At 36.8% G+C, this 144,179-nt stretch overlaps 4 protein-coding genes, 1 long non-coding RNA gene and 1 pseudogene across 18 annotated transcripts; 5 read left to right on the plus strand and 1 right to left on the minus strand.

Annotated features, from left to right (window-relative positions):
• Positions 1–41,708: 41,708 nt before the first annotated feature.
• LOC145055496 (cellulose synthase, putative (DUF1644)) lies at positions 41,709–44,913 on the plus strand. 7 transcript variants are annotated; one of them, XM_079003848.1, is made up of 5 exons: positions 41,709–41,897; positions 42,505–42,547; positions 42,669–42,761; positions 42,947–44,085; positions 44,492–44,913. In XM_079003848.1, exon 4 carries the CDS (start codon positions 42,947–42,949, stop codon positions 44,075–44,077), a length of 1,131 nt encoding a protein of 376 aa, XP_078859974.1. In that variant the 5' UTR covers positions 41,709–41,897; positions 42,505–42,547; positions 42,669–42,761; the 3' UTR covers positions 44,078–44,085; positions 44,492–44,913. The 7 variants fall into 7 exon arrangements, with proteins under 7 accessions (XP_078859974.1, XP_078859968.1, XP_078859973.1 ...); XM_079003842.1 differs by having other exon boundaries at positions 41,710–41,897; positions 42,634–42,761; positions 42,926–44,085; XM_079003847.1 differs by having other exon boundaries at positions 41,710–41,897; positions 42,638–42,761; positions 42,926–44,085.
• Positions 44,914–49,471: 4,558 nt separating this feature from the next.
• On the plus strand, positions 49,472–50,455 carry LOC145055498 (mRNA splicing factor, thioredoxin-like U5 snRNP). The gene is made up of 4 exons (XM_079003850.1): positions 49,472–49,604; positions 49,695–49,852; positions 49,995–50,061; positions 50,171–50,455. The coding sequence occupies exons 1-4, from the start codon at positions 49,473–49,475 to the stop codon at positions 50,267–50,269; spliced, it is 456 nt and encodes a 151-aa protein (XP_078859976.1). The 5' UTR covers position 49,472; the 3' UTR covers positions 50,270–50,455.
• On the minus strand, positions 50,448–57,197 carry LOC145055497 (3-ketoacyl CoA thiolase 1, peroxisomal-like). Its single transcript, XM_079003849.1, has 14 exons — positions 57,027–57,197; positions 53,743–53,795; positions 53,215–53,299; positions 52,920–53,046; positions 52,717–52,815; positions 52,549–52,616; positions 52,353–52,460; positions 52,181–52,258; positions 51,939–52,071; positions 51,492–51,588; positions 51,268–51,391; positions 51,001–51,109; positions 50,834–50,917; positions 50,448–50,603 (listed from the first exon to the last, which is right to left on the minus strand). Exons 1-14 carry the CDS (start codon positions 57,114–57,116, stop codon positions 50,560–50,562), a joined length of 1,299 nt encoding a protein of 432 aa, XP_078859975.1. The 5' UTR covers positions 57,117–57,197; the 3' UTR covers positions 50,448–50,559.
• Positions 57,198–73,631: 16,434 nt separating this feature from the next.
• On the plus strand, positions 73,632–79,310 carry LOC145055499 (sterol 3-beta-glucosyltransferase UGT80A2-like). The gene is made up of 14 exons (XM_079003851.1): positions 73,632–74,096; positions 75,118–75,299; positions 75,393–75,629; positions 75,774–75,885; positions 76,085–76,255; positions 77,062–77,125; positions 77,217–77,274; positions 77,366–77,543; positions 77,619–77,749; positions 77,863–77,965; positions 78,092–78,168; positions 78,311–78,358; positions 78,457–78,606; positions 78,807–79,310. The coding sequence occupies exons 1-14, from the start codon at positions 73,901–73,903 to the stop codon at positions 79,026–79,028; spliced, it is 1,929 nt and encodes a 642-aa protein (XP_078859977.1). The 5' UTR covers positions 73,632–73,900; the 3' UTR covers positions 79,029–79,310.
• Positions 79,311–82,313: 3,003 nt separating this feature from the next.
• Positions 82,314–85,905, plus strand: LOC145055500 (uncharacterized). Of its 8 annotated transcripts, none has more exons than XR_013685201.1 (11): positions 82,314–82,999; positions 83,085–83,133; positions 83,237–83,395; positions 83,504–83,625; positions 83,713–83,822; positions 84,614–84,692; positions 84,783–84,899; positions 84,985–85,093; positions 85,173–85,257; positions 85,550–85,619; positions 85,710–85,905. It is a non-coding gene; the product is annotated as an uncharacterized LOC145055500 (long non-coding RNA). The 8 variants fall into 8 exon arrangements; XR_013685203.1 differs by having other exon boundaries at positions 82,314–82,636; positions 82,718–82,999; positions 83,713–84,692; XR_013685200.1 differs by having other exon boundaries at positions 83,499–83,625; positions 83,713–84,692.
• A 29,640-nt stretch (positions 85,906–115,545) lies between these two features.
• Positions 115,546–116,492, plus strand: LOC145051094 (uncharacterized; annotated as a pseudogene).
• Positions 116,493–144,179: the final 27,687 nt, after the last annotated feature.

The raw sequence follows: 144,179 nt of genomic DNA on the forward strand, positions 1-144,179 counted from the left end.
AAGCGTAGGCAATGACGTGCCCCCTCTGCATCAGCACCGCGCCCAACCCTGAAATGGACACGTCACAATAGACCACGAAATCCTCTACACCCTCTGGCAGGGCAAAGATCGGCGCCTCACACAATCTCTGCCTCAGCGTCTCAAACGCAGCCTGCTGCTCAGGTCTCCACCGAAAGACTACGACTTTCTTCGTCAGCCGCGTCAGGGGTACGGCTATCTTGGAGAAGTCCTAAATAAATCTCCGATAGTAGCCTACTAAACCCAGGAAACTCCGAATCTCAGATGGAGACTTCGGAACCTCCCATCTCATCACGGCCTCGACCTTGGCCGGATCGACCAGAATCTCGTTCTGGTTGACAAGGTGTCCGAGAAATTGCACCTCGCGCAACCAAAACTCACACTTGGAGAACTTGGCATACAAGCTCTCCCTCATCAGGGTCTTCAACACCTCTCTCAGATGCTCCTCATGCTCCTCCTGAGTCTTGGAATAAACCAAGATGTCATCGATAAAGACTATCACAGACCGATCCAGCATCGGTCTACACACGCGGTTCATGAGGTCCATGAATGCGGCAGGAGCATTGGTGAGCCCAAACGGCATCACCACAAACTCATAGTGGCCAAAGCGCGTCCGAAACGCGGTCTTCTGCGTATCCTCCTCCCTGACCCTCATCTGATGATAACCCGAATGCAAATCAATCTTGGAGAACCAAGATGCTCCCTGAAGCTGGTCAAAGAGGTCATCAATCCTCGGAAGCGGGTAACGGTTCTTCACCGTTACCTTGTTCAACTCCCGGTAATCTATACACATCCGATGCGACCCGTCCTTCTTCTTCACGAACAAAATCAGGGCTCCCCAGGGTGAACTACTCGGTCGAATGAATCCCTTGTCTAACAGCTCCTGCAGCTGTGTAGACAACTCCTACATCTCAGGAGGAGCCAACCGATACGGTGCCTTGGCTATCGGAGCCGCACCAGGAATGAGGTCAATCCTAAACTCAACCTGTCGTTTCGGAGGTATCCCAGGAAGCTCCTCCGGGAAAACATCTGCAAAATCTCGAACCACCGGAACCTTGCTCACTGTCACCTTACCCGCCTCCCGGGTATCCATCACATACGCGACATATCCTGCGCATCCCTGTTGAAGATAGCGCCTAGCCCTCGCTGCTGAACATACAGTGGGTCCGCAAGGTGGCCTCTCGCCATGGATCACTAACTCTCCCCCTCCTGGGGTCCTGACTCGCACCAGCTGCTGCGCGCAATCTATCACTGCCCCATTAGGGCTCAGCCAATCCATGCCTATAATCACCTTGTTCCCACGCAGCGGAATGGGAACCAAATCTACCAAGTAGCGCTCCTCAAACAAACGCAGCACGCAATCTCGAAATACCATCGATGCTCGCACCGATCGATCATCAGCAATCTCCACCTCCAAAGGGCAATCTAACTCGCCCGATGACTCATGAAACTTCTTGCTAAGCGCAAGGGAAACAAATGATCGGGACGCACCCGAGTCGAACAACACCTGAACTGGAAGGTCGTTCACATGGAACGATCCTAATGCATACATATACATACAGAGCACATATCAATAACATAACATCATAAAAATAAGATAGAGGGAAAGAATCATACCCGTCACCACATCGGGTGCGGCGCGTGCCTCCTCGATAGTCAGCTGAAATGCTCGGCTCCTCACCACTGAAGCCTCTACCTTGCCCTGCCGGCCATCCGTGATCCGCAGGGTTGCTGGAGCTAGCGCCTTCACCGGCGCTGAAACTGTCAACTGGGGGCAATTGGCCTTCTTGTGGCCCCTCTGGTTGCAGTGGAAACACAGCAACTCAGATGTCTGAATAACTGCTTCCGGAGCAGTGCAATCCCTGCTGAAGTGCCCAGTCTTGCCGCACTTGTAGCAACCCGATGATCCCAACCTGCACGCCCCTTCGTGCGGCCTGTCGCATTTCCTGCAGCGGCTCGGTCCTGACTGGCCTTTCGGCCTCCCGTCTGATCCACTGGGCTTCTTCCCCGAAGCCCCTCCTATCTGACCCTCCTTTGATTTCCGTTTCCGGATGTGCTCCAAATCTATCTCCCTCTCCCTCGCCCTGGAAATCATGGAGTCTAGGGTGGGGCAAGCTGAAAAACTGACGTGCTCCCGAATATCAGCCCGTAGCATGTCATGGTAGTGGGTCCTCCTCATGTCCTCATCTCCTGCGTACTGGGGAACCAGCAATGCCCTCTCCCGGAACTTGGCGGTAATCTCTGCCACAGTCTCTATCGTCTGCCTCATGTCTAGGAACTCCCTGGCCAGCTGCTGAAGCTCGACAGCCGGCGCAAACTCTGCCCTGAACCTAGTCACAAAGTCCGACCAGGTCATAGCCTCGATAGCTGAGGCTCCCAACGAGTCACCCACTGACTCCCACCAATCCCGGGCTCGGTCCCGTAAACACCCGGCTGCATACCTCACATTCGACCGCTCGGGGCAGAAGCTAGTCAACTGTGCAGACTCGATGTCTACAATCCATCGCCTGGCAGCAATGGGGTCTTTCAGCCCATGGAAATCCGGCGCACCACTGCCCCTGAAGTCCTTGAAGGACAGTGTGCGAGATCCCGACTGGCTAGATGCCATATCACTCCTGAATGCCCGAAGGTGATCCTACATCAACTCCATGATCCCTTCCTTGATCGACCCAAAGAGGATGGGGGTCGACTCAAGGATGCCTCTGGTGATCTCTAACGCGATGAACTCGCGTAGTCCCTCATCTACCGGCTCGGAACCTGATCCCGAACCTGACCCCTCTCCTGAACCACCATCTACTGGCCTCGATCGAAGTACCACCATTCTGCAATACATAATACAATCATTAGTGATATTGATACTTCCTGAGAGATCACTGTTACTTACAAGTTCCCTGGTCTTATCTTGGCCTTCCTTGGTTCAGGTACGGATCCTCTGCTTTCAGTATTACAGGCCCATACTACCTTCCACATCTATCCGTACCTTCTTCAAGGAATGCCTTGACTCCACCAGATCCCTTTCACTACTGCTGATCACTGTTATACTAATCCTAGGCTTGCCCTAGGGAAATCTCTGATTCTACTCTATCCAGCCCTCAGCTGCTGCAGGCCTCCTTGTAATGCCAATTAGCCATTACCCGAATACCATCACATGTGATGAGGCTCAGATAATCCTTCAAGTACCCGACTCGTCCCTACAACGGTTGGACTCAAACAAGAGCTGCGCAGTAGGATCAAATCCGGCACTCTAAGATTATTCAACCCTGATCACATGTGACGTGACGTATTCGCCTAATAGCTAACTCCTATTATTCAGAGTCCCACATAACACGAAGCAAGCAGCATTCAGACAAGGGTAACAATCTCAATCAAATCTATCTGCTTAAAGGAACTATACTAGCATAAAGTGCTAAGCTCATACTATCAGGCATAACCTAATCAGGCTATCCTACTTGCTGTCTATTCAATAACTAGCATGCAATTCTCATACAAATGAGACACATAAAGCAGGCACATAAGGCATCACTCCTAGATCCTTAGTCCTATTCTAGCATGCTGTTCTACAAAAGCTGATAAACATAACATAAACTCGTATGGGTACTTTGGGGAACACTTACTTGAGCTCGGCCGGTCGCCGAGTTGTATGAACACTCATGCTGAGACTCGCCGAGTTGTATGAACAACTTGTCGAGTCTGTTCTTGATCTATGAAGATTGCCTTGGACTCGCCGAGTCAGGCAATGACTCGCCGAGTCCTTCCATGGGTGAGTTCAGCTTCTAACTCACCGAGTCACACCGTGTGACTCACTGCTCACACTCGACACTACAAAAAGGGGACAAACTCGGAGACTCACGAACAGACTCACCGAGTCACAGGAATGACTCGCCGAGTCGTTGCCATGCACCCACTAAATACATAGATTTGCTCGATTCCAGTCCATTCCATTCACAGATCTGGACTCCTAGAACACGAATCACACGTAAAGTTTCCAACTTTACGTGTAGATATTCACCAATACGGATTTTAGGGTTCAAAATGTACTTAAAATGGTAGATCCAAGGTCTTCAAGCAATGAGGGTCCATAAAGGCTACAGATCCGAGCCCTTAGAGCCCAAACATGCCTAGATCCGAAGTCCCTCAACACTATAAGCTCAATACACAAAGGTCAAGACTAGAAGAAGCCTTGAAATGGCTATCACAAGCTCTCAACGAGATAATAATGAAGGAACAGAGAGGGTTTCGAGTCCAATACCTCTAGAAGTTCTGAAATGGCACAAAGATTCTGGATCTTCTTCCTCTCCTCTTGATCTACCTTCTTCTTCTCTCCAAAACTTCAAAGAAATGCACCAAAATTACCCAAATTACCAAAAGAGGAGTTAGAGCTTCGAGAGGGAGTGTTCTGGACGCAATGGGGGCTGATATGAGGCACAAAACGTCATTTAAATAGAGTGCAACCCTTGAAACTTAGGGTTTCATCCAACAGCGGTGACTCGCCGAGTCCGGAATATGGATTCGCTGAGTTGCCAACTTAAACATGTCCCGGGTCCCGTCCTTACTCGGCGAGTCAGACCTATGACTCGCCGAGTCCAAGGCTAAAAAGAAGGAAAAATACTCAATAAGATTTACATACCAGGAACCAGGTGCTACAATGAAAGTTGTAGATATCGTTAAACTGTAAACGTACGTAAAAAGAATGTCCAAATCTGACTTCGTATGAGGAAGTTATGTTTTTTCCAAGATCTGGATATAGTAGTAGACAGCTAAAAACTCGAAATTGAGATCGAGATGCTTTTGGCCGAAACAACCTAAATGAGAATCGAAGGTCTCAGCAATAGTAGTGCAACGGTGAAAAGTCTGACGAAAACGAACATCGGATGAAGAAGTTATGGATTTTTAACGGACTTTTCGTGTCCCGGCCCATTAAAAATAACATAATAAAAATAAAGTCAAAACTAGCTGACGGAGTCTAAACGAGAGTTGTAAGTCCTTTTCACACCTACGCGTACATATATAGAACGTCAAAATCGGAGCTCGTACGCGGAAGATACAAATTTTACAAGTTTAAGACACGAAAAACGAAGCTGCCAGGTGCCTCACGAGGTGAGTTTTTGACTGATGTGTTCCAGCATGTCAGCCACGTCCAATCGTCAAAGAGGATCAGGCTAAGCCTCACGACGTGAGACACCCAAAACTCACGACGTGAGACCCCAAAACTCAGCCTATAAATAGAAACCGATGGTTTCGAGTTCTAGTGCTCAATTCTCTCTTCTCTTGTGCTGAAACTCTGCTTCTAAGCCCTCGAGACCCTCCCAAAGCCCCGGTGTTCGCGTACAAGTCCCGAAGGAAGGTTTTGCATTCCCGAGATTCCCGAGAATCCCGAGAAAATCGACTTTCACAAGCCGAAGTTCTGCTCAATTTTCATCTCACTATCTTCAATCAACCAAGTGAGTTCATACCCCTATAATCTACACTTTTAAATGTTTTATAAATGCTTTTATATGCTCTTAAGGGGGGAATACAAGTAAACATATGGTTATTATCGTGTGTTACATAAAAGTTTCATTATACACTTTTTATCAAGTGAATCATATGTGATTCATAACTACTATATGGAAACTTTCGTACGTAAAATATATCACGATAATATCTTGTCTTTTGAAATGAAATATGTTGTTATATATATATATATATATATATATATATATATATATATATATATATATATATATACAAAATAAACACTATGTTTATACTTTAAGTATATGTGTTCATTTATGGCACTACAGAAGTTATACTTTTCATAACAAGTGAGCATTACACTAGGGTTTACTATACAAACGAAACATACATTTTGAGAAACTATAATCGGTATAGTTTACGATAAAATCATGAACATTTACATACTAACGAATACTATATCAAGGAAATACTTTCATATACAAGAACAAATGGACATTTTCATACGTAAATCTATTTTAGACTAAGTTTTGTGAGACATTTCATGTACTTTCGAGTATGCATTTTAAGTCCTGTATTATATACCATAATCCCTTGTAGGGGAGCGTGATACTTGTGTATAGATCTATACGGGATTGACAATCCCGCACCTAAGCTGTTAGCTACAGCTAAGCCGGCAGGCCTAGGGTGACAAACGTCATAACTTTCCAACGCCTGAAGAACGTTGTTATAGGCATCCTGGTCAAATAGCATGGTTATATTCACTATCTTCTATCTCATAGATCTGATATATTCTCTATGGAATACGTGTTATGTGTGTATGCCTCATGTGTTATGTGGAATATGTATTGATTAAAGCATGCTATACAGGTTTTTAAACAATGTATAAAAATGTATATTTTTATCTACTAATATGTTGGGTAGAACATGGGTAGATAATTGGTGTGAAATAAACAGATGAGAGGCCTCAGTGTTATTGGTGTTATTCTAGTCATTCAGCAGAGTATGGATGACGACCACGGGCTATTCTATGATGGGTTTTATACAAACAATCCTAAGTGTGCATGCAACCCTAGTTTGGATCTATGTTTTCACTATTAGATACACAACATTATGAACACAAGAATAAAACCCTAATGTGCATTGCTATTTTCGAAATTAACATACAAGGTTGGATTACATACCTCTTGTTGTTATATTGCAATAACAACTTAAATCTTCAAATCCTAAGTCTTGAAAGCAATCACCACAAGTGTAGTGCCTCTAATGGCTCACAAACACCACAAGCAATTGGAGAGGCTTAAGATAGAGGAGGGAGGAGATGGAATTCGTCCTTGGGACCTCTTAGGAGCATGTACACGAATTCTAAAGGCCTAGGGGTCTTTATATAGGGTTTAGATTAGGGTTTCAGTCCTTATCCTTATCCAGTTGCTTGCCCACCAAGCAACCACAAGATAAGCCTTGAAAAACCCTTATCTACTTATCCTTGGACGATTTTAAGGATATCCTTATCCTTGAATTCGTCCATCCTTTAACAAGGATAAATATTGCCCTATCTTGCAACTATCTTATAATTACAATTCAGCCCCTCTAGTTTAATTAATTACACTTGATCACAAAATTAATTCCTAATTAATTATTGACCAATATTAATTAAACAAATATGATTTTTCCTTTAATATATTATTCTTATAACATATTAATAAATCACAATAACCTCTCTCTTTATTTAATTTCTCCAGTCAAGTTGCTTTGGTGAAGGCAACCCAAAAGGACCATGCACAACCGGGTCAAGTACTTACCAAATATGGTTACGGGCTTAGACACTAATCCAACAGTCTCCACTTGGATAAGTCTAGTAACCACAAATGTAACGTGCAACCCGATTAGCAATCCTAGCTCTCAAAGACGCTGTCAAACTCTGATCTTATCAGTAACCTGTCCTCTAGATAAGGGATCGTACAGTCCTATGTTAGATATCATGCTGACAGTTCTATGGAATGATTAGTCAAGCATTTAGGTTTCTCGATCTTCGATTTATTTGACATAGAACTTAATCGAACACATCAATTTAGTTCTGACCGGGCCCGACACATAAGTCAAATCAAATCATCGAGCGGCCGAGATATCTCTTCTACCCTCTTAGGATAAAATTTACAGATAAACTTCGACTTATATGCATTTACTTATTCAATAATCAACTATACACAACAATGCGTTTTATAACATTGAGTTACCAATGCGTTTTCACATTATCAATGTACAATCAATTAGCAAATAATAAACCATATATCTAGGTTTTAAGACTATATGATATTATCGTCTTGCGATCACCTCTTATATATCATATTCTATATGGTGATTCCAGCAAGCGCGGGTTTATTCCAATGCTCAAAACCAGTTCATAAGCACTCATGAACGTCGCAACAACCCTTTGCTATGTCTAATACCATTTAGACAATCTACGCACCAATTCATGACAATCTTCATTCATATCTACTTCCAACACATGAACGATTGTGGACAATTTGAATAATTTGATTATTCCTAATAAACTCAAGTATTCTGCAAGTCAAAACATGCAAAAATTGAAACAATAGTTAAACAATTAACATATGACAGTAGCTTTACTTATAAATAAAACTCCTTTATTTAATCATCAAATGTCAATTACATTTATCTATTACACATTTCTAAAACTATCTAATCTATGCTAATACCATCCTTCAGCCCAATACTCCTAGCATGCTGCAAGTGCTTAACCCTACTCAGTCCCTTCGTAAGTGGATCTGCTGGGTTATCTTCTGATGATATCCTCTTCACTACGACTTCTCCTTCTTCTACACGATGTATGATGAAGTGATATTTTCTGTCGATATGTTGAGATCTACCATGATCCCTCGGTTCTTTAGTCAAGGCAACCGCTCCTTCATTATCACAGAAAATCTCCATGGGCTCCTTTATGGCGGGTACAACTCCAAGGTCACCAATGAAGTTCTTCAGCCATATTGCCTCCTTTGACGCTTCGCTCGCTGCTATGTACTCTGATTCGCACGTTGAATCAGCTACTGTTTCCTGTTTGGAACTCTTCCAAGTCACTGCTCCTCCATTTAGGGTAAAGACCCAGCCCGATTGCGAACGGTAGTTGTCCCTATCGGTTTGGAAGCTGGCGTCACTGTACCCTCGCACCTTCAAGTCATCGCTCCCTCTGAGGACTAAAAACCATTCCTTCGTCCTCCGAAGGTACTTAAGGATATTCTTCACAGCAATCCAATGTGCTCTGCTAGGGTTCCCTTGATATCTACTAACCATGCTCAAAGCAAAGGCTACATCAGGGCGAGTACAAGTCATAGCGTACATGATTGAGCCAACTGCGGAAGCGTATGGAACTCGGCTCATTTCAGCTATCTCAACTTCGGTACTCGGACTTTGAGTCTTACTCAATTTGGCATTGCTTTGTATCGGTAATTCTCCCTTCTTCGAGTTTTCCATACTAAAACGTTTTAGTACTTTCTCTAAGTAAGTGTTCTGACTAAGTCCAATTAGTCTCTTACTTCTTTCTCTTACTATCCTTATGTGAGAAGCTTCTCTGAGGTCCTTCATAGCGAAGCACTTCCCGAGCCAGGACTTAACCTCTTGCAAAGTCGGGATGTCGTTTCCTATGATTAATATGTCATCGACATATAAAACTAGAAAGCTTACTATACTCCCACTGGCTTTGACATATACACACGACTCATCTTCGCTTCGTACAAATCCAAACTCTTTGACTTTCTCATCGAAGCAGAGATTCCATCTGCGAGATGCTTGCTTAAGTCCATAAATGGACTTCTCAAGCTTACACACTCTATTCGGATGTTTCGGATCCACAAACCCTTCTGGCTGAGCCATGTAAACATCCTCAGCCAACTTTCCATTAAGGAAAGCGGTCTTGACATCCATTTGCCAAATCTCATAATCATGAAATGCGGCAATAGCTAGCATCACTCTAATATATTTTATCTTCGCAACTGGTGAGAAGGTCTCTTCATAGTCAACTCCGGGAGTTTGAGTAAATCCCTTCGCAACCAATCGCGCTTTATATGTGTGTACCTTTCCATCCACGTCGGTCTTCTTCTTGAAGATCCACTTACACCCAACAGTCTTACGTCCGGGCACATGATCAACCAAATTCCAAACTTGGTTATCATACATGGATTGGATCTCGCTATCCATCGCCTCTTTCCATTTTGCAGAATCCGGGCCTGCCATGGCTTCCTTATAGCTATTAGGTTCATCAAGATTTACTAGTGTACCATCACTAATATACGTGTCCCCTTCGGTAGTAATATGAAAACCATAAAACTAGGGTTGAACTCTAACTCTATCGGAACGTCTAAGAGGTAAGGACTCGTCAATTGGTTCAACCGGAGTTTCCTCCTCGGGTTGAGTGCCAGCGGTAGAGGTTCCTTCATCTACCGACTCTTGAATCTCTTTAAGCTCGATTTGCCTCCCACTGTCCTCTTGTCCTATGAGTTCTCACTCTCGGAAAACTCCTCTCCTCGCAACAAAGACAACATTGTCCTTCGGTCTATAGAAGAGACATCCAAAGGATTTCGGCGGGTAGCCGATGAAAATACATCGCTCACTTTGAGGTTCAAGTTTGTCGTGAGTGTCTCGTCTTACGAAAGCCTCGCAACCCCAAACCTTGATATGTGCCAACGAAGGAGCTTTCCCCGTCCATATCTCGTGAGGTGTTTTGGCAACCTTCTTAGTAGGGACTTGGTTAAGGATATGGGCGGCCGTCTCTAAGGCATACCCCCAAAAAGAGATTGATAGTGAAGCACGACTCATCATAGAGCGAACCATATCCAATAAGGTTCGGTTACGCCTTTCTGCCACACCATTCAATTGTGGTGTCCTAGGTGGCGTCAATTGCGAAACTATTCCACACTCCTTGAGATATTCGTGGAATTCAAGACTTAGGTACTCTCCTCCTCGATCGGATCGAAGCATCTTGATCTTCCTGCCCAATTGATTCTCCACTTCATTCTTAAACTCTTTGAACTTTTCAAAAGTTTCTGACTTTTGCTTGATTAAATAGATATACCCATATCTACTATAGTCATCGGTAAAAGTCACGTAGAAGCGGTTCCCATCCTTCGTGGTTGATCTAAACGGTCCACATACATCGGTATGTATTAGGTCCAATAAACCTTCACCCCTTTCGCACGTACCAGCGAAGGGTGACTTAGTCATCTTTCCAAGCAAACAAGACTCGCACGTGTCATCTTCCCTAAGGTCGAATGACTCCAACACTTCATCCTTTTGGAGTTGGGCTATGTGTTTCTTGTTGACATGTCCAAGACGACTATGCCACAAGGATGCTTTATCCAAACTATTGGAAGAATCTATATTCAAAACATCATTTCCTAAGTTATCAACAATCATAACAGTTTCATAAATTCCATTACATGGTATAGCTTCAAAGAAAAAAACACCATTTAGATAAGCTAAAATAGAACCATTCTCATTATTAAAAGAAGATCTAAAACCTTGTCTAAACAAACCATGAAATGAAATGATGTTTCTAGCCATTTCTGGCGAATAGCAACAATTGTTCAAATCTAAACATAAATTATTCCTAAGCACTAAAGAATACACTCCAATCTTGGTCACAGGCGACGATCTTCTGTTCCCCATGATTAGATTGATTCTTCCTTGCTCCACATCCCTACTTCTTCTTAGTCCCTGCACATTAGAACAAATGTGGTAACCACAACCGGTATCAAGAACCCAAGAAATAGCATGACTAGAATCGTTAGATTTAATTGTGTATATACCTGCAAAAGATGGCTTGATCTTTCCTTCTTTGATGGCTTGCAGGTACTCTGGGCAGCTTCTCTTCCAATGTCCTATCTTGTGGCAGTGGTGGCACTCTGCCTCCTTAGGGTTAGGGCAGGGCTTAGCGGGATCAACTTTGGTCCCACTAGAAGAGGCACCATCTCGGGCTTTCACCTTGTGATAGTTTTTAGACGAAGCCTTCCTCTTCTTTCCCTTTCCTTGACTAATAGCCAAGACAGGAGCAGCGGGTGGATTGGGAGTTGGTGCAATAGACTTGTCCTTGAAGTTGCTCTCAACGACCCTCAAGAGACCTTGGAGTTTGCTTAGGGTGACCTCTACTTTGTTCATGTGGTAGGTCATCCTAAATTGATTGTACATCGGAGGCAAAGAGTGAAGCACCATGTCGATCGCCAAGTCTTCCCCAAAGTCAACATTCAACTTGCGAAGACGATCGACATACCTTTGCATCTTTTGCAGGTGCACGGTAAGAGACTCTCCATGACCCATCTTAGCGGAAATCATGTTAGTGAAAATCTCATAACGCTCTTGTCTCGCGTTTTGGTGGTATCTCTCCAATAAGTCTTGGTGCATCTCGTATGGATACATGTCCTCATAGGACTTTTGGAATTCAGAGTTCATTGTGGCTATCATGATGCAGTGAACCTTCGTTGCATCACGTTCATGAGTCTCAAAAGCACTCATTTTAGCCGGAGTAGCGATTTCTGGATTGATCTTCTCGAGCTTTTCATCAAGGACATACTCCTTGTCCTCGTAGCGAGCAATTGTGCGAATGTATCTTATCCATTCGCTAAAGTTTGTTCCATCGAAAGTAACCTTTTGGCAAAGGCTCATCAATGAGAAGGAACTATCGGCAGCATTGTTTGATTTCGACATCTACAAAGGAAAAGGAGAAAGATAGATTAGAATATGAATCCCTAATTATCAGCCAATTAGAAAAAATTAGGGCTAGGATCCAATAACAATATTTACATCTTAGAAAAGGGATGCCGTAATCTAAATGCAAATAATTTGAAGGTAAGTGAATGACGATTCACTAATTCTCCATCATGAAAAACCTAACTCTAAGTTCTAAAAGTATTGAGAATTCCTAGGTTCGGATGAGATTCATTGAAACTTTTCAATGGCAAGTTTAAATCTCGATATGCCCCTCTCGTTTGTGACTGGGATACCGAGGATCACAAAGTGGGTGTGAATTACCATGCAAATTCACATGGTTCCTTCGTTGTAACGATCACCTATTCGATGTGCCGGTAAACCACACACGCTCCATCGAACTATGATAAACAACGAATCACCCTTTGCCACCTTCGCTTAGAACCAATTAGTGTGCCGGTAAACCACGCACGCTCCACTAACTTCTTTGCAAGGTGCAAAGTGTAATTTCATGGGATTGCATCAAATTCACTTTTCCTAAAGTAACTAAGATTGGGAAATTTTAGAAAACATGTAGTTACTTTGTATTACTTATTATACTTTTAATGAGAGAATGAGGTTGCCCTATCCTACCCGTTCGGTTAACGACCCTCCACCGATCAAGCAAGCAGTGGGTGTGAGTGTACACCCATTAAGCGCCATTTTATAGGCCGCAACCTTATACCCACCTTATAGACCGGCTTCGTGAATGAGGCCTACTAACGGTAAGACTAGCATTTTAATTGTACATATATATATATATTTATTAAGCTTGTAATAATATAATAGTATAGGGTGTATTTTAAACATTTTAAAAATACTAGGGTTTTAATCTTCAATTAAAATTTTCGAAATTTAATGTCACTTAAATTAAAAATTTTAATTATTAAAACTCTTGATTTAATAATTATCTTAAATTAAACTATTAATTTAAATTATCAAATCATAAGGGATTATCTAAATCTGAAAGATAATTACCATTTAAACATTTAAGTTATCCTAATCCCTTAAATCCCTCTATAAATTTCGAAAATAGGGATGGGATAATTCATGATCTTTAATTACCATATTTAACTATTAAAGGATAATTACAAGATATGGGATTATCCAAAACCCTAAAATTTAGGATCTTATCTTGGGGAAGGAGGCAAATCTCGAAATCTAAGGGTTTGCAAACCCTAGATTTCGAAATCTTGGATTGAAAGGAAAGGATTCAAAAACCCTTTCAAGATTTTCGCAAATTAGGGTTAGGAAACCCTAATATCGAAATCTATGGCCTCCTAGGGTTTATTGGCTATAAACCCTAATTTGTCAAGTTCATACAATTGAATAAAACTAATTGAAAACAAGTTAACCAAAGGCTCTGATACCACTGATGGGTTTTATACAAACAATCCTAAGTGTGCATGCAACCCTAGTTTGGATCTATGTTTTCACTATTAGATACACAACATTATGAACACAAGAATAAAACCCTAATGTGCATTGCTATTTTCGAAATTAACATACAAGGTTGGATTACATACCTCTTGTTGTTATATTGCAATAACAACTTAAATCTTCAAATCCTAAGTCTTGAAAGCAAGCACCACAAGTGTAGTGCCTCTAATGGCTCACAAACACCACAAGCAATTGGAGAGGCTTAAGATAGAGGAGGGAGGAGATGGAATTCGTCCTTGGGACCTCTTAGGAGCATGTACACGAATTCTAAAGGCCTAGGGGTCTTTATATAGGGTTTAGATTAGGGTTTCAGTCCTTATCCTTATCCAGTTGCTTGCCCACCAAGCAACCACAATATAAGCCTTGAAAAACCCTTATCTACTTATCCTTGGACGATTTTAAGGATATCCTTATCCTTGAATTCGTCCATCCTTTAACAAGGATAAATATTGCCCTATCTTGCAACTATCTTATAATTACAATTCAACCCCTCTAGTTTAATTAATTACACTTGATCACAAAATTAATTCCTAATTAATTATTGACCAATATTAATTAAACAAATATGATTTTTCCTTTAATATATTATTCTTATAACATATTAATAAATCACAATAACCTCTCTCTCTATTTAATTTCTCCAGTCAAGTTGCTTTGGTAAAGGCAACCCAAAAGGACCATGCACAACTGGGTCAAGTACTTACCAAATATGGTTATGGGCTTAGACACTAATCCAACATTCTAGACTGTCCTGTGGAACACTAGCAGGCTCATTACCTATAGGTGTTGTGAACGACGTGCTCACCGGTGTACTCTATCCCCCACATGGTTGCCTTTAGGATACTTATTGTTGAGGAAGCCCCTCTGCAGTAATGTCCGTCCCGATGAAAATACTGAATTAGGTTCCTTATAATAGAAGTTATTTTAGGGACGTAAAGTGAGGATAACGGGAATGGGTAATCGGGTTTATTGTGGATTGTTGTAATTAAATATAATTATTGTGGGTTTGAAAACCCTATATGCTCACCAGTCTCCCAAGCCTGACCCACTCGGTTTATTTGTATTACAGGAAATGGCGCAAGAGCTTAAGATGGGCGAATCATCAAGTTGTTTTGTTTACAAGTCTGTATATGTATATATTTGTTGAATGACTTGTAATGTTATCGTTTATGCTTTATGATCTGTATCGGAACATGACATCCCGACTTTTGATTATGAAATGAAATCATATTTCTATATGAAATGTTTTGATAAATATCTATTTTATCGTGTTTTGTTTTTGGGAACAAATTCCGCATCTCTTTTAAAATCAAACGGATTTACTCTGAAAATGTTTAAAAAGCATAAATGAAATCGGTCTTTTCTGGCCGAGATTTTGGGGATGTCACAGTTGGTATCAGAGCATTAGTTTAAGCGAACTAGGAATTTGTAGGATTTCTAGACTTAAACTTAGTATGCTAAGTGGAGATTGTGAGATATGTGTCTGATAAATTTCGGACACGAGCACTAGTTTATTTTAGGAAAGTTGCCTAAAATGCTTTTATGTGCTAAATGTTATATGTTGCCATATATGATATTATTTGTTCGGATCTACGGTTTGTTGCCAACCGGATCTGAAGGTTTATGTGTTTAGGATTCTAAGCGTATGTATACGATATTAGAACTAGCATGTAATCGTTTGGAGTAATAAGGTGAAATTATTCGGTGTATAGATCAAAAATGGTGAGAACAAGAAGCAGAGTTGGAAATGCTGATGAAAACAGGAATCAACCGCATGTAATTCAACAAGTACCTGTTGTAGCTGATGCACCTGAGCCGATAACAATGGCTGGTGTACAAATGATGATTCAAATGATGTTGGATCGTCAGATGGAAGAAACAAGACGCCTGCTTAGGCAGAATCATGAAGAACCGTCAATTCAAGCGGAAGAGCCCGAGGAGAATGGAGGGCAGTCTGAAGGAGAAAACTTTAGTGGGATCATTGGTCAAGACATACAACCAGTGGTTAGACGTAATAACCAGTATGGAGGAAATGATGGTCGTGGGTGCAAGTATAAGGATTTCATGGCATCCAACCCACCATGTCTATCCGAAATGGAGACTATGTTTGAAAGTTGTGGACTGGGTCTCCGAAATGGAGACTATGTTTGAAATGGAGACTATGTTTGAAAGTTGCGAATACAGCAACAGGCAGAAGACCGCTCTTGCGATCCCTCTGCTATGTTTGAAAGTTATGGACTGGGTCTCCGAAATGGAGACTATGTTTGAAAGTTGCGAATACAGCAACAGGCAGAAGACCGCTCTTGCGATCCCTCTGCTAAAATCTGGCATGTTGAGTTGGTGGAAGCTGTTAGCTGACTCTATGCCCAAGGGAGAAGCAAGCAAAATGTCTTGGGAAGACTTTGTGGAACAACTAAAACTGCAATACTGCTCTGAGCAGGACCTTCTGGAAATCAGTAATGAGTTTCAGAATTTGAAGAAAGGGAAATTGAGCGTTACTGAATACGCTGCAAGTTTCACAGAAAAGATGAAGTTTATCCCATATTTGGTGCCTACAGAACTCTCAAAGGTCAATAAGTTTGCCCTTAGACTACCAGCGGACTATGGTCCAATGGTTAAACAAGCAAACACATTGAAAGCCGCCATCTGGGTTGCTAGAAATGTTGAGACCCAGATCAGGGAAAAAGGTCTGGAAAGGTCAGAGGTTGGTGAGAAGAGGAAAATCGATGGATTTTCAGGGTCCAACAAGAAAAGTAAATTCTCGAAGACTAGTTCGAAGGGAAGTGGAGGAAAGGTAGAGGCGAAATGGTGCGACAAGTGCAGGAAGAAGCATCATGGGAAGTGTGGTGGGGAAACCACATGCTTCAAATGTGGAAAGCTAGGGCAGTATGCCAACGACTGCACCTTCACCAAGAATGTTTGTTATGGTTGTGGTGAGGAGGGGCATATCTCAAGGGATTGTCCGAAAAAGAAGGAAGCAGCAAGACCCAACATTCCGCCAAAGCCAAAGGCGAGAGCATTCCAGATGACACTGGAAGCTGCTAAAGATGAAGCTGATGTCGCTTCATGTACCTTTCTCGTTAACAAATTGTCTGCCCAAATTTTATTTGATTCTGGAGCCAACTACTCCTTTATATCGCATGAATTTGGTAGAAAACTAGCTTTGCCTGTTGATAGACTAGATAATGCTTTATTAGTCGAAGTTGCTAGTGGCAAGTTTGTACCTGTTAGCCATCGTATGAAAAACATTTTAATTGACTTGAATGAGAATAAGTTCCACGAGGAATTATTACCTATAGAAATTAATGGTTTCGACATCGTATTGGGAATGGATTGGCTTAGCGCCAATGATGCCGAAATTTTATGCAAGAAGAAAATAGTGAAAGTGAACCCGCCTGGGAAGGAATCGTTTATGGTGTATGGAGATAAACGCAGAGTAAATTCTGGAATCATTTCTCTAATGAAATCCAGAAAATGTTTGACCAAGGGGTGTACATCATACTTAGCATTCGTAATTGATGCTAAGAAGGAAAAGAAGGTGATGCAAAATATTCCTGTTGTGTGTGATTATCCGGAAGTATTTCCAGAAGATCTTCCTGGATTACCACCCGATCGACAAGTAGAATTTCGTATCGACTTGTTTCCTGGAACAACGCCAATTGCAAAAGCACCTTATCGATTAGCACCGACGGAGATGAAGGAGCTAATGATGCAACTTCAGGAGTTATTGGACAAAGGTTTCATAAGACCTAGTTCATCACTCTGGGGAGCTCCGGTGTTATTCGTAAAGAAGAAAGATGGAAGCATGAGGATGTGCATTGATTACCGAGAGCTGAATAAGGCAACAATAAAGAATAGATATCCGTTGCCAAGGATTGATGACCTATTCGATCAACTACAAGGTTCAAGTTATTTTTCAAAGATCGACCTGAGGTCAGGATATCATCAGCTGAAACTAAGAGAGCAGGATATAGAGAAGACTTCATTCAGAACGCGATATGGACACTACGAATTTTTGGTTATGTCGTTTGGACTAACCAATGCTCCAGCAGCATTCATGGATTTAATGAACAGAGTTTGTAATCCGTTCCTAGATAAATTTGTGATAGTGTTCATAGATGACATTCTGATTTGCTCGAAAAGCCAAGAGGAGCATGGCAGACACTTGCGAGAAGTGTTAGAAGTCTTGAAGAAGGAGAAGTTGTATGCAAAGTTCTCTAAGTGTGATTTTTGGATTCGTGAAGTCCAATTCTTGGGTCACGTGGTTAACCAAGAAGGGATAATGGTTGATCCAGCAAAGATTGAAGTTGTAATGAAGTGGGAACAACCGAAAAGTCCCACGGAGATCCGAAGCTTTTTAGGATTAGCCAGATATTACCGAAGGTTTATCCAAGGCTTTTCTTCAATTGCTAGTCCATTAACAGCTTTGACCCACAAAGGAGCTACTTATGCTTGGAGTGATAAGCATAAAGAAGCATTCGAGAGACTAAAGAAGAAGCTATGCGAGGCACCGATACTTTCTCTATCCGATGGGGTTGAAGACTTCGCTGTTTATAGCGATACGTCTGGGGTTGGATTGGGTTGCGTTTTGACCCAAAGGGATAAGGTGATCGCATATGCGTCTCGACAGCTGAAAGAGCACGAAAAGAACTACCCGACTCATGATTTGGAGTTGGCAGCGGTAGTTTTCACACTGAAAATATGGAGGCATTACCTCTATGGCACGAAGTGCAAACTTTTCACTGATCATAAGAGTCTCCAATATCTCTTTAGTCAAAAGGAATTGAATATGAGATAACGACGCTGGCTAGAGTTACTTAAAGACTACGACTGTGAGATACTTTACCACCAAGTATCAAGAAAGCTCAAAGCAAAGCTTCTGAGAAGAATGACCGGAAGGAGGAATGTTTGGGCAAAACGTTGGTGTTCGGTGTAAACAGTCATGGACTGAAGGTGTTCCAAGATCGGATTTTGATACCTAAGACAGGAGGAGTCAGAGATCTTCTGATGGAAGAAGCTCACAAAACCATGTACTCGATTCATCCCGGTAGCACAAAAATGTATAGGGACCTGAAACCCTATTATTGGTGGCCGACGATGAAGCTCGACATTGCGAAGTATGTGGCCGAGTGTGTGACTTGAGCAAGGGTCAAGGCACAACATCAGAAACCATACGGGAGTTTAGAACCATTACCTGTGCCTATGGGTAAGTGGGAAGACATTGCTATGAATTTTGTCACTAAACTACCCAGAACAAAAAGTGGTCACGACATGATTTGGGTGGTCGTTGATCGACTCACTAAGAGTGCGCAATTCATAGCAGCCAATGAGAAATGGTCTATGGAAAAACTTGCAAATTCTTACGTGAAGGAAATTGTGAGGCTTCACGGTGTTCCGTTAACAATTGTGTCGGATCGTGATAGCCGTTTCACCTCATGATTTTGGAAAAGTCTACAAGAGGAATTGGGTACTAAGTTGTGTTTAAGTACAGCTTACCATCCGCAGACTGATGGTCAGAGCGAGCAGATGATACAAACACTTGAAGATATGCTGAGAGCGTGTACCTTGGAATTCCTAGGTAATTGGGATGAACATTTACCTTTGGTAGAATTTTCCTATAATAATAGTTTTCACTCGAGCATAAAGATGGCACCTTATCAAGCATTGTATGGACAGAAGTGTCGTACGCCGTCTTGTTGGCTTGAGGCTGGGGAAAAGCAGTTTATGGAACGGAGATAGTCCATCAAACTGCTGAAAAGTTAAAAATAACTAGGGAAAGAATGTTAGCAGCTCAGGATCGTCAAAAGAGCTATGCTGACAAAAAGCGAAGACCGATGACTTTCGAAGTTGGAGATTCGGTTTTGCTTAAAGTCTCGTCGTGGAAGGGACTTATAAGATTTGGTAAAAGGGGAAAGTTAAGTCCAAGGTTTATTGGACCGTTTAAAGTTCTTCAGAGGATTGGGAACCAAGCTTACAAACTCAAACTACCAGAAGAACTGAATGGAATTCATAACACTTTCCATGTGTGTTATTTGAGGAAGTTCACGGGAGAAGTTCCCGATATAATTCCACTTTCGGAGTTGAGGATCGATGAGAACAAAAGGTTGATTGAAGAACCAGAGGCAATCGTTGACCGAAAGACTAAGAAATTGCGACGTAAGATGGTTGAGTTAGTGCTTGTCCGATGGAAACACACGAATGTGCCGAATCTCATCTGGGAGACGGAGAGTGACATGATGAGTCGCTACCCGCAGTTGTTTGTTGATGTGTGATTCCGGGGACGGAATCATTCTAAGGTGGAGAGAATTGTAACGCCCGTGTTTCTGGGCTTGCCATTTTTAGCAATGTAATAGTCTAGGTTAACCTTTGTAACCCAATTTGAAATAATAAAAATGTATTATTTGTGAATTTGTGAATTATGTGAGTTATGTGTTTATTTGCTTAATTATGTGATATAATTAAATTAAGAATAAAATAAGCGTCAAAATTTAAGTGTGAGATAAGCCCGATATCTTTGGATAATGTTGTAGTAGTTAAAAACGAGGTTTCCGAATATATATAGAACGCCCAAATCTGACTTCGTATGAGGAAGTTATGATTTTCTGAAGTTTCGACTGGGCAGTATGCAGCCCGAATACTCGATTTGAGATCGAGTGGTTTTTAGCCGAAACAATCTAAATGAGAATCGAAGATCTCGTTGTTAGTAGCGAAACGATGAAAAGTTAGGCGAGAACGGACGTCAGACGAAGAAGTTATGAATTTATAACAAAGTTTTTCTGTCCCGGCCTTCTAAAAATAAATAATAAAAACAAAAGTCAATATTAGCCGACAGAGTCTACATGAAAGTTGTAGAGTATGGTCTGACCTTCGCGTGGATATAAAGAACGTTGAAAACGGAGCTCGTATGCGAAAGTTACGCAATTTAGAAGTTCGAGGAGTCAATTACGCCCAGCGTAATTTGAGTACACCCAGCGTACTCAGTCGGATGCAACTTTTCTGACCAATACTCGAGTGCCACAGATCGACGCATGCAGTGACGTCAAAGTACGCCCCGCGTAATTTGAGATTACGCCCCGCGTAATCCCAGACCCTCAGCCTATAAATAGAACTCGAAATCAGCCATTTTCTCTTATTCAAACTCTTTCTTCTCTCTAGTTTTTGCCTCGTTTTGCGTGCCGTTTGTACCCCGAAGCCCCGATAATATTCCCGAGCCCCGAAGCAAGATCCGAAGTCCCGAGGATCCCGAAGAGCGTTATTTCCGAGCCGAAGCCCTGCCCGCGAGGAGCCCGGTTTTTGTGAAGATCTTCCGGATCTACGGAGAGACACTACTTCTGCAAGCCGTAGTGCTGCCTGATCATCTTCTGATCAAGTGAGTGTATAGTCCCTTTTCAATACGCGATATTATACAAGTAATCGTTAAACGTATTTAAGAATATGGGATGTGAGTGTGTAGTTATTTTCATTCCAACGCAATATTATGAAGTATTTAATATAAAATACGTGTTACGTGTAAATATTTTGTGGTTATATGTGTGAATGTATATTCACTCTCTTCTATCTCATAGATCTGATATATTCTCTATGAAATACGTGTTATGTGTGTATGCCTCATCTGTTATGTGGAATATGTATTGATTAAAGCATGCTATACAGGTTTTTAAACAATGTATAAAAATGTATATTTTTATCTACTAATATGTTGGGTAGAACATGGGTAGATAATTGGTGTGAAATAAACAGATGAGAGGCCTCGGTGTTATTGGTGTTATTCTAGTCATTCAGCAGAGTATGGATGACGACCACGGACTATTCTAGACTGTCCTGTGGAACACTAGCAGGCTCATTACCTGTAGGTGTTGTGAACGACGTGTTCACCGGTGTACTCTATCCCCCACATGGTTGCCTTTAGGATACTTATTGTTGAGGAAGCCCCTCTGCAGTAATGTCCGTCCCGATGAAAATCCTGAATTAGGTTCCTTATAATAGAAGTTATTTTAGGGACGTAAAGTGAGGATAACGGGAATGGGTAATCGGGTTTATTGTGGATTGTTGTAATTAAATATAATTATTGTGGGTTTGAAAACCCTATATGCTCACCAGGCTCCCAAGCCTGACCCACTCAGTTTATTTGTATTACAGGAAGTGGCGCAAGAGCTTAAGATGGGCGAATCATCAAGTTGTTTTGTTTACAAGTTTGTATATGTATATATTTGTTGAATGACTTGTAATGTTATCGTTTATGCTTTATGATCTGTATCGGAACATGACATCCCGACTTTTGATTATGAAATGAAATCATATTTCTATATGAAATGTTTTGATAAATATCTATTTTATCGTGTTTTGTTTTTGGGAACAAATTCCGCATCTCTTTTAAAATCAAACGGATTTACTCTGAAAATGTTTAAAAAGCATAAATGAAATCGGTCTTTTCTGGCCGAGATTTTGGGGATGTCACAACAACAAACATCCAACCCAAGCTTCTTAAAGCCAAACCGAGACCAGTCCTTAGCCAAATACTCAATTCTACCCAACTTTGATCAAAAGTCAAACTAGCAAAAATTCAATGGTCAAAGTCGACTGAGCCGTCAATAGTATATCTTCATTTTATTATCGATCCAGGAATGATTGGCTCCAAAAGTCAAACTCGATCGCCAGATATTCCTCACACACATACCATTCTATGCACGTTGATTCCTTATCCCAGGCCTGGTGGTCGATGCCACCTTCTTCTCCGACAACGTGCACCTCCTTCGGTGGCACCTTCTATTTATGTCAAGGTATTAATACCAAAAAAGACCTGAGATACTCAAGAACTAGCTTTGTCGATCCCTTCTTCTCCAGCCTCCATGGCCCCTGCCAATGGCAGCGCCGCTATTGCCATCGTTCTCCGGCAGCAACAACATTTTTGCTACTTCCCGTCTTTGTCCTTCACTAGATATTTATCTCTCATCTTCACTCTTAATCTCTCTCTTTCTTACTCCTCCACATGCACGCACACACACACATTCACACACCAGGTTCATATGTAGATATAATCTTGATGCTTATCGATCCAATGAGCCTTTTGATATTCTCTCATTTTCTCCCAGATTCAAGCTCAAGGAGGGGAGTGATTGGTTTTAATATGATTGGGATTATGATCAAATGGATTTTCCAAAATTCGAGTTTTGCTTGACCTTATGAAAGAAATGACATGTTCCTCCTCTTGCATCGTTGTGACCGAATGTGAAGAATGAGACAAAACAACTTTCAAAAACTGGCATAAATGGTCCCTAGGGTTTGGTCCAACACCGCCTTATACCCTGATCCGAGATTTCTTTGATAAAAAACTATTATTCAATTAATAATTAATCATAAATTAATTAGAATTAATTCTGAGATTAATAGAATTAATTAAGAGTGTAGGATCTAATGTGCAATTATTCAATAGTTGAACAAAAGGCTCCAGAACCTTCCACCATTAGGTTTGGAAGGTTTTGAGGGGATATTCTATGGTTTCTAGAATATCTCATGTGGATAAATAAGGAAGGAGATAAATACCAAATTTGAAATATTAATTTAATATTCAAATCATGGTTATCTAGGGTTTCCTTGGGCCAATATATAAAGACCCTTAACCCTTGTATTTTCGGCGACTCGTACCTCCATAGAGATACTCGAAGTTCTCCCCTCTCTTCTCCTCTCTCTATATTCATCCTTCTTGCTAGTTTGGGTGTGAGATATTAGAGGCACGACAATTATGGTGCTTACTTCCAAAAGATCTACAAGTGAAGGATTATTGTTATTTGCTATAATAACAACAAGGTATGTAAACCTAAACCCTATTGTGATTTTTGAAATATACTTAGGGTTTTTAGGGTTTCTTATTTGATGCTATTAGTTATGGGTTGAATAGTGAAAACATATATCCTTAGTTTGCATGTAAACTTAAGGGTTTTTTTTAAGTTTATTTGTTTTGCATAAAACCTATCAGATAATGTGGGAAAATTTTCAGGGCAAAAACCACCGCTCCCAACTCTAGATCATGTGTCGAATACCGAACCTCATGAGGCTTCGGCTGACTAGAAGCATACACAAGTACCCTAAACCAGTGATAGAAGCATCACCATATACAACAAAGTCCTCCACGTCCTCCAGGAGGGTCAACACTGGGGACACACATAATTTATTTCTCAGCGTCTCGAATGCAGCATGTTGCTTTGTCCCCCAACAAAAATCCACGCCTTTCCTCGTCAAACGAGTGAGAGGTACAACAACCTTGGAGAAATCCTGAATAAACCTCTGATAATAACCATCCAAACTAGGGGTGGCAACTCTCGACCCAACCCGTAACCCGACACGAAAATAAGCGAGTTAGCGTTGAGATTTCTGACCCGCCAACCCGTTTATTTAATGGGTTGGGTTAGGTTGCCTGTTTGGGTTCGCGGGTCAACCCACCAACCCACCTAATATATTTAATTATCTATTTATTTTAATTTTTAACAATCTAAGATCATATTATACTATTAGTTTCTATTTATCATATCCTTAAATTTTAATTTGGTATTCGTTCATAATTTCGTATATCATCAGCCATATGTTTGGGTAATGTGGCATTGTGTTGTGGGCTATTGTTGGGCTTGTGTCTCATGATCCCGTCATCCATCTTTGACCTTCACTCCTTGAGTGTTGACTGTTGAGTCCTTGTGCAGCCAGTCATTACGTATTTGCATGCCCTGATAAAAAAAAATCATTCCTCACCCGCTCCAGTCTCCACATTCACGAACGATTGAACGAAGGATAAATATTAAGGAGTTAAGGACTGATCTTCGGAGGAAGCAACATCACAAACTCACGATTTAATCACTCATCAGGCCGATCCTCACCCGCTCCTCATCCGCTCATCGCTGTTCGCACTCACTCTTGTCAGCTTTGATGTTTTCAACCCACCTTCCTTTCTCTCTACGGTAAGTAACAATCTACACTCTACATTATGTTTGAACAATTGCACTTTTCATGAATGTTTTGATTTTTAGAGTTTTATTTGGATGTTTATGACTTTATGTTTAATGTTTATTTTGGATGTTTATGAATTTATATTTAATGTTTATGACTTTTAGACTTCATTTTATTTGGATTTTTCAATTTCATCTTAAAATGTGTTGCTTATTAAATGAATTATACAGGTTGGGTTTGACCCACTGACACGTGAACCCACCGACCCATATATTTATACGGGTTATATGGGTTGGGTTGGGTTGATGTTTCCAACCCGTCAACCCGTGACCCGCCAACCCATATATTATATGGGTTGGGTTGAGTTTCTGAATTTCAACCCGCCAACCCGAACCCAACCCAATTGCCAGGCCTAATCCAAACCCAGAAAACTCATGGTCTCCGAGGGGGTCTTTGGGACCTCCCACTGCATAACTGTCTCTATCATGGTCGGGTCGACTAGAATCCCATCCTAGTTAACGAGGTGTCCTAAGAATTGAACCTCACGTAACCAAAACTCACACTTCGAGAACTTATCATAAAGCCTATCCCTCCTTAATACTCATAGTAGTTCTCGAAGGTGCTCCTCGTGTTGCTCAGTGGTCTTGTAATAGACTAGGATATCATCAATAAAAACAATGACCGAACGATCGAGCATCGGTCGACATACCCAATTCATCAAATCCATAAATGATGTCGGTGTATTGGTGAGCTTAAGCGACATCACCATGAACTTATAATTGATGGGTTTTATAGGTTACAAAAAAAAATCTATGGCGGAAAAAATTAACCCTTAAGTGTACATGCAACCTATTTGGATCTAAGTTTTCTCTATTGGTATCTATACTCTAAGAACATCAAAGAAACCTAGGAATACCCTATGATTATCAAAATTCATAAAGGGATTAGGTTTTACATATCTTTTGATTACTGTTGTAAATAATCAATAAAATCTTTCTTGAACAAGCTCTAGAAAGCAAACACCAGAAATCTCGTGCCTCTAATGGTTTGTACCCAAACCCTAGCAATTAGAACACTTGAAGAGGGAGGAGAAGGGATATGATTTTCAACAATCATTCTTGGATATCAAGTGGCCGAAAACTGTATGCCAAGACCCCTATTTATAGTTGATAGGAAAACCTTAGATAACCCTAATTTGAAATAAAATAATATTATTTCAAATCTTGCATTTATCTAGTTTCCTTATTATCTATATTATCTATATGGAATAATCTAGAAATCCTAGGGAGCCTTCAAACTTTCGACCTCCCCTAGAATTCTCTAGAATCTTCTCCTGGTCAACTATTAAACAATTACAACTTAGGTCCTTGCAAATTTAATTAATCCAATTAATCCCATTTAATTGTTGGTTAGTTATTGATTAAGTAATATTATTTCCAATTAATATATTAATCTCATAATATATTGATAAATTATTTATTATTGTTTATCAATCATATAATAAACCAACAAATCAACCTTTCTTTCTCTCTCTCTCTCTCTCCAAATGTCATTCTAGTCAATTACTAGATTTGAGGGCAACCCAAAAGGACTTTGCTTTTAATTCAAGTATATACTAATTTAGTTATTGTTTTAGACACCTAATCCAATAGTCTCCCATTTGGATAAGCTTATAACTACAATTGCAAGTATAACTTCTAAATCAAACAACAAAATGTGCTTTCCAAAGCAACTTCTAGACTCTAATCTGATCAGACATCGGTCCTAAGATAAGTGATCAAATATCCCTTCGTTTTACAAGATATCACATGGACATGAGACATGAATTACAATCAATCTCTTGTCCAAAATTTTTGTTTCCCAATTTCCTGATTTGTGATGACCTCATAAGACTACTAGTTGAACACATCAATTTAGTCTTGGTTGGGCCCAACACTATAATGTCAACACCAAATCACCGAGGGGCCCAAAGATATCGATTTTCCCATTAGGGCAAAAGGAATGAATAAACTTCGACTCATATGATTGTATCTTTTACTCACCAAATCATGCATGAAGCTACATTTTATAATATCACGTTACTGATGCATTTTGTGTAACACCGATGCACAACCGACTTGTAATTACAATCTTCATTTCAAGAATATAAGATATTATCGTCTCATAATTTCTTGTGATATTATATATGAAGTAATTTTATGAGTGTGGGTTTATCCAATACTCAAAATCTCCATTTTCTATGTACTCATGAATATTGTAGCAACCATTGTAATGTCTAATTTCCATAGACAATCTACAATCTATTCATGACACTCTTAATTCACTACCTACTTCCAAAAGTATGAGCGATTGTGGAATTTACAACCATTGCAAGTCAAATGAGCTCTACCAGTATTGCCCTGAAATCAGCTAACCATGCTCAAAGCATAAGACACATCAGAGCGAGTACATGTCATAGCATACATGATCGAACCTACAACCGAAGCATATGGAACTCGACTCATGTCAGCTATCTCTTCATCTATACTAGGGCTTTGAGTCTTAATATTACTCTGAATAGGCAATTCCCCTTTCTTGGAATTTCCCATATTAAAACGCTTTAGTATTTTATCCATGTATGTACTTTGACTAAGACCAATAATTATTTTCTTTCTATCCCTCAAAATCCTTATCCCAAGAATATAAGTTGCTTCCCCTATATCCTTCACGGCGAAACACTTCCTAACCCAAGATTTCACTTCTTGCAAGTTTGTAATGTCATTTCCCATAAGGAGTATGTCATCAACATACAATACTAGGAAATTTACTATACTCCCACTAGCTTTGACATACATACAAGACTCATCCCCATTCATAGAGAAACCAAATTCTTTGAATTTCTCATGGAAGCAAAGGTTCCATTTTTGAGACGCTTGTCTCAATCCATAAATGGATTTCTCAAGCTTGCATATTCTATTAGGAAACTTTGTATGTACAAAACCCTCCGGATGGCTCATGTAAATATCCTCAACCAACTTTCCGTTAAGGAAAGCAGTTTTGACATCCATCTACCATAATTCATAATCATGAAAGGAAGCTATGGCAAGTATTATCGTAATAGACTTTATCTTGGCTACTTGTGAGAAAGTCTCATCATAGTCAATCCCTTGGGTTTGAATAAAGCCCTTTGCAACCAATCATGCTTTGAATGTGTGTACTTTCCCATCCATGTTAGACTTATTATTGAACATCCATTTGTACCCAACTGTCTTTCGACCAATCACATAATCAACCAAATTCCAAACTTGGTTATCATACATGGACTGAATCTCGCTATCCATTACCTCCTTCTACTTGGCAGCCTCAGGGATCGCCATCGCTTCCTTGTAGTTAGTTGGCTCATCCAAATTTACCAGTGTACCATCACCGATAAACATGTCACCATTTGAAGTTATATGAAAACCATAGAACTCAGGTGACATGCTAAATCTACTGGATCAACAAATAGGTAATGAATTATCAATGGGCTCAACAGAAGTCTTATCCTCTGGCAGAGAGCTAGTGCCTTATAAGCTTCCTTCATTGACTGATTCTGGAATTTCTTCCAGGTCAATAGCACTTCTAATGTTATCTTTGAATATGAGCTCTCTATCATGAAAGACTCCCCTTCGAGCTACAAAGACCACGTTCTCACTAGGTATGTAGAACAAGTATCCAAAAGACTTTTGTAGGTAACCAATGAAAATACATATCTCACTTTCGTTGTCCATATCTCGTGAGGAGTTTTGACAACCTTCTTAGTAGGGACAAGATTAAGATATATGGGTGGTTGTCTCTAAGGAATACCCATAGAAAGAAATAAGAAAGGAAGCTTGACTCATCATGGAACGAACCATGTCTAATAATATATGATTACGCCTCTTAACAACACCATTAAGTTGTGGTATCCTAGGAGGAGTCAATTGTGAAACTATTACACATTCCTTTAGATAGTCGTGGAACTCGATGCTAAGATATTCTCCACCTCTGTTATATCGGAGCATCTTTATCTTCCTGCCTAATTGATTATCGACCTCGTGTCTAAACTCTTTGAACTTTTCAAAGGTTTATGATTTATGTTGATTAAGTAGATATACCCATATCTGCTATAATCATCTGTAAATTTCACGTACTATTGATTTGCATCCCTCATAGTAGATCTGAAGGTCCCACACACATCAATGTGTATGAGATCTAACAAACCTTCACCTCTTTCATAAGACCCAGTGAAAGGTGATTTTTTCATCTTACCCAAAAGACAAGATTCACATTCATCATCCGACCTTAAGTCAAATAACATAAGCCTGCTTTGTCTACACCATTAGACGAATCCATATTGAATACACTATTGGCTAAGCTATCAACGCAAATCACAATTTCATACACGCCATTACAAGGTAAATCTTCAAACATAAAACCATCATTTTTACAATCTAAAATCGAACCATTCATATCATTAAAAGTATATCGAAATCCTTATATGAACAATATATGAAAAGAAATAATGTCCCGCGTCATTTATAAGGAATAGCTACAATTAATCAAATCTATCCCAACATCACCACCGAGCACAATGTCACACCCCGAAAACCGAAGGCGGAAACATTTTCGGGGTTGACTCCACGTTGAGTATCAAATTCAATGTACATAGTAAGTAAAGTAGAACAACCATTACATTACATATGAAAAGTTTTACAATTGTTTCAAAAGTAAAGTTGTACAGTTTGTGATACATATAAACAAAACGAACGGGTCTTGTACGCACTCCAACCTGGATCAAGTAGATCTTCGGGTACCTGTTCTATCAATGACCTGAGAACACAAGCGGTTTGAAAATCAGCATAACGCTGGTGAGTTCATAAGCGGTTTTTGTTTTATGAAAATGTTCATGTTTCCTTTCTGTTTTCTGAAAATGTAACACACGCCAAGAAAATCCCACATTTTCTTAAAAAGGTTGGTTGGTTGTTTCACATTATGTAAAGTAAAGTTGTACACTGAAATCATGTTTACCCTTGTGAAAATGTACATTTAGGTTATTTGTTTTGTTATTCTGTTCTGGTTATGTACCAACGGATCCCCAGGAAAGTCCCATACTTTCCTGATTATATATTACCAATTGTAAAAGATGTAAGGTTATCCAGTTTGTTACACTTTTCTAGTTATGTAAATGTTTTCCCCAGGAAAGCCCCATGCTTTCCTGAATGTTGGTTACCATTTGTAAAAGATGTATTCTGGTTAGACCTGGTTCTGTATAAGGTTTCCCAGGAAAGTCCCATACTTTCCTGAATGTTGGTTATCAATGTAAAAGATGTATTCCGAAACCTGGTTATCTTGTGAAATGTAATAAGTTATTCATTATTACTATAAGTAAATCTCTGTTATCCTAATTGCGAGTTCCATAACCATACTATAGACTGAACCTGTGGCAATAAGTAGTCCACATCTTTATGACTTTCGTCACCCTTGAACCATTTCGGTTCGGCTGTAGCTAGTAGCCAGGTGTGGGGTAGTCAGCCCCGTATAGATCTATACACTCAAGTCACGCTCTCTAAATCCCAGAGATTCTGGTTACGGGTGTAGTCCTCCACTCGCGTATCTCTGTGGAGTGTTCGCCGAGGACATGTCTCCAATCATACAGGAATAACAAATTTACTAGTAATAATATGATAGTCCTCCACTCACGTATCTCTGTGGAGTGTTACCGAGGACAAACAGTGTACAAGTTTCAGGTTCAAATGTTCTAATATCATGCTTTTAACTGATAAAATGTGGAAAACATTTGTGAAATATATAAAACATAACAGTTTATAAAACCCATTTCACAAATAAATGTTTACGTGATCTGCATGCTCGTATGGTTACCAGTTGTATCAATCAGTATTAAAAGCATATAAAATGTGAAACACACACACGAAAACAAGTTTTTGAGTACAAGAAACCCTTGTACTTTGCTTGTGTTCCCCCCTGAAAACAGTGAAAAACAGTGAAAAAGGGTAGGGGTATGAACTCACCAGACTCGGAAATGCGACGATTTCGGACACTAGACGTTGGTTCTGGGCTTGATTATTCGTGATGTCCCTATGTAAAATGAAATAATGCCCATATATATCTAATTAGATTTACAATCACTTATTATATGGAACATTACACTCCAACGAGGCTAAACACCTCAAAACGAGCGTTTGGAGTGACCCGGGTGACATCTTCGGACGTATAATGACACTAGGGACTTGGGATTTGAGTTTACTCCCCAAGAGTAAACATATTAGGGAGTTTACGGCCAAATATCACACACATACATGAGTTCACGGCCGTGAACTCATGTGGGTGTGATTTTGAGAGATTAATGGCTTGTTTGGACTTGGGGATTGTTGGAATAAATTACTAAAATGCCTTGGAATAGATTAAATGAATTTATATCACTTAAAAGGGATTTCACGGCTGTAAACTTGGAGTTTACGGCTGTAAACTCTCCTATGGTCAAGAGAAATTGATTTGAGGCACTTAGAGCAATCACATGTGATTCTAGTAATTTTTCCATGCTTTGGGGTGATTTAAGGGCATCATTTGACACAATTTTAGGAGTTTACAGCCCAAGAATATGTGCCATGGCCATAAACTCTTGTATGATGCATTTTTTTATGTTTAAGGCCCCCAAACTAATTTTAGATGGTTCTAGGATTTACCACAAGGCTTTTGGTTGAGTTTCAAGGCAAACTAACATGTAAAAAATGTGTTTACTCCCCATGTTTGAGGAGTTTACGTCCCAAGCACATGCCTTGGCCATAAACTCTCTTTTGTCCCACAAAATTCATGTTTAAGGTGTTACAAGTCCAAGATTGAAAGCCTCAAAGTCGTATCTAAGTCCCAACAATGATTTGGAAGGGTTAATTGGCTTAAAAACCCCATTTTTAAGTGTTTACGGCCCAAGCTTGATCCTTGGCCGTAAACTCATGTTCCAGGTCCTAAAACCCAATTTAAACATTAATTTGAAGGCTAAAGAGGCTAGATAACAAGTTAGGGATGTTACCTCTTTGATTTGGAGCCTTAAATCTTTGTTTTTGGACCTTTGATTATGGATGAGGAGAGAGGTTGTAGAGTGATTAAGGAAAGATGGACAAAAGCTTCAAATGGAAGCTTTGTATCCTTTATATAGTGCTCGGGAATTGGACACGGCGGAATTCTACCCGATACTGGCGTTAGGCGGGGCTTTTGGTCGCACCCGACCAAGTTGCCGTAACCCGATATGGTCGATTCTAGAATTATTCCGATGACTATTATGGGGTGTTAGAATGATTTCAAATGGCATTAAGACACCCATTAAGTCATTTTAGATTAATACAAGTTAATGACTTAATTAAATGGCAAAATCGGAAACGGATTTGGAAACGGCGTTTGGTTGATCGAATTGGATTACAATTTGAGTTACAAGAAGTGATATGAAATTTCGGATTGTTACACACAAGACCATAAGTTCCAATCTTGGTAACAAGAGAAGATTGCCTATTTCCCATGATCATATTTATTCTTTCATGCTCCACCTCCTCATTTTCTCTTAGACCCTGCAAATTATAACAAATGTGAAATCCACACCTAATATCAAAGACCCAAGACCGAGTAAGTTGTGAGTTATTGACTTGAATAGTGTATATACATGTCGACGATGGCTTAACCTTGCCATCCTTAATGTATTGCAAGAATTTAGGAAAGCTTCTTTTCTAATGGCCCTTTTCATTACAGTAGTAGCAAGTAGCCTCTTTGGGGTCACTAACAACAGGAATGTCTGAACTGGGCTTTTCCTTTGACCCACTTCTAGATGATCCAACTTGGGCCTTGCCCTTTCCAGTTCGATTTGGAATTAGCCTTCCTCTTCTTTCCTCTACTTTACCCAATGGCAAGGATGGGAGCACTTGTGGCAGAAGGGGCTTGATTCATTTTCATCCCTGATTCATCAGTCTACAACAAGTTGTGAAGTTTAGCCAATGTGATCTCTATGTTGTTGTAACACTCAAAAATTACAATAATTTAAAATTTTCAAAATCAACCATTCATCATCATCGTTTACAAAAATAGTCATTGTTCCAAAAGTGTTATTTCAAACCTGAGTTTTTCCCCACGATCCAGTGACAAAACAGGAAGTTGTGTACGATCACGCCTTCACCTTCCCTCGATCCTCGGAAGTACCTAAAACCATAAACTAAAACTGTAAGTCAAAGCTTAGTGAGTTTCCTTAAAAGTACCACCACACAAGCATATAATCAAACAGATATGGGGCCCACGACCTCCTGGTTGGATTACCCCTAGCCCACAACCTTTTGGTTGGAATGCTCAATACATAACAGGTCTACAACCTCCTAGTTGGATTACCGTCGGCCCACAACCTTCCGGTTGGAATTCCCTTGCCCAAAACCTTTCGGTTGGAATTCCCCGGTTTATTAACTTACATCACAAAGCGGTACAATCTTAACCCCACCATACCATGTCGACATGCACATAACAAATAACATATATCCAACAACAAATAATCATATAACTGATGGGTTTTGGTCATAAGACATCCTATGTGCTCATACAAACCCTAAAGCTCGGATCTAGGTTTCTCTATTGTACATACTTTGAATCCAAGACTTGAACCCTAATTCTAGCATATGGAAATCAGAATTCACATGTAAATAGATTTAAGAACATACCTTGATTGTTATATAGCAATAACAATCCTAATCCTCCTTGAATTGACTTTGGAAGGCTTAGAGTCACAAGTGTCACTCCTCTAATGGCTTACAAACACCATAAGCAAGTGGAGAAGGTATAAAGAGAGAGGAGAGAGGTAGGAATTCGTCCTTAGGACTTCTAGGGAAGGCATACACGAATTCATGACCCTTAGGGGGTTTATATAGGTGTAAAGATTAGGGTTTTAGTCCTTATCCTTATCTAGTTGCTTGTCCACCAAGCAACCATAAGATAACTCTTAGAAACCCTTATCCTAGTCGAATTCTAAGGCATTATCACCTCAAATTCGTTCACCCTATATATAAGATAATCCTTACCTTATTTTGTAACTATCACATAATTACAATTCAGCCCCTCTAGTTTAATTAATTACACTTGATCACAAAATTAATTCTTAATTAATTATTGACCAATATTAATTAAACAAATATGATTTCTCCTTTAATATATTATTCTTATAACATATTAATAAATCATAATAACCTCTCTTTCTTTATTTATTTCTCCAATCAAGTTGCTTTGGTGAAGGCAACCCAAAAGGACCATGCACCATCGGGTCAAGTACATACCAAAATAGTTATGGACTTAGACACTAATCCAACAGTCTCCCACTTGGATAATTCTAACAACTATTCTGCGTATGACTTCGGATCTTGATCTGCAATCATAGCTTTCCAAAGCCGCTGTCAACTCTGATCATATCAGATACGCGTGTCCTTAAGATAAGGGATCATATATTCCTCCATTCTAGATATCATATGAGATATGATTTCAAATCATTCTCTTTGTACTATATCTCGATTTCCGATTTATGACGACTGACTAATTGAACAAATCAAATTAGCCCTAGCCCGGCCGAGCATTTACGTTTGTCATCACTAAACCATCGAGGGGCCCAAAGATATCGCTTTTATCCTACTTTGGATAAAAGGAATGGATAAACTTTGATACAATGCTCGCTTGCACTCACTCACCAAATTACACACAACAATATGTTTTATAACACCAAGTTACTAGTGCATTTACATATTATCAATGTGCAACCGATTCGCAAGATACAACTCACACATCTCGGTTTCAAGAATATAAGATGTTATTGTCTCACTAATCACTCGTGATACAATTCATGGAGTAATCCAAGTGAGCGTGGGTTTAATCCAATGCTCAAATTCATATTCATAAGCACTCATGAACGTTGCAGCAAACATTTGCTTATGTCTAATGCTCTTTAGACAATCCACACACCAATTCACGACAGTCTTTATTCATACCTACTTCCAACGTATGAATGACTGTGGCCCGTTCGAATAATTCGATTATTCTTAATAAACTCAATTATTCTGGAAGTCAAAACATGCAAATGTGAAACACAAGAATAATACTAATCCCATATGGCCTCACACCTTTGAGTATAAATAAAACGCCTTTTATTTATCACCATATTGATTACTCATTATTTGTCGTTTCGGGTAATCAACTTCTTACTTGAATTCCAACACTTGTCCCATGCACCTAGCATGCACACAATGTTTACCTATGGTTCTTACTTTTTGAAATAGATCACATTGAACACATTTCCAATCCTTCTCATTTCACAACTCCAAATCCGTTTTTCATAAGTTAAAGAATATCAAATTCTTTGTTACTTATAGAATATGCTAGATTCTAACACTTTATGCAACGATCCTTTCGTAATGTCACTGCACCAAAGTCACAAAGACTATTGCCAATGATATTACAAAGTCCTCTATCGAAGATAATTCCTTAGATATGATGTCTCTCTCTCAAAGTACATTCCTTTAAACATCCTTTTGCATAAAAGTTTCTAATCTAGACATAGATTTTCAATATTTACTTCCTAATATGAACACGCTTCCATATTTTCCTCATGACAACTCATTCTTAATAGAATCTTTTCTATTTGTAATGATGTCGATATGATCCATCCAATATGGAAACATTTCCATAGTTTCTAATACTATACTTCCAACTACTCACAAGCGACCAATTCTCGTCGAACTTTGAATTGTCCTTTGATAGTTGTTTAATTATTTTAGTCAAAACCGATTCTAGTCCCTTTTCCCTCTAAATGCGCTAGACATTTGGAAAATTTTAAAATGGTCAAACATTAAAGCATTTGCAATCGATCCTATACCCGAAGCGTATAGGACACGACGCATAATGTTTTATTTGCTATGTTCTCAAAATTCGAATTGCGAAGAGGAATGCCGTAATCATAATCGAAATTTTAAGAACACACTATGTACCTTTGATTAAATTTATTAACATTCCACAACCTAATCCTTTAGATTTGAAATGAAGCATAATATTCTCTCCCTTAATTATAGCAAAACAACTCTTCAACTATTGCGACTTTGCAAAGTATGACTCTTGTTTTCTATAATTAATATTGCTAACCTTGCAATACTTTCCTTAATAATCATACAATCATAACTTTTATGCTCCCACTATCTTGATGATTATTATAAAACATAACACTTATGCTCCCACTAGCTTCGACATGTATTCATAAACATCTTGAATTTCAAAAATCAATATTTATTGAATTTTTTAAGTTCATGTTTCTAATACTTAATGCTTTGATAATCTTTTATCAAGACTTTTTGAACTTATACACCTTTGCCTTCGATAGTTCATATGTGTGTCTAAACACTTAAGACTAATTGCCAAACCTCACAATTCAAATTATGGAAAGGGATACCGTAACCATAATTGAATTCGAGAATGCAATTTTACAATCACTATCTTCTTAAAATCTTTCTTAGTGAAAGCATTTCCTCACAATCATTTTCATGAAGGAGGAAATCTTATGACACTTAGATTTGAGTGGTGTATGTGTTCCTATCCATGTGAATTTGTTAAAACCAAAGTTTACAACAAATTCAAACTCATATGGACGGAACTTTCTTAATCTTGATTTCTTACCTTATGGTAGCACAGCTGCCCACCATGTCTTCCAAGTAGTTAAGCAGCTCACCCTTTCCTATCAATGTACCTTTCATTGATTAAGGTGCTTTGCCTTTTATGCGTTCAAAATGAGAACTCATAGGACTCACATGCATAATTAACTCGATTGGAACGGCACAGAAACAAAATAACGTCAACACAATAGGTTGTAAACCTCAACTCATGTGCTAGTGATGATCGATAAGGCTTATTTGATTTGTTCTCGAAACCTTTCAAGACCATTAAGACTCCCACTGACTCCTTGACATATAAGATTCTCTTGTCATTAACCATTTCTTGACAAACAAATATTCAAGAGTTAGTGTAGCTTTTATCAAAACACTTCATAAATTGGTCCAAGTTGGTCTTTGTCTTATTCAAGACATCACAACTTTCCACATTTTATGAACGTTATAAACCTTTAATATTTTTCACTCATTGCAACAATCTTAACTTTAAGACTTGTTATTGGAACGAAGTATGATAGACTTCTTGATTTAACCATTTCTTCAATTCTTGATTCCTCTTCTCAAACATACAATTGTACTAAGACTTACTTAGAGGATCAATTGAGATATGGTTCTTAATCATTAAGACCTATCATAAAGCATAAAAGGTACTCTCCCTTCTTCTTAGAATGGAGAAACTTTTATCTTTCTGCCTACTTGATTCTTTTTATTCGTTCTGCTATTGATTTAAACATTTTCAATCAATTCAGAATTACACTTAATCTTATAAGCATAATCATATTTACTAAATCTTTAGTAAATCATGTCGGATATCTCATTACTCTTGTGGTGGACTTTGATCAACACACAACTTTGTGTACTCGATCTCCTAGTCCTTCACTTGACACTTTGTCAATGAATTAGTCTAATTTCCAAATACGAAATTTCTCATTCATCGTGCATCCACGTTGCATGATTCCAAGTTTCTGTCCAATTGAAACTTGGGCGATGAGAAACTCTCCATATTTGGTAAATTCTCGACTTTCCATAACACAATAAGAACCAAATCCATTATTGCTAATAATAGAAACATTTTAACATCAATTTTTCATACACGCCATTGTAAGGATAAATAAATAAAATTTAAAATCAAAATTTATTTTATTGCGGAAAAATTTGTCCTTACAATGCAACTCATTGAAAAACTTATGCTGATACATCTTTCTTAGCAATCTAATTCTAACTCTAAGTAGTAGCTCAAGAATATAATCTTCGAGAAACGCGATCGAAATCCATTCCTTCACGGTTAGATTCTACTCACTTCTTCCCTTAAGTTTCCTTTCTTTTCTTCGATCCTTCAAAACATCTATTGTAATCTTATCACATTATGTATTCATAATCTAGAATGAAGCTTAAAAGAGTTAGTCAATGGATTTTACCTAAATTAGAGCCATACGTTTCGACTCTCCCATCTCTTAGATCTCTTAAGTAAATAGGGCAGCTTCGTCTCTAATGCCCCTTCTCTTGGCAATAAAAGCAGATCGACTCTTTTAGAACAACACATGGAACTACTTCAGACATTGCCTTTCTCTTATGATCAAACTTTTCAATCATATCATGTCTTTCGTTGCCATTGTCTATATCCATAGAGGTCTCGAAGGCAGATTCACCAATAAACTTTGCTTTTCTATTGTGCCAAATCATTGCTGATTCAGCAGCAATAAGCATATAGGTGAGATCTATAAGGGTCACGTCGCAGTTTATCATATAGTACTCTCTTGCGAACTTACTATACGAGTTAGGAAGTGACTGAAGAATCCAATCAACAGCCATCTCCTCACAGACAATGGATCCCAACATTCTTAACCTATCAATGTGTGACTTCATCCCTAGGACGTGTGCACACACCGTCTTTCCTTCTTTATGTTTACTTGCCAAAAGGGCTTGAGTGATTTTGAACTTTTCAATCCTTTGAACTTGTGGGTTAGGGAGAATAATTTGAGGAGGAGGAGGAAGTGAAGCATGATTTCTTGTTCCTCGATTGAATCGTGGAATATCATCTTCATGTGGAATGCTTGTTCCAAGGGATTTGGGAAGACCATAGTTGTCGAACTTTGACATCTACAAAACGGGAGAAAACGAATTCAAGTTAGTTGATAGATTGAGTCCTTAGTAAATCACCCAAATGAAATACTAAGGCTAGGACCCAACACAATATTCTACAACTCGGGAGAGGGATGTCGTAACCCTAATTGCAGAATATTTGAAGGTAAGTGAATGACGATTCACTAATTTCCACCACGAAAAACAAAAAAGAAATTTAAGTTTTAAATCTATGAAAACTCCTAGATCCTTTGAGATTCATTGAACTTTCAATGGCATGTTTAAATCTCGATATGCCCCTCTTGTTTGTGACTGGGATGCCGAGGATCACAAAGCGGGTGTGAATAACCATGCAAACTTACATGGTGCCCTCACATGTTACAGTCACCTATTCGATGTGCCGGTAAACCACACACGCTCCACCGAACTATGACAAACATTGAGTCACCCTTTGCTACCTTTGCTTAGAACCATTTAGTGTGCCGGTAAACCACACACGCTCCACTAACGTCTTCGCAAGGGCACAAAGTGTAATTTCATGGAATTGCATCAATTCACTTTTGCCTAAGTAACTAAGATTGAGAATTTTATGAAAAAATTTAGTTACTTTTATACTTCATCATACTTATAATGGAAGGTTTCGTCCTATCCTACCCGTTCGGCTAACGGCCCTCCACTAGTCAAGAGTGCGGTGGGTAAGAGTGGATACCCATTTAATCGCCATTTTATAGGCAATTTCCTTAAACACCCCTTATAGACTAGCTTCGTGAATGAGGCCTACTAACGGTAAGACTGGCTTTTACTCATACATATATATAATGTTACACTTTTAATGTTATATATAGTATAGGGTGTATTTTATACTTTCAAAATACTAGGTGGTCTAATTTAACAATTATACTTTTAATTCAATTAAATTGTAAACCTAAACTTTTATGGATTTATTAAACTTCTTTTAATTATACACCTTAATTAATTAATAAAACCATAAGGGTGTGATTGGAATCTTTTCAAAACAATACTAGGGTTTTAGAATTTAACATTCCTAATTACACTTTTAATCAACTTTTAAATTCCAAAACTTGAGGGCAAGTTTTGAAACATTTCAACACATTAGGGTTTAGAATTTAAATATGCATCAAAATTAAACTATTTAATCAAAATTTAAATTCCAAAACTTGAGGGCAAGTTTTGAAACCTTTTTCAAAACATTAGGGTTTCAACTATTTAAATTTCAAAACAACAAAACTTTTTGGGGTTCAAATTTTAAACTATAAAACCTAAAGGGCCAAATATGAAACTTTTCACAACAACAAGGATCAAATAACAAATAATTCAAATTAACATTTAATCACATAATTATCCATATTTGATGATTTCTTGCAAAATAATTTATCAATTTACTTAAAATAATTAATCAATTATCTTATAAGGAAACAATTATCTTATTAATTGATAAATATCTTCAATTAGATTAAAAATATAGTCAAATATATCATATAATCGGATTAATATTAATCTAACATGATAAGGTAATTATCCCAATGCAAAAACAGCAAGAAATCCCGAGATAAGCACTGTCTGACGGGCTGACTCGCCGAGTCCAAGAGTGACTCGCCGAGTCAGGTCGAACAGTGAGGCCAAAACACGATTTTCAGTTACATCAAGCATCAATACAATAGAAACCAATCATGGCTCTGATACCACTGATGGGTTTTGGTCATAAGACATCCTATGTGCTCATACAAACCCTAAAGCTCGGATCTAGGTTTCTCTATTGTACATACTTTGAATCCAAGACTTGAACCCTAATTCTAGCATATGGAAATCAGAATTCACATGTAAATAGATTTAAGAACATACCTTGATTGTTATATAGCAATAACAATCCTAATCCTCCTTGAATTGACTTTGGAAGGCTTAGAGTCACAAGTGTCACTCCTCTAATGGCTTACAAACACCATAAGCAAGTGGAGAAGGTATAAAGAGAGAGGAGAGAGGTAGGAATTCGTCCTTAGGACTTCTAGGGAAGGCATACACGAATTCATGACCCTTAGGGGGTTTATATAGGTGTAAAGATTAGGGTTTTAGTCCTTATCCTTATCTAGTTGCTTGTCCACCAAGCAACCATAAGATAACTCTTAGAAACCCTTATCCTAGTCGAATTCTAAGGCATTATCACCTCAAATTCGTTCACCCTATATATAAGATAATCCTTACCTTATTTTGTAACTATCACATAATTACAATTCAGCCCCTCTAGTTTAATTAATTACACTTGATCACAAAATTAATTCTTAATTAATTATTGACCAATATTAATTAAACAAATATGATTTCTCCTTTAATATATTATTCTTATAACATATTAATAAATCATAATAACCTCTCTCTCTTTATTTATTTCTCCAATCAAGTTGCTTTGGTGAAGGCAACCCAAAAGGACCATGCACCATCGGGTCAAGTACATACCAAAATAGTTATGGACTTAGACACTAATCCAACAATAACCAATTAACAGACTAGCAGACATATCTATAGATTACTATTATAGAGCAACATCCTATACACCATGATACATAACCAAAATGGCCAACATTGGTGCCTTTGACCCACAAGAACAATGAGGAAACTCACCTCACAGTCTGTCGAATAGCTAAACAATACACTACTCCAAATATCGGCTCTACAGGTCACGTATTCAACAGATAGAGACCAATGATTAACTATGGCTCAAAATACCCAAAATACCTTTAAGTAAAACTTGGTCAACCCTGGTCAAATTTAAAGTCAAAGTCAAAGGGTCAAGGAGACAACTTGATCCACTTTGTTGAATACGTGGGGTGTACTCAACTCCTATGCTGGACGTAATCCTACCTTGATCGGAGTCAGGAGTTTGACTTCGTATGAGCGGCGTACATTGGAGTACGCACGACGTACGCTCAAAACCTTTTTTTTTTCTCAATAAGAGCTTAATGCATTAAGCTCTCACGTCCAAAATTCAGATCCAAGGCTAAAATACTACTAAGAGTCATAAAGTTTCTAAATTTATGACTCTGCATGTTTATTAAGTGTTTAATACATAAAATCCTAACTTCTTAACGTCTTAAGACCTTCTAGAACATGCATAGAAAAAAACTAAACATTAAGAATTACCATATTTTCACAGATTACGTCGTCTACAAAATTTATGGATGTTTTAGAGATTTAAATTTTTTATTATTTATGAAAAACAATTAATGAAATTAGATTTTTCCCTTTCTTATTTATTTTTTCATGTAATTTCCTTTTACATGTCTAAATTCCAAACAATGTAAATGCTTTTTATATGTCTACTCCATCTTCTTTCCTTGGTGAGATTAATATAAACGATGACAACATCATCGAAACACACCTCCAATATTCGTCCCCCTTTTCTCATCGCTCGACTTTGACTCGAAATTTGTATATTTATTTTTTTGTAAATTTTCAGCGAAATCCTCAATCGAACACGCATACCTGAAGAACTGATGACGTTAATCAATTGTAATTTCGAACCCCCATGTTTCAGTCTTTAATTTCGGAATATCTTTATTATCTGTTGATCTGGTTTCATTCATCTGTATAATTTGTTGACGTTGCTATCAGCTGATCATCATTAGGTGCAATTTCAGTGCTGGTTCCTCCAGAAATTAGTTAGATATGTAAAAGTTGAATTTAACGCTAGGGTTAGGGTTTTTTATCAGTAGAAGTTTTTATTTTTTGCGATGTTAAACGATCTGTTGAATTAGCCTTAATTTTCTCCATTAAGAGCAAAAGGATTACATATTTTTGTAAGCATACCATCATTGCCTTACATTGGTATCTTTCAAAACATCATTGAGCAGAGATTTAGGGGTTACAAACAATTATCAAGTTAATCTGACATTTTTTTCCCACAATGACAGACCACTTTGTAATGTTTTGCTAGAATTTGATGAAGGTGGGTCAGCTTATACCTAATCAGACACTAATTGTGTAATATATTTAGTGTAAACAAGACTGTTATGTATTGGTTAAAGCTGTTGAAATCAGTAGCTTTTCAAAGACTGTTTTAGCTTTTAGTTTATAAGTTGGGATATTATGCAGATGACTATTGTTTTGTATTCTGCAGTACAACTGCAGGTGTTAGGACTAATGGAATTTTCTGATTCAAGGTAGGTTCAGAAGTGTTAATTTTCTTCAGTTTCAAGGCATTATATAAGTTCAAGTAAAATTTGATGTGTTGAACCATTGCATTCAGTCAGTGACAAGTGACAACTGCTTTTCAACATACAGTAAGGTCAATTAAAGATTTAGAACGTGATAATTCTGATCAATTCATAAAGATTCTTGTAAGGACCATTGCCATTCTCAGATTACATTTTCTCGGTGAGTATATATAGTATAGATATAAACAAATGATCCCTATGATCTTATACATCATCATTTCTTTTCATCTTAAGACAAGATAATAATAAAAGCTCATTTTGAAATGAAGAGTGACATCTTTTTGTGTTAATAATTAATTAATTAATTATTCCCTATATTTTAAGTAACACATTACAGCAAAGTAGATGGCTAGTAGAAAAAGAAGACTCCCAAATGATGCAGACACTAGTGCACTCCACAAGGAATGGGATGAAATCTCTTGCCCAATATGCATGGATCACCCCCACAATGCTGTTCTTATCCAATGCACTTCTCACTCAAAAGGCTGCAGATCTTTCATTTGTGACACAAGTTACAGACATTCAAATTGCCTCGATCGATTCAAAAAACTCGTATCTGTATCTGTATCTGACACCAACGAAACCACCCCAACAAGTTTGCTACCCGTTAACACCAACCCCACAACACAAAATCATAGTTACGAATCAACCGAATCAGATGCAATTGGGTATGTGGAGTTGGCCGGAGCACCACCGGGAGATGGTGCTCCGGTGACTGTGACCGGAGATTCTGATAACACATCGAGTTCGAGGTCTAACTGTAACCTGAAATGCCCATTGTGTCGGGGAAGTGTGGCGGGGTGGGAGGTGGTGGAGGAGGTCAGACAGTATCTAAATTTGAAGCCCCGGAGTTGTTCTCAAGAAACATGTTCGTTTTCCGGGAACTACAGAGAATTGAGACGCCATGCTAGGCGGGCCCACCCGACTGCCCGACCATCTGATGTGGACCCGTCTCGTGAAAGAGCTTGGAGACGACTCGAGCACCAGAGAGAATACGGTGATATTGTGAGTGCGATTCGGTCAGCCATGCCTGGGGCAGTTGTGTTTGGGGACTATGCAATTGAGAATGGAGATAATAGTAATAATAATAGTAATAGTAGATTACCTGGTGAGAATAGGGGGGAGAGGGGGACTGGTGAAGGGGGGAATAATAATAATGGACACTGGTGGACTGCTTTTTTCTTGTTTCAGATGATTGGGTCGATGGAACCACCGCCTGCTGACCGGAGAAGTGGTGGCGGCGGAGGCAGGCCTAGGGTTCCGACGAGACACCGGCGTCGACGGCTGTTATGGGGGGAAAGTTTGTTGGGATTGCAAGATGATGAAGACGATGATGAGAGCGATGATGATAATGATAATGATATGTTTGGGTTGAATTTGGGTGCTGATAATGATGAAGATCGTCGTCCTTCTGAGAACACGAGGAGGCGTAGACGGAGGTTGACTCGATACAGATCAGACGAAGACCAATCGTGAAATATCCGGTATTTTTAATTTTTTTTAAAATTGTTCTTGGATATTTATTAGGATTAAATGCAAGAAATAACCAGCCAAATTAAAAACCAAACCTAAAATTTGGTTTTTCTAAAAACCAAAACCAAACCGTGGGTTTTTCAAAACGGTTTGGTTATGGTTTTTTGTATTGGGATGATATTATGGGAATATCATCGCAATACAAAGCAATTTTCACTGCTATAATTAAGTAGATTTTTCAAACTAAAGGGACTTCATAAGGAAAATATTGAAAGTACATTGCTATAATAGAAAGAAATAAACATAGGATGCTGTAATAAAAAATAAATGGAAGTAGGTTGCTAATGCTAGCATTTAGCGCTATTTATTAGTCTGATGGGAATTGTTTAAGATGACTCGTCTTTCATAATGTTGTAGTTTTATGCGGATAAAGCAAATGGATTTAGCAACTCAGGTTTTCACAAAAGTGGAGGAGTGAATTGTCATTGATGATTGAACTTTGAATCGGCATATCATATGCACAGTCGACTGTTGTTTAATTTAAAAAAGAAAGAAAAAGAGGAGGTAAGTGAAGGAAGGCAGTGGTTATGTTGTTATTTGTTAACTTTCACAAACTGTGGGGGGAAGGGCATCTATTTTACTTCGTATTATGTGCTTGTTTATAAACCATTTATGTTTTGAGTTATTTTTATGTCATGGAAGATTTTAATTGATGCAATGGATGGATTAGATTGAAGGCTAAAAATGATTTCTGTGACAAACTTGTAAATAAGTGAAAGCTGAAAGGCATATATGCCTTCATAATCAGAGGTTTAAAGTTTACTACTAGAATTTTTTCATCATTGTGTCTTTCATATTGCCATGATTTGAAAAGCGGTTCTTGCGGTGGTATCTCTTCAATTTTGTATTTGATGGTTTCATAAATTTATAAGCACTTGTTAAACAGATCAACTTGATATACCACCATAACTATCTCTTCAATTTTGTATTGATGGTCTTATAGATAAGTCGAGGAAAAAGTTCTATTGCTGAACTTTTTTGAGTTTTTGGATTAATGTGTCGGGGTTGAAATGTCACCAGAAAGAAAAAGAAAGACGAAGCAGAAAAGCTCTACTATTGTTAAATGTATAAGGGCATGTTTGGTATAGAAAAATAGGAGAGAAATGGAATTGATTACGTTCTCTTGTGTGTTTGACATTGATAGCGAAGAGATATAGTAAAAAAAAAACAGACAGATTCCATTTCCATTCTTTTAATTCTTTGTGAATAATAGAGAAATGATGGAAAACAAAAAATGTCTGGTGCTGAGAAATGGTAAAAAAAGAAAAAATAATAATTATGGGTTTAGATATATTTCTCTGTTGGATTCTACATTGTAGCCGTACCAAACAATTCTTTTTTCTCAAATTTAATTCTCTTTCTCTACATTTTTATTATTTGCTTCAATTCCATTTTTTTTGTACCAAACTTATAAGAGAAAAGAAAGTGCAATGCTATAATTTAAAAAGTTATGCTTTATTAATTTTTAGTCCTTTTTTGCTCCTCAAGTGCTTTCTCTAGCCGTGTTTTCCATATTTCATAAGGTAGATGGGTGTGGTATAACACATTACCACACTTTTGGTTTGTTCGTCAACGTCATTTTAGACAAAACTGTAAAATTGGTCCTTGTGGTTTGCAAAAAACTTTGAATGAGGTCTAAAAAGTTTTTGACTTACATGGAAGGTTTAAAATCAAGAATTTTCTTTGGTTTTGGTCCTTTAAATTTTGAAAAGACAATTTTACCCTTATTATTTATTTTTTACATTTTCTTTATTTGTTTTAATTGTTTTATAATTAAAAAAAAAGCAAAAAAGAAAAAGAAAAATAATAGGACGGGTCCACCCCTCTCTCTCTCTCTCTCTCTCTCTCTCTCTCTCTCTCTCTCTCTCTCTCTCTCTCTCTCTCTCTCTCTCTCTCTCTCTCTCTCCTTCCAAACAGGATCATCTCAACCAAACTCACCAAACCCACCACCACCCAATTCACAAACCAAACCCCAATCTCCTTACAAGTCAAAATCAAGCTTCCCACCAGAATCATCTTCGGAGATCATGAAACCATCACAACATTCAACCCCTGTGATCTCATTCAACTCCCAAAGAATAGACTCGGTGGTGGATCCTTAGGCACACTTTACTAAGTTATCGTCCTACTCTGGCTCCATTATCACAATCAGAAAGATCTGTAAAAACATCACCCATGGCAGCAAATTCGAGCACTGGGTTAATTTTTTCGACGACCTTCGTAGCAACCGGTGGTTGTTGCCGCTCTGATTTGGTTTTTGGTACGACGGCGAAGCGTTTGTTATTCATGACTACTTATGTTTAGGCAGCTTGGAGGAGTTCCTACATGATAAGCAATCCCATAATTGAAAACTAGGGTTTCTAATTTTTACCTTTAACCGATTTCAATTTCGCAAGAAGTGAAGGTGTTCAATTTATGCCGTTAAATTGGGAAATCGGATAGGAAATAGCGCTCGGAGCAACGAAAGCAGTAGCATCGATTCACAGTCATGTTCTTCTCAGTAGGGTGATAAAATCATCTAACTTTCTGATTCAAAGCAACTTCTTACCTCGTCTTTCCAGCTTTGAAACGTCTGTGGTCGGAAAGAATGTGTTACAGTTTGGGGATTTCAATATTAGAGATTGTCACCGGAAAGAAACCTTCGATGACTAATTTGGGGTGGTATGTAATGGAGAAAAGAAAGAGAGAAGGGTTGAAAGATTTTCCCATTAGATGAGAAAGGAACAAGGATGGGGAAGACGGTGGGGAGAGAGAGAGAGAGAGAGAGAGAGAGAGAGAGAGAAAAGGGGGTTGAGTGAGATTTTAGTTTTCATTTTTTATTTTTAATTATTTAAATACCAAAGAAAATAAAGAAAATAGAAAAAAGAAATGAAAAGGGTAAAATCATCTTTTTAAATGCATCAGGGACTAAAAACCTAGAAAAACCTTGATTTTGGACCTTCCATGCAACTCAAAAACTTTTTGGACCTCATTCAAAGTTTTTAGCAAACCACAAGGACCAATTTTACAGTTTTGTCGTCATTTTATTTTTCCCTCACCTTCCCATCACCCCTACAAATCTGATATGAGTGCTACAACTTATCATATTTTTTTTCTTTTTCATAATGTAATTTATTAATTATATAAATATTTAAAATATATATTTATAATAATAAAAGAGAAATATTCCATTAGTACAATTAAAAACGATAATTAAATTAAAATACTACATGTAATGTTTTTTTTTTTTTTCATTTTTAAATTACAAGAATTGTTTGGATTCATTTTTGAAATACAAAAATTTAAGGTTTTGTATGAATCAAATGTGTTGGTGGTGTGAAATATATGATATAGAAAATAGTATTTATTGTGTTTACTTTAAAGAGAAAAAAAAAACTCTTTACAACGGTAACACATAAATCAAACACGTAAACGGTCAAAAAAACGGAAGAAGGTGCGACAATGTCCTTTTGTTCGGTGCCCTTACCACGGTCAAAAACCCATTAATGTTGTGTTCACTAGGGATGAGCATAGGCGGTTACCCGCCTCATTTGGCGAGAACCGGAACCGGCGGTTCCTAAAAAGTTAGAACCGGAACCGAAACCGCTCTAGGCAGTTCTTAAATGTTTGGAACCAGTCCCGGAACCGATAGTTCTAGTTCTGAGAGCGGGTAACCCGGTTACTCTAATTTTGTTAACTTTTGTCGATAAAACCGCAATTTAGTTCAATCCAAATCAAATTAATTTGGACCAAAGACGGACAAAATCGAACCAATATATTCTAAATCGGTCTAAGTAACACACATATTTATATGAAATTATATATATATATATATATATATATATATATATATATATGTATACTAGGTGTGAGACCCATGTATTACATGGGTTTATTTAAAAAAAATTAATATGAAATTTAATTCAAAGTTTGAATTTATAAGAAAAATAATAAAATTTTTGAATTATTAAAATTAATGAGACTTTAATGTATTGAATACATTACATATATATAAACCTTTTCTAATAAATACCTTACATATATATTACCTTACATATTAAATGTGAAATTTTAATTTAATAAAATGAAAAATACAATAAAATGACAAGTGGAAAATAGAAAATTTTAAAAATTCTAGAAAATGTCATGTGTCCAAATAAATAAGAAGATGACATGTGGCAAAGTCATTTTCATTTATTAGGATAGATATACCGGTTCCGGCGGGTATCCAGCGGGTAGCGGTTCCGAAAAAACGAGAACCGGAACCGGAACCGCTTAAGGTTCCAAAACCAGCAGTTCCGATTCCAAAAGCGGATACCTGGTTCCGATGCTCATCCCTAGTGTTCACCGCACCACTGCGATGACATGTCACCACCGAAAGGTGCAAGACTAACTTTATACGATTGAAATGTAAGACTAACTTTCAAATAAATAAGAATGTAATAAACTTTATATTATTTTCTATTAAAATCTATTTACTAAATATCGTCTAGTTTCAAAATTTATTGCATCATTATAATCGTCATAACTTACGAATTCAACAAAAACTTCATAAATTATCACCAGTGTGGTGGCCTTGGGGTGGTGCAGGTGTGCGGTCGTACGAGGTCTCCAATTATAAGGGGCTTCCGATTGAGATTTTTTTTGATATTATATTACTAAAAATTAAAAGAAAATATGTTAATTAAAATATAATTTGCATGTTACAAATCTCATTTGTATTATTCATAATAAAAAATTGTGTTTGTTAAATATGTTATCAATATCGGCTAGAATCTAACAACAATATATAGATATTTACACTATGAAACCAAAACCTAACTCAAAATTTGAAATTATTTGGTTATAAAGTCAAACTAAGTATATGACAGGAAACACGATTTTAGTTTTGAATGATACAACAAGAATGAAATTATTAGTCAATTGAATATATTAATAATATTTTACAAAAAAATATACGAGGCCTTAATTTAATTGTTGTACGGGCCTCTAAAATCTCAGGACTGGGCCTGATTATCACACAATACAAACGTCACCAAAATATATATATTTCGACTAAATTCTTATGTATCTATATAAAATATCAAACGACTTTGAATAAACTTATAAAATAATAATATGTCTATCAATATTTTAATAAATCTAAAATATCAATCAAAAACACTATTTTGAACGGTTCGGATTTGTTTTTGGATTGATACGGCCTCCCGGAGATGATGCCACAACCTAATATTCCACAATCTCATTTTATTCTTTCAATCAGTTTTTCCCACAATCAACGAATTTTGACGCAAAGGTTGAAACACAAGAGGTGTGGGTGTGTGTGGGTGTGGGTGTGGGTGTGGGTGTGGGCGGAAGGATGAGCTACCTACTGAGAACATTGACGAAGAAGGAAGAGGTCGATTCCATGATCAGAGACACCATTGATAAGCTACTCGTCCTTCGCTTCGGCAGATCTTCCGACTCCGTCTGTCTTCAACTCGATGATATAGTACGCACTCGTCCTCCAATTTCCTAGGGTTTTATTCTTCTTCTTCTATCGATCTCCGTTTTTTTCATTCTTAAAATTCAATTCGCGCAGCTTTCAAAATCAGAACGAGAAGTATCGAAATTCGCTAGTATAGCATTAGTCGATGTTGATTCGGAGGAAATTCAAGTTTACATTAAGTATTTTGACATCACACTCATCCCTTCCACGGTTTTCTTCTTCAATGCTCATCACATGAAGATGGATTCGGGGTAATTATTCAATGCTTCGTTGATTTCTTTATCTATATCCATGTTTTCTGCTTATCAATGATATCATAATATTAGTGATGTAGTTGATATGATTGGCTTTTACTTCTTTTATGAATGTTTGTTGTCTTTGACTCGACCACAGGAGTGCAGATCACACAAAGTGGGTAGGTGCATTTCACAGGAAACAGGATTTCATTGATGTTGTAGAGGTATGCCTCTTGTATATTTTCATTATTACTAGTTCTCAACTTTAAGAATACTATTAAAAAGATTTTCCAAGTCCTCAAATTTTAAATATTGGTGCTCATTTTGTTGCAGGAAATATTTAGAGGAGCCATGAAAGGCAAGCTGATAGTGAATTGCCCACTTCCTCCTGAGCGAATACCCAAGTTCCAACTCTTATATAAAGACCTGTGAAGCTAAATCTCATGCAATGATTGCTATTAATGAACCCAATAAGATAAGCTATATAGTATATATATGAGTGTTTTTTTTTTTTGACTTAATAGAGAAACTGGACTTTCCCCTTCATTTCATCAAGGGTTGCCATTTCCTTGTATATTTTTTAAATATCATTTATTAAGACATCACTTAATGGGGAAAGATATTAAATATCATTTGTGAGAGATAAAATGTGTCTATTATAATGCATCCAAAGAAAAATAATCATTAGGTTTGACTGGCTGAGCATTGCATAGGCCATTCACTCAATCTCCTCTTTCAAACACTGCTGCAGCCCCCATACCAGAACCTGCAACATTGAACCAAATAAATAAATAATATATATATATCATTTCGATATTTGGATAATCAAAATATTTGAAAGTCATAGAAAAGAGGCTTTTCCCATGGAAATCATAGCTTTATACAAAATTTCCCCCATTTGTATTTTCCTTCCCATTTCCCCAAATTTGTTTTGATTTTCATTTTCTCAAATATTTTTTAAACAGCATCACTTGATATGTATAGAATAAGACAAACCTATGCACATAGAAACAACACCAAAACGAGCATCTTTCCCACGACGTTTCATCTCATGGAGTAAAGTTGCAACACAACGAGCACCTGAGATTGGAAAAGTCATAATTATGTCCATGTTAATTGATGAATGAATACAAAAAGGGTATTTTAGGAATACAATAAGTTACCTGTAGCTCCAAGAGGATGGCCTATAGCCATGGCTCCTCCATTGACATTCACCTTTTGAGGATCAAGCTGTAGCTTCTTGCAGCAGTATACAAATTGGGACGCAAATGCCTGTTATTAACATTAAAGCAATTATATGAATGTAACCTCTATGGTACAAAACTACAAATATGTAGTTTCAGTTCAAAATTACCAAGAATGAAATTATTTAGAATTAGATTGTTGAAAATTTTGTAGAACAGAAGTAAGTGAAACTTGATAATGAATACCTCATTTATTTCAAAAAGATCAATGTTATCAAGCTTTAGACCTGCTGACTTGACTGCAATCGGAATTGCAACAGCAGGGCCAATGCCCATAACAGCAGGATCCACTCCAACAGCCTCAAAACTCCTGCATCAATCATCATTCTAAATGTAAGTATCATATACTTTTTTTTTTTGGAAACTTCAATGAAATTACTTTTCAACTTGAAAAGATAAAACATAAGTACCTGAATACACCAAGAATTGGAAGACCCTTCTTTAGAGCCACACTTCTTTTCATGAGGAGGACTGCACCAGCACCATCACTAATCTGACTTGCAGTCCCTACTCGATAAAAGATCATTCATGAGGGTTTTGAGTCAGAAGTTTTTTTGATATATGAATAATTGCTAAATGCAAGAAATAGCAAGATACGTTCATTTAATTTGTTGATTGTAGCATCATACTTCTATTTCTTCCTATTACAACATTATAATCAAAAAAATCTACCCAATCATAGCAATGTCATCCAAAAAAGCAATTTCACTGATATAATTGGGTAAAAAAAATTAAAGTACAATGCCTTGATAAGAAAAATGCAATGATGTAATAGAAAGAAATGAAAGTAAGTTGCTATTTCTTGCATTTAGCACGTATATGGTATAATATCCAATGCATATATAAATATAATATACCCGCTGTTGTGGTGCCATCCTTTTTGAAAGATGGTTTGAGTTTTGCTAGATCTGCAATATTTGTGTTTGGTCTAATACCATCATCTACAGTTATTGTAACTGCCTTTTCCTCTCCGGTTTTTGGGTCCACAATCTATAAAAGAAATCCATGTGGACTAATATCAACTTCAAAATTGCTTGGTATTCAGTTTACATTATAAAAGAATTTTAAAAGTCAATTATGTCAAAAATACATTACATACCTTGGTGTAAACAGGAACAATCTCATCTTTGAACTTTCCAGATGAAGTTGCAATAGCAGCACGCTTATGAGATTCAACCTAGTAAAAATTAAGTATGGATCTTACAGGGTTAAAATCGTACTTATTAAAATTTTATGAAAGATTGACTCTTGTCTTGAAAGTCAAAACTCACTGCAGCCTGATCTTGTTCTTGTCTTGTCACACCGAAACGTTGTGCCACGTTTTCGGATGTGATTCCCATTGGAAGAAGACAGTCTTTGGCTTGTGAAAATTTGTCCGCCTGTCAACATATTAAGTATACCTAATTACGGAATGACTAGTCCTAAAAATCTAAAATCTGCTGTAACTTATTGAAAGTTGAAACCGACTTTTGGGTTGACTGTGGAAAGAGGTCCAATTTGGTCAACACTCATTGATTCTACTCCAGCACCAATGCCTACATACATACATGAACAGGATGAGCATTAGAGGCTATCTCATCAGTAATCACCATGAGAGAGAAACTAATCATATTTTAACAGAGTTTCTGATTTTACCTATGTCATAAAATCCAGCTTTTATGTAAGCAGCCACGTCAGCAACTGCCTGGAGCCCAGATGAACATTGCCTGTTCACTGTTCTGAGGGGCACAGTGTCTAGAAGAAATTTTAATTTATCAAATTCAATCAACAAAGAGACAAGTATTCTTTTTTTTTTTAAAAAAAAAAAAGAAAAAATAGAAAAAGGTTGAAAGGGGAACCTGGGAAACCCGCATATAGTGCAGCCATTCTGCACTCGATTGCCCTACGCGAACCAGGTGCTAAAACTGTACCAACAATTATATCCCCAATCTCACTGGGATTCACATTTGTCTTGTCTATCACTGCCTAATCAACCATCATCACATGAAAAAATATACATTAAATTTAAAACATATTCCCAATTCATCGTAAAAACAAATTTTGAGTTCAAACATACTTTTGAACTCAAGATTTATATGAATTTAAGGTTGAAAATTAGTCTATCTGGCATAAAACGTAAGTTACATGTCTAACCTTAAGAACAGTTGAGAGTAAATCATCAGGAAGAGTGTCCTTAAAACCACCACGTTTGGATTTGCATTGAGCAGTACGGTATGCACTGTTTAGACAAAAAAAAATTCATGAATAAACATACAAAAATGTATGTGTTTAAATTTTTTTATATAATCCTGAAAATCTTCCTTAATAAATGAAGGGTTTTTTGCCACTTGTCATTCTCTCATGAGATTTGACACGTGTCATTTTGTGGTAATTTTGAAATAAATATTATCTATTTGTCAATTTTTGGTTTGTTTTTATTTTTAGTTAAAGTCATGTACTTATATATGTAAAGTATTAAATATCATATATATGATATTAAATTCTAATAAATACGTTTCTTTCTTTCTTATTTTAAAGTTGTATATTAAAAAATATTTCATTTTTATATTTTAAGTTTAATCATTTTTTAAATTAACCCGTATAATATACGGGTCTCACACCTAGTTGCATAATAAATGTATGTTCCCTTAATGTTTTCCAAGTTGAAAAGAAAGAACTTACGCAACAATGACAACATCATCTCCAGAACTGCCGCCAGCTAAACAACTTGAAGCCTAGTACAATAAAATGAGGGAGGATATATTATAGATTAATCCTAGAAACTAGAAACTCAATTGTAAAAAGCACACTTCAAAAGATCATCTGTTGAATATTGATCATAAAGAAAAAAAGTTAAAACATAATTTTCTCTACCCTTTTTCTTCAAATACTTTATCTTTATTTGTCAACAAAAACAACAAAAAGGACAATTATTGGTCCTCTTCTTTTTGTTTTTTTGTTTGTTTGTTTGTTTTTTTTCATTTCCGGTTCGGTTTTTGAGGATGACATATAAGGTGTATAGGTGTTATCATCACCACCATGTGAACTAAAAAAACATACATTTCCTTATATGGTATATTGTTATTTTCGTGACCATGTGAACTAAAATGACATAGAGAACTTAGAAAAGCAAAATTTTAATTGGTAGAACACTTACACAAATTCAACTTTAAAATTAATTCAAAATTTAGACTAGTTCACCAAATTCCCAATAAGGCCAAAACTCAAAATCAATCCTACACAATTGACTGATGTTTAAAATATAAAATTTTAATCATTGAATCGCTAATAAATTAACAATCATGTCGTTAACCCACAATATCAAACTATCGATGATAGTGTAACAGTAACACTCATATGATCCTAAATTTGATTTTGTGTCTGAATTACCATTAATCAACAACCATGTCAATACTCGATAACATAAGCAAAATCAAGATAATAAATATGTTCTTAGAATAAGAAGTTTATGATATTTATAGATTTCTATATGTTACCAAACTTTAACTTTTTCATATTTTTCTTTTTATAAAATAAAAAAAAAATCAAATACCTTTTATGTTTTATTGTTACATGGCTTTCAGGCAAAAAAAAAAAAAAACAATACGTTCGCTTCATATTTTTTTTTAATCCTTTTAGAGCATAAATTTATTAGTCGTTTAAAAAAAATTGTATCTATAGCATAAAAAGATAAATTCTGATATTTTTAATGTTTTTTTCAAAAAAATATAAAGCCTTACACGCATGCAGTGAAAAATGTTTTTTTTTTAAATTTTCATAATTGTATATCAATATGTTTACAATTTTTTCAGCATTAAATGATAATATTTTCCATTTTCGTTTTCTTTTTCGGTCTTCAAAAATAAAAATCAACACCATTTACTTGCAAAAAAATAAAAAAAATAAAAAAAATCGGCATTCATGTCATTTAATAGAGGCGTAAAATGATATAAATGTTGGTATATTTGCTTTTCCTTTTTTAAGAAAAAATAAAGACAGTATGCATTCATGCATATTGATTATTTATTGCCCAATAATGATTTTATTTTTTCCAAATATAATAAATTTTTTTCATGTCGAATGCTCTAAATAATGATACAGATATCTATCTATCTATCAACTCTAATAAATAAATATTTTTTTTGCCAAATGTCACTCTTACATTAAATTGGACACATGTCATTTTTTGCTATTTTTGAATAAATATTTGTTCCATTTGTCATTTCCTCATTTTTTATCGTTTTTTAATTAACAAATCAAATTTACATATCGATTAATAAATGCCTTAAATAAAAATAGTTAATAAATTACAATATTAGTACTTATGTATTGTCCAATAATGATTTTATTTTTTCCAAATATAAAAACAAATATAATAATTTTTTTCACGTCGAATGCTCTAAATAATGATATTAGATATCTATCTATCTATCAACTCTAATAAATAAATATTTTTTTTGTCAAATGTCACTCTTACATTAAATTGGACACATGCCATTTTTTGCTATTTTTGAATAAATATTTTTTCCATTTGTTATTTTCTCATTTTTTATCGTTTTTTAATTAACAAATCAAATTTACATATCAATTAATAAATGCCTTAAATAAAAATAGTCAATAAATTACAATATTAGTACTTATGTATTGTATTTAATATGTTAAATTTCAAATTTAAATAAATTTTTGTATGAACCTTCATATATATATATATATATATATATATATATATATATATATATATATATATATATATATATATATATATATATATATATATATATATATTGTTTTATCCAACCCGTATAACATACGGGTCTCACAACTAGTTCTAATAAATAAAAATTTTTTTGTCACATGTCATATTCTTATTCATTTTGTCATATGTAATTTTATGGTTATTTTAAATTAATTTTTATTCCACATGTAATTTTATTGTTTTTTTATTTTATTAAATTCCACATATTATTTAAATATAATAATAAATGCATATCAATTTCATTAATGACTTTCCTTCTAATTTCAAAATTACTAAATTAAAGTTTCATTAATTTTTTAATTTATTTATCTAAATTATTTGTTTAAATTTAAAAAAGAAAAAAACTAATTCTAATAAATAAAGATCTTTTTGCCACATATCATATTCTTATTCATTTTGTCATATGTAATTTTATGGTTATTTTAAATTAATTTTTATTCCACGTGTTATTTTATTGTTTTTTTTATTTTATTAAATTTCACATATTATTTAAATATAATAATAAATGCATATCAATTTCATTAATGAAATTCCTTCTAATTTCAAAATTACTAAATTAAAGTTTCATTAAAATTTTAATTTATTTATCTAAATTATTTGTTTAAATTTAAAAAAAAACATTTTATTTTTTATAATTTAATATTTTTCTATTTTTTTTATAAATTCAAACTTTTCAAATATTTTGAATTTTATATATTTTTTTTATTAAACCCATCCCATATAGAAAAAGAAAATGTGAAGCACAAGCCAAAACTATGTTCGTTGTAGTGCGCTTTACATAGAATGCATATATGCATCATTCATCACATGTACATACATATTAACCTTTTATGTAAAAAACATGAATAATTATATAAAATGAGGAAGTTATTCACTGGTTATGGTCGTAAATCGTAATCACTGTTTCTATTAAGGGGGTTGGGAGAAGGGTATATATCAAGAAGAAAGAAACCCTATAAATCATATATACCGTGCAAAAACAATAAAATTACCAAACATCTACTACTTGGTTGGAATAAGTTGGTAAATACAGACAAACAATTCATCGATCTGATTAGAGTAAGAAGAAAGAGATAGCTCCAGATATCCACTACATCGAGTACTAAAACCAGTAAAACAATCATCATCTGAGCATACTAACACACATAAATATACATGTAAAACCAACTAATTTCACACAGATTCGATTAAAAACACTCCAAAAACTTACTGAGATTGTAGATTCATGGCTTTGATTAGATGAAGAAGTAGGTTGAAGGTGCTGAAGCAAAATCCTCTGTCTGTTAATGGCTTTATCCATCTCTCTCACTTTCGATGATCGATGCTATATTTTCTAGAATTGATCTCTGTGATGCGATATAGCAGATCGCACACGATGTGTATGTGTATATATAATGGGGAATTTGGGGTTAGGGCCTTAGGTCTGGTGTGGGGCAGGGCTGGTCAGCGGGCGGGTGTGAAATCAACTTGGAATTTTCGTTACAGTTTCAGCGGAGGGAAGACCGAAGAGAGAAATTTTCCACGTTCTTTCCGTTATGAAAATCACCTAACACCCCTTTATGTTTCGATCAGTGACATTTTATGTCCATATGTTTTGCTATGAGGGCGAAAAAAGACCCCAAAGAACGATTTTCAATTTTTAATTTTTTATGACTAATGGCTAGTTCGTTCCGTACTGACGAAGGCTTTATAGATAGACACTCTAGAATATTTTATAAGGCTTTAAAGTAAAATATTGTTCTATATTCCATCCTCCAATGAATGTAACTTGAGCCTTCATTAAAGAGATAATCAATTCAAATTGAATGTTGAACTAACACATGTGAGCAGAGTTTGATCTTCTTTGGCCTCGTTTAGAAGTCTAATAATAAGGAAGTTAATGAATAATACTGAAAACCTTTTTGGATGGGAAATAATTTGTATACAATATTTTTTTTATCCATGCATACATAAAAGATTTTGTTTTAGAGGTTTGTACAATATACATAAAAACATACAACTGAAAATTTATATCGAAAAGGTACATTTTCCGGTCATTTTGACCACCAAGTCAGTTTTAATTATTTGTAATAGGACCCTGGTCACCCCCACCACCCACTTGGAATAATGTAAACACTATAGTGTGAAAGGTTGGTGGGAACTAATAATGATTTGTTATACCTAATTATGTTTAGAAAAATCAAAATTTTAGATGTGTTTTTATTGTCAAAAATGCAAAATAGCATTGGATGCAATTTATGTTTGTTAGTGCATCATGCATGCAACATCCTATTCTAAGACCGAACGTGATATAGATTTAAACCCAATATAACCATCGAACTAAATAGCATTGTAGCAAAGCATTATCAACCATCATACATGATAGAGTATTTGTGAAAATACACCAATGACGTTTTAAACTAAATTAGTGATGTACAGAAAATTAAAAGCAAACAGAAATCGACGTTTTAAACTAAATTAGTGATGTACAGAAAATTAAAAGCAAACAGAAATCGAAGAATAAACAAAATTAGAATTGCGAATCATATCCAACCCATTTCAAACAAATTGACGATTAGTTTGTGTTAAAAAAACTGGAATTTTTAGGTATTTGTCATTTAAACTGGTATACTTGGCACGAGAAGGCTCGTGGTTTGGCTGGACCACGACAACGGCCGTGCACACTATCACGGCCGGTCGTGGTCGATCGTGGTCGTGGTGCACCGTTCTTCGGATGACGAAACTAAACGCCCAATAGGGCTCGAGTACTTCCTTGCAATGTTTTAAAAACTGGTTTTTTAGTTGAACCGGTATGTGACCGGTTCCCGGTTTAACCGGTTCGACCGCCGAGTGAACTGATTTTATATTTTTCATGTTTTTTTCTATTTTCCTACACATACATACATATATATTTTATGAATTTGATGTTTACAAATTCAAACATTAAAAATACATATAAAAATAAGTTGTAAATGAATTCAAATACATTAAAATAACACATAACCATAAGTTTTAATGTTTTGCATCAAATCATATACGTCAAAAAGAAATAAAATATAATATCGAAACCAAATATAATATTAGATTAATACAACCATATCAAAAAAAACTTTATAACATTTACCATATGTTTTTATTTAGAGAAAACTAAATAGATTTAGAAAAAAAATCATCAAAGTTTAGTATGTAAATGGTTTTTTTCATGTGTATTTATTCAGTTCAACTGGTTTATTTTAACCGGTTCAACCGGTTTTTTTCTAAAAACTGGCCAGTTCAATCCGGTTCAAAAATTAATATAAAACCGGTGATAGTTGAACCGCTCTTTCCTCCGGTTCCCGGTCCAACCGGTTCGACCGGCCGGTTCAAACCGGTTTTTAAAACACTGCTTCCTTAACCGTTTGACTGACCGTTGAATGACCAAATTTTTTTAAAAATTGTTTTTTTTAAATAAATTTTTTACATACCATTTTCACCTATAAATACCTCATTCTAAACCTTATTTCTTAAACTGTTCTTTTCTTATTGTATACACAAAATACACACAACATTTTCACAACCAAAACCATGGATACCAACAAAAACACCCCTCCAAACTAAACCCGATAACGTTTTTGCGTTAGACACAACCCCTCGCCATTTCCCAACCATGGAATCACTTCAATGTGGTTTTGTCAATTTGCTTCAAACCGGTTCCCCTATCCAACAAACAACATTTTCCAACAACAATATCAAACTTTCCCGGCCTTCCAACAACAACAACTTCAGCAATATCAAACTTTCCAACAATTCCAACCACAACCATCACAACCCCCTCATTCGCCAGATTTTGTTTTGGAAACTAAACATTCACCACCACCTCAACCTAAAAAAAATGAAAAAAAACGGTCCGACCCAACACCACCCAAGAAAGGGTCACGTGGACAAAAGAGGTAGAAGAAAAGCTAGCCGAGACATGGATTTCGGCTTTCCCAGACCCAATTGAAGGTGATAGTCAAACATTCGGTTGTTTTTGAGAGAAAGTTTGTGAGGTGTTTTATGAGCTAACTGGAAGTGAAAGCCGAAATCCCGATCAAATTAGCTCGAAGTGACACGATATTCAACTAAAATGCACTGAATTTTGAGGAATTTACAACCTCACAAAAAAAACGAGGCAAACGATTTTGATGTCTTCAAGGCGGCTTTGGACCAATTTGGAAAAATAACGCCAACCCGCAAAGCTTTTCCGTATGTAAAACCTTGGCTAAAGTTGAAAGATGCTCTGAAATGGAAATAGCAAACGGAAGGAAGTTCACAACCTTCTGGTTCAAAGCGTTCAAGAAACCCCAATGCAACGTCTCAACAATCGGATAAACGAACACATTTCGACATCAACGATGCTCCACTCGATCTTGAAGACAAACAACCTCATCGTCGACCCATTGGAAGAAATAAAGCAAAAAGTTGGCTTCAACGACTTCGGTATCTAGCGTTATGGGTCAATTTTGAGAGAAATTTGATTGTTATGTGCACGTTCAAGAAACGAATGCGGAGATGTTGAGTCGGGTAGAACAAAAAATGATAGAACCACAATCGGTGATTCAGATAAAAACTGATATGAAAATCTTTAAAATGAAAGTGGACGACCTCGAAGGCGAAGATTTGGAGCTATTTCTCGTGATGAAGGGGTGCGTTCGAGTTCGACGTAGGAATAGGGGATAGTTTTTTTAGTTAAGCTTGGCAATTTTAGGTTTTTTATTTTTAATGTTATTTTTATTTTTTTTATTTTACTTAATGTTATTTTTATTTTTTTTATCTTAATTAATGTAATTTTTATTTTTAATGTTATTTTTTTAATTAATATAATTTGGTAATTTAAATTAATGAAAACTAGTATTTTTTTTTAAAAAAAAGTTATATGATTTTTATGTATTTTTCATTTAAAATTAATTAAAAAAATGAAGTAGAGTGGTGTGTTTAGTGTAGGCATTCGGTGGTTAGTGGTAGAGAGTGTGGTGATGACGTGACACCCACCACTATAATGATTAGTGGTGGGTATAACGGATGGTCTAATAAATGAAAACGATTTTGTCATATGTCCTCTTCTCATTACCTTTGACACATGTCATTTTTTATGATTCTTTTATTTTTTATCTCACTTGTCATTTTCTTATGTTTTTCATTTTAGAGTTTATATATGGTATATACATTAATTCTATTAATCTTGAGAATAAATGCATTAACCGTTCCTTTCTTTAATAAATGCTTGGTGCGTCACCATGATGGTTGATATGCCATAGTGATCTTGATATGCCATTCTTGAATCATGATATGCCACTATGGATCATGATGCTCCTTCATGTGTGTTGCTGAAGCTCAATGTTCCAGAAGATGTTGCATGGCGAATTGTGATTGGTTGACTCCTTTCATGGGCCTGTGGGCCAATGGGCTTGGCTCATTAGGGTTTTAGGTATGATCCCTCAAGTATAAATAAGGATGCATGCCAAGTCATTTTTGTATCTTGAATTCTAGAGTGTTAGGCAAATCTTTATGAAAATTATATACTTGTAATCTCTGTTTGAGAACTCATAAATACAAAATACTCCCATCCTACCTGTGGACGTAGGTCACATTCAAAAAACCACATAAATATTTTATCTTGTGTGATTTTAGTTTTGCAAGTTATCGTTGTTTGAAATGGGTGGAGATTGGAGAGGATACCCTAGGTCATGAGATGATATCCTTAAATATAAAGAGAACCCTAAAATTCGTGGGCTTGGGCTGCAACCACACTCACGATGTGACCATCCTCTTGTCACGTCGTGACAAGCCCTCTAGAATGTGCGTTTCGTTTTTAACTTGTCACGTCGTGACCTCCCTATGGTTACGTCGTGACACCCAATTTTAACCAAAAAGCATGCCTTTGACTCCGATTCCCTAAACAGATTCATTATGGAAAATGGGTGTTACAATTCTCCCCCACTTAAATTAGATTTTGTCCTCAAACTCAGTTCTTGCTTCCACTCTCGAAGTAACCTTGTGTGGGTCCTTTAAACCCGAATCTGTCTATGTGGGTTAAGATAACTTGAATGCCAACATCAAAAACCATCGCCAACAATGGTTCCAACCCAGGGCTCATTTACCAATCCAAGCAGAGACTCCAAAATCCGAATCACCTCTATTGAATCATTTCTTGAACAGTCAATCATCTCCTAACAATTCCGCCAACCTTAAATTTTATTAAAACCACGTGTCCTAAAGAAAATGTCTTCATACGACATCCTTAAATCATGACGGGAACGACCTACTTCCTTATCAATAACCTGTAGATCCCAAAGTTTTACACAAACTTCAGGTAGATAGAGCCACCCCAATTGTCACCCATGCTGACCAATACTCACAAACCTGACCCGACCAAATCCTCCTGACCTTGCGCCGCCCATTGAAAAGCCAAATAAGGAAACCACCACCCATGTCATAGTCGGCAACCTCACATACTGATGTACCAACAAAAATTCTAGAAAACGCCCAGAAGTTAAGACTAACTAACCTTCACATCAAATATGCTGGCTGAAATTCGCAGATTTGATCGGTCTGAGATCTTCCCGGCCAAACGCCGCCCTACGGAAAAAAATAGAACATAAAACCCATGGTCGACTGTCGTCATCACTAACTCTACATAAACATGCGCCGACAAAACTCAAACGAAATCAATCGATCACATACTAAACTAGACCAAGTACTCACTTGGCTTAACAGCTCTACTATCACACTCGGGCTTACCCTGGATTCGCTAACCACTAACAACACTCGGGCTTACCCCTGATCCACTAACCACTAACAACACACATGCTTACCCCCGATTTACTAACCACTAACAGCACTTGAGCTTATGAAATATCCCAAAAATACGGTCCAAAATTTTCGTTTTTAATTTATAAATAAAACCATAGTAATCCAAATCATCTCATAAAAACATAAATGATAGTATCTCAAAACATCATATCAAAACACTGTATCAAAATCATGTGTCCAAATATCAGAGTAAATCATCTCAGGCTAAACGTTGTGGTGTGTGCAATGTTGGTGCTCGGCCTTGACCTTCCTGCAGGTCAAGCACCGCTCCACATACCATGCTACGTCCCGCTTTATGCAGGGCCACCAATAATCAGGGCGAAGATCCCGATACATCTTCGTCGCTCCAGGATGGATGGAGAACCTCGACTTGTGGGCCTCATCCATCAGAACCTGTCGTAATCCGCCCCAATACGAAACCTAGCCCCTCCTATTCAAGGCCAACAACCCACGGTTGTCATAATCAAATGAGGCCACCTAGCCTATGATCCGCTCGCACTTCTAGCGCTCCTCCTTTAGGCCCTCGACCTGTGCCTCCATGATCTGCTCTAGCAACAAAGTGATCACTGTCATCCTCAGACATATATCTCGAATCGGAGCTGTCACTGCCTTGAGGCTCAGAGCATCAGTCACAACATTGGCCTTGCCCGGGTGGTAAAGGATCTCACAGTCTTAAACCTTCACCACATCTAACCACCGACGTTGCCTCATGTTCAGATTCGATGGATCCATGAGGTACCTCAAACTCTTGTGGTCTGTGTAAATGGTACAATGAACCCCATAGAGGTAATACCGCCAAATCTTGAGGGTGAAAACCACACCCCTAGCTCTAAATCATGCATCGGATAGTTCGCCTCATGAGGCTTCAACTGCCTCGAAGCGTAAGCTATCACGTGACCCCGATGCATCAATAATGCACCCATGATCGTGATCGAAGCGTCACAGTAAACTACGAAGTCGTCGACGCCCACTGGCAAAATAAGAATCAGGGCCTCACATAACCGCTGTCTGAGAGTCTCGAAGGCTGCCTGTTGCTCAGGCGCCCAACGGAATGTCGCCGACTTCTTGGTCAATCGGCTCAGAGAAACAACGATCTTGGAGAAATCCTATATGAATCTCTGATAGTAACCCACTAGACCAAGAAAACTCCAAATCTCAGATGGAGACCTCGGAACCTCCCACTGCATCATGGCCTCAATCTTGGCCGGATCAACCAAAATACCCTTCTAGTTGACAAGATGCCCCAGAAACTGCACCTTACGCAACCAAAACTCGCACTTGGAGAACTTTGCAAAAAGTCTTTCCCTCCTCAGTGTCTCCAGCACCTCCCTCAGGTGCTCCTCATGACGCTCCTGAGTCTTGGAGTAAACCAAGATGTCATCAATGAATACTATCACAGACCGGTCCAACATCGGTCTGCACACTCGGTTCATGAGGTCCATGAACGCGGCAGGAGCATTGGTGAGCCCAAACGACATCACCACGAACTCATAGTGACCATAGCGAGTTTGAAAGGCTATCTTCGGCATGTCTTCGTCCCCGACTCACATCTGGTGATAACCCGATCGTAGATCAATCTTGGAGAACCAAGATGCACTATGTAGCTGGTCAAACAAATTATCGATCATCAGAAGGGGATAACGGTTCTTCATCGTTACCTTATTTAGCTCCCGGTAGTCTATGCACATCCGATGTGACCTGTCCTTCTGTTGGATTTGGTGTCTAAGCCCATAACTATAACTGGATGTACTTGACCCGATAGTAGCATGGTCCTTTTGGGTTGCCTTCACCAGTGCAATTTGATAGGATGAACTTTTGAGAATAAGGTTTTTTATGATTTATTAATATATTAAAAGTATAATATATTAATATATGAAATCATATTATTTAATTAGTACTGATCAATAATTAATTTGGAATTAATTTTGTTGTCAAAAGAGACTAATTAAATATATGAGGATTGATTATGTAAATCAATCATTCTTGTAGTGTGGGCCAATGATCCATGATTATGAAGATGGGCTAAACTAATCCATGGATAGTCCATGGAGGTTAAACCCATGGAGCATGAGAATGTGTAAAGTCAAGGGTTATTAGGGTTTACAAAGTGTAACCCTAGCATGTGCAACACTATAAATAGAGCCCTCATGAGCGAAAATCAGTTACACCATCTCTTTGAGATAAGTAACTTATTCTCTTAAGCATCCTCTTGCATATTGGTGTTTGTGAACCATTAGAGGCATCACACTTGAGGTGCTCAAGCTTTCAAAGGTCAAGAACTCTACCCTACTCAAGAGGTAAGCATCCAAACTAAGTTTTTTTTTATTATGTAGCTTCAATTGTGTGCTAGCTAGGGTGAATGCTTTAGAAAAACAAAATGCGTGTATAATTAGAGAAAACATAGATCTAAAGCATTTAGGGTTGCATGTGCACCATAAGAGTGTTATAGTGCTCAAAACCCAACAATGGTATCAGAGACTATGATTGTTTTCTATTATATTTGATGCTTACTAGTTTTTCAAAGCTGAAAAAGTTGAAATTTTGGCCTCTGACTGATGAACTCGCCGAGTCCATGAATTGACTCGATGAGTCTACTCAGTAACAGAGCAACTCGCCGAGTCTAGTTCATGCACTCGAGGAGTTGAAGGCTTTGTTTGCAGAATTTTGAGTTTCTTGGTCTGGTTTGGATTGGGAATACTACCACAAATTGTTTTGGATAATTGGAAATGCTTTTTATGATATGGTAGTGCTTGTACTCATCCAACCACAAGATAATTGTTAAAGTTTTAAAAATTGTAGTTTTTATATGATAAACAAAAAATTGCTTTCAAATTGTTGACGTGAAATTATCTTGATTATGAGTTTAGTTAGATCATGGATTATGTGATAATTTTAGTTGTTAGAAAAATGATCTAGATGAATTTCAATGACATCCATAACTTGTCCTCAAGTTATGGAAAATGAAAGATCTCTTCATTAAATCAAATTAAATTCATAAGTTATGAATGTGAAGAGTTTTGACAAGTTTCAAAACTTGCCCTCAAGTTTTGGAATTTGTAAAGTCTCATCAATGAAACTTTAATTTCAAACCCTAGAGTTTTAAAATTTAAAATTCAACCCTTATACTTTATAATATTATAAGTTTAATATATATATATATATACATACATACATATATATATATATATATATATATATATATATATATATATATATAAGACTAGTTAGTCTTACTGTTAGTAGGCCTAATTCACGGAGCCGGTCTATAAGGGGGTATAAGGTTACTGTCTATAAAATGATGGTTTAATGGGTGTCCACTCCCATCCACCGCTTCCTTGACTGGTGGAGGGTCGTTAGTCGAACGAGTAGGACAGGACATTAATTCTCCCTCACTAAAAGGAACAAAAAAGAAAACCTAAATCAAGAGTTTTTAGGCGATCCTACATGGATACATATAGCCCATAAGGCACTCCACTAGACGATGACCAGTCTATTGGTATTCTAACCAACATCCTAACACACAAGGATATATATATATATATATATATATATATATATATATATATATATAACAGATCACTACAACACAAAAACATCCTATACACAAGGGTATGTAACAAAATCTAGTGGGTCGACATTGGTGCCTTCGACCCACGGGTACAGTGAGGAACCTCTGTGACAACCCTATATTTTTCCAAAAGCAGTGTAACGCTCAAAAGTCAAAAACAACGAAAACTATTTGGAATCAACTCAATTAACCTCAAAAATAAAGTGTTCAAATATCTAAGTTGGGATGCATCAAATATTAGATATCGTGCCAAGGTTTCCAAAAACGTAAAGAACGTTCAAAACCGGGTTATATTGAAGAAATTATAATCAATCGTATATTTACGACACACCGTTAAAACGCTATTTAACGTAAAAAGTGAAATTTCAATAAAATGCATTTTAGCCTTAAGGATCTGAACAAAAGTTGTAGAGTTCGTTAAACTATAAACGTACATAAAAAGATCGCCCAAATTGGACCTCGTATGAAGAAGTTACGATTTTTCCTAAGTTTCGTAACAGTAGTAGAGGGCTAAAAACTCGAATTGAAGATCGAGTGTTTGTTAGCTATCGCCACCTAAACAAAAGTTGAAGATCTCCACAATAGGAATAAAATGATAAAAAGACAAACGAAAACCGACGTCGAATAAAGAAACTATGGATTTTTAACGGACTTTAGCAGTTCCGGCCTATTAAAAATATATCATTAAAAATAAAGTCAAAACTAGCCGACGGAGTCTAAATAAAAGTTGTAGAGCATAATCTCACCTATGCGTGGATATAAAGAACGCGAAAAACGGAGCCCGTATGCGAAAGTTACGGAATTTAGAAGATGGGAGACTGGAGTACGCCCAGCGTAATCCCAGATTACGCCCAACGTACTAGACCCAGAGTCGAGTCCCATCGGCTGCAACTCTACGCTTAGCTAGACCGGAGTTGTAAGCCGTGACGCATTTTTACGCCCTGCGTACCGCGTACACCCAGTGTACTCCGGTGGTACGCCCCGCGTACGCGATCCTCCAGCACTATAAATAGAGGATTTGAGCTACGGGTTTTTGCACACTTTCTCAAACTCCCAGTCACCCTCTCATACTTTCAAGCTCCAGAAGTTGTCTCGACGCCCTCGGTTTCCGTACCCGAGCCCCCGACGAAAGATCTACGCTACCGAGATCCCCGAAGAGCCCGAAGGCGCAACTTTCCGCGGTCGAAGTTCTGCTCAACTCTAGCCTCTCTCTCTTCAAACCAAACGAGTGAGTTCATACCCCTACTTTTCAATTCTTTTCATGTTTTAGGGGGGAAATACAAGTACATTACAAGTCAAAGTATCATTTTATAAACGTAAATGTAATATCTATCTTATAAAGTATCGACACAAACATCTTTATGTTAAAGGGCTATTATATCACCAAGTTATTTTTACTAAATGGAAACATACTTTCTGAGAAACTATAGTGAGTATAGTTAGCAAGTATAACATACATTTTTACACATACATCTTTAAAAACGAAATACTTTCAAATGAAGTAAAGTCTTTCTTATCGTAAATCTATTTATACCAAGCAATGTGAGATATTCAAACTTCAACGTACTCTTATGTATGCATTTCAAGTCCTGTTTTATATACCATAATCTCTTAGAGGGAGAGCATGATACTTGTGTATAGATCTATACAGGATTGACAACCCCGCACCTAAACTATTAGCTATAGTTAGACCGGCAGGTCTGGGGTGACAAATGTCATAACACTACAACACCTGAAGAATGTTGTTACAGGCAGTCAATGTCAATAGTATGGTTATAAAACTCACATAAAAAGTATAAAAACAAGTTTGATTTACGAGATTCATATATGCATTCAGTTTTTCCACATTATCTTTAGCACAAAGTTTATCATTATTATTCAAGTATGAAACACACTAACGCACTCCAATTCTGGGAACTTTTCAAACCATTTATAGAAAATATTGGATTTTCTGAAAACCTCGTTCATCGATTTACTACCAAAAGGACATACTTTTCAATGCAAAACACTTATGAACTCACCAACTTAATTGTTGACACTTTTTCGAAACCACTTGTATTTCTCAGGGAATCAGTAATACAGGTAACTACCAGCTTTTGAAGAAGGAACGCTAAGGACGTTATTATTAAACATTTATTCTTTTGCTAATATGTATAACGCAACAATATATGTTTTCATTATATATATGATGGTTGTGTTACTTTCTTTACAATATTCAATTGTTGTGATACTACGTGAAGTCATCCACCCTCGAATGTTTCCGTCATTCTGGTTTGGGGGTGTGACAACCTCACCTAAATCGAAGAACCCAAAAACACCGCAACACACTCCCTTTCTGCATTGATTGCTCTCACATCCTAATAGCACCAAAACATGGTAGAACCTTAATTAACAACCCCAAACCTTCAACTTTGACCCAAGGTCAAACTGGTCAAAGTCAACGGTTAACGGCTCTTCACGACGTGTGTGACATCCCCATTTTTCACGGCCAGAAAAGACTGATCTCGTTTATGCTTTCATAATAAAATCAGAGTAATCTTTCAAAGAAAAGTGTTGCGAAATTTGTTCCCAAAATAAAATATGACAAAAGTTATCAAAACATTTCTTAAAGAAATGTATTATCATTATATTACAAAACTCGGGATGTCGTCATCGATACAGAACAAAAACATAAACAAAACATCATGGCCACAAAACAAAATTGGCCTCAAAACATCATAGACCTTACAACATTCTATTCATTTTTCTATAAATCCATAATCTCTCGTCAGATCATCTAACTATGCTTTTGCCACTACCTGAAAGATAAAGTTCAGATCTGAAAAGAAAGAATCATAAATCTTTCATCCAACAAACATCTCAGGTAAACAGATATATATATATATATATATATATATATATATATATATATATATATATATCTGTTTACCTGAGATGTTTGTTGGATGAAAGATTTATGATTCTTTCTTTTCAGATCTGATATATATATATATATATATATATATATATATATATATATATATATATATATATATAACATATAATTTATATAAAATACTTCATATCTATGTGTAAGATGAAAGTGACTATACACTCACTTGATTAGGGGTGATTTGGACAACAATTCGCTTCTTAAAATTATCTTCTTTGATGAAACCGGGAGATTTGCTTGAAACCGGGCTCTACGCGGGCAGAATTTCAAACCAAAAATGTGACATCCCCATTTTCACGGCAAAAAAAGACCGATTTGTTTATGCTTTGTTTTAAAATCCGAGTAATCTTTTAAAGAAAACTGTTGCGGAATTGGTTCCCAGAAAACATGATAAATACTTTATTCGAGCATCTTCGAAGAGATGTATTTTATTCGTTTTAAAACATTTGGGATGTCCTGGTCAATACAGACACATAAGCATAAACCGAACTTACATTCATCTACACTAATGATATACATCTCTTTAATCTCTCAATTTAATGTGTCTTTGTATCGATACTTGTGATACAAAAATATTGAGTGGTTCAAGTTTGGAAAACCTGGTGAGTACATAGGGATTTTAATCCCACAATGTTATAACATATATATAATTTAGAATCCACACAATATAAAATTTTCTCTATATATATAACCACCCCACCCCGTCAAATCCTCTCAACGAGACTAAAAACTAACCTCTCGACCTGATCCATACTCTCAGATCCAAAACTAACCTCTCGACCTGATCCATTGTCACATCCCAAAACCAAGAACGGCGGAAACGTTCTGGGGTGGAGGACGTCATGTAAAGTATCATAACAATGCAAAGTAGTAAACAAGCCACAACATCATCCATTGCATTAAATAGTAAAGTTTTAATACATGTGTGTTCTTTGTAATGTAATAGACACCAAAAATGAATGATTCAAAACAAAAGACGAGTCTTGTCTGTGCTCTGTCTTCTCAAAACCTCTCACCGGTACCTGTCTACCGAGGACCTGAGAATACAAGTTATTGTGAAAACGTAGATCAACATTTAAGCTGATGAATTCATAGGTATTTTAGTGTCTTTGATTTGTAAAACTGTAAGGAAAGACTTGTAAATGTTTGATGAAAAGTTCGTATAAGTATGAAAACCCTAGAAAATCTCATATTTCCTACTAGTATGTACATAAAAAGTCCTCTATCGTAAATTCACTATTTACGTCACGCAGTGTCGTGCCGGTTCTGTCACGAAACTTCGGCATGCCATAACTTCTTTGTTATAACCCGGATTTCGGCATTCTTTATACCTCCGAAATCGTTGTCACGACCAATACAACTTTCTTCATCGGTATCGAGTTTATCTAACATTTTATTTTTGACGCTTATTTTTATCGTTTATTTGTTATATTATTATAAACAAGTAATAAGCACACAAAAACACATAATTCACATAATATTCAAGTAACTCATCTTTATTACCTTAAAACGAGTTACAATGGTTGACCTAGACTATGACATCGTCATTAATTCTTAGCCCAGAAACACGGGCGTTACAATGTGACAATCTCTTGATCACGTCGTGACCAGATAAGGATAAAATAACCGTGAGTCTTCAATCATCACGATGTGACAGGCACCTCGTCACCTTGTGAGAACTAACTGAAGGGCATCTTAATGAATTAAACCCTTAATTTATTAAGCTACGAACTTATCTCCTCCATAAGGCTTCCTTACACCCCAAAGGCCATAAAATCGATGTTTTAAGGTCTTGAGCTTAAATTAAGTCACTTATGAATAAAAATGAGTTCCAAACCTCGAGCATGAGCTCAAACTCCACCAAACTTTAGATCTAGCATAACTAACCACCAATGGACTCTAAGAAACCATAAAGTTGCCAACTTTTTGGAACCCTCACACTCTAACTAATATAATCATGGGCAATAATTCATAAAACTCTAGATCTAGCATCAAGAAACCATAAAGTTTGAAGCTTCAATACTCACAAAGGTCCATAAGAGTTGCTAAAAGATAGTAATGAGGCTTGCAAGCTGAATCTATGCTCCAAAGATGATCCTTTTACCTTCAAGTCACCAAGACATGGGCGGATCCAATGTAGTGCTCGGGATACCCCTTAGATTTTTTTTGGTAGTGAAATTTTTCTAGGAAAATTTCGTTTTATATAGTGTATATATACATTTTCCTTCACCTGTAAACACAAACAAACATGTGGTCTGTTGGATAAGGAGCTAACATATTTAAGCAGAGGTCTTAGGATCAAATATCCCTCCTTATTTGTTTTTTGTTTACCTTTTATTTTTATTTTCCCAACTATTCTATCCCACATCGCCAAACACATATAATTTCAGACATTTTCGTCTATTATATTAACCTGATATCCTCATACTTCATTTGATATCTACTTTGATTCCCACACCCATTCAAGTATCAAAAGATACTTCAACTTCATGTTTATATAACAAGACTTGAGGTTAGTTAATGATTCAATTATGATTTGGGTTTAAAACCGATACCGAACCGGGGAAACCCAAGTACCCCGGAAAAAAAATTTAGGCCACCCAAAAATAATTTGGGACACCCCTTTACTTTGACCCTGGCTCCGCCATTGCACCAAGACACAACCAAAGGCTCAAGAACTCATAAATGGGGCTAGGGTTTCATTTGAAATAAGTGGAGGCTAAAGAGGATACCCTAGGTCATGAGATAAGATCCTTAAATATGAAGAGAACCCTAAACTTCGTGGGTTTGGGTTGCTACCACACTCATGACGTGACCATCCTCTTGTCATGTCGTGACAAGCCATCCATAATACACATTTCATTTTTAACTTGTCACGTCGTGACCTCTCTATGATCACGTCGTGACACCCGATTTTACCCCAAACCCATGTATTTGACTACTTGATGCCCTAAACCAATTTGTTCTTGAAACAGCGTGTTGCATTTCATAGTACACCCATTTGCATGAATTAAACGAAATGAATAAGTATTCCTTTTAGTGGATTTGAAAATTTTCAATGGTAATTTTGATCCAACACATGTATCACATTTGTATTTCGAGTCAATATAAAAATGGGGTATGTGTTCATGTTTGATTAATCAAGGAAATTAATATGTCCAAATATAAGCATGTCACATATTTAAGACTCAAACATGTAAACCGAAAAATTATTTATTTCAGTCATAACATGCTTAATAGCAGTTAAATTGAGCTTAAACATCCTACCATATGCATATCCCTTCCATACAAACATACCCATTTTAGTAAGGATAAACTTATCTCACTCAAACACCACGTAAAAACAATGCTTGTCCAACAATCATACATCAAATTCTTATGAGTTTTTGTCAGATACAACACGTTATTCACTATAACCTTTTTTCCCAACACAAACTTCAAAACTATTTTTCTGTTTCCTTGATTTTCAAAATAACCGAAGTTGCCATTAACAATACTTCACAATTGTCAAACAACTTTGAAGTTCCTAAACATATGACATGTAGCCATGTGTCGACCCACCATTCCATTACGCTTGGCTCTACGAGATTAACTTTGGAAATTACTACCATAAGGTCAATTTAAGTCAAATATCGAGTTATGTTTTCCATAACATTAGCCTTTTTAGCTTTATTCCCATTCCGAAGTTTGCAATTTGCAAAACCGAGTGGTCATAGTTGTAGTTTGTTCCTTGGTACAACTTCTTGAACATTCATCCCATTGGTATCGAGTTGATACTCTTTCTTTTCTTCTTGTTTTCCTTCCAAAAAATTATTCATCCCTTAATATTGACCATGTTCCTCCTCAAAGTATTATAATAAGGTCCTCAATAGTCATTTTTCGACAATAATGATAAAATTATATTTGTAATTTTTTTTTCAACAACTTGCAATTTTTAAATTTAAAACATATCAAATTATTTATATTAAAGAAAAATATATATGGAAAGTGTATTATTGACAATAATACTAACTTTAGCATCATTTTATTTAATATTTTGACAAAGGCTGCCACACATGTTACCAATTATACAAGTGATTATAATACTAAGCGCGTGTGATTAAGTTACTAGTTTTGATACCTATGGCAGAAAGATTAGTATATTTTATAATTAAGTTCGGGTTAAATGGTTCTGGAAAGCTGTAAAAACTACATAAAAAATTCAAAATATTGATAACATCTTGTATTATTTTATTAAAAAAATAGATTATTATTATACTGATCACATAGTTTATATACTTTTTTTCTGACATAATCATTATAATTGATTTATCTTTCAAATTATCGTACAATACAATAATAAAATAGTGTAAAACAAAAAAATCATTGATCTATTAGCAGAAAATGTAACGTATGTTATATTTTGTAAAAAAAGTAATCATTTAATATGAATAAAAAAAACATATAAAAACACCAAAAATAAAATAAAAAATGGCGCCTCTATAAATTTCCATCTGGAAGCTAATTTTACCAAAAAGCCCCTTCGGCAATCAGCACTCCAAGTTGACCGCAACTGATCGTCTTTCTACGGTTATCAATCCCCTTCTCTCTCTACGCTAACCGAGTTCCGACCATCGGACCATCCTCACTACCGCCCCGTCGATAGACCGGAGCTAATCCTGCCTCCCTAGAAATCCATTGGAACTTGAGTATTTTCAGGTGTATTTCGTAGATCCGGATCGGAAGCAACGGAAGAAGCACGTGTTTTCGCTTCGGAGAAGTTGTGGCTCCATAGATGATGGAGCAATCTCCAGAACCGCTTCCTAAGCAAGATCAGGCTAGCTCTTCTTTGTCGAGTTCGGTAGAAGAGTCTGTTAAGATTGGGAAGGAAGTTGCCAGTAACGGTGGAGCTGAAGTAGATGTTAGTAGAGACGATGATGTAGCTGTTGCTAGTGGTGGTGTGGTTTCTAATGGCGACGCCAGTTATTCAGGTTCGTTCATTTTAGTTATTCGTTATTGTTCTGAACGTGGTTTGGAGGGTCAATAGGCATAGGAGTTTAGAAGAAAATTTTCAACATGTAGTTCTGTATGTGGACCCATTGTTTTGTTAGAGCATGGATACAACTTTACCAATCCGAAAGCTACTTGATGTATCATGGATCCACCTTTTTTTATTGAATTTTATTGATGAACCATCGACGAATCATGCATACGATGAGAAAACAATCCTTATCAGGTTCTAGGCAGTGTCATGGGAGAGGGCTCAGATGGTGATTGGGAATAAGGTTAACTCCCCTCTGGATCAGATATCCAGAGTGAATATATGTATAATGTATCAATCAAGTTCCAAGAAACTCAACGTTTAGTATTTATACCTCCCTTTCAAAGATCGAGTTATTTCTTACCTTGATGGTGTGCCCTATCGGTGATTTTAGATCACCTGTAATTTGAGTGTAATTGATATTTATACTAGTTTCAAAGGGGATCAAAGCTATGATCTGATAAAAGTTTGGTGGTGCGGAGTGCATACAACCAAGTGTGGGGGTCAAGGACTCAAGGGGGGCCCACCTCCTTGTGGGGTCCAAGGGACCAGAGCCCTGACAAAACCTTTAACGAATGTTGGAGTTAGAATGCAGTGTAAAAACATCTTTAGAAGTGACATGTTATCGCAAAAAGATGTCTTTTAACTTAGTTGAAATCTATCTGATTTATAAAAAATCTAAAGCCAAAAAGTTGGGGGGGTTAGGATTACAGAATTCGTTTAGGACATCAAATGTCAATTTGAACACCTCTCTTTTAAAATTTTATTTTGTTGAGGGTTTGAAATGACAAAATAAATGTTGATACATCAGTGTACCTTTCAACTAGCAGTTATATACTTAAGTGGACTTCTGTCTTGATATGGTTTGGACTTTTTCCATGCTTGTAACATAACTTTCTGTTTTCTTTCTTTGTGGAATGTTTTTTTTTTTTTTTTTCTGGATCTCAAATTGATTATGCTTTCTATGTCAGGGTCTGATGGCAGGAGTGTACATAAATTGCGTAAACTGCAATCAGAACTCACAAATTTTATACTTGGAAGTTCTGAGAAGTTTGAGTCATCTTCCAGTCAGTTCACCCTGGAAAAATCAAAAACTGAAAGGCCTAGACGTAGTAAAATGCTTGTTGATGAAAAGCTATCTGTAAACCAGAAGGTAAAAATAGATGTGTTTAGAGTTTAGACACACATGTACACATACTCAGTTATATTAGTATGACTGAATCATCTACACTTGCATTGCATGCAGCTCCAATTGCTGAACAAAATTGCTACTGTAAAAGATGGCACAGTTGAATTTGAGATACCTGGAGATGTTGAACTGAGTGCTTTAGAGACTGAAAGTGATAAATGTTACAATGCATTCAATGAAGATCTCCCTGACTCATCAGAACCTCGGTATCTTAGACCTTTGCAAATAGTAATACTTATTGTTGGAACTCGTGGTGATGTGCAACCATTTATTGCAATCGGAAAGCGTTTGCAGGTGATAGATCCCCTAAATTTTTTGATATTTGAAAAAATGTCTTTTTTTTTTTCCCTTTGTTTTATCATTATGATTCAGTAATTGAGTGAAATAATGTTTGATTCGTGGGTGTTGGATGATGCTTTATTTGTGAATTTATTTCAGGAATATGGGCATCGTGTTAGACTAGCGACTCATTCAAATTTCAAAGAATTTGTCTTGACAGCTGGATTGGAGTTCTACCCACTAGGTGGAGATCCAAAAGTTCTTGCTGAATGTATGTTCCTATCTCCTCTTTTTTTGACATTAACTTGATGAGTTTACGCAAATGAATAATAAATATCTTCTGAGTCTTTTGGATTAAAGAAGTCATGGGATCTTGTTCATGTAATGAAACAAAGAATTTTTTGTTCAAAAATATGGTTTTTACTTGTACAAAAATGCATGAGGAGGTTTTGTATTCTGTTGTTATGCAGACATGGTTAAGAACAAAGGATTCTTACCTTCTGGTCCATCGGAAATTCCTGTTCAGAGGAGTCAAATGAAAGACATAATTTTTTCATTACTTGCTGCATGCAAAGAGCCTGATATTGATTCTGGAATCCCTTTTAGAGCTGATGCAATGATGGCTAATCCCCCTGCATATGGTACAAACCTCACTCCATTTTAATAATTTAGCTTTAAGCATTATATTAATTGGTTTCTAACAAAATCTCATCTCATCTACATCGCTCTTTCCTCTCTTTGACTTTTAATTTCCAAGTAACAAAAACCAATGTTTTTCTACATATGCCATTTTGTTGATACAAGTGTACTCTTAACAAATCTTCTAAGAAAAGTATTAATTTGATTTTATTTTGCTTGAATATCAACAAATTCTAGAAAACATGGAGTCTGCCACAATTGTGGTGCATTAGCTCTACTTTATAACTTTCTTGTTTATAAGTATGGGCTTAATGCAAGAAATAGCAATGAACTTTCATTTATTTTGTTTATTATAGCATGCAACTTTCTTTTCTTTCTATTACATCATTGTACTTCCATTTGTTTTCTTATGAAAGCATTAAATTTTAAAAGATCTACTTAATTATAGCACTGTACCTTCAAATATTCATTATTAGGACATTCTACACAGAAAATTCTACTCAATTATAGCAGTGAAAATTGTGCTGTAATTTGATGACATGGTCATAACTTAGTAGATTTTTAAAGTCCAATGCTGTAATAGGGAGAAATTAAAGTAGGATGCTATAATAAACAAATCAATGAAAGTACACTGCTATTTATTGCATTTAACCCTTCATATATTTCGTACATACAAACAGTGCATATTGAAGATTTGGTTTTTCTCTTTTGAACTTTATAGGGTAGCATTCCCACTTTTAAGACAAGATGGTATATTATTGCTTTTAAGGTTTATATTTACTTTCTAATTTGGTTGATTATGTTTCAGGACATACACATGTTGCAGAGGCACTGAAAATACCTATTCATATATTTTTCACAATGCCTTGGACGTAAGTGTTTTATATGAATCTCTCTAGTGATTTTTAATTTTTTTATAATGATTTGAAGCTAGTGATTCTTAATTTCATTGTGTCATATCAGGCCTACTAGTGAATTTCCTCATCCTCTATCACGTGTCAAGCAACCAGCTGGATATAGAGTAAGTTCAATCATTAATATTATACATATTAGTAGTTCTTTTTCTTTTTATTACATAATTAACTATTTGTATTTTACATGTGTTGTTGCAGTTGTCATATCAGATAGTAGACTCTTTAATCTGGCTTGGAATTCGAGACATGATAAATGATGTTAGGAAGAAAAAGTTGAAGCTGCGACCTGTCACGTATTTAAGTGGTTCTCAAGGCTCTGAGACTGATATTCCACATGGATACATATGGAGTCCTCATCTTGTTCCTAAACCAAAAGGTAAATTTTTCTTATATTAACTATTTATAAGACTTTATTATATGAGATGGATTAATCAAATCATAATATGCACAGATTGGGGGCCTAAAATTGATGTGGTTGGATTTTGTTTCCTTGATCTCGCATCAAACTACAAACCCCCTGAAGAACTTGTACGCTGGCTTGAAGCTGGCCCAAAGCCTATCTACATCGGGTTTGGTAGCCTTGTGAGTTTTCTTTATCTATATCATCACTTCTTTTATGCTTTTTATAATTTTTATATATAAAAAAAAAAGTAATCTAAATATAAATTCCCACAATTTTATTTATCCATTGTCAGCCAGTTCAAGAGCCTGAGAAAATGACACAGACAATCGTTAAAGCCCTAGAAATGACTGGACAAAGGGGCATCATCAACAAAGGATGGGGTGGTCTTGGTATCTGTAAGTATAAATCTATATGTCTCCTTTATTTTTAATTTTATCACAACTTTATTTTTCCTATTTTATCCTTTCCTTGCTTATGAAGGGAATCAAAACTGATGTAGATAAAACTTTTTGTCTCTTCAGTAACAGAGCCAAAGGATTTTGTATACTCGTTGGACAACATCCCTCATGACTGGCTTTTCTTACAATGTGCATCTGTGGTGAGTCGTTGCTGCTACTTTATTTTTTACCCATAACACCTACATATTTATATTTCTTCACCCATAATAGCAACTTAGTTACATTTTCGTTACATATAATAGCAATTCACTTACATTTTTTTTTTTTTTTTTGTAATTGTAGGTGCACCATGGTGGTGCTGGAACTACAGCTGCTGGACTTAAAGCTGCGGTAATTTTCCTCAACAACTTGTTATTTTATTTTTACCAATAATAGCAAACTGATATTATATGTTGACTTTTTATCTGATATTACATGTTGACTTTCAGTGCCCAACTACAATTGTACCTTTCTTTGGTGACCAACCGTTTTGGGGAGAGCGAGTTCATAGCAGAGGCGTAGGGCCGCCACCCATACCAGTCGATCAGTTTAACCTCACCAAGTTGGTTGATGCAATTAAATTCATGCTAGATCCCAAGGTAACCATTACCAACTCCCCTATTGTTTATTTGCTAAATGCAAGAAATAGCAATTTCCTTTTTTTTTTTTTTCTCTCCACCCAGTTATATTTATAACAATGAAGATTACTTTGTAATATTTGGAATACATTGCTGTAACTATGTAAAATCCAGAAAGTTGGTATTTTTTTTTTAAATATTAATTTGTGGAAGTGTTGCAGGTGAAGGAGCGAGCAGTGGAACTTGCAAAGGCGATGGAGAACGAGGACGGTGTGGAAGGGGCGGTTAAAGCGTTTTTAAAACATCTTCCACAACAAATACCGCCAGATTGCAAGCCTTCTTCAACAAAGCCTCCAACCAAAACCAAACCCTCAAAGTCAAAAGTACCTCCTCCCAAACATTCTGCTTCATTCTCAATAACCGGATGTTTTGGTTGTTCCTAGTTCCCAATTCTATGCATGCATTCATCTGATATTTCCATTGTGGATAGAAACGTGTCTTGGAGTTGTATTGTTTGTTTGTTTGTTTGTTTCTTCATTGAAATTATGTTTGCTTGTTTTTTTGTAATTTGTATAGTGCAATGCAAACCACAGTACCAATGTCCACTGCTATGTTGCCACATGAGTCTGGTTGATGGGGGCACCCAGGGACATTTTTACATTGTTATTGTGTTATTAGTATTTGCAAATTTTTCTTGTATTTAAATAAAAAAAATAGTTGGCTGATTGTCCGTAGCGATGACAGTAGGTTGTTGGATAAGTCCGTATATTTGTTTGATGGAACGAGTAGTTTTTTGTGAGTGTGTGTGCGTGCATTGTGTTCTTTCTTTGACATTGTACAACTACTTTTCAAACTTTGGATGCATGACAATCTTGCTATAAAAGTACTCTTATAATATTCATGTTGGTGATTTTGTATTACCGTTTAATAAGTGTAATTGAATATTATACTAGTTATAGAAGAATTAAAACTGTGATATAATACAAGTGTAGTGGTGCATAGGACACATTCTTCAGGGCCGGCTCCGAGATTTTGAAGGCCCTGTGCAATTTAACAAAAAATAGGCCCTAAAACTTGAAAGATCTGAAATTTAAGCAAAACAATATGTGAAATACATAAATTAAAATTTTCATACTAAATAATATATATATTTTTTGTTTCTACTTAAAAACAAGCATAATATTCGTTGAAATAAAATTTTCAAAAACACCTTTATAAATAACTTTATCTAAAATGCTGCTTTCAACCGTGACGACCAATTTATAGATTTCCTTCTTGGTTTTGATTTTGAAACTCAATTAGTAAAGTATAAAACTTTTATACTCTGGAAGAACTGTAAAAATCAGATTACACTATGTCATTATTACATTCTCATAAACCAAAAAATAAAAATCAGATTACAAAGAAAAAAAAAAGAAATTAAAAGTTATATTACATTCTTATAAAAGAAATACTCTGATTTGCTTTTGATAAAAAAAATTGATAAAAAATTTGTATATTATACTCTCGGAAAAGAAATACTCTGATTTGGTTCTCATAAAAAAGTTTTGATTAAAACTTATGAATATACTTTCATATATTCAACATCTCAAGAGGAATGTTTTCTTCTGAAATTTTGATTGACTCTGATTTTCAAAACCTCAAAGATTTTACATTCAAGAAAGAGATAAAGAAAGAAAAACTTATTTACTTATTATAAAGAAGTTATTAGGAATAAGAATATTATCTAATTTTTGAATTACGGTTCACTTATTTTTGAAGTAAACGTTATTTTGCTTGTGAAGTTCTTATTTTCAATTTTTGAAGTAACATGGCTTCCCGATTTTTTTTTTGATTCACTCGTTTTTGAGGATTGATGAAGAAAGGGGTAGGAAAAAAAATAAGAACTCAAAACTTGTGAAGAAGGAAGTAAGGGGATTGTTCCTGTCATTGAGTCTAGAGAATTCACTAACCATCAATAATTAGCGAGAATGTAGAAACCAAAACGATATTTACTTCTCCTAAAATTATGATTCTTGATTTCTGTCATTTTTGATTCCCGCTCATCTTGCGCCGTTCCTGATTACTCTCATGTCTGATACATTCCTATCTTAATATGATTTGGGCCAAAAAAATAACACACAATACAAAAAAATGGGCCCTAGATTTTAGTGGGCCCTGTTCAAAGGCACACTTTGAACTCCCTTTGGGCCGGCCCTAACATTCTTATATATATATATATATATATATATATATATATATATATATATATATATATATATATATATATATTAAACATGGACACTTTTTAGGAATAGTAAATTTATCTGGTCTTTGGCAAAAATGGTCATTGTGTTTTGTTTGTTGTTTTCATGGGTCTAATTGTTCTTTAATTGTCTTTTGGGTTTTATTTGCTCTTTCTTCTCAAGTAAACCCACGTCTTTTTTCTTCATGTCTATCTCCATTCTAGATCCTTGTGCTTTGACTGATCTTCGTTTCTTTTACGCTTGCTTTTCTCACTTTTCGCGGTATCAACCTTCTCCATTCCTTTATTTTCCTTCGTTCCTTTGTTTACAGGTAAAATCTCTGCTTTGTATTCTGTTTTCTTCCGTTCTTTTCGGCACGCTTTTGTATTTTCGTTCCCGGTGTAGTTATGATTTTTTGTCTCCCTTCATTTTGGTCGTTCCTGCTTTTTCTTGCGTTTAGATTTTGTGATGTATGCTCCACGGAAACGACTTTGCGGTGATGTTGGGCCCTCAACTGTTGCTGGTGATGGCGGGTCAACATCGACTGTTCCGGTTGTTCAGGTTGCTCCTGCTGTTCGTCGTGGTCGGCGGCCAGGGCGGATGAGGCTTCCGACCATTGTCAGGACCAGTACCTGACCAGGGTACTGTTCATGGGTTACCATAAGGTTACTACATGAGTTAGGCTGTTGGCAGTGGATCTTGTGACATGTTCTCCAACCACGATGCACCACTTCAAAGTTCCAATAGCATTGCTCCAGCTACCCACCACCTTCCTTTTAAAGTTTCATCCCAATCTTCTTTTCTCCACCGCCTGTTCACTTAATATTGATGTCTCCATCGCTAACTTCCCACATACGGTCCATTTTTTTTGCTTTCCCCTTTCTTATGCTTTCCAAAAATTTCTCCTTTCTGATCCTTGATGTACTCCCACTCCGACCACTACCGCCGACATACAGCTTCATGTTTTTTATTTTTCGATATCCGGATCATTCTCTTACGCCTTGTTCCCGAGGGTTTTTTTTTTTTTTTTTTTTTTTTTTTTTTTTTTTTGTAAATTCATTAAAGGAAAGGGAAGCAAAATTTTAACAGAAAAAAGAGAGGTGAAGATAAATATTCATTATTTTTCGATATCCTTGATGTACTCCCGCTCCGACCACTACCGCCGACATACAACTTCATGTTTTTTATTTTTGCGATATCCGGATCATTCTCTTACGCCTTGTTTCTGAGGTTTTTTTTTTTTTTTTTTTTTTTTTTTTTTTTTGTAAATTCATTAAAGGTAAAAGAAGCAAAATTTTAACAAATAAAAAGGAAGATGAAAGAAAATATTCATTATTCTGTGTTTCCGAGTTCGAAGAAAATAAAAAGAAAATTTTAAGTTTTATATTTCCGAGTTATAAGGAAAAATAAAACTTCAAATTTTTATTCCCTCACTTTTTTTTCAAATCCGCCTAACTTGAAAGCAAAATATAGAAGGAAAATATATTCCCATCCCATCACTTTCCTTCCATGAAATACCCCTCACTTTCCTTCCTTCTGTTAATAATTCCTTCCATTAATCAAACTCCGAATACGATTTCCCCTTCCACACCCCTCGCTTTCCTTCCATGAAACTCGTACCCCTCACTTTCTCCGAAAACGATTTCCCTTCCACATCCCTCGCTTTCCCTCCGCTTCCTCCCACTTCTCTCCGTAGAACTCGGGATCCTGACGATTCAAAGGCGGTGGTATGCATCTTTAGGATAACAAAGAAATCATATCGGATCCCGCTTCGATTACCGTTAATTTTCATCTCTCACTGCCTCCGATCATCCACTGCCGCATTTGTAAGCAGCGCCTTCTTGCCCTTAGCATCACCATTGCTTTTAGTTTCAGGCCTTAAACCCCACTCTCCGCGCTTCCGGTAGGAGAAGGAGGGCTGGAGTCCGAAGAGGGCGCATGTTGTGAAGCGGGAAACACAACTTAACGGCGCTTGAGGGGAAATCGACAGCGAATGGTGACGGCGATGAGCAGCAGAGCAGGGAGCTGAAAAAGACAAACTTTTCTGATGTCCACCATTTTTTTCGATATCAATCAGAAAGAGGGAAAGCGAAAAGAAGGATTGGCTCAAAATGGGTTAATTCTTTTCATTTGCTGAATAATTCTTGCACTATCTTTTTTTAGGGTCGATATCCAAAGATGGATTTCAGGTTCTTCTTTTCTCGATTTCTAACTACCGATCGATATTTATTTTATGTTGATTTCATACCATTATGTTTTTTTTTTCTTTCCCAGGTTTCACTCTTATTTACTGATTTCGTACCGGTTTTTGTATGTTGAATAGGTAAGCACCATTCTATTCTAGATTAAATATAAATGTATAATGACATTGTGATCATCTGGTTTGAAAGCTTAATGTTTTTCGATTTCATCATCTTCTTCTCTAGGAACTAACTTTCAATCTGATCCTTCTTCATTTGTACACTACGGGACTCCAATATATGATGACAAGAATGGCAGTTGTTACTGCTGCATATTTTGGTCAATATGTCATCCAAGCATGGTTGGTTTCACCTGCTTTGCATAACTTTTATCCTTAGAGTAAGGTACACTACCAAAAGCCTTTTTTTGAATAACAGATTATGAATCAATCTTATGTTGAATTGGGGTTTCCAAATTTTTTGTTCATGTTCTGTTCATGTTGTAAAGAACAGGGTACATCTGCTGACAATGGCATTCTAACCATGTGTTGCCCCTGCACTTAAAGGGTTGGGTTTTACTAGATGGTTTACCCGGTTATCTAGCTTCCCATGGAAATGCTGCACTAACAACCTTGGTATGTTATGTTTTTTTTTTATCCTTGATCTTATTGGATATTTGGAACGAGGATTGTTTTGTATGTCAATGATATTTCTATGATTAGGTAAAATTATCAAAATGAAATGTTGAATAGCCCAACATCTAATAAAAGGAGGTTTGAAGCTGATTATTATTGAATCTTTGACAATTTATCATGTGAAAAGCCATTTACAGGTATGTCTTACAAGCAATTTATTGGTCACTCACTTAATATGGACAACTATATATGTCTGTTTCTTTTTTACTTAATCTGGAAACAATGATTTAATGGTCACTTAGTCTCTTTCAAACACTTTATCTAAAGCAGACATCTTCACTCATAAACAGCCCTAAAAAAGATGTTGACTTTTGAGGTCAATTGTCTTAAAAAAAAAGTCCTGATAAGTCCCCTTCAACATTTTATAATAAAAATAGTCAACACTTCAGATTTGATGTTTCTCTATTACTTTGATTTGAGAAATATAGAACAAGTTACAAGCCAGAGTTATCTGAAGGTAATAAATGTTATATCATTAATCATCCTTCAGAATATATTTTTAGAAATTACTCATGATCTTTTATGTGTTTAAAAATTGCAATATAACTGATCCTTGAACAACTTAATATAAAACCATACCAAATTCTATTGTTTTATGGAACTAATGGATTCATACTAATTTTTTAATTTTTTTTAATCAAGAAAAGGCTAATATTTGATTTATTTTTATAAAAATGTTCGATACATGAACATCAGACAAAAGCCTACTTCTATTGATAAAATGGTAGCTATGGATATCAAAAACGAGTTAGTCTCTTTCTCTTTCTCTACACTTGTGTGTCCAAAAGACGTTAGTACCCTAGATGTGGTAATGTTTTTTTTTTGCTATATTAGATTTTCTGTTGCGTTCCAATAAATAACATTGGAGCTTTGAAGTTGTATTGTTGTAAAATATGATAATCAAGTATTTGTTTACTATGACTTTCAGTTATTGGTGTGATCTAAAGGAAACTTGCCAAATTTCAAAATTAAGGATTGTCATATATGTGTGTTCCTAATTTCCCCAGGTTGTGGACCATAGCCTTCATCGTTTAGAGTTTTTTTTTTTTTTTTTTTTTTTTTTTTTTTTAGTATGCAACTTCGAACTCTCCTGGCAGCAAGCATCCACCTGTGATGATAGATATATGAAAAGGGAAAAGGGAAAGGTCTATGGTAAAGCTTATTTGGACACTGAAGTTGATGGAGATGTAGCAAATGGTGGTTCAAATTTCAGTGTAAAGCTCTGTTTTTTTTTTTTAGTAACTTCTAATTGGGTAGATAAAATCTATAATTTTGATTTATAATTTATGGTTATTTCAGATGGGCTATGAATTTTATACATTCAGAAAGCATATTTGTTACAATTGTTTGTCAATAAGTTGGAAGATTCAGATAATAAAATACAAATTTTAGAGGATTCTCTGACAAGGTTAGGCTTTGTGTCTGTGATTTTCAGGGGCAATTGGGTAAATTTTTGTATTAAATTCTAACTTCTTCATTTAATCTAGGTTGGAAGATAGCTCCAGTAATCAGAGAGTAAAGTTTTCCGCCAACAAGTGTCGCTGAATATTGGCTACTCTTTTTAGGAGGACAGTAAGTTTATATAATATTCTTCTTTTAAGTTTAATGGAAAATTCAATTTGACTGCTTAATATTTTTAACATCGGCTCCACTGATTACAGCTGTACTTCTTGCTTGGAATCGTCTACTTTGTTTTTGTTGTTCTTTATTAAATTTGATGTTAATTGTCGTTGATGTGTCTTTTAGATAGCATCTTACTTTGATTTCTATCCGCTACAAGTTTACAACCAATTTCCTTCTATTCTTTTTGTTATTAAAGAGTTGTTCCTTGAAACTCTATACCTACTCATGTGTTGTCTGCCAGATTTTTAAGGAAATCGAAGAAGATTTGTCTACATCTAAATGTCTGCTTGCGAATCCATTTTGTAAGTTAGGTATGGAGGCAATTAAGTTACTTTCTACTCATGATCCATGATTAATGCGATGTGCATGTTTTGATATGGAGTTTGTGTGTATGCATGCAGGTTCGGATGATATGTCAGTACACATTAACTCATCAATGTTTGGATGTGCTCTCATGTACGGATGAATATTGTAACAGTGAAGACAGATCTGAGGAAACTATATTGCTTTTAACACTTGATTTGCTATTGCATAAATTTAATATGTTTTTGACCACAAACCAATATAATTCTAAATCCAACGACGAAACTTCCGTCCCATGCACACCAAATCTGTTGATCAATAATCTCTTTTTATTTATACTGTTAACAAATCTATACCCCGCAAAGCGGGGTTTCTCATCTAGTTTGGATAATCCAAGTTTATATATGATGTGGCGAAATGTGGGGTCCAAGGTAGGGGTGAACAATATTACCAAAAATCCCATCCATAATATTGAACAATAACCGATTTGGTATCTATATCATATTTGTATAATCGGTTTGGTACTCGGTACTATCAAATGACTCAAATCAGTGATGGATGCTATCCTTATAGGTACTTTTCCATATTTGTATAGTTGGTTCTGTACTCGGTTTTGTTTTTTTCAATCAATTTAGTACTTGGTATATTTGGGTCGGTATCGATTCCATACCACTAGTCCAAGGAATAGAGCTTTTGACAGTGATCGATAAACATGCAGGATCTAAGGGATGTCCCAAAACCTCTATAGAAGGTTGGATGAAAAATATGTAGCGAGTTATGTTCATATGTTGATGACATGTTGAGTTTTGGTACTAACCAAAATCAAATAAGAAAACTAAAAAAAAATATCATCTAAAAGTTTGTTTATGTCTGGATTAGAACTAAGACCTTCGATCCGAGAAGCAAAACCTCTACCAAATGAGTTGGTCTTACATTGGCAAAAGGATTATCATTTTACAAATGGTTGTGTATGCTTGCTTGAGGGATGAGCCATTTCTTGGGCTTACAAAAAGTAAAATTACATCCAAAGTCAACTATAGAATTTGAATTTGTTGCATTAGTTGTTGTTGGTAAAGAAACAACATTGTTTAAATAAGAACTTGGTGTTTAAGATTCCATTGTTGCCCAAATTGATATCTCCCATAATTATTCATTGTAATGGTGCAACTACATTCACTATCGCATGTAACAAAGTGAATAACATATTTGGCAGATCATCTAATCAATAGTCTAGATCGGGGCATAATTGCTAAGTCGGTAATAAGGTGGGATTAAAGTGTCATATAAATATCTAATTATGAGAGACCTAATACCCTTCTAATATTAGGAGCCGAATTTAATGAGAAAATATCATAATTTGTTACTGGCAGGACCGATTGAACTAGATTTGAGGTTCCGGGTAAAATAACAAAATGAGATTCTTAACATTATTTTTTAAGTAAAAAAATGATTAATTGTGTAGATTCCTAAAGAATCAATTGGAATCTCTTTGTCTTCTCCACGAGTTTTGACTTCAATACCATTTTTCATTTTTTGCCGCTACATGCGGCGACATAATACCAAATTTTTTTTTTCTTATAGTAATATAAATAGATATATAAAAAAAAAATGAGCCTTAGAAAAAAAAAATGAGCCCTAGAAATTTGGAGGCTTTGGACCATCGTCTGTGTTGCCCCACCCACTAATACCACCCTGATTAGTGGAACATATAATTTAAAACATCTAAGATATGTCTTTAAACATAAGTGTATGTGGTTGAAATTAATTTTTCTTATTAATTCCTTTGGACAATATAAATTGAGGTACATTAATTAAGGAGTTATATATGGGTTATGAAGTGTAGTCGCACTTCAGAAAACTTAGATTTTGATTTTTATGCAATCATGGATGGATATGAACACCCGACTTTATAATTGTATCGATAATGTATAACTAGATTAGTATTGGAACATGTATGTATAATTTATCATCGTATATTTAAATGGGTTGACAAGTTTAATCCTTAGGACACCATGATTTTCGAATATCTGAAATGTGTAAAATATTAAAGTGAAAATTCAACCGAATTGAAAATTTCAGTTATATATGAGTTTCAGATGTTTATCTTATATCAACAGTCATCTAAGTGTAATTGAGATTTGTATTAAAAGGGAATTAAAACTATCATCTAATACATGTTTCGTGATACAGAATGCACATTTTTATAAGACAAATTTGATTAAAAACACAACAAAGTGCAGGGGTCAAGAGGCAAAACCCTTGGCAGATGACCCAAAACATCTACAAAATTTTGGATGAGGAATGCAGTGGTAACAAGTTAGTGTACACATGTTGATTGTAACTTAGTAAAAATCTATATAATCTTGTAAATATTCTAAGGCAGAGAATTCTTGATTTTCTAAAGAAATGTGATTTTGACAAATAATAATTGACTTGCTAATGAACTCTTGGGTTGAAAAATAACTATTGACTTGCTAAAGAATTGTGGTCATGGAAAATAATTGGTAGGTTGCTAAAAAAATATGATTTTGGAAAAGAACTGTTGACTTGGTAAAAGAAATTGTTGTATACTAAGATTTAATATGAACCAAGAAGTACTGCATATAAAGAACTATTGTATTCTAATAGCCGCCCATTATACGAAATTATGGAACAACATATATAATTTCATGATAAGTGCAAATAATGTAACATCCTCAAAAATCATAATAAATTTAAAATTTTCAAAATCAGCCATTAAAAAGAATTGTTTACAAAAAAAAGTCATTGTTTCAAAAACATTATTTCAAATCAGAGTTTCCCCAAGACCCAATGACATAAAAGAGGAAGTTGCGCACGATCATGTCTTCGCCTTCCCATGATCCTCTGAAGTACCTGAAACCATAAACTAAAACTGTAAGCCAAACACACAATAAGTCTGGATTACTCCTATAAGGTCCACAACAAACACACAATATATAGCAACATATATTGGGTCCTCAATATATAGCAACATATAGTGAGTTCCCCCAAAGTACCAAACACACAATATATAGCAACATATATTGGGTCCACAATCTATGTCTGGAATACCCCTATAAGGTCCTCAACATAAGTTTGGATTACCCCTAAGCCCACAGTATGATTCTGGCATGCCTATCGGGCCCTCAACTCATAGCTGGATTGCTCCTGAGCCCACATCATAAGTCTGGACTGCTCTCGAGGCCCACAACTTATATTTGGATTGCTCTAAGTTTGTTGTCTACCGCACAAAGCAGTAGAACCTCAACCCAACCCAATATGTCGACATATGAAACAGATAAACTTAAACACCCAACCAGTAAATACAGATAATCATGCAGATCTACTACTCAGCCAAATACCAGTATATTACTATCCTATAACTAGGATACATAAACTAGTGGGCCGACATTCGTGCCTTTGACCCACAGTACAGTGAGGAAAACTCACCTCTCAGACTGACGAATAGCTGAACAACACTACTTCGAATACCAGCTCTACAAGTCACCTAATCAACAGATAGAGACCAAGGCTTAACTATAGCTCAAAATACCCAAAATATCCTTATGTCAAACTTGGCCAGCTCTGGTTAAAGTCAAAGTTAACGATTAAAGGTCCAAAAGCAAACAAGTATTCACAACGGATTACGCTCGGCGTAATATTAGAGTACACCTAAAGTACTCTGATGTTGACCAAAAAGCGGGGCGATGATCGTGTACGCGTAACGTACCTCCAAGTACGCCCAACGTATGTTGCCCACTCCCAAAAATCCATTAAGAGCTTAATCCATTAATCCCTTCCGCCCAAAACTTAGATCCAATCCCAAAATGATGTTCTAAGTCGTAAAGTTTCCAACTTTATGACTTTGCATGGCTATAAGTGTCGCTTATCAAAAACCCTAACTCCTTAACCCATTAAGACTTCCTAGCTCATGCATGAAAGGATAATAACCACCAAGAACCCATTTTTATGACTCAAGCTACCCCAAAACCTCTGAAAGGAAACTCATGAAGTCTAGAGTAGACTATACTCAAGAACATCAATCAAAAGGGACCAAAATGCATGAAACTTAACCACAACAAGAGCTAAGAGCAATATTCATCAAGGTCAAAGCTTTTTACCTCCAAATGATGTCTAAGACGGAGGTACTTCTGGATCTAAGCTCTCTTTTAGTTCCCAAGATGATTCCACCACCTTCCTTATCCTTCAAGGTCACTAAACACACACATACAAGGTCACAATGTCTACACAAAAGGTTAAGGTTTGCAAAGGTCAAGATGAGTGATGGAGGATGATGAAAGGAAAGGTCTTAGGGCTATAGTGGGGATTAAATAGTGCACAAACCCCAAATATTAGGGTTTTCATCCAGAGCGAGTAAGCCCAACGTACTCCAAAACAACGACATTTTCTTTCATGGACCTTTCGCCCAATGTACTCTAGGAGTACGTCCAACGTACTCATGCAGGGCACTTTTCTTCCTTAAGTGCCACATGGGACCAATTTGCAAACAAAACTCATTCCAAGGATCAAAATGCAAACAATTCTCATACTAATGGGTTAAAAGGTAAATACTTGAAAATCGAGATGTTACAATTCTCCCCCACTTAAATCAGACTTCGTCCTCGCAGTCTGCTGCTGCAACTAACTTAGGATAGTGTTCCCGCATCTCCACCTCAGACCACTCAGACAGTCCTCCCTAGAACCCGATCCGAACTAAAAGTTGGCTCATTCAAGCGACTACCATCCCATTCTATCCTTAACCCAATATTAACGAAACTCACGCACCCCGACTAATAACGAATCCTTAACCTGCTAACTTTTACCACTGAAGAAAACCATCACAATTCTCCTAAAATCTGGAAATCCAATACCTCGAATGACTCTTAAGTAAGCAAAACTATATCAGAACGCAGTTATTACGACTTCTCTTTACAATCCGAACCATACAGAACCCTTCTAACCCTGAATTACCTTGCTGATACCACTCGGAAACATGACTATTAACCATTCACTACTGCTAAACCCTTCATCTGAAAACAAGGCGACGCCCAACACGAGCCTCAGCTAGATAACCACGGTAGACAAACACGTACAACGCCAACATATTCCACAACTTCCTAGCTATAATACCTAACTTCTAGCAAGAAACACAGAGTCGGGGACTCTCAAAGCTACAATCACCGACTCAACGTTAGATATGCTTCTCGAGACCGGAAACCCATCAGATTTGAACTTCAAAACCCATATTCCATGACTGATATCCATCCATTCGTTGAACCCATCCCTTTTCTTTGACTCGGAACACCACCAAACATGCGAAATAAAGTACTCAAAACACATCTATCACAAATTTCAATCAATTATAAATCCATAAGATGTACTAAAAACATTAAATAAACCCTTGAATCCCTAACACGCCATTACCAACCTCTGCTCCTACGAGAAAAGATGATCAATCCAAGAGTTTTCACATTGCATCCACCCTTATCAGCTCATGTGTACCCCCACCTGGAAAATCACCCGAGACATTCACAATGAACTTCATGGCTCGAGACTCCATAACCGATACCCAATCTTGGTAACAAAACCCTAATAACAGCTTGTGAACAAACGAGGTCCATAATGTAAATACTCCGCAAGAGAATTTCTGATGCACGACTGATACTCCCAACAACCCTTAACAACTCACTTTATCCAAACCAACTGGTCCGTGAGTCTCCCGACTTCCAACAATGCACCTACACTGAGAGTACCACATACAGAAGAACTAAACAATCATGATCACCGAGCCCACAGCCTATGCCTGTAATACCCCTACAAGGTCCTAAACATAGGTATGGATTGCTTCCGAGCCCATAACATGAGTCTGGAATGCCCTTCCCAACCCTCAGCCCATGTCTGGAATGCTCCCAGTATCACGTCGATCTTGTCGACATTCTTGATGCGTTTTAACCATAAGAACAATCATATGTGCTCATACAAAGCCTAATGCTTAGATCTAGATTTCTCTATTGTACATGCAATGAATCCAAGACCTGCAAACCCTAATCTAGCATACATAATTTCGAAATTAGCTAATTACATCAGATCAAGATGTTTACCTCTTCAAATAGTGGCTTGAATCTTCTTTTCTTGAGCCTAGAGTCACAATTGTAACTCCTCTAATGAGTCACAGACACCACAAGCAAGAAGGCAACTTTTGGAGAGGAGGAAGGATGCTAATTTTCGACCCTAGGGTTTCTCTTGGAAGCAAGTGGCCGAAAATTGAAGCCTTGGGGTCTAATTTATAGTGCAGGCTGCTAGGGTTTCAGTCTAAACCCTAATGGACAACTTAGCCACCAAGCAGCCCAAGGAATCAGCCCAAGGAGGCTGATAAGAAACCAGGGGGAGGCTATAATGGGGTTTATATAACTCTTAAACCCTAAATTAGGGTTTTCCTTATCTGTTCACTTACGCTGTGCGTACACTTTGGTATGCTGCACATACGTGTGCGTGACCCCAATTCTAACCGTGCCCCATTACGCCCTGCGTACGCCCAACGTAAGTCATCTGGGCGGCCTAAGCCTTTGGTCCAAGTGCATAAGTCCAATCCAATACTCCTATTATCCATACTTGGCCCAATTATAATTTAAGAAAATTATATAATTAATACCTCTAATGATGATCGTTACAGAACAAGAAGTTGGGCTAAGTTGATCATTCTAAGGCTATTTAATCCCATCCATATATAACTAATCAACATACACATAACAATCACACAATCAAGTAACATATAGCAAACAATTCCCTGTATCATAAGGCATCACCAAAATTAGGTACTTCTATCCAACAGTCCCTATAAGAACCTTAGATTATCTACTAGCATGCTTTTCTATCAATCCATATATCAACAAGTTCAATTTCAGCACAAATAATAAGTATGGGTATTTTGGGAACCACTCTCTTGTTCGAGCACTAGCTGATTGTACACACCACATCTTCCTTTAAACCCAAAGTTAATTCAAGGTCCACGTTCCTGATCCCAAGCCAACAATCAAATCAGAACATGACAAGAGACAGATCCCTTGTACCGAACCCAACCCTTTTTTTATTATTTTTTTTCAAAAACGTTTTATAAAAAAATCTCGGATCCTAGTTTGAGTTTGGTATCACACAAGTGTTCCTCCCATTCGCTCAAACTAGGGCCCTGATACCAACTTGTAACGTCTCATTTTCACAACCAAAAATTTTCATTTTTATTAAGTTAAAACTCCATATAATAAGACCGATATTAAGAAAAACATATGCTATATATTACATTTGTAAAATCGGATTAATATTAAAGCGCAAAATCTTCATTGCTGCTGATGAATGTGTACAGTCACACCTTCGGCTTCCCATGACAACCGATGATACATGAAATAATAAACAACTGGGTAAGCACAAAGCTTAGCAAGTTTCCCCCAAAATACCCTATACAACAACCATAGTAGCATGCATATCGGGCCCACAATCATCATATTGGAATGCCTTGGCCCAATCAGTCATTAGAATAGAATGACAACATGCAACATGTGCAATCAACCATCAGGCTAGAATACCCAAGGTTTGTTGGTCTGCAGCCTCAACCCAACCGCTCAACCTGCACCTTCGTGCCTACGGCTTACAGCCGACCCACACCGGGTATCTTGGCCTACAACACACAGTAGGACCGCCTCAACCTCAATCACTACCATATGTCGACATATAACAACCAAGGGTCAAGTATGCACATAATACATGCAATATCAATTATACAATTCACTACTGCCTACTTGATCTCGCATAAAACACTGCATGGAATGTATAACCAGAAGTAACTAGAGGTGAGATAGCCACCTGAACAGATGATATTACTCTAGAGCCACAACCAAACAAGGAAAAAGAAAGAAATCTTAGATCAAGAGTTCTCAGGCTATCCTACATGACTACATACAACCCCTATGACACTCCACTAGCTGATAACCTGCCTAATGGTACTCTAACTAGTATACCACTCTTGATGCATTCTAACATACCAGGATATACATATACAAATCTAGCAGATCATTAAAACATAACATCATCCTATACACAAGGATACATAACTAACTCTACAAGGAATGTGTAACCATATGTAACCAGAGGTAAGATAGCCACCCGGACAGATGATCCTACTTTAGAGCCACAACCAAACAAGGAACAAGCAAGAAAGCCTATATCAAAAGTCCTCAGTTTATCTTATGTGACTAATATAGTCCCTAGGGCGTCTTTATAATAAATAATAACCAAAAACTAATGGTCCGATATTGGTGCCTTCGACCCACAGGTACAATGCGGAGAAACTCACCTGAAATGAAAAACCCCGAAATGCTGAGACACGCTTCCCTTTCCGCACTGCTTGCTCCCACGAATCCACTAATCACTAAAACCATGGAAAATCTTAATCCATAGTCCAAAACCCCCAAGTTTGACTCAAATTCAGACTTGGTGAAAAAGTCAACAGTCAATGTAAGTCAAAGTCCAAGGCTGGCTGAGTACGCCCGACGTACTTAACCTACGCCCAACGTACACGATCTAAGGCCAGTACGCGCAACATACTCTTATGTATGCCCAACATACTCGAGATGGTTCCAACATTCTATTAAGCACTTTATCCCTTAAGACCTTTTTTCCAAAGCTTAGTTCTAGGTCCAACTTAACAACCTAAATCATAAAGTTTCCAAATTTATGATTTTTAATGGCTAGGAAGAGTCCAAACCCAAAACCCTAACTTATCTTAAGGCTCTAAGCTTCATAACACATGCATGAATGGAAGGGAAAGATCAAGATCGTATTTTTATGACTTAATACCATCAAATACACCTCACAAGCTCAAGAATAAATCAAACACAAATGGATCAATTTGTGGGACAAAAAGGACATAACCTTAAAAATTAAGTTAGATCTATTAATAGAGGCATAAAGGTACAAACTTTATACCTTCTGGAGATGAATGAGGGAGGACAACTTCCAGATCCAAAGTTGCTTCAAGCTTCCAAGCACTATTACCAACTTCTTCTTCCTTCAAAGGTGTCAAAAACACACTCTTTAGCTCACAAGGCTCAAACTAGGTTTAGGGTTTTAAGGGAGGACGTTCGAGAGATGGAGGCTAAGAATGGAAAGGGTTTGGGGAAGTTAAGGAGCTTAAATAGGGCTCAAAATCCCGAACTTAGGGTTTGGGTTCTGATCGCATACGCCCAACGTACGCTTTTAAGGGCATGGATTTACCATGTTGGTACGCCCAACGTACCTAAGGTACGCCCGACATATCACCTTCCTTTCGAACTTTAACATACTTTCAAACTACCACAACTTCTTCGATCTAACTCTGATTTTGGCATTCTTTATATGCACGGAAAGTTGTTGAAGAGCCCCACAATACTATCTAGATATCTTGGACTAAAAACTTATCAAACTAAAGTCTGCGATTCATGTTAGAACCCAATCTAAAACTTTTCCCATTCTACCCTTTGACCCAATACACAGTTCAAGGGTTAGATCTCTTAACAATCATTACCTCCTTCCACAATGGCTAAACTTTACCTCCTAAAGGCCCACAGACTTTACACAATCGACTTCCGGCCCATGAACTTAAAATAAGAAATGACAGGAACAAGATGTTACAGAAAATCAATATGTTGAAGCTACTGAGAAGAGAAAAAACAAACTATATTTAAGTAATATTTTTCAGTCGAATTTTATTTAAGATTACTTATTAAATTGGGTTTCAAGAATTTGCTTCTAAGTGTATAACCAAATCATGTACTAGATTAGTAGATTACTAAGATTAAGAAGGACTTTCATTTGATCATGGATTTGTGGATTGTTGTGTAATTATAAACAAATATTTATAGGCATAGCAAAGAAAAATGTAAAATTGCACCATCTGAGTAGTCTACGTCAGTCCGCTCCAAAGACAATGTGAGAGGTAAATCGCAGAATACTAACAATATTTTAGGTGTGTCCAGGTTTGAACTCCACACCTTCTGTGTGGAATTTCACTTAACCACTAGACGCCCATCGCAGATAGTAACACCCTAAATTTTACAAACTTTAAAATGCTATGGTTTTAACAAAATCATTATGGGTATTAAACCATATTTAACAAAAAACGGTCCCACAAAAAAACCATTTATGATTAAAACATTTGGTGTTACCATTAAGCATCATACAAACCATAGCAAACAATTACATCAATATAATAAATAAGGAACTTAACAAGTTCCACTCCATTCTTTATCTCATAACTTCTACTTCCATCTATCATCTTTCTCCTTGAATACAACCTGAAATACATGACATTAAAAAAGATATGTAAAAAAATGTCTCATGAGATACGTGTGTTTTTGAACCAAACATTTCAAAGTATTTACATGAAAAATCATTTCATATATAACATAACATATTTTTAGACAATAAAAACCTTACAAGCATTTTCAAAGAAAACTCTTTTCATTCACATCAAAATATAATTTCTTACCTTATTATTTCATTTCCAGATACATCTTTCCACGTTCCATTCTCTTTTATCACTAGGGACTAATTCTGGTATTAAACAGTTGCCATTTTTATACTTAGGGTACCGCCCTAAGTCTAGACCAAGGTGGAAAGAACAAATAAATCCACCAAGGCATCATGCTAACTAGAACATCATGTTACCATTAAGCATCATACAAACCATAGGAAGCAAATAAGAATTATATCAATACAATAAATAAGGAATTTAACAAGTTCCACTCCATTCTTTATCTCATAACTTCTACTTTTGTCTATCATCTTTCTCCTTGAATACAACTTGGGACACATGTAATTAAGAAGAAATACGTAAGAAAAAAAATGTATCGTGAGATATGTGGGTTTGTGACCCAAAAAATTTCAAAGTATTTACATGAAAAGTCATTTCATACATAACATAACATAGTTTAGACCATAAAACCTTCACAAATATTTTAAAGGAAAACTATTTTCATTCACATCAAAAATATCATTTCTTATATTATTTTTTCATTTCCAAATACATCTTTCCATATTCCATTCTCTTTTATCATTATAAACGGTTGCCATTTTTATACTTCGGGTACCGCCCCAAGTCTAGACCAAGGTGGAAAGAACAAATAAATCCACCAAAGCTTCATGCTAACTAGGACATCTACTTCGCGAAGGGGAGGCGCCACCCCAGTAGATTCCTCTATATCCCGTTACTAGGACATCATGGATCGAGCAATATATTCTTGTCTTTACTTTCCAATTCTTGTCATTACATTACTTTCCATTATTTACACATTTCATACTTTAGTATCAAAATACTCATTTCAAAAGTAAAACATTTATACTTCAAACATTTCAAACACGTTATCAAAACATTCTTTCTTTTCAAAAACATTCTTTACTTTTAATATATTCTTTCTTTCAAAAAATTCCTCTCAAAGTATTTAACAAATTCCTTTCAAAACATTTCATATATCAATCATTGATATTTCATTATCATAAAATCATTTCGCCAAGTACCCAAAGTGGGAAAAGCCAACACGTACTCACCTCAATGACAAGAAGGACATGTAGTCCTCTTCTAGTTCCTTTCCTTAGGCTAACACTTATAAAATACCACTTATATAACATAAAGGTGAAGTTCAACAAAATAACCAAAATACCCTTTTAATATTTTTAACATTTATACATTCTTCATAAGCTTATTTACTTCCTATTAGCTTTTATATTAAGTTTAAGGGAAATCAGAGGTCGTTTACTAGGGTTTCCACAAATAAATACACTTAATAGAACACCCGACACAATCACGTGTCACATTACACTATAGTGCCATGCCCCGTGTCGTGCCTGACATGCCCTTGTGTCACTTATTCCTATTGTGACACGCCCCCGTGTCAACCCTATTGTACACCCATTTTTGCAAAAGTTTAATAAAATCTTTATAAAATGTATTCTAGACCTCCAATGGCTACCAAACTTTACCAAGTGGTTATTAAGGACTAAATAAAGGTTATAAGCTTCTAAAATAGTCAATTAATCCCTATTCTCATGATGAATTAACCATTAAGACCTTCATCAAAATGTTGAGTTCATAATGCTTACAAACACTCAAATGAAAGGGTTAAGAGCTCGAGGTGCTCAAGAACAATATTTAACTAATATGAATTATTCCTAAATCATTTAATACTTCATTGGGTGTTGTCAAGTACATAAAACCACAACCAATCTCATTGAAAGTACATAAACTAACTATGGAATCCTCAATGCCATTCCATGTTTCCCAAATTGTCCTTTAGGCCAAAACAATCACTATAGTTAGAACTTCATTAGAACCCTTCCATGTTTATGTTCCAATATTATCTCTATAGTTTCAATTCATGTTCATAAATGTCATTCATTTCTAATAAGTCAATCATCATGTAATTATCCATAGATTCGCCAAAATATCCTTATGGCTAAATCTTCCATAAATTCATGTAGAGATCATTCAAGCCTTCATGTATTTGCATTCAAAGCCTTCCAAGAGTATTCATTCATGATTATGAACTTTCTTTTACAAATTCTCAACTACTAGTGATTCCATTGTTTTCATTACAATCCCCCCAAAACATTACAAATCCATGTTTATACTTGATTCTACCATCATTGATGAATTTGAGCATTCCAATTGGATTTGTTGCAATTAAATATCATACAGGTCATTGAATCCATTCTAATTTAACATATAAACATGAAATCCCAAATGTAACATCCTGTTTTCCAAAAAAAAGTGGGCCAAGACTTAAGGAATCAAATAAGGATTTTTGGAGCAGACCCTCAGCCACGATGTGGGGCTTGGATGCCCATGGTGTGGCGTGATACTTATTGAACGCGAGTTTTCGAAAGGAACCACAGTGTGGCAATGGATGGCCATGGCGTGGCACTTGTTCAAGCCCAAACCCACATATTTTTAGGGTTTCATCCATATTTAAGAATCTTTACCCCCATTTTAGGTCATCTTCTTGAGCCTCCATTCCTTCGTCTCGAAACCCTAGTCTCTCTTCCATGGAAATGAGCTTGGTGGCTATATATTGAGGTTTTTTGCTTCATTTGGTGAAACTTGAAGAAGAAGGTGGTTCATTTTGGTGAAAGGAAGCAAGGAGCAAGCTTGGATCCAAGATCTTCTTCATTTTTCTTAGTTATTAAAGGTATAAAGTTCATATCTTGAACTTGGTATTTCTTGGTTGATGTTTGAGCCCATTTTTGGATGAATTGGTCCCATTTTTTAGTGCTTTTGAGTTTGAGGAACTCTATAGTTTGATATTGTGCCCATTTGGTTTAACTACTGAGCTAGTGAGAAAAAGGTCTTAGCTTGAGTGTTCTTAGCCTCCTGTTATAGTTTTGGTCACATTTAGGACTTAATGGACTTAAGGTTTAAGATCTTGTCCTTTGGTGAGGTCCTAATGGATAAAGTTGGAAACTTTATCCATTAAGTCAGCGTGGAGAATTAGATCTGGAAGTGTGAGTTTAGATTTGAAAGGATTCATATCTTATTGAGAAATTGGTGATTTTCCAGTGGTCATGGTGTAGCGAAGTCAGAAATTGCAGCTGATTTGTTTTAGCATTGCCACGACATGGCCAAGGAGGACCACGACGTGTGTAGCACCTGGTTCCTGGTATGTATGATTTATCTGAGTATTATACATTTTTAGCCTTGGACTCGGCGAGTCGTAGGCTAGACTCGCCGAGTAGGGTCGGGATTTTGAGCACGTTTAAGTTGGCGACTCGGTGAGTCCATACTCTGGACTGGGTGAGTCCACCAGTCTGGAAGAAACCCTAATTTTAGGGGTTTACACCCTATTTAAACCCCCCTTATGCACACCAAGTTAGCCTCCTTCACCCTCAGAGCATCATATACCAAACCCTAACCCTCTCCTTGTGATTTGAAGTGTTCTTGTGCTTGTTCCTTGAAGATTGAAGAAGAGAAGGAAGGAAAGACCAAAAGAGAAGGTGAAGAGTAAGGATCTAGGACTTAATCCAGAGTTCATTGAGGTACAATTCAGATCTATTATGTTTTTATACTCAAATCCCCATTAGAACACCATAAAGCTATCTTTGAACCATTTCCAAGCTTGTTAGTAGTATAGGGATCATAATGGGTTGAATTGCTGCTAGATCTGGCTATGTTTGAGTTCCAAAAGCCTAGATCTAATACCTTTATGGGGCCATATTGCATGAAAGCCCTAGATCTACCCCTTTTAGTGTGTTTTGAGCCTTAGAATCCCCATTGATGATTATATACACGTAAAGTTGGAAACTTTACGTGTTAATCGAGCCCTAGGAACCCAGATCTATGAATGGAATGCACTGGATTCAAGAAGAATTGAGTGTAGAGAGATTGCATGTATGCGACTCGACGAGTTGTTCTTCGGACTCGGCGAGTCGAGTCGCGAGTCCCCAATTTTTCCCCTTTTCGAGTATGCGAGTAGAGTAGTGAGCCATAGGTGGACTTAGTGAGTCGGAAGCCAGAATCAACAATGGAAGGACTCGTCGAGTCAATGCCCTGACTCGGCGGGTCCAAGGGAATCTTCATAGAACTCGGCGAGTTATTCATCAACTCGGTGAGTCGACGACAGAACGTGTTCATCGGATGAAGATTAACTCGACGAGTTGTTCATACAACTCGACGAGTTGGATGAAGGACCATTGGGTATTCAGTTAGGAAGTGAACACGTCGAGTCAATGCCTAACTCGACGAGTAGAGATGGGAGTAAGGACAATCGACTGGATATGGACTCGACGAGTTGGCAAGCCAACTCGGCGAGTTGGGTCAACTGGAAGTTGACTTTGACTTGACTTTGGTTTGGAATTGGTCAGGAGTAAAATTGTCATTTTACCCTGGGAATAGTATCAATGTCTGATTAAGTGTTTTATGGGAATATAGTCGGGGGATCACCGGAGCAGCTGTCAGACATTTGCAGATCAGCTTTTCAGCAGCCAGCCTTTTGAGGTGAGTTACCTTCCAGTAGGGGTGGGTCTAAGGCCACAATGCCGACCCACCAAGTAGGAGTATTTTAGAAGATGATTGTCTTTGTGATAATTATCTTGGTATGGATACGTGTTTGGTTATGAGATATATCTGTATGATATGTTACGTATATGATAGGGATAGTTTTCCCCTGACAGTGGTCTTTAGGACCGAATGGTAGGTCAGTACTCGGATATGCCTGATTGTATGCTTATACCTTGTTGTTGTATGCTAGTAGTAGGGGGTGGAATAGACCCCAGTTACCGGTTGAAAGATACCGATGATGATTACCGGTTGAAAGATACCGCTGATGAATACCGGTTATAAGATACCGATGATGATTACCGGTTGAAAGATACCGATGATGATTACCAGTTGAAAGATATTGATGGTATTATATGGTATGTGGTATGATGGGGGAACTCACTAAGCTTCGTGCTTAAAGTTTTAGTTGTGGTTTTAGGTACCTCTTCGTCAAAGGGGAAAGAGTCAGCGGCGTAGCAGCGCATCACACACATGATTTCCGCACTGGATTTTCTGGGATCGTACTCTGATTTTCTTGTTTCCGATGATATTGTTTTGAGACATAACCATATGTTTTATAATTAATGTAATTTCGGGGGTATATGTGAGCCTGACAATTGTGTTATTATTTTCAGAATGGTGGTCACACGTCATGGAGAAGGGGGATCAGGATTTGGTTCATGATCGGCTTCGGTAGCGGGATCCGAGCATGTCAATGATGGGTTACGCGAGTCCATCGCGTCTGAGAATATGAGAGGTATCCTTGAGGCGACCCCGGTCATTTTTGGGTCGATCAAGGAAGGGATTATCGAGCTGATGGAGGATCGCTTCCAGGCATTCAGGAGTGATCTGGCATCTAGCCAGGTGGGTACACGTACACCGTCCTTTAAGGACTTCCGTGGGAGTGGTGCACCGGATTTTCATGGGGTGAAGGACCCCATTGCTGCTAGGAGATGGATCACAAACATCGAGTCTGTGCAGCTGACGAGCTTCTGCCCGGAAGGTTCGAAAGTCCGTTTCATTGCAGGTTGTTTGCGGGATAGAGCAGGGGATTGGTGGGAGTTGATTGGCGATACGTTGGGAGCCCCAACTATTGAGGCTATGACATGGTCAGATTTCGTGACCCGATTCAGGGCTGAGTTTGCACCAGCTGTGGAGCTTCAACAGCTGGCCAGAGAGTTCTTGGATATGAGACAGACTACGGAGACTGTAGCGGAGATCACCGCCAAGTTCCGGGAGAGGGCCTTGTTGGTACCCCAGTATGCGGGGGATGAGGATATGAGGAGGACCCGATACCATGACATGCTACGGGCTGATATTCGGGAGCATGTTAGTTTCTCTGTTAGCCCTACCTTGGAGTCCATGATTGCCAGGGCTAGGGAGAGAGAGATTGATTTGGAGCACATACGGAAGAGGAAGGCCGCTGAGGGGCAGACGATGGGAGCTTCGGGGAAGAAGCCCAAGGGATCCGATGGTAGGCCGAAAGGCCAGTCAGGGCAGGACTGCTGTGGGAAATGCAGTCGGGCACATGAGGGAGTTTGTCGCACTAGGTCGGGGGTTCAGGCTGCTATAAGTGCGGCAAGGTTGGGCATTTTAGCAGAGATTGTACTGCCCCTGCTTCTGCGATTCAGACATCAGACCTGATATGCTTCCATTGCAATCAGAGGGGCCATAAAAAGGCCAACTGTCCCAGATTGACAGCAGCAGCAGCAACAATGCCGGCAGTGGCGCCAGCGTCAGCGACAACACGGGTTATGGATGGCCGGAAGGACAAGTCGGAGGCTCCAGTGGTTCGATGCCGAGCATTTCAGCTGACAGCCGAGGAGGCACGCGCTGCACCCGATGTGTTAACGGGTATGATTCTTTCCCTCTGATTTATTTGTATGATGTTATGATATTGATATGTGCCCTGTATATATGTGCTTAGGATCGTTCCATGTGAACGGTATCCCAGTTCAGGTGTTGTTTGATTCGGGTGCTACCCGATCATTTGTCTCTCTTGCGCTTAGCAAGAAGTTTCCTGAGTCTTCGGGCATGTTGGACTTCCCTCTAGAGGTCGAGATTGCAGACGACCGATCAGTGCGAGCATCGGAGGTCTACTGAGATTGTGTTTTGAGGCTGTTCGAGGAACGTTACCTGGTAGACTTGGTTCCCATACCGTTGCGGGGGAACAAGGTTATTATAGGCATGGATTGGTTGAGCCCCAATGGGGCAGTGATAGATTATGCACATCAGCTGGTACGGATTAGGACCCCAAGTGGGGGAGAGTTGGTAGTTCTGGGCGAGAGGCCACAACGAGGACCGGCTGTATGTTCAGCAGCGAGAGCTAGGCGCTACCTTCAGCAGGGTTGCGTAGGGTATATCGCTTATGTTATGGACACCCGGGAGGCGCGTAAGGCGACAATGGGCGATGTACCCGTGGTGCAGGAGTTTATGGATGTATTCCCCGAGGAGTTGCCTGGGATACCTCTGGAGAGGCAGGTAGAGTTTAGGATCGACCTAGTCCCTGGTGCGGCTCCGATAGCCAAGGCGCCGTATCGGTTGGCTCCTCCTGGGATGTAGGAGTTGTCTACACAACTGCAGGAGCTGTTAGACAAGGGATTCATTAGACCGAGCAGTTCACCCTGGGGAGCCCTGATTCTGTTTGTGAAGAAGAAGGACGGGTCGCATCGAATGTGTATAGACTATCGGGAGCTGAATAAGGTAACGGTGAAGAACCGTTACCCACTCCCAAGGATCGATGACCTCATCGACCAGCTCCAGGGAGCATCTTGGTTCTCCAAGATTGATTTGCGATCAGGGTATCATCAGATGAGGGTCACAGAGGAGGATGTGCAAAAGACTGCTTTTCGGACACGCTATGGTCATTACAAGTTTGTGGTGATGCCTTTCGGGCTCACCAATGCTCCTGTCGCGTTCATGGATCTCATGAATCGCGTGTGCCGGCCGATGTTGGATCAGTCCGTGATTGTTTTCATTGACGATATCTTGGTTTATTCCAAGACGTGAGAGCAGCATGAGGAGCATTTGCGTGAGGTTTTGAGTACTTTGAGGAGGGAGAGCTTATATGCTAAGTTCTCCAAGTGTGAGTTCTGGTTGCGCGAGGTGTAGTTTCTGGGCACCTTGTCAACTAGGATGGGATATCAGTGGATCTGGCCAAGGTAGAGGCCGTGATGAGATGGGAGGTCCCGAGGTCTCCATCCGAGATTCGGAGCTTCCTAGGATTGGCAGGCTACTATCGGAGATTCATTCATGACTTCTCCAAGATAGTTGTAGCCCTGACCAGGCTGACAAGGAAAGTCGTGGTTTTTTGTTGGGAGCCCGAGCAGCAGGCCGCATTCGAGACGTTGAGATAGAAATTGTGTGAGGCGCCAATCTTAGCCCTGCCAGAGGGCATGGAGGATTTTTTTGTGTACTACGATGCATCCATCTCAGGTTTGGGAGCAGTGTTGATGCAGAAAGGGCACGTTATTGCTTACGCTTCGAGGCAGCTGAAGCCTCACGGGGTGAACTACCCGACGCATGATTTGGAGCTGGGGGTTGTTGTGTTCGCCCTCAATATTTGGCGTCATTACCTCTATGGGGTTCGTTGTACCATCTACACAGACCACAAGAGCCTGAGGTATCTTTTGGACCAGCCGAATCTGAACATGAGGCAACGTCGGTGGCTTGACGTGGTAAAGGATTATGATTGTGAGATCCTTTACCATCCGGGGAAAGCCAATGTGGTGGCTGACGCACTTAGCCGTAAGGCAGCGCCGATCCAAGATATCTGCCTGAGGATGACAGTGGTGACTCCGCTGTTGGAGCAGATTCGGGAGGCCCAACAGGAGGCCATGAAGGAGGAACATCGGAAAAGAGAGCGGATTGTGGGGTAGGTTTCCTCCTTCGACTATGACAGTAGAGGATTGCTGACACTACACCATAGGGTGTGGGTGCCATATCAAGGGGGTGTGCGCCAGGTTCTGATGGAGGAGGCGCGCAAATCTCGATTCTCCATTCATCCGGGGGCGACAAAGATGTATAGGGATCTTCGTCTAGAATGTTGGTGACCCTGCATGAAGCGGGATATAGCATGGTACGTGGAGCGGTGCTTGACCTGTAGGAAGGTCAAGGCCGAGCACCATAGGCCCCACGGCAAGATGCAGCCGTTGGAGATTCCGTTGTGGAAATGGGAAGACATCGCCTAGGACCGCACGGGGAGTGGATTCTATATGGGTCATCGTGGATCGATTGACCAAGAGCGCCCACTTCATACCGATCCAGGAGAGTATTTCAGCTGAGAAGTTGGCCGATATCTACATCCGAGAGGTGGTGGCGCGGCACGGAGTGCCAGTCTCCGTGATTTCAGACAGAGATGTACGGTTTACTTCTAGGTTCTGGAAGAAGTTCCATGACGAGCTGGGTACTCGTCTGCATTGTAGCACTGCTTTTGACCTGCAAACAGATGGTCAGAATGAGCGGACCACCCACACCCTGGAGGATATGTTGCGGGCATGCGTGCTAGACTTCGGTGGTAGCTGGGATACCTATCTTCCTTTGGCTGAGTTCTCATACAACAACAACTACCACTCGAGTATTGACCGTCCTCCTTTTGAGATGTTATATGGGAGATGGTGCAGGACTCCGATATGTTGGGGTGAGGTTGGCCAGAGGGTCATGGGGAGCACCGAAGTGGTGCTTAATACGACCGAGAGGATTCAGCAGGTTCAGAGCAGGCTTCAGACTGCTCAGAGTCGGCAGAAGAGTTACGCCGACAAGCGCCGATCAGACCTGGAATTCATGGTCGGGGATATGGTTCTCCTGAAGGTGTCGCCATGGAAGGGCGTCATCCGATTCAGGAAACGGGGAAAGTTAGGCCCCAGGTACATTGGATCATTTAGGGTTATGGCCCGGGTGGGCAAGGTGGCGTATAGGCTGGATGTGCCAGCTGAACTCAGTCAGATACACAGCACTTTCCATGTTTCCCAGTTGTGAAAGTGCCTGGTGGACGACTCAGCAGTGGTACCCCTGGAGGATATTCAGGTCGATGGCAGCCTGAATTACATTGAGCGACTAGTGGAAATCCTCGACCGAAAGTCGAGCAATTTGAGGAACAAGAGGGTGGAACTTGTGAAGGTGCAATGGAAGCACCGGAAGGGTTCAAAGTGGACTTGGGAGCCGGTAAAGGAAATGATGGAGCATTACCCTGAGCTGTTTCAGGATCGAGCAATAGACTTCGAGGACGAAGTCTAAAATAAGCGGGGGAGATTTGTAGCACCTGGTTCCTGGTATGTATGATTTATCTGAGTATTTTACATTTTAGCCTTGGACTCGGCGAGTCGTAGGCTAGACTCGCCGAGTAGGGTCGGGATTTTGAGCACGTTTAAGTTGGCGACTCGGTGAGTCCATACTCTGGACTGGGTGAGTCCACCAGTCTGGAAGAAACCCTAATTTCAGGGGTTTGCACCCTATTTAAACCCCCCTTATGCACCCCAAGTTAGCCTCCTTCACCCTCAGAGCATCATATACCGAACCCTAACCCTCTCCTTGTGATTTGAAGTGTTCTTGTGCTTGTTCCTTGAAGATTGAAGAAGAGAAGGAAGGAAAGACCAAAAGAGAAGGTGAAGAGTAAGGATCTAGGAATTAATCCAGAGTTCATTGAGGTACAATTCAGATCTATTATGTTTTTATGCTCAAATCCCCATTAGAACACCATAAAGCTATCTTTGAACCATTTCCAAGCTTGTTAGTAGTATAAGGATCATAATGGGTTGAATAGATGCTAGATCTGGCTATGTTCGAGTTCCAGAAGCCTAGATCTAATACCTTTATGGGGCCATATTGCATGAAAGCCCTAGATCTACCCCTTTTAGTGTGTTTTGAGCCTTAGAACCCCCATTGATGATTATATACACATAAAGTTGGAAACTTTACGTGTTAATCTAGCCCTAGGAACCCAGATCTATGAATGGAATGCACTGGATTCAAGAATAATCGAGTGTAGAGAGATTGCATGTATGCGACTCGGCGAGTTGTTCTTCAGACTCGGCGAGTCGAGTCGCGAGTCCCCGATTTTTCCCCTTTTCGAGTATGCGAGTAGAGTAGTGAGCCATAGGTGGACTCAGTGAGTCGGAAGCCAGACTCAACAATGGAGGGACTCGGCGAGTCAATGCCCTGACTCGGCGGGTCCAAGGCAATCTTCATAGAACTCGGCGAGTTGTTCATCAACTCGGCGAGTCGAGGACAGAACGTGTTCATCGGATGAAGATTAACTCGACGAGTTGTTCATATAACTCGGCGAGTTGGATGAAGGAACATTGAGTATTCAATTAGGAAGTGAACTCGTCGAGTCAATGCCTAACTCGACGAGTAGAGACGGGAGTAAGGACAATCGACTGGATATGGACTCGACGAGTTGGCAAGGCAACTCGGCGAGTTGGGTCAACTGGAAGTTGACTTTGACTTGACTTTGGTTTGGAATCGGTCAGGGGTAAAATAGTCATTTTACCCTGGGAATAGTATCAATGTTTGATTAAGTGTTTTATGGGAATATAGCCGGGGGATCACCGGAGCAGCTGTCAGACATTTGCAGATCAGCTTTTCAGCAGCCAGCCTTTTGAGGTGAGTTACCTTCCAGTAGAGGTGGGTCTAAGGCCACAATGCTGGCCCACCAAGTAGGAGTATTTTAGAAGATGATTGTATTTGTGATAATTATCTTGGTATAAATATGTGTTTGGTTATGAGATATATCTGTATGATATGTTACGTGTATGATAGGGATAGTTTTCCCCTGACAGTGGTCTTTAGGACCGAAGGGTAGGTCAGTACTCGGATACGCCTGATTGTATGCTTATACCTTGTTGTTGTATGCTAGTAGTAGGGGGTGGAATAGACCCCGGTTACCGGTTGAAAGATACCGATGATGATTACCGGTTGAAAGATACCGATGATGAATACCGGTTGTAAGATACCGATGATGATTACCGGTTGAAAGATACCGATGGTATTGTATGGTATGTGGTATGATGGGGTAACTCACTAAGCTTCGTGCTTACAGTTTTAGTTGTGGTTTTAGGTACCTTTTCGTCAATGGGGAAAGAGCCGGCGGTGTAGCGGCGCATCACATACATGATTTCCGCACTGGATTTTCTGGGAATGTACTCTGATTTTCTTGTTTCCGATGATATTGTTTTGAGACATAACCATATGTTTTATAATTAATGTAACTTTGACAATTTTAGTAACACGCTTTATTACATGTTAAATTCTAAAATGAAATTTTTGGCCTCGAAATTTGGGATGTTACAACGTGACGTTGACCATTGAATTTTTGACTAAGATTTACTTTAGGTCAAACTTGATGGTTTTGGGTAGTTGATTAAGAGTTTACTTGGTTTTGGTGATTAGCGGATTCGTAGGTGCAAGCAGTGCTGGAAAGGTGTAACATCCGGATTCCCAGGTATTATTTTTATTCTTTTATTTTTGGGTGATGTGAGGAGACTCGGTGAGTTGGAGTCAAAACTCGCCGAGTAGGATCGCGGTTTTGCACGCGGGTTCGCGTCTGGACTCGGCGAGTCCACGCTGTTTAATGAAACCCTAATTTCCAGGGTTTGAGAGCTATTTAAAGGGGCTTATGGCCGTCATTTGCGGCTACCAGCCCCAGAGAGAAACCCTAAAGAGATCTTGAGCATTTTGGGAGAGAGAGGAGGCCATTGTTAACCTTTGAAGCATTGTTTGGCAAGGCAAAGGAGGTTCTAGCTAAGAGGAGGCAAAGGAGGTGGACATCCTTTGAATTTGGAGCTCAGAGCATCACTTTGGAGGTAATATTTTGGCTCCCTTTCTGTTGTTATGATGAACATGGGGGTTTAGGGTTTCTTAACCCCTTTTGTTGGTTAGATTTGATGTCCATTTCGTCCCTATTTGTGATGAGGCTTGAAATGGGATCCATAGAGGTCCAGAGAAGCTTTATTCCTTAAGCTTTATGAGGATTCATGGTAGTTTTGACCAAGGGTTATGAAATATGGGGCTAAAACATCATATAGGAGCAAATAGATGTTGTTTGAGCATCAAGGTTTGGACTTTACGTGATTATCAGGCTTGGGGAGGCCAGATCTATGATTGTATGGAACAAATCTGACCTCAGAAGTGGTTTTGAGTTTATGCATGGCATGAACTCGCCGAGTCTGAAGAACAGACTCGGTGAGTAGTATGAAGTTTGACCGTAATCACTCAGTGAGTGGTCTGGTCGAGTTGAGGGAACGACTCAGTAAGTCAGGGTGAGTCAGGGGGACTGAGTCAAGCCGGAACTCGCCGAGTTGTTCTTGAGACTCGGTGAGTTGAGTCGTGGTGGCCCCGCGATTTATGCCAGGTGGAACTCGTCGAGTAAGGGAGGTACTCGGCGTCTCAAGAGAGGATCCAAGAGAGTCAGTGGACACGTGTAGACTCGCCGAGTCGCCCTAGTGCACTCACCGAGTCCGGTCAAAGTTGACCGTTGACCTTGTTGGCTTTTAGGGTTGAGTACAGTTGTATTTATGAGTGTCTTACTTTGTGTGATTAGGCGGAGGCTAGATCACATTTATTCCGAGTCAGATACTTACCGGGACATCGATGTGAGTCTTCTCACTATACTTTACTTAGAGTGGTATATTGTGTAGACCAGAGGGTCTTATGTGATATGTATGAGATTATGTGCTATGTGTTATGTGTATGTTGTATGTTGTTATAGACCGGACCGAAGGGTCCGACGATACAGACCGGGCCGGAGGGCCCAACGAGGTATGACCGGACCAGAGGGTCCAACGAGCTACGGGACTGGAGAGTCCCGCTGAGACATATCGACCGGAGGGTCGTATTATAGCCTTGAGTGGCGTATGTGTTGTATGCGGTATTTTGGGGGACTCACTAAGCAATTATGCTTACAGTTGTTGTGTGATGTGTTTCAGGTACCAACGATGAGCGCGGGAAGGCGCCGACATGATCCGTACACACTTGAGGAGTTTATGTTTTGGATTCTGGGGAGATGTCTTTGTGATAAATACATTTGAAACAATATGTTGATGTTATTTTGTGAAAAATGATTGTTTTGAAAATGAAAATTTTGTTTTGAAAATCCACGTTGTTACAAAAGGGGTCATATTGTAGTGTTTCAAAGTTCTTCGATTCAGGTTAGGTCCGCATCATTGTACCGTGGGGCGAAGGCACCAACGTCGACCTACTAGTTTTGGTTATCTTTAATATAGGGATGCCATAGGGACTGTATATATTCATATAGGATAGAATGAGGACTATTGATCTAGGCTTTTTTACTTGTTCCTTATTAGTTGTGATTTTAGAGTATGATCACTTGTCCATGTGTCTATCTCACCTCTGAGTATATACAGTTATGCATTCCTTGGATTGTTGGTATTTAGTGCTCCCTCCGTCCCAAATTGATAGTCCACTTTTGATTTTTGAAGTCTTTTTTCTTCAACTTTGATCTTAAATATTTATATTTGTGTTATATATTACTTGATAAAACTTATAACAATGAAAAAAAAAATTAAAATACAATCCATTCATATATTTTGCATCAAGTATTATCTATAAAAAACAAAAATATTTAAAGTCAAAATTGAAGGAAAAAGACTTCAAAAGTCAAAAGTGGACTACCAATTTGGGACGGAGGTAGTATGATGTTATGTTGTAGTGACCTGTTAGATCTGTCTTATGTTATTTAGTATGATGCTATGTTGTAGTGATCTGTTAGATCTGTATTCTGGTAGATAGGATATTGCTATGCAGTAGTGATCTGTAGATATGTATATCTGTATATCTATATGTACTTGATGGTTATCATCTAATGGAGTGCCCTAGGGATTGTATGTGGTCATGTAGGATAGCCTGAGAACTCTTGATCTAGGCTTTCTTTATTGTTCCTTGTTTGGTTGTGGCTCTAGAGTAAGATCATTTGTTTGGGTGACTATCTCACCACTGGTTACTTATAGTTAAACAATTCATGGAGGTTAGCTGGTAGCGGGACAGTGTGAATTGAAAGGACTAGTAGGTGGTACTGAGTTGTATGATTGTTGTTTTCCTGTAGTATGTGCTTGCTTGATCCTCGATTGTTTATATGTCGACATATAGTAGTAGTGCGTTGAGGCGGTCTTGCTTTGTGTTGTAGGCCAAGACACCCGATGTGGGCCGACTGTAAGTGATAGGCATGGAGGCTCGGGAAGAACGGTTGGGTTGAGGCGGCGGGCTAAGAAACCTCGGGTATTCTAGCCCAATGGCTGATTGGACCTGTTGCATGTTAGCATTCCAGTCCAAGGACTGATTGGTCATGGGCATTCCAACGGGAGATTGTGGGCCGTTATACATGCTTGTATGTTTATTGTATGGGATATTTTGGGGGAAAATCACTAAGATTTATGCTTACCCAGTTGTTTATTGTTTCAGGTATCATCGGTGACTGTGGGAAGGCGAATGCGGGTGTGTATACACTCATTAACAACATTGAGGATTTCACATTCATTATAATACTCTGATTTTTAATAAATGTAATTGGGAATAGATGGTTTTCTTAAAATGGTTTATAATTCGGAAGTCTTACTTTAAATAAAATTAAAATTTTTGGTCGTGAAAATGAGACGTTTCACCAAATGTGGATTTCTAAGGTTCATGGAGCTTTTTACCCAGATCATCAAATCCATCAATACGATGATTGAATTGAGATTAGAACCATAGAAACCACTCAAGGGAGGTTAGAAAACCAAGCTCTAATCATTTATTGAAGCCAAATTCGACATTTTGGTTCAACCCAAAACCATGAACTCGATTTTGAGAGCTAGAGGAGAAGAGATTCTAGCTTACATGATCTCAATCCTTATTGTAACTTGAATCTCTTGATAGATCTTCACTCTAGCATGAAATCCTCTCCAAAATCGTCATGTTCTTGGCCCCAAACTCTCTCCATCGTGAAATGGTTGAAGTGGGGAGGGGTTGCATCCTATAATCTCGATTTGACATATTTAGTCACTTAAGTTTGCACCTTTTGACCAAAATTACCCAAATCCCACTATTTTCTATTTTAGCTTAAGGTTTTACATAATAGGTCCTTCCGTATCCATTACATAGATTTAGTAAGTCTATTTCCCATTAAATGAGTTAACCATTTGGTAAAACATTTTACCAAGTCGACACTTTTGGTCCCTTAACTTTAAAATGTTATTATTTAAACTTTTTTTTTTCTTTCTAATCTTCATATCAAATAACAATATGATCATTCTTTAATGATTTAATTATGTAAATCATATTTTATTTAATTACTTAATTAATTTAAGACTCTAGTCTTAAAGTTAGGATAGTCTTAAAGTTAGGATGTTACATAGGCTAACCTAAATAAACCAATGAATGTACCTCTAACAAAAGTATTTAGCATTTTCGAAGAGGCTAATTGCAAAATTAATATGATATAAATTCATTACTTTATCAACAATACAACATGTTTGTATAAAATTGAGTGCAACAAATTTACTAATGTATATAGTATGGTAAAAGATAATAGTTTGTTGAATAATTGAAGATTAATTTGTTATCTTAGATGAGTTAAAAACGTCTAATTTGGGTTTGTTCGACAATAGTTTGTTGAATAACTGAAGATTAATTTGTTATCTTAGATGAGTTAAAATTTGACTTAAAGCTTTTGTTTTAAACATAAATTTCTCAATCTAAAATCTACTCAAGTAACGTTTACTGAAAAACTCCTCTATATTTTACCGAAAAACTCCTATATATTAACAAAATGACTAAAACATCCTTAATTAAAATATTATCTCTCCATGTTATCTTGTTTCTTCCCTTTCACGTTTTGTTTTTTGTTTGTTTCTTTTTAGCTTTTATTTCAATCTTTGATATTTGATTAGTTTGTTTTTCTTTTTTACGTGTTATTATTTTATATATTTAGGTTTTTAAGAAAAAAAACATATGCTAGTATCATCCACATGTTGGCTTTATTTTTTGTTTTTTTAAACATAAACACATTGTAAAACCACATATTGGTTTACCGATAATTGTAGTGTTTTTTTTTTTTTTTTTTTTTGGATGCGGGTAATGTTGATGTATCAATAGCACGGTGCGGTTCGGTGTGGTTTTGGACAAAACCGAACCACAAACCAATAGAAGTGGTTTTTATATATGTAAAACCGATTAGTGCAGTTTTTTTCAGTTTGGTTTTGCATTATTATTATTTTTTTGCCGTTCTCGGTTATTTTGGTACGGTTTGGGTTATTAACCGCAAAAATTATGGATGCCGTTTTACCTTTGAAAGATGCGATTTTTTTCATGTACAAAACTTAATTTCCAAAAAAAACGTGGTGCAGTTTTTAATACAATTAAAATCAAAAAACTTTTAAACTTAAAGAAATAAAACAAATTAGTTACAGTTTAATAAAACGTTAACTCATAATTCATAAAGCCTTCATGGCTAGAGCAAAAACTCAACTACAATGGTAGGCCACCAAGCAAATGCTTAAGTTGTAGTTTGCCTCTCAAACCCTTTTTTATAGAGGAAAGACGCTTCTATTTCCTTTCAATCACGGACAACCAAATTCAACAAATGACTAACTTGTTTTTCTATGAGTATCACGAATATAAATGCTTCTGGAGAATGAGGCATTTCCCTGATTGTTTCAATGTGTTTATCATGGTGAAGTGCAAACCATATTAAAATCAAAAACAAATTGTTGAATTTAGAAAGAGATCAAAGATTTATGAATCAGTTTCTAGGGTTTTAAATGCACAAATTTGAATCGAGATTAAATTTGAGTTCTTCTGTGAAGAGGGTTTTTTGGAGGAAGCAAGATGTAACATGAAGAGATATTGAATGACGGTGGATTATTTTGACGGATAAAAGGTGTATTGTCAAAACTACCCCTCCGTGTCCTTTCTCTAATCCTGAAGTCTGATCAAATTGCAAAATTGCCACCGTCTCTATTGTTTTAATTTGAGTTAATTCTACCCATAGATTATTATAGACCAATGGTTCAGATTTTGTCCCCACGTCTCACATGAACTCAACCATATATATATATATATATATATATATATATATATATATATATATATATATATATATATATATATATATGGAAGTAGGTTCATGCGAAAATATAAATATTTTGCAAAAACGAGAAAACAGATTTTATTTATTCAAAATCAAACACATGTACTATAAAAAAATAAATTTATTAGCAATAAATTAAAGATAGTAAGTTTATATTGGATGGTGTTTTGGTAATATAGATTTAAAGACGGTTTTGATAATTATATTTTTTTCACATCCTTAATCATTTTTAAATTCATGTTTTCATAATAAAAATGTTAAAAATCATATTTTGCTAATATGAAACAATTTCGCATCTATTATCGATTATCATCATGTATTTCAAAGTTTGGATGGATTATTTTTCAAAATATAATGTTGAGGTGACACAATATCATATGTTTTTCTTGTTTTCGTGTTTTCGCAAATTATTTGCATTTTCGCATGAACCTATATATATATATATATATATATATATATATATATATATATATATAGAGAGAGAGAGAGAGAGAGAGAGAGAGAGAGAAGTAGGTTCAACTATTCTAACTAAGGTACTGTTTGTTTTTCTGAAGCAAAAATTCATAAAGTCTGTGGACTACTTCTGCAACCCTCTGCAGTAGAAGAGGTGGACCAAACAACTGCATACTGTAATAAGAAGCGTGTTTGTTTTTTTAACATCTGCATGTTGCTGTAGATATTAAAAAATTAAAATAAACTGATTTTATAATCCGAAAATAATTTTTTATTACCGAAAATTTAATAATGTATGACATTTCGGCAATAATTTATGATATTTCAGCAAAAAATAATGATATTTTAAAATAAAATAATGATGTTTCATCAAGAAATTATTATTATTCAATTTTTAAAAAAAAAATCAACAAGAATAAACAAAAAATGAAATAAGATTTCAGCAATATATAATCAATATTTTAGCAAGAAAAAAATGAGAAGAGGTAGGAAGAGGCAAAAAAAATGAAATAAGATTTCAGCAATATATAATCAACACTTGTTTTGCGTCAAGAAGAACACGCGCAAAGGTTTTTTAATTTGAAGACTTCTAAAAAATAAACAGATGCGAGATGAAAAAGTGTTGCACGTGTGCTGCGCCGCGCAGCAATAAGAGGTTTGAAGAGGTTTTTTCCGAAAAACAAACAGCCCCTAAGTATTGTGTGGATGTAAAAATCATTATGGACCAATCATTTCAAATTTAATTAATTTTAAATTTATTTAATAGATAAGAGTAGAATAGTAATTTTTATATTTATTAAACAATATCCTTAATTTTCATCCCATTTTTTTTATGGAAAACTCTTAAATTCAAAATGAAAATATCAACCTTTAATCGTTATATATATATATATATATATATATATATATATATATATATATATATATATATATATATATATATATATGAATTGGAAGCCCTAAACAAAACTCAATCGGAGGCATCGTTCATGCCTCCTACCGATTCCTCCATTGTCGTTCTTCTATCGGCATTTCCTCTGCACAACACTGCATCACCCATGAATCTACAGTTCTATAAAACACAACTATCCCAATCCAGATTGAATCGGAGAAAGCAGGTCGATTGATTTTCCGGTGAAAATCTACACATATCACTTTGCTTCCCCACGACGGCAAAACTAATGGTTTCTGCTTCCATTAGTACGACCTTCCCCCCCCCCCCCCCCCCCTCTACAAACCCATCAAATCCTTCGTATCCACTTCACAAACACCTAAATTCTTCCCCAAAACCAAGCACGGCGCCGACGCCAGTATCGTTTGGGCAGTTTCCAAGGAGCAAGACATGATTCCCATACAGAGTAATGACTTTACGGATCATCAAGTTGGTATCCTGGTGATTGAAATTGTGAGGGAGGTTGATGGTGGAAAAGACGTTCAATTGATTGGTGGGTTCGGTGGTAGTGAAGGAAGATTGTGTTTTGAAGGTGGGTTTTCGACTGCGAGCTCTTCCTGTGATGGAAATCAGGTAGTCGAAGGTGAAAATATCGATAAATTGATCGATAGAACCAGTAACGCCACCATTGTTCTTGTTGCTGGAACTTTCGGTATTGCCAAATAGCTCACCATCGATTATGATTACTGGTATGTGAGTTCTTTTATCTACTATTAACTTGTCGAATTAGGTTTTATTCAAACATAATTTTGAGTTTGAATGTTTTGTTCTTTCTAGTTCAATTAAGGACTTAAGGTTAATCTTGATGTGACACACACAAGGATGAACCATATTTGAAATATTGAGATATGCACCATAACACAACTAGAGTGCATACGAAGAAGCTTTAAAAGAAAACCCACTTTTGGCAAAGATGATGATACGTGGAGTTGTATATTCAATAGGCAATTGGATTGCACATGTTCGTTGGTTTATTTTCTTTAAAAACCCACCCTTTCTTGTTTCCATTAACAATCCATGAATGATGATCACCTCAAAAAACTAACACTTTTGAATAATTATCAACTATCCTTATTCTTATCCAGTGTTGTGAAGGCAAACCACTGTTGGAGTTTGATCGCACCAGCATGTTTAAAAATGGCCTTGTTAGCTTCACTCTACATGGATCCTTTTCTCACTACTACTACTATTTCTGTGAGGTAAACAATATACCAACTTTATTGTTATTTAAGTATTTTTCTTGTGAATTTAGCTTAATTAGTAATTATAATATGAACTATAATGTTATGTTGTTGCTATATTCATTTCAGGTAATTCCAATTTGTTTTACTTGCTAAATGCAAGTTGAAAGTTGGGGATTTGATTTTTTTATTTCTTTTTCGCATAATGATCAGGTTAAGTGAAACTTATGAGGTAATTCCAACAAAATGCATACGACAATTAAATCTTGAATTCCAATTCTACTGGAATGGAATCACGAATTCCAATTCTGTTGGAATGAAATATGGATATTTTCTCACTGATTTATGCATGTTCTACAATTATTGGTTATTGGTTTTGGTGCAATTCACAAGTCTGAATATTTTTCCAAAGGAATTTAGTTTTTTATTTTTCATTTGCTAATGCATTATTGGATTCTAAACTACAATTTGGTTTTGTTTTCACAGAAGTTGATGCTTAAAGAACGGACCACAAAATTGAAAGTGATTCTTAGCAACATTATTCTTTTAGAATGTATTAGTGTCTTTATTAGATTTTGTTGTTTTTCTTTCCCGATTTGAAAGTTTTTTTTAGTTTTATTCTTTAACATTAAATGTAATTCTTAGCAATTGTTACCCGTATTCTATAAGAATTAATGTAATTTTTGTTTTTATACTTCAATTGATGGTTCAAGAATTTGTTATTCTACAAGAAGTGTTTAGTCATGATCAAGAATTTGTTTACACGTATTCTGTCAGAATGTCCGAATTAAAAGAATTATAATTTGTAAAATCGGATTTTTAAAATTAATAGAGTATATGATCCCTTAAAATATGAAATTTTCCTTTATTAAATCTATATTAATTAACTAAAATACCCTTGTAATTAAATTAGATGATATTTTTCAGTTATATTTAATTCAATAATATGTATTAATCATTTTCTTAAAATAAGTAAAATGATTGGCCCACAATCATTCATATATCCACACAATAATTAGTTAGAATAGAATAACCTAAGCCTATATATATATATATATATATATATATATATATATATATATATATATATATATATATATATTGAGAGAGAGAAAGAGAGAGAGTTAGGTTCAAATGTTTTTACTATCTATTGTGTCCATGTAGAATTGATTATAGACCAATCATTTTAGTTATTTTAATAAAGTAATTAATGCATATTAAATGTTGAATATTTAATTAATATTCATTATATCTTCAAAATGTAATTTGCATTAATTACTTTCTTTAAATAATTAAAATGATTGGTCTACAATCAATCCTACATGCACACAATAGATAGTAGAAACATTTGAACATATATATATATATATATATATATATATATATATATATATATATATATATATATATATATCTCCCACGATGCGGTTCAGTTTTTTGCGGTTTTTACAAATCCAAAAACCGCACCGCAAAGAAAATTTTTGGTTTTTATAAAATAAAAAATCATACCATTGGTTTTCGTTTCGATTTCGATTTATACGGTTTTTTTGTTCGGTTTTGCTTATCCTTAAATTCAATAGATAGAATCAATATTTTGAAGACTAGTATTTCTATATAATTATACATAAAAAAAATTACAAACCAACCTCACAACAAATTAAAATAATTACATAATATTTATAAAATTTAAAAGTTATAGATAGATAATCGATTTTTTTATTATTATATTTTAATTTTAGTTTTCTATAGATGTAATTTTAGTTAATTTTATAAATTTAAAAAACTTTCAACTACTAGCTATTTGCTTCCGGCTGCCAGCTACTAATTACCGATTACCAACTTTTATCTAATTTTATCGAACATACATAATATTTTTTAGAACGTGTAGCTACCACCACTCAACTAATCCTAAAATATCCTTAAAATTTTATCTCTCCATGTTTTTTTTTTCTTTCATATTTTATTTTTATTTTTTCCTTTTATCCTTCATTCACTCTTTAATGTCTAATTAGTTTTTTTTTTCTTTTTTACATGCTATTATATTATTTATTCAGGTTTAAAAAATTAAGTCCGTGCTAACTAATGTTTGCTTAATTTTATGTTCTTTTAAAACATAAACACGGACAAAGAACATTGTGAAACGACATGTAGGTTGATTGATCATTGTAGTGTCTTTCTTTTTATGTGTACTATTGATGAATCCATAGATAGAATCAATATGTAGGAGACCAATGTTTCTTTATAATCTATTTTAATAAATAAATATTTTTTTTCACATGTCACAGGTTATTTTGAATTTTTTTTCCACATATTATTTTATGAGTTTTTCTAGTGTATTAAATTTAACATAATATTTTAAAATAATAATTATACTAAATATAGTAATAAATTGATATAAATTTCAATAATAAACTTACATTTTAATTTCAAAATTCTCAAACTAAAGTTTATTAGTTATTTTGTTTATTTATTTAAATTATTTGTTTAAATTTAAAAGATAAAACCATTTCAATTATAATAATTCATTATTTTTTTTATTTTCTTATAAATTCAAAGTTCTCAAACATTTTGACATTTATATTTAATTTTTTTTTAAATTAACACATGTAATGGTCTCACAACTAGTTATATATATAAAAACGATACAAGCCAACCTAAAAACAAATTAAAATAATTATGGAATATTTAAAAATTTTAAAAGTTATATTTAGACAATAAATTTTCCATTATTGTGTGTAAATTTTAGCTTTTATACAAATATTATTTTAGATAATTTTATACATTTCAAAAAATTTCAACTATATTTGTCAAACAATCATGTATAAAGAAAAACTAAATTTTCCAGCTACAAACTACTAATAGAACTAGCTTCGGCTTCTAGCTACGAACTATTAACTTTCAATTAGTTTTGTCGAACACGTCTCTCTCTCTCTCTCTCTCTCTCTCTCTCTCTCTCTATATATATATATATATATATATATATATATATATATATATATATATATATATATATATATATATATATATACACCACGACTCATGTAATCATGTTCATTAATTCACAACGCTCAACCATGTGGAAGGAACATTTTTTATCAACACTTGTTATACCATTAGACCAAAAACATTTTGGTTCAAAAATACATATTATATGGACGGATAAAGAATTAAATATATTTTAATTTTTACTAGTAATCCTTTCAAGAAAACACCAAAAGAATCATGCAGGCTTTCTTCCAAAATGCAGGTAACACACTACACATGGCACATGAATAACTTCGAGTGCGTGAGTGTGGATAGAGTTTATTGTTTAATCAGTCACCGAACTACATCAAATCATATGGATATATGATTCTTAAACCATTTAATACACAACAAATAACCGAAACGAAGGTATTGGTTCTCATTGTATAAAAACTATAGACCAACTATCACTATGTTATTGATTATATACAGTTTTTATTATAAAACAAATTACTGAACTAACCGTCTCAGGGACTGTGCCCTGGGATCAGGCTCTGGCTCTGACAGTCAATGAACAATTAGGTTAGGCTTGATCTAACCCAGTTCAGTCCCAACTAATCATGGGCTAGGCTGTGTTGCTAGGTCTTTAAAGCACATACAACCTAGCCCTTTAAGCGTATACAACCTAGCCCGTAACTAGTTGGGCCTAAACTAGGTTGGCCCAAGACCTGACCATCTCCTCATAGACAAGACCAGACAACCCAATTTCACATCAATGGGTCTTATGACTACTAGCACTTAACATAAAGAACTCAATATTACCAAAATGGGTTTGGAACTTTGGTTTTTGTCCATATTTAGATAACCATGTTTTTTTCGTACACATTTGACCAGTAAACTTGTTTGACCTGTTCATAATAGGGTAATGTTACCGCTAATTACCAGTCATATTACCTTATTTTGAACAGGTCAAACAAGTTCAATGGTCAAATGTGTATGGAAAAAACACGATTACCTTAATGTGAACAAAGACCAAAGTTCATTGCCTTTCTAGTTCATTAACCCTTAAACTTATAAGTCATTATTGTTCAAGTTATTCATGTCACCGTTTACCTAATATAGGTGGGTTGTACATGATCCCACATCGGTTGGGAAGGAGAACAAAACATTCCTTAAAAGGGTGTGGAAACCTTCTCTGTCACAACGTGTTTTAAAGTCATGAGAGCAACAGATCGTATAAGAACTTTGCAGTTAAGTATGCTCGGGTGAGAGCAATTCAGGGATGGGTGACCTCATGGGAAGTTTTCGCATCGGAAGCCCAAAGCAGAAATATTGTGATACGTGCCATAGGGGATGTTACAAATGGTATCAGAGCTAGGACATGGATCGATGTGTTCGACGGGGACGTCGAACCCTATAATAGGGGGTGAATGTGGGTTGTACCTGATCCTACATCAGTTGGGAAGGAGAATGAAACATTCCTTAAAGGGGTGTGGAAACCTTCTCTGTCACAACGCGTTTTAAAGTCACGAGGGCAGCAAATCCCATAAGAACTCTACAGTTAAGCGTGCTCGGGCGAGAGCAATTCATGGATGGGTGACCCCTGGACAGTTTTCGTGTTGGGAGCCCAAAGCGGACAATATGTGATACGTGCCAGAGGGGATGTTACAAATGATATCAATGTTGGGACATGGATCGATGGTAAGTTTTATATATATTTTTTAAATTCTATACAATTAGACTTTCACATTCACTGATACAAGGAAATGTTAACTGGATGTCTTTCCCATGAACAATACTTTCATTCAATAACACACAAGAGAAATATGAGCCGACTACATGGTCGAATACATGATGGGATATGCTAAAGTATATGGACTACATTAAGTGACTAAAACTAATATATCATAATAATACAAATATACATAGTCTAACAGCCCAATACCCCCCCCCCCCCCCCGACAGTTAGAATAGGTGTATATAACCGAACTTTCAAACTGGATCTAAGGATGTCAAAGGGACCTAACAGGAGCGGGAATAGCTGCCCCCACCCCCGGATCCCCTGTTTACATAGCCCCCGGTTACCTCCATCGCCTGGTCCTGCCCCCGGTTCCCCCGATTTATAGACTTAAAATTCGATTTTTTGGCTAAAAAACTACTTTGTTTGAGGCTAAAAAGACTATTTTTAATAACTTTAAAAGCTTAAAACCTAATGTTTTAGAAACTAAAAAAATAATCCAACATTACGAATCCAACATTACAAATCGACAATCCAACAATCTTACAAATATAAAATACACCAAATCCAACATTACAAATATAAAATACTTACATATTGAAAAATATATGATCAATTCACTACATCTTCAATATCCATTAATTGGAAACGGTAAAGTGAAACCTAACCTAAACCTAAAATTAGATAATATATATATATATATATATATATATATATATATATATATATATATATATATTACATAAATGTACAACGGGGGCTCTCGCGGGAGTACGGGATGGAAATACCGACTCCTGCCCCGGTCCCGAAAATACACGCGGTTTAATTTTGCCCCCACCCCCGCTCCCGCTCTCGGTTTTTTAAAAATTTAGTCTTGTATGGTATCGGGGACCCATTGGGGGGTTTTTGACATCCCTAATTGGATCGAAAATCAAGAAACAATGAAGACGGGAGGCTCTTGGTGAATATATATATGCATATTGAGACTTGGATGGTGTTGGGTTATTGTGACATCCCCAAAATCTCGGCCAGAAAAAGACCGATTTTCATTTATGCTTTTTAAGAGTAAATCCTTTTGATTTGAAAGAGTTGCGGAATTTTTTTCCTAAAAACAAAACGTGATAAAATAATATTTACCAAAGCATTTCATCAAGAAATGTATTTTCATTATATAATCAAAACTCGGAATGTCATGTTCTGATATAGACCATAAAGCATAAACGATAACATTACAAGTCGTTCAACAAATATATACATATACAGACTTGTAAACAAAACAACTTGATGATTCATCCATCTTATGCCCTTCCGCCACTTCTTGTAATACAAATAAAACTGAGTGGGTCAGGCTTGGGAGCCTGGTGAGCATATAGGGTTTTCAACCCACAATAAATAATTGTATTTAATTTCCACCAACCAACAATAACCCAATTACCCATTCCTATTATTCTCACTTTACGTCCCTAAGACAACTAACATAAGGGACCTAGTCTAAGAATATTTCATCGGGGCAACAACACATGCTTCGGGGGTTCCTCAGCAATAGAAGTCAAATAAGGCAACCATGAGGGGGATGGAGTGCAACAAATGAACACCCAAGTTCATTAACACCTACAGGTAGCGAGCCTGCTAGCGTTCCATAGGACTGTCTAGAAAAGTTTGTGGTCGTCATCTAAACTCCGCTAGATGACTAAATCAAAACAACATTGAGGCCTCTCATCTGTTTATCACACAACTATCTACCCATGTTCTACCCAACATATTAGTAGATAAAAATATATATTTTTATACATAGTTTAAAACCTGTATAGCATTTTCATTCAATACATATTCCACATAACAGATGAGGCACACCCACATAACACGTATTTCATAGAGAATAAATCAGATCTATGAGATAGAAGAAAGTGATATAACAACAAAATATACACATAACACGTATTTTATATATAATACTTCATAATTATGCGTTAGAAGAAACTAACTACACACTTACTTGATCAGAAGATGATCAGACAACACTACGACTTGTAGAAGTAGTATTCTTCAGCAGATTTGGAAGATCTCCACAAAAATCGAACTCCTCGCGGGCAGAGCTTCGGCTCGGGAATCGCACTTCTCGGGATCTCGGGAGCGTAAAACTTCCTTCTTAACTTGGATATGAGATCCGGGGTGTCGGAATGGCTTCGGGGGTTTACACGCAGAGCTTCGGCACGAAAAAGAGAAGAATTGAGCAAATATGCCCGGAACCCTCGCATCCTATTTATAGGAGGCTGAGGCCTCGCAGTATGCTGGGCGTAAGCCTCCGAAATCGTCACTGCATGCGCCATCCGAAGAACTCGAGTGCGAGGCGTGTCATGCTTCGCTGTACGTTGGGCGTACTTCGGATGAGTCCGGTGACTCTTCTTCGGATAATATCGGATATAATAAATAAATTTAAATATTAATTATTTAATAAACTTTGAAAATTCATATCTTCGTCATACGAACTCCGTTTTCGACGTTCTTTATATCCACGCGTAGGTGAGACTACGCTCTACTACTTTCGTTTAGACTTCGTCGGCTAATTTTGACTTTATTTTTATTTTTTATTTTTAGTAGGCCCGGACAGGAAAACTTCGTTATAAATTCATAACTTCTTCATCCGACGTCCGTTCTCGCCTAACTTTTCATCGTTTCGCTACTAACAACGAGATCTTCGATTCTCGTTTAGATTGTTTCGGCTATAAACCGCTCGATCTCAAATCGAGTATTTCGGGCTGCATACCGCTAAGTCGAAACTTAGAAAAATCATAACTTCCTCATACGAAGTCAGATTTGGGCGTTCTATATATATTCGGAAACCTCGTTTCGGCCACTACAACTTTATGCAAAGATATTGGGCTTATCTCATACTTCAAATTTTGATGCTTAATTTATTCTTAATTCATTAAATTATAATAATTAAGTAAATAAACACATAATTCACATAATTCACATAATTCACATAATACTCAAATATTTCATCATTAACCTAGACTATTACATCAACGAAAATGCCTAGCTTGGAAACGCGGGCGTTACAGTTATATACAAGCAATCCTATGTGTGCATGCAACCCTAGATACGGATCTATATTTTCACTATTTGATACACAACATTATGAACACATGAAGAACCCTAGCATGCTCCTAGGCATTTCGAAATTCATGAAGTAGAAGGGATTGCATACCTCTTGTTGTTATGTTGTAATAACAACCTAAATCTTTAATCTTCTTGTCTTTGAAAGCAAGTACCACAAGTGTAGTACCTCTAATGGCTCACAAACACCAAGAGCAAATGGAGAGGCAAGAGAGAAAGAGGAGAGATGCAGAAAATCGGCTCTAGTAACTTCTAGGATTAAGTGGCCGATTTTCCTATGCCAAGGGGTCCTTATATAGGTGTAAGGATTAGGGTTTCAGTCCTTATCCCTATCTGATTGCTTGCCCACCAAGTAATTCAAATGATAACCCTAGAAACCTTATCATGGACGAATTCTAAGGCCTTATCCCCTTGAATTCGTCCACCCTATCATATAGGGCATCCTTTTCCCTACTTTGCAACTATCACACAATTATAGTTCAGTCCCCCTAGTTCAGTTAACTTCTTTTGATCACAAAATTAATTCTTAATTAATTCTTGACCAATGTTAACTAAACAAATATGATTTCTCTTTTAATATATTATTCTTATAATATATTAATAAACCATAATAACCTCTTTCTATATTATTTCTCCAGTCAAGTTGCTTTGGTGAAGGCAACCCAAAAGGACCATGCACAACCGGGTCAAGTACTTACCAAATATGGTTACGGGCTTAGACACTAATCTAACAGATGAAACATGAAGAACACGAACATCACCGGTGGCGACTTTGTCTCTAACGAAAATGAAGATCAATCTCGATATGCTTGGTTCGTTGATGTTGAACCGGATTAGAATACATGAAGACCACATTGACATTATCACAATAAACTATGGTAGCTTTACGTGGTAAGTAGTGACCAGGATAGAAGATTATGACCCATAAACACACAAAACCCAAAGGTGGAGCAACGGGTGACTAGAAAACCACACCAATTAGTATTAGAATAAGCAATAATGTCACGAGATGGAGAACTGGAAATCTGAAGACCATGATCGGTGGTTCCACGAATGTATCTCATAATACATTTGAGAGCAGTAAATTGTTGTTCTCTCATATCATGCATATGTAAACACACCTGCCAAACAACATATGTAAGATCAGGTCTGGTGAAGGTGAGATATTGAAGAGCACCTACAAGACTGCGATATAGAGTGGGATCAGCAACAGGAGGACCGGATCCATCAAAACATAGCAAACAAGTCTGCCGGTGTAGAGGTTGGTTTATAGTTTGTCATTGAGACACGATCAAGAATCTCACATGCATACTTGTGTTAAGATAGAATCATACCATGAGTGTTCCGGGTGGCAGAGATACCTAGAAAGTAGTGTAAATCTCCAAGGTATGACATGGTAAACTCGGAGCCAAGAAACGTAGTGATAGTGGATAAGAGCTGAAGAGACGGGCCTGTGAGAATAATATCATCCACATATAACAACAAGTAAGTAATGTGGGCACCTTGATTGTAAATAATTTAAAGAAGAGTCACATTTGTCTCTAGTAAAACCAAGTCTCGTAATAAAGACAGTAAACTACTAAAACCATGCACACGGTGCCTGTTTGAGACCATAAAGAGACGTATGTAGTAGACAAACATGATGTGGTATGGAGGGATCCTGAAAGCCTGGAAGCTGATGCATATAAATTGTCTCCGGTAAGTGACCGTGAAGAAAAACATTCTTCACATCCAACTGCCGAATAGGCCACTTATGAGTAACTGCAATGCTAAGAATGGTACAGATAGTGGCAGGTTTAACCACATGACTAAAAGTCTCATCACAGTCAATATTGGGTCTCTGGCTCCGACCGTTGGCAACAAGATGCGCTTTATAACGTGACAAAGAACCATCCGCATTAAGAATCTTCTTAAAGGGATAAATGCAGTTAATAACATTAGCATCTGATGGTCGTGGCACAAGAACCCATGTGTTATTCGTGATAAGAGCATATTATTCCTTTTTCATTGATTTTAGCTAATTAGGATCTTAGAAAGCCTGTAAATATGTCCGAAGCAAGGGAGAATAGGAATCAACGTGAAGATTTAAGCGTTGGGTTTTTTTGGAATACCACGTTTAGCATGGGTAAGACTCGGATGAGTGTAAACCATGAAAGATGGAGAAGACTCAGGGCAGCCAAGGACCGAGAGGGTAAGCCATCGGTCATATTAGGATTGAATGTCGTAGGGAGATTAGCGACCGACGAGGCAACGGGATCGGAAGAGAGCGACTCGTGAGGAGTCTACTCCATGGGAGTCGACTTGTCAAGAGTATTGTCAGGTATAGAAGTATCCAACACGGAGGGGGTGGTGTCGAGGTTGGGAGATGGGAGAAGATCATGCTTGAGAAACGAGTATGAAGGAGCACTTTTGGGGGGTCATGGACCCAAAAGGAAACACAGTCTCGTCAAAAATCACGTGTCTAGAAATGATAATTTGTTTTGTATGAAGGTTTAGACACTAATATCCTTTATGGTTTGAGGGATATCCAAGAAATATATATAGAGTAAAACGCGGAGATACTTCGTAGGGAGCGAAAGTGTGAGGAAAACAAAGGCAACCAAAAACACACAAATGATCATAAGTTGGAGGTTTGTTGTATAACTTTTGAAATGGGGGTATCCTTTTTAATGGTGGTGGTTAGAAGGATATTTAGGAGTTGTTCAGCCATTAGAAGGGCTTCAACCTAATATTCAGGAGGAAGACGAGCTTGAAGAAGAAGGGTACGAACAATATTGTTGATGGTGCGTAAGATGCATTCGAATTTACTATTTTGTTGGGATGTGTGAGGACAAGAAAAAAGCATGTGAATGCCATTTGTATCACAAAGTTTTTGGAATTGTGTTATGGTATTCACCACCATTGTCGCATTGTATGGTTTTAATGTCAGTGTGAACTTGGTTAAGAAAAATGGCACGGAAATGAACAAATTTAGAGAAGACCTCAGTTTGACCCGTAAAGGGTACACCCATAGGTAATGCAAATAATCATCTAAAAATATGAAATAATATTTTATCCCATTAATACTAGTGTCCGAGGAAGTTCAAACATCGGAATGAACAAGCTCAAAAGGAGACATAGTAATGGAATTAGATAAGCTAAAAGTTAATTTGACATGTTTGCCTATTTGGCAAGATTCACACAAGTTTGACAATTTATTATTGGAACATGAAATAAAATGATTATCAACTAATTTCTTGAAAATTTGATAATTGGGACGACCAAGACGCTGATGCTAAACTTAAGGAGAAATGGAAGCAAACACTTGAGGTGTGGGTGTAGTGAGAGGGTAGAGATCCCCGGTACTGTTACATCGCATGAGAATTTGTTTGGTTTTAAGGTCCTTCAAAGAAAAACCAAAAGGATCAAACTCAATAGAAACTAATTTTCACAAGTAAAAAGACGAAAAAAAATAGATTTTTAATAATTTGAGGACTAATATGGACGTTTTTAGAGTAAGATTACGATATGGATTAATATGTGAAAGAGTAGTGTTCCCTAATTTATTTATAGGAAGCGAAGAGTCGTCTCCAACTAAAACAAAATTAGGAAACCAATTACTATCACAAATAGTAGAAAGTATACTTGCATTTGAATGAAGGTGTGAGGTGACCCCGATATCTATATACCATCCCGTGTTGCCCGGATCTAAAGACGACATTGTATTGAAAATTTTTGGAAAAATTGTGGGCTGATCATACCCAAATGGTTGTTGTTGGGTTGCTTGTGGAGTGAAAAATACATGTTGGGTTGGGGTTGCGCAGTAGGTGGCCCAAAAAAATAATGGGCTTGATTGGTAGCATTGTTAAGGCTGGGTGAAACATGTTGGGCTGATGAATTTGGACTAGGCAGAAGACCACGATAGTAATGTTGGGACGTCACAGTAGCGGGATTGATATGGTACCACCCATACGCCCAACCAAGTGAGTTTGCAAGGGACCGATAAGTTGGCAGTCCACTTCCCCGATTCCGACCACCTCTATTGTTGCCATGTGAAGAATTTCCCCCATGATAGGAGTGTTGGAACGTGCCATCTATTGCTAACACCTGAGGAGAAGAATAATGATCAGTGTGAGAAGTCACAGAGTTCTTGTTGTGATCATGCAAGATTTCTTGTTCTTCCACAGCAAGCATGGAGCGAGCCTTCACAAATGAGGGAAATGGCTTAGTATGACGGATGGTGATGGAAATATACGATAAATTGGAGGACAAGCCACTGAGAAGATGAGGCACCAAGTTTCGATTAGTTACCGGGGTTTCAAGGTTCTCAATTTGATCAAGAATTTTCTTGATACGAGCACAGTACATGGAAACCGAAGAATCCCCCATAGTGATGTTGTGAAATTCAATCTCCAATTGATGAGTGTGGGATTCTTTTTTGTCACAAAAAATGTTTCTAGGTTGTTTCAAAGACCATAGGTTGTCCCTTTTTTCTTTAATACCATTTGTAGAAGATATGTGGAGAGGGTGCTATAAATGCATGACTTGACAATGGAGTCATGACAAGTCCTCGGAAGAAGATGAAGGTTTTTCATTAGGAGGTTTCAGATGTTGATCAAGACTAAACCCTATATAATGGGTTTCGAATAGTTCTTGCCATAGATCACAATTCATTTGATCAAGACCCAAGACCAAAGGTACATCAAGATTAATGTTATTTGAAGATGAACGTTTTTCAGTGGGTATGTGATCATCATTTCCCATCAAGAATGAGAAGGAGAACCGGGAAAAGACGAGATGGCAATGAGAAAAGATAATTGGAAGGCAATCTAGGGTTTGGATACCTACTCTTCTGATACCATGCTAATTGGATACTTTTACCATGAACAATACTTTCATTCAATCAAGTATAACTAACACACAAGAGAAATACGGGTCGACTACATGGTTGGATACATGATAGGCTATGCTAAAGTATATGGACCACACTAAATGACTAAAACTAATATAACATAATAATATAAATATACATAGTCTAACAATAAACTAGTGGCCGAATAAAGGATGACAAGGTAGTTGGTGGTTGGTGGTTGATGGCTGGTGGCTGGTGGCTAGTGGCTAGCGGTCGGAGGACCTGCAGGCTTTTAGCGTCGGAGAGAGACTGACACCAATGTTGGTGAGTGCTGACATTGGCAAGTCCATGAGGGACTTTTAAGTAGGGTCGGTGTTCACAAAAAAACAAAGAATAACTTTGTAAATAACAAATATGAGAGAGAGAGAGAGAGAGGAGAGAGAAAGAGTGAGTGAGTGAGGGAGGGGGGGAGAGATTTAAAACATGAAACCGAGCATATGGGTTATTAAGTTGAAGATTAGATGGAACATTTCAACCACATCATTTAATTAATTAGATTGATCTGTTTAAAAATGGATGAAAATCACTAATTTTGGGTGTTCGAATTGAACATTTCCTGGCTTTTGCCATCTTTAATTTACCAACAATTTGGATAACAAATTACATTTCTTAACTATATGAGCCAATAAATTTACATTGTAATGTTATTCAAATCTGATAGTTTATTTTATTCCCTTCTTTTCTATATTTTATTTTAGTTTTTTAGCCTTTTTATTAGTATTGCATTGTATATCTTGGATCGTATCGAATACTTTCTATTTTACATGAGGTGTTTTGCAGGCTTTTGGAGTCTCAATGCAGTTTCATTTTAGCTTGGAGATGGTATTGCGAAGAGTTATTGGGTTTACAGATCCATCAAATAAGAATTGGGCAAACAATGTTGAAGACTTGGATAAGGGGGCTTATGAAAATGGGTCATGGACTCTTGTTATTGGACTTGGGCTATCCATTTGAAGCATGAAGATGATTGGTTAAATTTGAATCAAATTAGGTGTAGAGGGGACCAAGGGAATCTTAAGTAGTGGGGTAGAGTAGTGGAGAAAAAGAGCCAATAGTGTTTCAACACCATTTGCGAGGGTAGGGGTCTCAGTCGCGCAAACGTGCGAGGGTACCCGCGCAACTGCACAATTTGGGGCATTTTGGTCATTTTGCTCATCATTTACCTTAGGAGTAGGGGGTTAGGTTTGGCAGCCACACTTTGATTTTTCCTCCATTGGAGCACCTCAGAGGCGTTTTTGGATGTCTAGAGCTACATTCTTCTCATGCTTCTAGTAATTGCTAGTTTCTTGATGCAAAAACACTTTGGTGATTATTGTCTTGTTGCCATGAGTGGCTAATCTCTTTATTTTGGTTGACTTGGGCAAAAACCCTTGGATATTTGTGGGTTTTGAAGGATACATGTTTCATTGTCATTATGTTATTGATCCTTAGTTCATAATTCTTATGCTTGTGTAATACTTTGATCATGAGCTTGGTATTCGAATGCACCAGTTGGTTTATTTCTTTGATTTTGCATTGAATCAATGAACTTGCTTAGAACAACGACTTTATGATGGTAGAAATCATCTCTAGCTTATGGATAATGACTACTTTATGGATGTGTAAGCATTGACATCATCCAGAAATTGGGGATTCCTTCACTCTTAAGGCTAATCAACTTTCATGGGTTCAATTGCTTCAATTGAATCCTTGATTTTGATTAATAAGGTATGTTGTGGGGTTCCCTAACTTTCATACTACCTTTGAGGAATCTTGGCATGTCATGTTTCATGATTTTTATAATCAATTTGGGATGAATGATAAGCTTACATATTGAATCCTAATGATAAACACACAACTGTTCATTTTGTAGAATTGACTTGGTTAACCAATTCTCTCCAATATTTGAGCATCTCACAATCTTTCTTAATTGAAAGTATTTTAGTTCTTCAAGTCTTTTAGTTTTCAAACAATCACAACCCCTCCTCTTTAGTTTAATTGTAGTTAGTTAGCTTTTTTACACTAGTTCTATTGGATTGCATTGGTGGTTGAATACAACCATTTCCCCAAGGATCGATACCTCTTTTTACCATTATATTATGTTTTATTTACAAGAAAAGGGTGTAATTTACTTGGTGGAGTTGACATACCACCAAGTTTTGGCGCCGTTACCGCGGAAATCCGTTATTATTATTTTATTATTTATGCCTAGGTCTATAAGAACTGGTGAACTACTCTATAAACCTAAGATTGAAAAAGAAGCAAAAAGATTGAAAAAGTTAGCCAAACAAGCAAAGAAAAAAACAACCCGTTCAAGCCTCTTCTTCTTCACTAGTCAACATAGAAGATCAAGTTCATAGTTCAAGTGATACCGACACCGAGCCAACTTCACCCATTATTGGTAATTTATTGGAGCACGTTAGGTTTGAAAACTACATAGCCATGAATCACACTCCTCCTCACAACCTCAACCCAAACCAAACCATCAAGATACCAATACCCCACCCTAATAACCACGACAACAAAAACATCAAGAACCACTCATAGATATGCCACTCTGGAATCAACCCCCTCCTCACACAAATCAACCCAATTATCAAAAACCATAATACCAAAACCTCCAACAAAACAACCAACCTCGAAACAATGTTCTTCAAGTTCAACAACAACAAGCACATCAACCACAACAACCCATTTACCAACAACCTTAAATGTACCAATACCCAATGTACCTACAATAACAACCTCTCTATAACTAATATCTAAAATACCAACCTTATCCACCACACATGTTCAATCAACAACAATACCCATACCAACCATACCAATAACCGTCCAATCACATGCAACAAAATCCCAATAACCCTGATCCACCTCCCCCCCCCCCACACACACACACACACAAGAGATGACACTTTGACAAATTATGGAAACAGTAAACCACCATGGGATATTGGGATTGAATTAAAGTCAAGTTTCATAAATCAACTCTCTAAGTTCCATGGTTTGGATAGAGAATATCCTTAAAGGCATTTGAAGTCCTTTCATATGATATGTGTTAGTATGTTTCCTGAGCATGTGACATTGGATGATTTCAAGTTAACCGCCTTCCCACTCACCTTGGAAGATAAAGCTAGAGAGTGGTTGTTCAACTTACCACCAGGATCTATTCATACATGGGAGGAGTTACTCAAAGTATTCAATAACAACTTTTATCCCACCTCTCAAATATCAAGTCAAAGGATTGGCATTTTGGGGATTTATAAAGGGGAGAATGAGAGTTTTCATGATTTTTAGGAGCAATTCAACAACTTGTGCACAAGTTTTCCTCAACAAAATACACCCGAAAAATCACTTCTTCAACAATTTTATGAGGGTATGAATGAAAAAGATAGAAGGATTATTTGTTATTCAATTGGTGGTGACATATTCAGCAAGACACCTCAAGAGATAAGATCACTTTTTGGTACCATTGCTTAAAATCAAAGAAACTTTGAGCCTCGAAATGACATGAAGAGAAGTTCCCCACAAGTTGTTGGTGAAGTTAGCAACAATCTGATGGGTTTTGGTCATAAGACATCCTATGTGCTCATACAAACCCTAAAGCTTGGATCTAGGTTTCTCTATTGTACATACTTTGAATCCAAGACTTTGAACCCTAATTCTAGCATATGGAAATCGGAATTCACATGTAATTAGGTTTAAGAACATACTTTGATTGTTATATAGCAATAAGAATCCAATTCCTCCTTGAATTGACCTTGGAAAGCAGAGAGTCACAAGTGTCACTCCTCTAATGGCTTACAAACACCATAAGCAAGTGGAGAAGGTATAAAGAGAGAGGAGAGAGGTTAGAATTTGTCCTTAGGACCTCTTGGGAAGGGTTAGACGAATTCATGTGCCTTAGGGGTTTTATATAGGTGTAAAGATTAGGGTTTTAGTCCTTATCCTTATCTAGTTGTTTGTCCACCAAGCAACCATAAGATAAGTCCTAGAAATCCTTATCCTAGTCAAATTCTAAGGGATTTACACCTCAAATTCGCTCACCATATATATAAGATAATCCTTACCTTATTTTGTAACTATCACATAATTACAATTCAGCCCCTCTAGTTTAATTAATTACACTTGATCACAAAATTAATTCTTAATTAATTATTGACCAATATTAATTAAACAAATATGATTTCTCCTTTAATATATTATTCTTATAACATATTAATAAATCATAATAACTACTCTCTTTATTTATTTCTCCAATCAAGTTGCTTTGGTGAAGGCAACCCAAAAGGACCATGCACCATCGGGTCAAGTACATACCAAAATAGTTATGGACTTAGACACTAATCCAACAGTCTCCCACTTGGATAAGTCTAACAACTATTCTGCGTATGACTTCGGATCCCGATCTACAATCGTAGCTTTCCAAAGCCGCTGTCAACTCTGATCATATCAGATACGCGTGTCCTTAGATAAGGGATCATATATTCCTCCATTCTAGATATCGTATGATATATGATTTCAAATCATTCTCTTTGTACTATATCTCGATTTCTGATTTATGACGACTGACTAATTGAACAAATCAAATTAGCCCTAGCCCGGCCGAGCATTTACGTTTGTCATCACTAAACCATCGAGGGCCCCAAAGATATCGCTTTTATCCTACTTTGAATAAAAGGAACAAATAAACTTTGATACAATGCTTGCTTGTACTCACGCACCGAATCACACACAACAATATCTTTTATAACACCAAGTTACTGGTGCGTTTACATATTATCAATGTGCAACCGATTTGCAAGATACAACTCACACATCTCGGTTTCAAGAATATAAGATGTTATCGTCTCACCAATCAGTCGTGATACAATCCATAGAGTGATCCAAGTGAGCGTGGGTCTAATCCAATGCTCAAATCACATTCATAAGCACTCATGAACGTTGCAGCAAACATTTGCTTATGTCTAATACTTTTCTAGACATTCCATACACCAATTCACGACAGTCTTCATTCATCTCTACTTCCAACATATGAACGACTGTGGCCCGTTCGAATAATTCGATTATTCTTAATAAACTCAATTATTCTGGAAGTCAAAACATGCAAATGTGAAACACAAGAATAATACTAATCCCATATGACCTCAACCCTTTGAGCATAAATAAAACACATTTTATTTATCACCATATTGATTACTCATTATTTGTAGTTTCGGGTAATCAACTTCTTACTTGAATTACAACACTTGTCCCATGCTCCTAGCATGCACACAATGTTTACCTATGGTTCTTACTTTGTGAAATAGATCACATTGAACACATTTCCAATCATTCTCATTTCACAACTCCAAATCCTTTTCATAAGTGAAAGAATATCAAATTCTTGCTACTTATAGAATATGCTAGATTCTAACATTTTATGCAATGATCCTTTCGTAATGTCACTGCACTGAAGTCACAAAGACTATTGCCAATGATATTACAAAGTCCTCTATCGGAGATTGTTACAAGACAATTCCATAGACGTGATGTCTCTCACTCAAAGTACTTTCTTTGAACATCCTTTTGCATAGAAGTTTCTAATCTAGTCATAGATTTCTCAATATTCAATTCCCAATATGGACACACTTCCATATGTTCCATATGACAACTCATTCTTAATAGAATCTTATCTATTCGTAATGATGTTGATATGGTCCATCCAATATGGAAACATTTCCATATTTTCCAATACTATACTTCCAACTACTCACAAGCGACCAATCCTCGTCGAACTTGGATTGTCCTTTGATAGTTGTTTAATTATTTTAGTCTAAACCGATTCTAGTCCTTTTTCCCTCTAAATGTGCTCGACATTTGGAAAATTTTAGAATGGTCAAACATTAAAGCATTTGCAATCGATCCTATACCCAAAGCGTATGGGACACGACGCATAATGTTTTATTTGCTATGTTCTCAAAATTCGAATTGTGAAGAGGGATGCCGTAATCATAATCGAAATTTTAAGAACACACTTTGTACCTTTGACTAATTTTATTAACATTTCTCAACCTAAACCTTTAGATTTGAAATGAAGCATAATATTCTCTCCCTTAATTATAGCAAAACAACTTTTCAACTATTGCGACTTTGCAAAGTATGACTCATGTTTTCTATAATTAATATTGCTAACCTTGCAATACTTTCCTTAATAATCATACAATCATAACTTTTATGCTCCCACTATCTTGATGATTATTATAAAACATAACACTTATGCTCCCACTAGCTTCGACATGTATTCATAAACATCTTAACTTTTCTGAAAACAATACTTATTGAATTTCTTAAGTTCATGTTTTTAATACTTAGTGCTATGATAATCTTTTATCAAGGTTTCTTGAACTTATACACATTTGCCTTCGATAGTTCATATGTGTGTCTAAACAATTAAGACTAATTGCCAAACCTCACAATTCAAATTATGGAAAGGGATGCCGTAACCATAATTGAATTTGAGAATGCAATTTTACAATCACTATCTTCTTAAAATCTGTCTTAGTGAAAGCATTTCCTCACAATCATTTTCATGAAGGAGGAAATCTTATGACACTTAGATTTAAACAGTGTATTTGTTCCTATCCATGTGAATTTGTCAAAACCAAAGTTTACGACAAATTCAAACTCTTATGGATCGAACTTTCTCGATTTCTTGCCTTTATGGTAGCATAGCTGCCCACCATGTCTTCCAAGTAGTTAAGCAGCTCACCCTTTCCTATCAATGTACCTTTCATTGATTAAGGTGCTTTGCCTTTTATGCGTTCAAAATGAGAACTCATAGAACTCACATGCATAATTAACTCGATTGGATTGGCATAGAATCAAAATAATGTTAACTCGTGTGCTAGTGATGATCGATAAGGTTTATTTGATTTGTTCTTGAAACCTTTCAAGACTATTAAGACTCCCACTGACTCCTTGACATATACGATTCTCTTGTCAAAACATTTCTTGACAAATATTCAAGAGTTAGTGTAGCTTTTATCAAAACTCTTCATAAATTGGTCCTAGTTGGTCTTTGTCTTATCCAAGACATCACAAATTTCCATATTTGATGAATGTTACAAACCTTCTTAATACTTTTCACTCAATGTCACAATCTTAACTTTTAGACTTGTTATTGGGACGAAGTATGATTGACTTCTTGATTTAACCATTTCTTCAATTCATGATTCCTCTTCTTAGACATACAATTGTACTAAGACTCACTTAGAGGATCAATTGAGATATGGTTCTTAATCACTAAGACATATCATAAAGCATAAAAGCTACTCTCCCTTCTTCTTAGAATGGAGAAACTTTTATCTTTCTGCCTACTTGATTCTTCTTATTCGTTTGCTATTGATCTAAACCCTTTAATCAATTCAGAATTACACTTAATCTTCTAAGTATAATCATATTTACTAAACCTTTAGTAAATCATGACGAATATCTTTGTTACTCTTATGGTGGACTTGATCAACACGCAACTTTGCGTATTCGATCTTGAAATCCTTCACTTGACACTTTGTCAATGAATTAGTCTAATTTCCAAATGCGAAATTTCTCATTCATCGTGCAACCAAGTTGCATGATTCCAAATTTTTGTCCAATTGAAACTTGGGCGATGAGAAAACTCTCCCTATTTGGTAAATTCTCGATTTTTCCATAACCACCATAAATAAGAATCATATCCATTTGTTGTAGAAATATGCAAACACCAATTTTCATAACGATTTCATTGCAAGGAAATAAACAAATAAATAAATCAAACGAAAATTTATTTTATTTATAAAAGCAGCGGAAAACATATGTCCTTACAATGCAAAATCCATTGAAAACTATGTATTTCGAAAGAAAAATTTCTAACAACTCTATCATAACTATCTAAGATCAAAATCTAATCTTCAAGTCCATGCGATCAAGATCCATTCCTTGTGATTAGATTCATCTTGCTCTTTCACCAAGCTTCCTTTCTTTTCACCGATCCTGTAAAACATTCAAATGCAATCTTATTACATTATGTATTAAGAATTAATGAATAGGAACTTAATGGAGTTAGATAGTGGATTTTACCTGAAGCGCAGCCATACTCTTTGACTCTCCCATCTTCTGGACTCTTCAGGCTCTTTGGGCAGACTTGTATCCAACGCCCTTTCTTTTGGCAGCAAACGCAGGTCGGTTCTCCTAGAACGTCCTCGGAAGTATGGTCGGTTGACTTTTCCAACAAATACGCTCCATTGCTTCGCCAAATCATTTCTGATTCAGCAGCAACGAGCATGTAAGTTAGGTCAATGAGGTTGTCGTCATGATTCATCATATAATACTTTCTTTTGAACTCATTATATGATTCAGGAAGTGACTGCAAAACCCAATTCACAGCCAACTCATCTGGGAATGACACACCCAACATTATCAACCTATCAATGTATGATTTCATTCCTAGAACGTGGGCACACACGGGTTTACCATCTTCATGTTTCATTTCCAATAGGGCTTTAGTGATATTGAACCTTTCAATTCTTCGATCTTGTGGGTTGGGGAGAACAATAGGAGGAGGAGGAGGAAGTGAAGCATGATTTCTCGTTCCTCGATTAAATCGTGGAATACCATCTTCATGTGGAATACTTGTTCCACGGGATTTGGGAAGACCATAGTTGTCGAACTTTAACATGTACAAAACGGGAGAAAAACTAAGTCAAGTTAGTTGATTGATTGAGTCCTTAGTAAATCACCCAAATGAGATACTAAGGCTAGGACCCAACACAATATTCTACAGCTCGGGAGAGGGATGCCGTAACCCTAATTGCAGAATATTTGAAGGTAAGTGAATGACGATTCACTAATTTCCACTATGAAAAACGAAAAAGAAATTTAAGTTTTAAATCTATGAAAACTCCTAGATGCTTTGAGATTCATTGAACTTTCAATGGCATGTTTAAATCTCGATATGCCCCTCTTGTTTGTGACTGGGATGTCGAGGATCACAAAGCGGGTGTGAATAACCATGCAAACTTACATGGTGCCCTCACATGTTACGGTCGCCTATTCGATGTGCCGGTAAACCACACATGCTCCACCGAACTATGACAAACATTGAGTCACCCTTTGCTACCTTCGCTTAGACCCATTTAGTGTGTCGGTTAACCACACACGCTCCACTAACGTCTTCGCAAGGGCACAAAGTGTAATTTCATGGAATTGCATCAATTCACTTTTGCCTAAGTAACTAAGATTGGGAATTTTATGAAAACATTTAGTTACTTTGATAATTCATTATACTTATAATGGAAGGTTTCATCCTATCCTACCCGTTCGGCTAACGACCCTCCACCAGTCAAGAGTGCGGTGGGTAAGAGTGGATACCCATTCAATCGCCATTTTATAGGCAATTTCCTTAAACACTCCTTATAGACCAGCTTCGTGAATGAGGCCTACTAACGGTAAGACTGATTTTTACTCATACATATATAATGTTAGACTTTTAATGTTATATATATATAGTATAGGGTGTATTTTACACTTTTAAAATATTAGGTGGTTCAATTTAACAATTATACTTTTAATTCACTTAAATTGTAAACCTAAACTTTTATGGATTTATTAAACCTCTTTAATTAAACACCTTAATTATTCAATAAAACCATAAGGGTGTGATTTGAACTTTTTCAAAACTATACTAGAGTTTTAGAATTTAACATTCCTAATTAAACTTTTAATCAACTTTTAAATTCCAAAACTTGAGGGCAAGTTTTGAAACATTTCAACACATTAGGGTTTAGAATTTAAATATGCATCAAAATTAAACTATTTAATCAAAATTTAAATTCCAAAACTTGAGGGCAAGTTTTGAAACCTTTTTCAAAACATTAGGGTTTCAACTATTTAAATTTCAAAACAACAAAACTTTTGGGGTTCAAATTTAAACTATAAAACCTAAAGGGCCAAATATGAAACTTTTCACAACAACAAGGATCAAATAACAAATAATTCAAATTAACATTTAATCACATAATTATCCATATTTGATGATTTCTTGCAAAATAATTTATCAATTTACTTAAAATAATTAATCAATTATCTTATAAGGAAACAATTATCTTATTAATTGATAAATATCTTCAATTAGATTAAAATATAGTCAAATATATCATATAATTGGATTAATATTAATCTAACATGATAAGGTAATTATCCCAATGCAAAAACAGCAAGAAATCCCGAGATAAGCACTGTCTGACGCACCGACTCGCCGAGTCACCCTCTGGAACTCGCCGAGTAGGGCTGACTCGCCGAGTCCAAGAGTGACTCGCCGAGTCAGGTCGAACAGTGAGGCTAAAACATGATTTTCAGTTACATCAAGCATCAATACAATAGAAACCAATCATGGCTCTGATACCACTGATGGGTTTTGGTCATAAGACATCCTATGTGCTCATACAAACCCTAAAGCTTGGATCTAGGTTTCTCTATTGTACATACTTTGAATCCAAGACTTTGAACCCTAATTCTAGCATATGGAAATTGGAATTCACATGTAATTAGGTTTAAGAACATACCTTGATTGTTATATAGCAATAACAATCCAATTCCTCCTTGAATTGACCTTGGAAAGCAGAGAGTCACAAGTGTCACTCCTCTAATGGCTTACAAACACCATAAGCAAGTGGAGAAGGTATAAAGAGAGAGGAGGGAGGTTAGAATTCGTCCTTAGGACCTCTTGGGAAGGGTTAGACGAATTCATGTGCCTTAGGGGTTTTATATAGGTGTAAAGATTAGGGTTTTAGTCCTTATCCTTATCTAGTTGTTTGTCCACCAAGCAACCATAAGATAAGTCCTAGAAATCCTTATCCTAGTCAAATTCTAAGGGATTTACACCTCAAATTCGTTCACCATATATATAAGATAATCCTTACCTTATTTTGTAACTATCACATAATTACAATTCAGCCCCTCTAGTTTAATTAATTACACTTGATCACAAAATTAATTCTTAATTAATTATTGACCAATATTAATTAAACAAATATGATTTCTCCTTTAATATATTATTCTTATAACATATTAATAAATCATAATAACTACTCTCTCTATTTATTTCTCCAATCAAGTTGTTTTGGTGAAGGCAACCCAAAAGGACCATGCACCATCGGGTCAAGTACATACCAAAATAGTTATGGACTTAGACACTAATCCAACACAATCAACACTTGGAATCAAAACTCTTGGATTTGACTAATGTGTTGATTCATATGGTGGTGGAAGTGGTTAACGATTGATGGTTTGTGGCCTTTGTGCCATGGCAGGGCATTATACGGATAAGTCACACTTAGAAGTGAACCAAAAGATGTTAATGAAATGGGTGGATATCAAGGTCAACCAAGATCCATGGGTTTTCAGAATACCTACAATTCCAATTAGAGGAATACCCTAATCAACCTATACCCACAAAAGCAAAACCCACCACATACTTTGATGTAACCTCAATATCCACATTATCCATCCCAAAAACCTCCATATCTACAACATGATCAACCATAATATACACAACAAACATCTCACCCCCCTCCAATTTACCAACAACCTCAACAACAAGGCCAATCAAGTGGTAACAATCAAATAATCCTTCAAGAACTTGTTACTTCTCTTGCTCAAAGCAAAACACAATTTCAACAAGAGACAAAGAACACCTTTTCCAACATTCAAGCAGAAATTGGAGACCTAGCTACCACTCTCGACAAGATGGAACAACAGGGTAAACTTCCATCTCAAACCGAAAAGAATCCGGATGTGAGTGCAATAACCTTGAAAATTAGGAAAAAACTTGGAGAAAGTAACCTCAAAAGAGCTTCAAGAGAAGAGGAATATGAAATTGTTGTTGAGACTAACAAGGAGGTAGTTCCTCCAAAGGAACCGATTATGCCAAAGATTGATCAAACTGAATCATCCAACAAGCCTATCAAGCCATTGGTCATACCGCCACCTTTCCCCTCCCAGCTAACCGTCTCAAAGAAAAAGGAGGAAGAGAAAGAATTCTTGGAAACTTTCTGCAAGGTTTAAATCAACATTCCACTATTGCATGTCATTAAACAAAGATATGCCAAATTTATCAAGGACTTATGCACCAACAAGAGGAAATTCAAGGTGAACGAAAATATTCAATTCATTGCAAATGTGTTTGCGGTTATCCAAATGAAGTTACCTCTCAAATGCAAGGATCTGGGAATGTTTGTTATCCCTTATACTGTTAGTGATTCTCATGTTGAAAGTGTCATGCTAGACCTTGGAGCCTTAATTAAATGTGATGTCGTATTCGGTTTTTCAATTTCTCAATGTTGGACCTTTGGAAGAAATCAGAGTAATCATCCAATTAGTGGACAAGTCAAGCATGTTTCCAATAGGAGTGTTAGAGGATGTGCTACTACAACTAAATCAACTTATCTTTCCTACTGATTTCTATGTCATTAATCTTGAAGAAAAGACTCCTTCCAAATCATATAATATCCTCCTTGGAAGAACTTTCATGAATACCGCTCACACAATAATTGATGTCCATAAAGGAAATATCACTATGTAGTTTAATAGAGAAACCATTGACGTAAGCATCTTTGAAGCAATGAGGTACCCTAGCAACATTTCTCCATTGTAACGGGTTGATGTGATTGATCCAATAACCCAAGAAGTGTTTGATTTATCTCATGGGGATATTTTAAAGATGGTACTCAACATGAGCCTTGATTATGAGAGTCTGAAGGAAAAGTTGGACATGTACACATTGGGATCCGAAGTTGAAGAAATTGAGAAGACTTTAGAAGTCAATAAGTCAACAAACAAAGATGTCTCTCAAGGTGCCTTATCTCATTCTCTAAAAAAGATACCCCCTCCCACAATCCACCCACCCACACTTGAATTGAAGTCTTACCTAGCCACTTGAAGTATGCTTATCTAGGTAAAAACGAGACTCTTCCGGTGATCACGTGACATCCCCAATTTTACGGTTATTTTAAAATGTTTTATTTATGCTTATTTAAAACAATTTTTATTGTGGAATTGGCCCTAAAATATCATTGACATGATATAATATCAAAATCAAGGCATTTCAAAAGATTCTATATTTTTTAAAAGTCCGGGATGTCATAAATGATACAAAACATAAGTTTAATTACCAAATAATATAATTAATATGTTTAATTACCAAACAATTAACCCAATTACCCATCCCCGTTTTCCTTTATTCTTCCTTAAGGATCTATCCTAAGGGTCATCATTGGTTACAGTACTTGTTATAGGGATTTCTCATAAATATGTCTCAGTAGGTTTTCTTTCTGTTTTCATTCCTAAGGATCTGTCCTAAGGATCATCTTAATCATCGTTGTTGATAGTACTTTTATAGGGATTTCTCCATAATATGTTTCAGTAGGTTAGAGTCCATCAAATGGCTACGAAGTCCATCGTTGCATGTGTTCCATGAGACGGTCATGAAGAGTCTGGTGGTCATCACCTATACTTTGTTAGGTGACTACATCATTGGTACACTAGTACCATTCCTACTTTGTTGTCATGATAGTATTATTTCTATATCATTAGTACATAAGTACCATGGCATCCTATCTTTCATTTTACTACGACATCTTTCACAACCCTTCATTACCCAATGTATAATATTTATAAAAATAAATATATGGTATAAATCATATAAACTTATCTTTATAACAATTCATCTAACTCATAACATTTTTGCACATAAACACATATAACAATGAATTAATTAGATGTTTCGTATCTATGTGTAAGATGAAAGTAACTATGCACTCACTTGTTAAAGCAATGACTTGAGATTCGGACAGCGCTTCGCTCTAGCACTAGGCTTTTCCTTAAATGTGACCTAGTATAGTTATCACTAAGTCTTAGTATAATATTCTTAGCAACGAATAAAAGTCAAGATTCCTCAACAAACCCATTGTGTACCGATCTATATCTAATAATGAACAACCAGGTAAGATCATATAGGAGGTAGGGTCCGTTTGGTATATAGAGTATACTATTTGGAAATCCCACTTTAAACACCTCACTAAATCTAGCCTAAACATCACCCCCTAAATAGATCGATCAGTATAACGACATGGAACTACTGATAAATCTTATTTATAGGTTCATAATAACAACTTATGATTATAAATATAAATTACACTAAAAAGACTATAGTGCAGCTTAACTTATAGATGGAATTCCTTGTATTGGACAAATGGGACATGTTTTGAGCGTCACAGACCACTTTGAGACTACTTGTGTGGGGATCCGATACAAGTAGCTTAACTTGATCTAGATGCGGATGGAAGTGGTTAGTCAGGACGATGTGCGTAAGAAAATATTAGCCCAATAAGGTATTTGAAGACATTGAAGAATCACATCTTGGTTTTGCGAGGAATACCCCTTAGTACTCCCGAGTTTTGCCCGAACCTTGTTTACTTAGATTATCACCACCTTTGTAAGATAGGTAAATTTTTCTATGGGTCTAGAATAGATAGTTAGATAGGTTTTGTTCATCTCATCGTACATTGATGAACTTTTATATGGGTCCCTCAATTCACATTTTTGGGACCAATTTTTTCAGTAACATCAATTTTTTGAGTCATATCCTACCCTTTTAGTAAATCTTGATACATTGTCAATGATTATTAAGTGTTAATGTTAGCCTGTATCTATTATTCCTTTGTCACATTATTGGAGTCCTATGTTATATGGTGAAATTCCTTAGACCTTCCAAGAAGAAAGACAAGAAGAAAACATACAAAAAATGAAGAAAATTTGAAAAGAAAAGACAAAAGGAGACAATAAAGGAAGATTCAAGAAATGCAACAAAGAAAAAGTCAAAGAGAAAAGAAACAAAAACAAAGAAGAAAAATGAAGAAAAAGAACAACACAAAAAGAAAAAAAAATCAAAGTTCAAGCATTCTCTCCTAAAAATATCAAGAGAGAGAGAGGAGAGAAATAAGAAGACAAAAGATTGAGAAGCTAAGAGTTTGAAGACCGAATAACAGAAGTTCAAGAATGAAGATTTAGAATGTAAAGGATAGTACAATGGAGAAACCCCCGAAATTGGATGTTTGCCTGGAGGCCATGCTACAAA

This window comes from Lactuca serriola, chromosome 5, assembly GCF_051521515.1.
Source record: "Lactuca serriola cultivar US96UC23 chromosome 5, Lser_US96UC23_V15, whole genome shotgun sequence".
Taxonomy (NCBI): domain Eukaryota; kingdom Viridiplantae; phylum Streptophyta; class Magnoliopsida; order Asterales; family Asteraceae; genus Lactuca; species Lactuca serriola.

What these genes read in the sequence shown, in the direction of transcription:
- LOC145055496 (XM_079003848.1), top strand. Translation starts at nt 42,947, where the DNA reads ATGGCTAGTAGAAAAAGAAGACTCCCAAATGATGCAGACACTAGTGCA.
- LOC145055498 (XM_079003850.1), top strand. Translation starts at nt 49,473, where the DNA reads ATGAGCTACCTACTGAGAACATTGACGAAGAAGGAAGAGGTCGATTCC. An exon ending in GTCTTCAACTCGATGATATA is followed by an intron (nt 49,605 to 49,694) that starts GTACGCACTCGT and finishes CAATTCGCGCAG; the next exon opens with CTTTCAAAATCAGAACGAGA. An exon ending in ATTTCATTGATGTTGTAGAG is followed by an intron (nt 50,062 to 50,170) that starts GTATGCCTCTTG and finishes ATTTTGTTGCAG; the next exon opens with GAAATATTTAGAGGAGCCAT.
- LOC145055497 (XM_079003849.1), bottom strand. Translation starts at nt 57,116, where the DNA reads ATGGATAAAGCCATTAACAGACAGAGGATTTTGCTTCAGCACCTTCAA. An exon ending in TTTCCACAGTCAACCCAAAA is followed by an intron (nt 52,461 to 52,548) that starts GTCGGTTTCAAC and finishes ATATGTTGACAG; the next exon opens with GCGGACAAATTTTCACAAGC. An exon ending in AAGAACAAGATCAGGCTGCA is followed by an intron (nt 52,259 to 52,352) that starts GTGAGTTTTGAC and finishes AATTTTTACTAG; the next exon opens with GTTGAATCTCATAAGCGTGC.
- LOC145055499 (XM_079003851.1), top strand. Translation starts at nt 73,901, where the DNA reads ATGATGGAGCAATCTCCAGAACCGCTTCCTAAGCAAGATCAGGCTAGC. An exon ending in GGCTAATCCCCCTGCATATG is followed by an intron (nt 76,256 to 77,061) that starts GTACAAACCTCA and finishes ATTATGTTTCAG; the next exon opens with GACATACACATGTTGCAGAG. An exon ending in CTGCTGGACTTAAAGCTGCG is followed by an intron (nt 78,359 to 78,456) that starts GTAATTTTCCTC and finishes GTTGACTTTCAG; the next exon opens with TGCCCAACTACAATTGTACC.